Source organism: Rissa tridactyla, chromosome 22, assembly GCF_028500815.1.
Source record: "Rissa tridactyla isolate bRisTri1 chromosome 22, bRisTri1.patW.cur.20221130, whole genome shotgun sequence".
Classification (NCBI taxonomy): domain Eukaryota; kingdom Metazoa; phylum Chordata; class Aves; order Charadriiformes; family Laridae; genus Rissa; species Rissa tridactyla.
Window position 1 is genome coordinate 5,448,374 of NC_071487.1, and position 133,917 is coordinate 5,582,290.

The following is a 133,917-nucleotide window of genomic DNA, read 5'->3' on the forward strand; positions in this document are numbered from 1 at the left end:
AGGGCACGGGAGGAGGTAGCGAGCAGCCACGGGCAGATGTAGGTGAGAGTTAAGCCGTGCTGGGGAAGCTGAGCCTTCCCCACGCTCTCTTGATGTAATATTTGCAGGAGCAGTATGTTCCAGCAGCTCCGTAAACACGGGGAAGGAATAAACTCGCCTGTATCTGCCTGTGGGGCCTTGGGACCATCTAAATTAGGAAAGGAAGAAGAAAAAAAAAAAACAACCCGAAAGTGTTTGTTTTCTAGCTGAGCTGAAAACAGAGCAGAAGCCGGGAGGGGGAAGTTCAGCCCAGACAGGGGCAGGTGGGAGACAAGGCACCTCGCCTGGCCCCAGTGCCACCTCCCACCCGCTGGGGACCTTCTCCCTGCCCTAGAGCCAGCCTATGCCTGGGGACGCGCAGCCAGGGAAGTGTCCCTGGTCACAGCGGGTGACAGCGGGTCTGGCATCACCCTCCTCCCAAGGGCGGCAAAGGATGCTTAACCGGGCTGGAGGGCTCCAGCGCGGAAATGATGGGGTTGTCTGGATGCCAACCCCTCGCCTGAACCCCTACCCTGCCTTTTTGGGCAATCCGCCTGGAGCCGTGTCTCCTCTCCTGGACCCCTCGCAGCCCCTCACCATCCCGGTCCTTCAGGAGTCCCAATCCCGGCTGTAAGTCACTGATCTGGCTCAGTGCTGTCCCTCGCACAGGCACAAGCAGGTCCCCAACCCTCTGAACCTCTGCCCAGCTCCTGGCATCTCCTGGGCGTAGACTTAGCATCAGCTCACCCAAAATTAACTATTCTGGGTCTTTTTCCTTGCAGAAGAGGCTGGTATTGCAGAACCTGAGGTTCTCACCCAGGGATGATTATGAAAAGAAATTTTCATCCAGATTTACCCAACCCCCCAGCAAGCTGTCACCCCTCTTCTCACCCCTTCTGCCCCAAACCTGGGAAGTTTTATGATACCATCACCACCCATCGCCAACCTATTGCTACGCATCACCAACCCCTTGCCACCAGTTGCCAGCCATCCCCAACCCATCTGCCAACCCATCACTACCCATCACTAACTCATCACCACCATCACTACCCATCACTAACTCATCACAACCATCGTCACCCATCACCAAACATCGCCACCCATCACCACCATCGTCACCCATCACCAAACATCGCCACCCATCGCCACCCATCGCCAACCATCACCACCCATCACCACCCATCGCCACCCATCACCACCCATCACCAACCATCGCCACCCATCACCAACCATCGCCACCATCACCAACCATCACCACCCATCACCAACCATCACCACCACCACCACCCATCACCACCATCTACCACCCATCACCAACCATCACCACCATCACCACCATCGCCACCCATCACCAACCATCACCAAACATCGCCACCCATCACCACCATCACCAACCATCACCACCGTCACCACCCATCACCAACCATCACCAACCATCACCAACCATCACCACCCATCACCACCATCACCAACCATCACCTCCCATCACTAACTCATCACCACCCACCAGCCCATCACTAACCCATGACCACCCATTGCCGACCAATGCCACCCACGCTCCCTGGGGACCAGACCCAGCTCCTGGCAGTGATGGCAAGCTGTGGACGGATCCTGTGGAGTGCTGTGTGGGTGGCCATGGGGACAGTGCCTGTTGTCGAGGGTGAAGCACTGGTTGAAGCGTGCAGTGGGGGAGCCCTGCCAGCCCTTGGGGCATTTTGGGCTCCCAGATCAGAGCTCGTGTTATGAAAATCATAAATTATTAACTGCAGCTGGGAAATGAAAGGCTGCGTGCTGCTGCCTGCGCAGACTCGCCGTTCATCTCCGGGCTCTGCCCGCTTAAAGCAGGTTTCTCATTTATATTTCATGAACGCGTCCCTCAGAAGCAAAGCTTTAAGCAAAAAGAAGAAATAACTCACGCTCCGCGCACAGAGCCCACGCGGATGGCACGTGGCACCAAGCGTCCTTCTGCGTCCCAGCCAGAACCCCGCGCTGCTGCACAAGAAAACCCTGCCCAGATGCTGGATCCTGCCTTCTCCTAAAATTTACAACAATCCTTTAGGGCTTGTCCTAAACTTTGGAGGTGGGTGCGCCAACAGGTGGGTTGACACCAGCCAGCTCTGTCGAGGCAGATGCTGGAAGCCTGGCACGCAGAAGGCTGCCCCCCGGGGAGGCTGGCTCAGCCTGGAAAGCTCATCTGGTCCTGAGCTCCTGCCACTGGCCTGTCAGAACAAATCCACATCACACCTTGTTAAAAATTTGGGGCTCAGCCCAGGCACCCACCCCTGACACGGTGCAGCGGGGGTGGGAGGCACCCACACAACACCCTGTGGTGGAGGGACATCCCTGCAAAGACCCATCCTGAAGAAACACCTCCTTCCTGGCTCAGTGGTTTGGGCACCTGCCAGGTCCTGGGCTGGCCTGGGACCTTTTCCTCCCCACTGCGAGGTGGTTTGGGGTCTCAGGGTGATGCTCTGGGTACCCGCGTAGGACAAGTTGTGTTTGTGCCCCACGCAGCTGCGAGCAGAGCATCCCCCCTTCGGCACCCCGGGATCGGCCGCCTCCCGCAGGCAGTTGTCAGCTCGGGTTCAGATCTCCTATCGGCTGCTTTGGGGAGGCTGTCTGCTTGTTTATTCTTGCCCGAACCCTTTAATTAACCTGAATTAAAACAACATTCAAACTGACAGTGGCTGGCTCCCTCCGCGCTCCCTCGCGGCAAGGATGTTTGTTAGGATTACTGCCTGTGCAAGGAAATTACAGCACGACTTCTGCGCTGCCAAGGTCCAGGGACGCTCTGCCAGCTGGAGCCGCGGCACCGGGACGGGGCTGGGATGGCAGCAAAGAGCCCGTTCCCTTGCAGCTGGCTGGAAACGGGGGCAGATGCAGAAACCCCTTGAGCCTCTGGGATCATGGGGCCGTGCCACTGGGGTTGAGTCCCCATAGAGCCTAGCGATGGGGACAAACTCCCGTTGAGGATTCGTGGGATTCGTGTGGGACTCACTAAAAAGCTCCTCCCCCGGAGGAGACAGAGCCCTGGGATGGGTGGCCAGAGTCATGGGCTATCTCCGTCCTTGCCTGGATCTTCCAAACCTGGTTGCACAAGGCTGTAGCCATCCTGACCTGATGAGCAGGGCCATCCCGTGGCCATCGGGCTTGCGGGGTTGTGACAAGCCCTTCCCTCTCTCCCCGCCTGCCATCCCCTGCCCAAGACACGGCTTTTCCTAGAGGGGAGTGGAAATGCACAGAAATCCTGATGACACGAAGGGAGACGATGAGCATGGCAGGATCAAGGACGATGGCTTTGAGCTTTTTGCCCCTATTAGTGACCAAACAGTGCAGGGCACTGCGTCGTGCAAAGGTCACGCAGCTCCATCCTCCTCCGGCCCTGCAACCCCCCCCCAGCCCGGGGCCAGCCTTAGAGGGGTGTCAGTGTGAGTCCCCGTGCCCCGTATCAGGGGTTTCCATGAGAGGTGGAAGGAGTAAAACGCAAAGCACAGCCTGAACCCGGCCCCATCTGCCCAGGGTTTGTCCCAGCCGTTGCTCAGCCTGCAGCCGGGTGCTCCCTGTCCTGTGTCCGGGACACACCACCACACGGACGAAACGCTGCTGCTGAAGCTTTCAAGGGGAAAACGCCAGGGAAAGCCCAGCCAGAGCCAGATTTTAAAACTAATTTATACCTCAACTTTTTCACTGGCTTTAGCACAACCTGTGATGCTTGTCAACGACCCTCAGTGTGGCTGGATATATCCAGTTATAGTTGCATGGAGGGAAATCCCACTTTTCGAGACATTTCCGTAGCCCTTTTCCAATGCCTTGGGTGTACGATAGAGTTTCTGTGCTGCGTGTTCTCACTCGGTCAACGAATAATCAATTTAACTGCCACATGCACTGCTCATGGAGAAAGAAACTGCTTCTTGTTAAAGGTGTGAAAGTCAGTCATGTGTAAAATGAGCTTAGCCCTTTGCTAAGTCAGATGGGAATTGCTTCCAAAGCAACGCAACCCGCTTGGATTCCCCAGAGCTCGGCCATTTTCCGCACCAGCTACTGCTTTGCAGGAGAGGAAAATATTTTCCCAAAATACGGGAAGAGGTGCCAGGGACTTGCTAAGGACCGGGTGAGGGAGGGTGAGAGAGCGGTCACCGGGATGAGCTCCCAAGCAGCGTCCCCGAGCTTTTAAACACTTGGCCAGCTTGGGAGGAAATGCCCCAATGTTTGGGTGAAACGAGGGTGGCCGTCCCCAAACGTCACCCGTGGGTGCCCCGTGGCGATGGCCTGGGGCCGTGGGTGACCCCGGCCAGCCCCACTCCTGGGCTGCCGGTCCAGCATGCTGCAGCTTGTGTTTCTTTTTGTTTTGAAGAAAAATGAACTTCTGGGGTGGGATTTGCCACCACTCCAGGGATTTGGACATTAATTTCTAATGGGGATTAAGAATTCAAATCCCTTAAGCAGCTTTCGCATCCCCATCCTTCACTCCCCTCACTGCGGAGACCCCCAGCCGGCCCCGCTCCAGCGGGGACATTGTCGGGGCTCTGGGCGTGGTGGCATCGTCACCACATCTCCCAGGACCCGCTTGTCCTGGGGGTGATGGAGAGATCGTCATCGCATCTCCCAGGACCCGCTTGTCCTGGGGGTGATGGAGAGATCGTCGTCGCATCTCCCAGGACCCTCTTGTCCTTGGGGTGCCGGAGAGGTCGCCATCGCATCTCCCAGGACCCACTTGTCCTGGGGGTGACGGAGAGGTCGTCATCGCATCTCCCAGGATCCGCTTGTCCTGGGGGTGATGGAGAGATCGTCATCGCATCTCCCAGGACCCACTTGTCCTGGGGGTGATGGAGAGATCGTCATCGCATCTCCCAGGACCCGCTTGTCCTGGGGGCGATGGAGAGATCGTCATCGCATCTCCCAGGACCCGCTTGTCCTGGGGGTGACGGAGAGGTCGTCATCGCATCTCCCAGAACCTGCTTGTCCTGGGGGTGACGGAGAGGTCGTCATCGCATCTCCCAGAACCTGCTTGTCCTGGGGGCGATGGAGATACGGCTCTGCCCACCCCTGGGGTGAGAGGCCAAAAGCAGCCTGGCCAGAGGGTCCATCCTGCTCCAAGCGCAGAGCATTTGCTGGGGCTGTGGCCAGAGCAGGATGAAGGGCTTTTACAAGACCATCCAAGATCAACACGGGCTTTGGTAAAAGCCCTGACACCCCCTGAAACACCTCGGGTTCAGACATACCGCTGGAGTCACCCATCCCTAAACTGCCTCTGCCCCTCTCCGGTGTAAGAGGCCCTTCAGAAATGGATGTTTAAGGCTGTTTCACCCAGCACCAGACAATCCTGCCGGGGTGGAGGAGCAAGTACAATGCCTCTGCTGCAAGAAGCTCCTATAAATAGGCTGACACCATTTCCTTGCTTAATTTCCAGGCACTTGTCGGCCATTTTCCCACTATGTTTTGGGTTCTGCATGTTGCTTTACTTCCGACTTCATCCTGGGCGCACATCTCAGTCTCAGGGTTTAATGGGAGCGGAGCTTGCTGGAAGGCAAGGGGCAGCTTCAAGAGCCCAACCTCGAGAGCAATAAACCCAAGAAGAAAGGCTGGCTTCCCAGTTTGAGAGGAGGCGAAGACTTTGGGTGTGCTGTTTCCACGGGATGCTTTGCAGCTACCTGGGATGCCACGGCAGGCAGCGGAAATCTGGCAGGGGGCAGCTGGTGTGGCTTCTTATCTGTCAGGACGCTCAGCCCTGGGGCTTGTCTCGGCAGGGGGCTGGGGGCGACCGTGGCTCCAAGGCAAGGGGAGCTGGGTCCTGGGGCATCCCCACCTGGAGTGCTGTGCCCAGCTCTGGAGTCCCCAGCGCAGGAAAGACACGGAGCTGTTGGAGCAGGGCCAGAGGAGGCCCCGGAGATGCTGGGAGGGCTGGAGCCCCTCTGCTGGGAGGACAGGCTGAGAGAGCTGGGGGGGTTCAGCCTGGAGAAGAGAAGGCTCCGGGGAGACCTTCCAGCCCCTGCCAGTCCCTAAAGGGGCTCCAGGAAAGCTGGGGAGGGACTCTGGAGCAGGGAGGGGAGCCACGGGACGAGTTTTACACTGGAAGAGGGGAGATTGAGATGAGATATTAGGAAGAAATTGGTGTGAGGGGGGTGAGCCCCTGGCCCAGGTTGCCCAGAGAAGCTGTGGCTGCCCCATCCCTGGAGGGGTTCAAGGCCAGGTTGGCTGGGGCTTGGAGCAACCTGGGCTGGTGGGAGGTGTCCCTGCCCAGGGCAGGGGGTGCCACTGGGTGGGCTTTAAGGTCCCTTCCAACCCAAACTATTCTGCGATTCTGTGATCCCTTCTTCCTCTGCACCATGGATGCATGTGGACCCCCTCCAGGGTCCTGCCCGCCAGGTCTCTCTCTCCCCAGCCACGAGATTCGGAGGAGAAAGGTGTGAATCTGAGGCTGCGCCCTGGTAATGTGGCAGGTTGAGCCTGTTGGGGGTGTGGGGGGGTATGTGGTGCCCCTCCCCTGGTGTGACAACACTCCTTGTGCCATCAGCATCAGCCCCTCAGCCCCCGCAGCGAGGGCAGAGAGGAGGAGGATGGCCTCAGCTTGTGCAAACCCAGGGGCTCCTGTCCCCGAGGGCTCTGGGACATGGGGAGAGGCAGGGGTAGACCCCAGCCCGCTGCCAGCTGCGCCATGACCTCACCACCCAGTTACGGTGGCAGGAGGGTGTGCAAGAGCCCAGGAACCTCGTTAGCCGGCCACCCCATCACTAACCATCTCCATGGTGATGGAGCTCGGAAAGCCGTCTTACAGAGGGGCTCCTGTGCTGAGCAGCCCCCGCAGCCAGGCTCGGGCACGCCGGGGCCACGAGGCCGAAGGCTGCGCTCCTTGGGGTGCAGCGCAGGGGCTCCCCCCGGGCCCAGCAGAGCTCCCCGTCACGCTGCGGGCAGCCACGGGGCTCGGGGAAAACCAGGATGTCTTCATGCCACAGCCCATCACTAATCCCGCTGCCCACTCCCCTCCTCCTCCTCCTCGTGCTCCCGGACCCAGCAGAGATCTCCCTTTAGCCCAGAGTTTGCCGCTGGTCCCTGAAAGACCCCCGGCAGCTCGGTACCGCTCACGCGTCCTTGCATCGTCCTGGGCCAGGCGGTCCCAGTCCTCCCAGCTGCCCCCACACCTTACGGCAGGGGGGCACATCTCACCGCTCCCCGCAGCGTGAAGTTCCCGCTGCCTTGAGCCCCCCCACAGCCACCCAGGAAGCAGAGCCGGGCTTGGGCAGGGAGAGGAAAACGGGCCGCACACGGCGCCGTCCGGCTGCTTTTTTGCTGTGTCTGCGTCCCCCACGGCCGCCAACAGCCCGTCTGCAGGCTCTGCCCTACCTCTCCTGCGGAAACTCCATGGGATTTTGTAACCGTAGCAGCAACTAAATGATTTGACAGGTCTTTCGCATGATGGGGGGCGGCCAGTGACCGAGCAAGATGATGATGGGCTGGTGCAGAGCAGAGCCCAGCGAGTGGCGAGCGAGCACGCACCCACCGGGGTGGGGGGGATTTTCTGTGCCAGTGGCCGTGGTGAGGGATGCCAAGACTTCACATTAACACCCCAATAAATGTCTGCAGGCACCTCAACCGGGCAAAAACCCTCCTCTGCCCACCGGGAAAAAAAGGCAGCGGCGTACTTGGCTTTCCTCTGAAAAAAAGCAGCTCCAGACAAGCACACGTTTCAAAAGCGTTACCCAAAGGCATGCGTGGAGCATTTAGGGCCCAAGACAGCACAGTTAAAGCCACGCACAAGGCACCGGAGCTTTGGAGAACAGCTATTACTCACTCGCTTCACATCGAGCACGCGCGTAAATGCACTGCGAGACTGGGACCGGCTGCGGCGCGCTTGGAGCAGCGTGTGCTGAGCCCCGGCGACGCGTGCTGGAGACGATCAGCAGAGAGACCAGAGGCAACCGCAGACGGCCGTTCGCTGGCACAGCATCCCACGGCGATGCTGGGAATGGAAATCCCTCAGGAACTGAAGCCTGGGCTCACCAATGAGTTAGCAGCCAAAAAAGGCCAGGCGCATTAGGGGTTTTTTTTATGTAAAAAAAGTTCCAGATGTTCACGCTCTACTTCGTGCTGTGCCGTGCCATGCAAGGCCTCCCCAGCACGGGGAATACACGGAAAGAAGAAATACAAGCGAGATCAGCTCTGCGTGGTTTGCACAAGCTCCTACCCCTGTTTCTGAGCAAGGAAAGCAGCAAATTCAGGGGAGTTTTGTCAACACTGCCCGGAGAAGTTCTCAGCTTGGTTGGAGGCAGTGAAAAGCAGCAGCAGAACTGTACGCAGCTGGAGAGTTTGCAACAGGCTGTGCTCAAAGAGGCAGCCTTGAGCTTCCCGATATCCTCCAGGGAGCAACCCCACCTCCCACCCATGGCAGGAGTCAGCATCATTCACCCCTCCTTCCCACTGCTGTCTGCTGGTGAATCGCTCCTGGTTCCTTAGGTGACGCTTCCAGAAGTCCTGGGCTGAGGACTGGCGCTTCTGCAGCATTTCCCCACTGCTACGGAGGCCTCACATCAGAAAACTCAGGGTGGGGCCAGTTCCTTCGGTCTTGGGAGAGACCCTTCCCTCGGGGTGTCAGGAAGGGGGGGGTCACAGTGGGGCAGGTCCCCTCTTCCCACTTGGGGTGGGATGAGCAGCTCACACCGGGACACCAGTGATGCACCGGAGGTGGACAATGCACCCAGTTCTTGGCAATATGGTAACGGAAAGTCCAAGGTGGACCCAGTTAAAAGGAAGTGGGATCTCCCGAGAAACAGTCCTGGCTCCCACAGAATCACAGAACGCTTTGGGTTGGAAGGGACCTTAAAGCCCACCCAGTGGCACCCCCTGCCCTGGGCAGGGACACCTCCCACCAGCCCAGGTTGCTCCAAGCCCCGGCCAACCTGGCCTTGAACCCCTCCAGGGATGGGGCAGCCACAGCTGCTCTGGGCAACCTGGGCCAGGGGCTCACCCCCCTCACAGCAAACAATTTCTGCCTCACATCTCATCTCAATCCCCCCTCTTCCAGTTTAAAACCCTTCCTCCTCGTCCCATGGCTCCCCTCCCTGCTCCAGAGTCCCTCCCCAGCTTTCCTGGAGCCCCTTTAGGGACTGGCAGGGGCTGGAAGGTCTCCGCGGAGCCTTCTCTTCTCTAGGCTGAACCCCCCCAGCTCTCTCAGCCTGTCCTCCCAGCAGAGGGGCTCCAGCCCTCCCAGCATCTCCGGGGCCTCCTCTGGCCCCGCTCCAACAGCTCCATGTCCTTCTTGTGCTGAGGACTCCAGAGCTGGACGCAGTGCTCCAGGTGGGCTCTCACGAGAGCAGAGCAGAGGAGCAGAAGCTCCCCAGAAGCTGCACCTGCCTGTGCGGGACCCGGGGCTCGGGGGCTGCAGAGGGGGACAGTGCCCCCCACCCAGCACAGCCGTGCCTGGCCCAGGGGAGAGCGGGACGGTGCCGAGGGTCTGCAAGCACAAGGCACCGGAGCAGCGTTGGATGTACAGACCTGGGAAAACAAAGGTAAGTACCATGATCAACCCGCCCCCCAGTACCAGCGCCACATTCCCAGTACAAGGACAACACCGATTGCTTATCTCCAGTACCAGGACCAAGACTTAGGATCGATACCCAGTCCCAGTCCCACTCCTCAGCCCCAGTACAATGCCCAACGCTGACCCCCAGCATCGATGCACTGATGCCCAACACCATCCCCGGCACAAATACCCCATACCAGCGCCAGTGCATGAGGAACTGACCCAGCTGCGGGCCCACCAAAAAAGTTCAGGGTTTGACCCGTTCCCGCACAGACTTTCCCAGCTCTTCATCCCTGGTGAAGGAAAAGGAATAAATAAACTCTGTGAAGTGGGGAAAGGGGCTGGGGGAGGGCGAAAGCCCCCCGCTGGCCAGGGGCTGGCCTGGATGGAGGTGTCCTCCCGCATGCGGCACTGTCAGCAAAGGGTCAGGAGAACCGCTGCCCCCTAAACACCCCGAGCACCCTGGGGGTGGCCACCTCCTCCCACCCTGCGCTGGCCACCCGGCCGGGGTCTCCGGAGGAGATGAGCTCACGCAATAACCCTTCTTCCAGGCGTTCGTGCAGTTGCCTTCAGAGCTTTATGAATATTGTAGCAAGGCCTTTCCTTTCATCTCCGCTTCCTTCCAGGGAGCCCCAAACCTTCTGCACATTCGTTTCCACCTCACTATTCCTCTTAATTATTTAAACTCGCCTTCCCGAAAGCGGAGCCCTTCCATTATCACTCCTTCCTCTGCGGCGCACGTGGAATTTGGGGACTTGCACGTCCACTTGATTTCTTTGCATTCGTGCGGAGTGGCAGGTTTCCGCGGGCTCCCCTCCCCGCTCCCCCCCCCACCACAGCCTGACCCCAGGGCCACGTTTGCAGGGGCCTGGGCCGCGAAAACCTCGGAGCCAAAGCAGAGCATCGGTGCTTTTTACTGAGGCGTTTGCCGCGGCGTTTCCCAATGTGACTTCGATTATTGCCATCACTCTTCTTGCCGCCGGTCCCACTCCCCCCCCACCAAAGCCAGGCGTGGGGCTGTGCCGTGGTTGTACCAACGCGGTTCACAAAGGGTGGGTAAGACACGGGAAAATCCCTCGCTGTTCCGTTGCCAGCACTCATAAAAGCTAAAAATACCTGCGAGGGCTTCCTGCAGGGTAGACCCCATCCCTGCCCCTCAACCGAGGCATCCCCAGTTAATTGCATTTTAACGAGAAAGTAGGAATGCCGAGCCCAGCTCGCCAAATACTTGAAGCTGAAGCCTGGAGGCCCGAAAAGCTGTTGGAGAAACAGTTTTCCATAACATAGATGTGTAACAACACCTTCTCCATCAACTTCTGAAAGGTTTCAGCGGCATTTGAGCGTTGCCACGCGTGCCCTTCCACCGGCGCAGCTCCCTGGGGGGACACCCCTGTGCTGCCGGGATGCGGCCGCGGCCGAAAAGGGAGGGTTTTGGTGGAGCTCTGGGGGACGCAGGCAGGACGCGGGGAGCCGAGGGAGGGGGTGACTCAGACAGCTTTGACGCACTTTGATCTTCTGCCATCGTGCCTGGACCTGCCGGGTGCTCGACAGCCGGGGTGTGCAGCCAGTTTCTGACGGCTGCGACGCCCTGCCCTTGCGCTGTGCCGTGGCCAGGGGTAAGCAGTGTGGCCGGGCTGTTCGCTGGAGCAAAACAACCTCAGTCAATGCTTTTTCTCCCCCTCCTCCTGCTGTTTACGGGTCATTTCCTAGTTATCTCGTACCTTGCTAAGGACCTCTCGATTTGGCTCATCTTCTCTGAGGCCACCATGGGAGGGTTGGGGTCTTCTCACCCCCCCCCGGGGGGGACGAGGAGGGCGAGGAGGTGCAGTGTGTGCAGGGAGACCGGTCACCTCCATCAGCAGCGTGTTATTCCCGAGACTATTATTCTTTTGTGCGGTTCCTGGCACCCAGCTGCAGGCTGGAAATGGGGTGGGGGCTGTGAGGGGAGGTCAGCATGGAGGGTCTGCCGGAGCCTTCAGCCTCTGACACCAACAGCGGCGTCACCAGAGCAGGGAGACCCTCCTCTGAGCAGCTCCCACCCTCAAACCCCCCCAAAACACTCCATCAGGGGCACATGCGACACCTCCAGGGCTGCTGCAGGAGAATCCACTGGTCCTGGGGTGGACACCGGTGAGTGCCCCTGCAGCATCGCTGACCTGCGACACCGGCCCCGTGGGAGGTCCGTCCCTTCCAAGCCTCCTCGCTTGCTTCGTGGCCGGTCCCCAGCAGCAGGACCCCCCGCACGCTGCGGCTGGGCCGGGCGCTCGCCTCCGTGCGTCACTCCCTGAATTAATCATCAGCCTCGCTCTGCGCCAGGCTCCTTACTTAAAGATTTTTACGCATTAAAAATTAACAGCGCTAAATGATTGATGGCCAGGCACCTCCGCACCCCGTGCTCTGCGGCAGTGCTCAGACAGCTCCAGCTTTTGCCTTCCCCGAGGGCTGCCACAGATCCTTGTCGCTGGGCATCTGCTCCACGGCTTTGGGCATCATCTGGGGGAGAAAACCAGCATGGCAGAAACCTCCCCCAGAAGTGACCATTAGCTGTATAGAGCTGCCGTTCATCTGCTGGAGATGTTTTAGGTGATGGAGCATCCTCAAGGCCCCGGGATGAGCCCATCGTGGCTGTCAACCCCGGGGAAGGGATGCTCGGCCCCGGCAGGGACATCAGGGTCCGTTCGCCAGCCCCGTGTGTGCACGGCAAAACGCACAGTGCAGAACAGCGTTGCCGGCTCTGGAGTGGGAGATGCAATTTAGGGCCTTCCGCTTCCCTCTCCCCCCTCTCTCCATCTCTCCGTGTCACCCCGTGCTGTGGCCAGGCATTTGGGAGCAGACACCGAGGGGCTGGCGGGGGGGGACAAAAAGCTGCTTTGCTCTCACCTAAACTGTGTGGCCTCTTGTCCCTCCTGTCACTGTCCCACCAGCTGTGAAGAGCTCTTGCCCTCATCTCCTGGCCGGGCCTGGCTGCCTCCTGCCCCCACGCACCCGCCTGCAGCACCCACCCCGTGCACTCACTGCCAGCACCCAGCCCCCTCACCAGCTCCAGCACCCACCATAAGCACCCAACCCCAGCATCAATCCCATGCACCCACCCCGTGCACCTATCCCGTGCACCCAGCACCCAGCCCATGCACCCATAACACAGCCCATGTGCTCAGCACCCACCCCATGCACCTACTCCGTGCACTCAGCACCCCTCCCCATGCACTCACCCTATGCCTTCACTTCCAGCACCCACCCCACGCACTCAGTTCTAGCACTCAGCCCTCCCACCCCTCTCCAGCATCCATCTCAGGCTCCCATCCTACGCATGCCCCCCCTCACCACCCATCTATGCACCCACCCCAAGCACCCAACCCCAGCATCAGCCCCATGCGCCCACCCCATGCACCCATAATGCAGCCCATGCGCTCAGCATCCACCCCATGCATCTACTCCATGCACCCAGCATCCCCCTCCAGCACCCACCCCTCCACGCACCTACGCCTTCACTTCCAGCACCCACCCCATGCACCCAGCACCCTCCCCACCCACTCACTTCCAGCACCCAACCCTCTCACCCCCCTCCAGCACCCACCTCAGGCTCCCATCCTACACATGCCCCCCACCACCACTCCAGCACCCATCTATGCACCCACCCCAAGCACCCAACCCCAGCATTAACCCCATGCGCCCACCCCATGCGCTCAGCGCCCAACCCATGCACCTACTCCATGCACCCGGCACCCCCTCCAGCACCCACCCCTCCACCCCCCCTACGCCTTCACTTCCAGCACCCGCCCCATGCACCCAGCACCCACCCCATGCACCCATAACGCAGCCCATGCACCCAGCACCCACCCCATGCACCTACTCCATGCACACAGCACCCCCCCCCTCCACCCACCCTACGCCTTCTCTTCCAGCTCCCACCCCGTGCACCCAGCACCCACCTATTCTCTCCCCCGACCCCCCGCAGCCCCGCGCCCCCCCGGCCCCCGGCGGCGCGGCGGTTCCCGAGGCGGCACCGCCCCCTCCCGGCCGCCCCCCGCCGGTGCCGCCGCCGCCGCCGCCTGCGCCGAGCCCGGAGCCTTGCGGGGGCACCAGCCGCCGCCCCCCCCGGGTGCGGGGAAGGGGCTGGGGACAGGGCTGGGGACGCGGCTTCGGGATCGCACGGCCGGAGCGGCGAGGACGGGGTCACCGCGACCCGCCAAGCGCCAGGTCCTGGGCTTGGGCCACAACAACCCCATGGGCGCTACGGGCTGGGGGCAGCGTGGCTGGAGAGCTGCCCGGCGGAAAAGGGGACCTGGGGGCTCTAATTGACACGTGGCTGAACATGAGCCAGCAGTGTGCCCAGGTGGCCAAGAAAGCCAATGGCATCCTGGCTTGTATTGGAAATAGCGTGGCCAGCAGAAGTAGGGAGGTGATTGTTCCCCTGTGCTCAGCACTGGTGAGGCCACCCCTTGAGTATTGTGTCCAGTTCTGGGCACCTCGATGCGAGAGAGATCTCGAGGTGCTGGAGCGAGTGCAGAGGAGGGCAACGAAGCTGGTGAAGGGCCTGGAGAATAAATCTGATGAGGAGTGACTGAAGGAGCTGGGACTGTTTAGTTTGAGGAAGAGGAGGCTGAGGGGAGACCTCATCACTCTCTACAAAAGGCCATTGTAGAGAGGTTGGTGCTGGTCTCTTCTCACAGGTCATTAGTGATAGAACAAGAGGGAATGGCTTCAAGCTGCCACAGGGGAGGTTTAGGCTGGACATTAGGAAAAAAATTCTTCCCAGAAAGAGTGGTCAGACACTGGAATAGGCTGCCCAGGGAGGTGGTGGAGTCGCCATCCCTGGATGTGTTTGACTCGTTTAGATGTGGGGTTGGGGGACATGGCGTAGGGGAGAACTCTGCAGAGTGGGGTCGATGGTTGGACTCGACAATCCCAAGAGTCTTTTCCAACCTGAATGATTCTATGATTCTATGATCACCCTGTCCCCCCCTCACCCTGCCATGGCTCCCCCCAGCCCCAGGGGTTCACGCTGGGCAGGACCCCTCTGTATCACCCTCCTGACCACCCAGCCCGACACCTCTTCCCGTGACCCCCCAGCCCCGGCTCCCTACCCCCACTCCCCTGCCTCTGCTCCCCTCTGCCCTGGGCCCAAGCACGGTGACCCATGGGGCCCTTCGGCCACCCCACGGCGTTGCCATCCTGCTCCGAGCGGGTCTGCACCAGCCGCTGCTCCGGCGCTCGGCAAGGCTTCTGCTGCCCGTCTCCTGGAAACCGGATCAATTCAGGGGACACTTTCCCAGCTTCATGCTCTCACCAGCTCACCCGGCTTCAGCGCAGGTTGCACCCAGAGCCTGTGCTGCATCCCCCAAACACACATTCATCGTTAACGAATGCCCCTCGTTTCGAGTGTTTACCCTTGCTAGTTGCCAGCGCTGCTGGCTGTCCCGCACTCAGAGGGAGGTGTGTCTGGAGGGCACCCATGGGGACTGCTCCCCCCTGGAAAGGTGCTGGCAGGTCCCGGCAGCCCCTGGGTGCCAGCAGCGCTGCGGGGGCTCCCCTGCCCCACATCCCATGGCTGCGGAGGCGGGCCCTGCTCTCCTTCTTGTCCTGCTCCTCCAGGGAGGAGGGACGAAGGCCCTGCACGTCCAGCTGCTCCCCGTGTCCCCACAGACCTGTCCCTGTCCCTGACAGGTGGATTTGGACCAACAAGTTATGAGGCCCCACCTTCACTATGCGTCATCTGCAGAAAAACCCGCTGTAGATCGGCCACCTTCTAGTTCCTGTCTGCTCGCCAGCAAAGAATCATAGAACGGTTTAGGTGGGAAGGGACCTTAAAGCCCACCCAGTGCCACCCCCTGCCCCCTTAAAGCCACCACCCAGGCTGCCACCTCCCACCAGCCCAGGTTGCTCCAAGCCCCGGCCAACCTGGCCTTGAACCCCTCCAGGGATGGGGCAGCCACAGCTTCTCTGGGCAACCTGGGCCAGGGGCTCACCCCCCTCACACCAAACAATTTCTGCCTCACATCTCATCTCAATCTCCCCTCTTCCAGTTTCAAACCGTACCTCCTCGTCCCATGGCTCCCTTCCCTGCTCCAGAGCCCCTCCCCAGCTTTCCTGGAGCCCCTTCAGATACTGGAAGGGGCTGGAAGGTCTCCGCGGAGCCTTCTCTTCTCCAGGCTGAACCCCCCCAGCTCTCTCAGCCTGTCCTCCCAGCAGAGGGGCTCCAGCCCTCCCAGCATCTCCGGGGCCTCCTCTGGCCCCGCTCCAACAGCTCCGTGTCCTTCTGCTGTCGGTGCCCCAGCGCTGGAGGCAGCACTGCAGGGGGGTCTCCCCCGAGCGGAGCAGAGGGGCAGAATCCCCCCCTCGCCCTGCTGCCCACGCTGCTGGGGATGCAGCCCAGGCTGCGGGGGGTTTCTGGGCTGCCAGCGCACGGTGCCGGGGCGTGTGGAGCTTCTCCCCCACCGACACCCCCAAGTCCTTCTCCTCGGGGCTGCTCTCCATCCCCTCATCCCCCAGCCTGGGTTTGTGCTGGGGGTTGCCATGACCCAGGTGCAGGACCCTGCACTTGGCCTGGGTGAACTCCATGATGTTTGCACAGGCCCCACCTCTGCAGCCTGTTCGTGTCTCTCTGGGTGGCACAAGAAAAGGAAAGAGCAGCCGGGTGCCCCCAGCAGGGCTGTTTCCTTCGCCAGGATGCCTGGCCTCCCCCAGGAGGCAGCTCTCGGAGGTGATGGGGAATACTCGGGGAACCTGTTTCTGTCCAGCAGATGGGGTGGGAAGTTCCCGGCAGAGATTCCAGAGCAGAAAGCAACAACCGGGAGGAGGATTCAGGCTCCAAACCAGCCCACGGAAGGGAAGGAGTGAGAAAGCTCATCTCCTTGGCCCCGCTCGGCTGTCACCGACTCAATGGCTCGATTGTACACTGGGACCAGATGTACCGCTTCGGGCAGCGGCACAGAAAGGCTTTTCTGCTGCCTTTCAATGGCAGATCTATGCCGTTCCTGCCGGGAGGTCCCACTGCACCGCCCCGGCCCTAGCCAGATCCCCGGCGGCCGGGAACGTGCCGCTGCGGGCGCCGGGTGGAGAAGGGCGCTCTGTGTGCCCAGACACACACGGCCTTTCTCGGCTCAGCTGGAAATGTCAAAAGGGAGTCGGAAGCCGCCAGCCCGAGGGCCCCGCGGCGGGGGGCGGGCAGCGGAGAGCTGGAAACGCTGGAAATAACTCCCCGTGGAGAGACTGAGGGGTTGGCTTGCCAGTGGCTGTGGCAAGGCAGAAGGGCACCCGCCGGGCAGGACATCCCCTCTTTGTCCTAAGGACTCGGCTGGCATCTCTGCTGGGTGCCCAGGGAGCCCGGAAGAAGAAGAAGGTATTTTGGGGCTGGTTTGTCCCCCTGGTGCACATCCATCCCCGTCCTGTCCTGCAGGGTGAAGGGACGGGCTGGAAACCGGTGGGTGAAGCTGAGCCCACGCCACCCACCAGGTGGTGGGGACATCCCTGTCCCCTCGCTGAGAGCTGGGGATCTCAGAGCTGTGCCAGGGCTGCTGCTCCTGTGCCAGAGCATTTCCCACAGGGGCGGGGTGGCAGCCTGGAGTCCAGCCTGCTGCAGGACCAGCCCCGAGGTCGCACAGATCCACGGGAGCAGATGTCCTCCCTAACTGCCCCCTTCCAGGAGTGAGCCCATGCCGGGAGAATCAGTGTGGGCACTTGTTTTCGAAACACGCTTTGCAGCCCGCTGGCTACAGATGGGCATAGGGATACAGCCCTGAGGTCCCAGAAGAAAAATGTCCATTTTGAAGGAGTGCCGAGTTTAAGCCCAAGGTCCCAACGTTTCAAGTCGCCCCAGGCCGCAAACCCTCCATATGCGGTGTGACCCAGGTACCTGGAAAGTGCCAGACCCAGAAGCATCCCCCGGCGGCTCCCACCGACCGTTGGGGAGTGTTTATAGCCATGTAACGGCAGGAAGGCACCGGCCGGTGGGGCAGGTTCCCCCCCGGGGCTGCTGGCGGGGCTGGCTGCTGGCCAAAGCAAATCCCAGCTGCGGAAAGGACCGCACGGCATTTTCCTCAGCCCTGATAAGGCTGACCTGCAAACCCAGCCACACACAAAAAAAAAAAAAGCCGTCCTGGCCTTCCCCGGGCTGGTTGGATGCTGTGCCAACCCCGCGAAATATTGCCCGAGATAAAAGCCCGCACCCGCTGTGCCACACAGGCACCGAATGTCACCTGTGGCCGGTGAGATCAGAGGGGGAGTGGGGAGAGGGGACGGGGGACAAGGGCACCCCGCACCTGGGTGAATCCTGGTCTTGTATGGCCACGCTGGGGACGAGCGGGCGAACAGGGCCACACGCATCAGGGGGACATAGGAAGGGGTGGCATGGAGCAGGAGGTCCCCAGGGAGCGGGTGACATTACAGGGGTTCTGTATTTGATGCAGCTGCCACAGCACGGCCCTAAATGGAGTTCGAGGGAGTCCCCAGGAGGTGACAGGGGGGTGGCAGGTGGCAAGGGGGGAGGCTGTAGGCGAGGGCTCTGTGGGGTGGCTGTCCCACTGTTGGGGTTCGGTTTCCCCCAACGGCTTCAGCCTCTGCCGTCAGCCCCTTCCCCACCAGCCCAGCCAGGTCTGAGCCCAGTGCTGGCATCCTGCAGCCCCCCGAGGACCCTTCCCCGGGTCCCACGGACCCACACACCCCTGGAGAGCTGGGGAAGCTGCTCCCGCTCCGCTCTCGGGCCCTTTGTTTTGCTGCAGCATCCCGGGGAGGAAGGATCCGAGCAGAGAGGCGAGGAGAGGAAACGAGCTTCCTGCCCGCTCCCAAACCTGCAGGCAGAAAAACAAGGACATCCTGCCACGGCGGCTGGGCAGGGAGAGCTGATCCCGCCGGGAGCGAGCCGGGCTGGTTCATCTCTGCAGCGCAGAGGCATTCACACCACAGCGACCGCGCCAGGCAGAGCCCAGCCAGTCTTTGCCCGTGGGTCCCACGCCGTGCCCATTCGTGACACCGCGGAGGGGACGATGGAGCCAGGAGCCGGGCTCGGGCAGGGGCGGCGGAGCTGGAGCAAGCGGAGATGAACTCAGGCGGCCAGGAAACGGCTGGAACACACCCCACCGGCTGCTTTTCCAGGTGCACCCTGAGCACACACGGCTTCTCCCAGCCACCGTCAGCCTGCCCGGGACACCCAGGGCTTCAGAAGGAGCCCGCTGCCCCAGAGAGGACCAAAACGCTCGGGGCTTTGGGACCCTCCTGCCCCGGGAGCAAACGGGGTCGCCCAGGGCTGCAGCGAGCCGGGCAGCACGCAGGGCTGCAGCCCTTCCCCACTGGCATCTCCGGCAGCTTTTCCCAGGCTCCCTCCATCCAAGGGCCACCTGAACGAGGCAGGGTGACAGTAGAAGCTTCCTCGCAGCCAGCTGAAGGCCTGGCCGAGCTTTGTGTGTTTTCCTGGGTGCTGACACCCCTCCGTTTCTGGGCTGCGTGCGGAGGGACGTGGACGCAGCCTGTTCTGTCAGTCTGTGGCCGCTTCCAGCTCCTGGGGCTCTGTTCCCCGGCACGATGCGGAGGAGCACCCTGCCACGCTGGTGCACGTCACAACACACATACTCCCTTTCCAACTGCCCTGGTGGGGAAACTGAGGCACGATCACATGCACAGCCCCAGTCAGCGCTGGCAGAGAGCAAAGGATTGGGATTCACAGGGAAAGCCATTTTTTGAGACCCTCTTCTGGACCAAAAAAAAAAAAAAGCTTTTTAACGTTTCCGATGAATAGAAAACTCATCAGGTCCCGGAGCTTTTTGTTAAGGTGGATACGCTCAGGATACGCTCAGGAGGGTCAGGCCCGGTTTCCCTGGCCCGCGCGAGGCCCAGGACGAGGGACAGCTGTGCCAGGCCCTGCCACGATGCCACGCAGAGCCCCAGATGGCTGAATTACAACACTCCAGCACCAGAAAACCATGGGGGTTTTGGCAAAACTGTCCCTACAACAGCGAGAAAAGCCTGGCTAACCCTCCTCACCCCTTGATGCAGGGTGATAAGAGAGATGCTGATTACGAGAGCTCAGTCCCGGGCTGTGGCAGTCCCTGATCCTTGCTGGGACTGAGCGTTCGGGCGGCTTTCACCCACGCAGGCACCCACCCGAACATCCGCAACCTCAGGGTTGCACCTTTACTGACTTGAAGCTCGGCGCAGATGCCGGTGCAGCAGGAAAGCTGCCGACAGGCGCTGCCATTTGCCTCCAAGCCTGGGTTGGGCTGCGGCTGTCGGGGGCTGCTGGCCCGGGCGGGCGGGTGCCACAGCTCGGACTGGTCCTGGGTCAGCGTCCCGGGCCCCGGGGTGCAGCCGCCGCGCCGGCCACCAGCCGAGACTTGGGAAGCACTTTTCTCCGTGCTGCCTCCCGGGTGCAGTCGTGATTTACACGGGGTTAAACCACCGACCGGCCCTTGTGACTTCTCTTGCCGCGTATTTGAGATTCGCAGAGTTTCCGCGGAAAACGGTGAGTGTTAGAAATAAGGGCCGTGCCTTGGGTTTAATTCTTCTTGGTCACCAAAGCTTAAAGGCAGAGGAGTCTGATCTGTGCAGGGACCAACCCTCACACCTCTTGTTCAAAGGCTGCCGTTGAGTTTTTAGCCTGGAAACACCTCTGAGCTGCCACAGTTCTGTGCTCCAGCACCAAATTTAGGCACCCCCAAGCCTGTATTTCCACTGGGTGGTTCAAGGGCCCCCCACACACACCGTTTCCCAGCCCTGCCCCTGTGCCAGGGCGGCAGCAGTCCCATGGGCAAGGTCTGGCACCTGCAGAGCTGGGGTGACATCGCTTTCCCAAGCTCATTTTTCCTCAGTTCCCCCTTTATGTGGTTTTTTCCCTACCTTCGCAAGGAGGAAACAAGAATTGCCATTTGGCAATGGGCGACATTTTTGTCGGATGTCCGAGAAGAGGAGACCTGGACGTGGGTCCTTCATGGAGCCCTCAACCAGGCCGCGGGGCACGAGCTCTGCGGCGCGACCGGTGAGCAGACACCAGTGGGACCTCACTCATCGCGCCAGACTTTAGGACCTTTCCAGATGTGGACGGAGGAGGCAAGCCACTCGGCTACAGAGGACCCAACCAATTTCTTTGCCAAATAGTGACTTGAGAGGAGCGTGCTATTCTGGACCTGCTTTGGAGACAGAACGAGGGCATGAAGTCACCAAGTTCATTACCACAGGGTGCCGGAGAGGCCAAGTATGTAAATGGGTTGGAGAGGGACGAGGTCTGCCGGTGGAGGTAGATCCATTAGGGCTATTAAGGTATTTCCGTCCGGATGCAAACCCTTTCTCAGGAAGTCCCCAAGCTGACAGCCGGCAGCTGGGAGGAACGCCGGGAAGCACATCTTGTTTCTCCTGCTCTTCCCGTGAGTAGTGTTACAGAAGCGTGTCTGTGGAAAAATACCTGGGGGGGGTTCAGCAGCTGAAAAGGAAAGAGAAAGAAGCAAAACTCCTTGCTGAGGATGTCAGCATTGAGAGAAGGGTTGGAGCAGTGAGTGAGGGCGAGCTTTAAGGTGTGAAAGTGCCAGGGATCCCTGCGGGATGGAGGACGGCCCAGACCTCGGTAGCTGAGCGCCCGGCGCGTGAAGCAGGCGGGGAAGAAAGCTGGCAAGAAAAGGAGACAAACAGCCCGCTGCTGGGACAAGGGAGGGCTGCCAAAAACCCAGCGGGGCCAGGCCCAAGGAGCCCAACCGGGGCCAGCAGAACGGGGTGGGACACGGGCAGGCGGTGGGACGTGGTTGGGACGAGGGCAGGCAGCACGTGAGGCCATGGGGGCCGGGCAGGCTGGGGGGGCCTGTGCAGGGGGGAGGACGGTGGGGCACGGAGCTGGACCCCAGCCACCCGCAGGCCCCCTGCCAGCAGCGGAGTTGAGCTCAAGGCATGGGACACCCCACGGCCGAGGTGACACGGGAAGGGGATCCCTCTTTCTCCAGGGTCACCAGCCCCGAGGTGAGCAGAGCAGGGACGCCCCCATCCCCAGGGTGACTGGAGTGGGGGCACCCCATCCCCAGGGGTAACCGGGACAGGGGATTCCCCGTCCCCAGGGTGATCGGGGTAGGGGACACCCCCCCTTCCCGGGCTCACCGGGACGCTCCTTCCCCCAGGGGACCGGCACGGGGGCATATCTCACCCCGGGGGTCCGCGGGGACGGGGACTCCCCCGAGGAGAGGGGGGCGGCGGGACCTCCGTGCCGGGGCGGGGGGGAGCGGGGACCCCGCCGAGGGTGAGCGGCCCGGGGGGCGGTGCCCGTCCCGGCCGGGACCCGGGGGCGATCCCCGCCCGCCCCCGCCCCGCCCCGGCCCGCTCCCGCCCGGCCCCGCTGCCGGCCCGCCCTCGGCCCGGGGCTGCGGCGGGCAGCGCTGCCCGGCGCCGCGGTGTAGCCCAGAGCCGCCGCCGGGCCCGGGACGGGGCCCCGCGCTGGGGCCCGGCTGCAGCCCAGACGCCCGGTCGGCGAGGTGAGGGGCGGCGGGGACGGGACGGGGCGGCGGGGACCGGCCGGCAGCGGCGGCTCCGGGAGCGGCTCCGGCGGCGGGGCGGGGGCCCGTCCCGGCGGCGCCCCGCAGGGCCCCTGGAGCCGCCGCCGCCCGGGGCCCGCCGAGGGGACGCTCCGGAGTCCCGGGGACCGCGGCGGGGTGGGGCGGCCCCGGCATCCCCCTCCTCGGGGGGCCTCGGGGGCTCCGCCCGGGCGGCACCGGGAGCGGGGCTTCTGCCCGCGACCGGGAGGGGCCGGTACCGTCGGGGCCGGGCCGGGCCGCCCACCGCGGCTGGCGGGGGCGGGGAGACCCCGGGGGGTCTCCTGGGCTGGGGGCGGGCGCCCCGACGTGCGGGGGTGCGCAGGGTGCTGCGAGCACCCCGGGGTGCTGTGGGGCTCCCCGGGTCGCTGGGGACCCGCAAGGTTGGGGGTGCTGGGAGGCACCCCGGGGTACTGGGGACCCACAGGGCTGGGGGTGCTGGGAGGCACCCCGGGATGCTGGGGACCCGCAAGGTTGGGGGTGCTGGGAGGCACCCCGGGGTGACGGGGACCCACAGGGCTGGGGGTGCTGGGAGGCACCCCGGGATGCTGGGGACCCACAGGGCTGGGGGTGCTGCAGGCACCCCGGGGTGCTGCGGTGCTGTGGGGCTCCCCGGGTCGCTGGGGACCCGCAAGGTTGGGGGTGCTGGGAGGCACCCTGGGGTACTGGGGACCCACAGGGCTGGGGGTGCTGCAGGCACCCCAGGGTGCTGGGGACCAGGGGCTGTGGCAGGGCACCCCAGGCTGCTGCAGGCCCCTCTGGGGTGCTGGAGGGCACACGGGGTGCTGTGGGGCTCGGGGTGCTCCCTGCGTGCACATGGAGAACCCACCGTGGGGCTGTGCCCAGCACTCTGCGTGTACCCCGACTGTGCCTGTGCGCCCTGGGTGTAAATTTAACCATTTCGTCCCCGAGCACTTCCTCGCAGCAGGGTGATCCCAGGCCCGCGGGGCTCGTTGCCGACCCCAGGTGTCACCAGCCCTGGGGGAATCGGGGTGGTGCTGGTGGAAAATGCTGGTGGGCACCTCTGGCGAGGGTGCAGGACAAGTGGTAGATGTTTTCTAGTGGAGATACAGGAGGCTATAGAGCTCTAGGTGTGATGAGGCACGTAGATCTGGTCCCCGTGAGAGTACATCTGCGTACAGACCGTGCGCCTGTTGTCCAGGCGTTGTGTGAGCTCGGGGAGGTCCCCGAGGTGCTGGAGTGGCTGCAGAGCCCGAGCAGCCACCGCAACCTCCCGACCAACCGGGCCGACGATGACGACAACTCCAGAAATAACAGCCCAACCCTGAAATTAGGCTGTTGAGAAGACTGAAGCATTTCCCTTTACATCCTTGGGTCAGCGCCGGTGCACCCACCCGCACGGGATCCGGCTCCTCCATGAGCAGCCCCAGCCTGGACAGCATGGCCAAGGTGGCCTGGGCAAGCGGACGCAGGGAGAGCGTGTGGCACGGAGCACGGGCCGTCCGGTACGGCCCCGGGGCAGGAGATGGGGCTGGGATGGTGTGATGAGCCTCGGATACTGGTGACACTGCAGGTGATGGGCCCGCGTGACGGCTGGTCCGTGTGAGGAGCCCAAATCCCAGCAGGTCTCTGGCAGTGGAGGAAGCCGTGTGCTTGCTCAGTGGTTTCCCTTTAACTTTGGAACATCCTCAGCCCCGAGCTTCGGCGCTTATCGCCTGTGTGCAGCTTCGAGGGAAGCGTGCCTGGCCGAGATAAATCAAGTCGCGCTGGCCAGGGCTGCTCTGGACTCTGTTCTTCTCACATTCCTCATGACCTCAGTATTTTGGCTCCGGAGGAGAGCTGGGGAGAGCCTCCCTGTGTTCGGCCCTGCCGGTGGAGTGGCTTGGGCTGCACGGTGGTGCGTGGCCAAGCCAGGGTGGGGGCTGCCCACTTGTGCCCCTGGCAAGGGAAAGGGATGAAAAGAGTCCGGAGCTTTAAAAATAGCTCCCCCAGGCCTGTCCTCTGCCAGCCCGGGGCCTGGGGACCCAGAGGGAGGTTTGCCCATGGACCTCGAGGCCGGCGCTCCCAGGGGGCTGGTTGGGGCTGGGGCTGGGTACCAGGTGGTACCCGAGTTGTGCGAGGTGCCCGGGCTGCCCCTTCCCTGACATGGCTTTTTATTGTCATTGAGCGGAGCGACTCCAGTTTTGGCCCCGAGTTTCCTGTGTTGGCGTCGGTACAATGGCAAGAGGTGGAAATGGAGGCGCGAGCCCAGGGCGCAGCGTAGCCCTGCCTCTGCGGGGACGACTGGGTCCCTGCACGTCCTCCTCCTCACCCTCCCCTCGCTGCTGAGCCTCCCCAGCGACGCTTCGCTTGGTACCATCCCGCTTTTCTGCGGAATCGCCAGGGTTAGAAACAACGCTTGCATTTCTCCCGAGGGAAGCTGGGATGGGGCAGGGTGCCCTGCCTCCGGCACCTGAGCATCCCTGTGCCCAGCCCCGGCCATACCAAGCCCCAGTGCCCAGGGGAAAGGCCAAAGCTGCCGAAAATCAGCCTTTGGGATCAAAGTGACCGACATGGTCTTCCCCGTTGGGACTTCAGCCCAGGTGGAGAGCGGCTTCTCTTTGAACCGGTGCCGCGGTGATGGCGGCCGGCCGGGGACAAGGCTGGCTTTGTGTGGCCGGGCGGGCAGGTGCCGGCGGTGGCAGGGCTGTGGGTGTGGGGACTTAACCCTCTCGCCGCTGCCAGGGCTGCCTGCCTCCATTGCTCATCCTCGCCAGCCCAAATCCAGCCCGCCACTTGCTGCCAAGCCCACCGGCAGCCATGGGGCAGTTCGCACGTCACAGGGAGCCCCATCGGGGTCCGCACGCAGCGGGGACCCCGGGGCAATTTGCACGTGGTTGGGAGCCTGCAGGTCCCATCGGCCTGGGCCAGCCCTTTGTTTTGGAGCTGGGTGAAGGCAGAAGCTGCTGCCCTTTGTCCAGCTCATCCCATTGGATCAAACGTACCGGCGGCCGAGAGCCGGGGGGAGCTGCGGGAGGATCTCCCCCGGCTTTGGGGACGGGCAGCGTCAAGCCCCACAGTTGACAGCGGCTGCTGGCATTGGCTGAAGGGGCAGGAGGAGGTGGCATGGGGGACGAGCGGTGCGTCTCTGGGTCAGCGGAGGGGACAGCGGGGCAGCGCTTGCACCTTTGCCGCCAGTGGGATTGCGGTGTGGGAGGGCTCCTGGCCGAGGCGGCTTTTCCTGGCGCGGCCCCAGGCAGGACAATACCCGGCCGGGCGGCGGAAGGGAGCTGCCGGCCGCTTCCCCCGAGGAAACGCACCCGCTGGCTCTGGCCCCCGTTGCTCTCCCTCTTCCTCCCGTTTGATTTATGGCGTGCGCGGAGCCCAGCGGGAAGTTTGTCCTGGCCCTGGTGCTGTTTAACTACCTGCAGCGAGGACCGTGCGGAGGAGGAAGCCGGCTGCTTCCTGGGGCGGGAGGGATTAGACGAGGTGGGGGATGCGCAGGCACTTTTGAGCACAAAGCCGATGGTGCGGGAATGGGGGGGTGCCAGCACGGGCCCGGGACGTTCCCGAGGAAGGTGGAAGTTGGGATGTGCATCAGCCGCGGATGGGTTGATAGAGGAATGGGAGAGGGCCAGGATCCTGGGGACTGATGGGAAGCACCTCATCCCTGCCTGGTTGGACACAGCCCCTCGGCTCCGTGCGCTGGGGCTGACGGTGGGAGGCTGCCGCCTCTCCGGGGTGCCCAGCCTGAGCCTGGCCCGGCGCTGCCCGCGCCACGGCTGCTCCTCTGGCTTCTGGTAGTCGCGTGGTCACAGCACGCCACGGGCTGGCAACCGCAGCAGCACGGCTGGGGCTGGGGGGCAGCAGGCAGCAGTGTCGTGGGCAGTGGGTGCAAGCCAGGGACCAGTGCATCGTCCCCAAGCTGGGTCGTGTGATGGGGGCGGCCACAGCATCTCTGTTAGAAACGCCTGGATCCTCCGGTTGTCCTGGGCAGGGGCTGTGGGGACGGATGCGGGTGTTTTTCTGATCCTGCGCCTTTCTCTGGGCAGCACTGAGGCCCGGCTTCCCTTAGGGCTGTGTCGGAGCTGCCTTTCCTCTGTGGCGTGCCTCCTCCCCTGCTTTCTTCCAAAATTAGCCCGGTGCCAAATGTTTTGCCCACGGCCACCTGCGCCCGTGGGCAGGGCCACTGCGTCCCCGCCAGGCAGAGACCCCACAGGTCCCCAGAGGGTGACACCACGCACAGGGGCAGTGGGTGCTCTTGGGGTGCTGTTTGCCCCCATCCCGCTCCCGCCAGGAGCGCTTCCCACCTGGGCCCTGGCACCCAGATTTTGCCAGATGTTGTGGCAGGGCCCAGCGGAGCGCTCACAGCTGGCATTTCCCCCCCTCTCCTCCCCCCGGCCATGAACTCACCCCTGGACCGCAGCCGCATCCCGCTGGCTCTCCTCCAGCGCCTGGCTCCTGGGAAAACCAGGCTCCCGTTTCATTCCCCCCCCTACCCCCACCCCGGCCTCTCGCTGGGCCTTACCCTGCGTTATCAACAGGGAAAAGCAGGCAGGTCCCTGCTGGGGGGTCCCTGGCCCCAAGGCGGGGGTGGCCAGGGCAGGGCACCCTGCCCTTTTCAAGCCCGGGCGGCGAGGATGGGCATCACACCCAGCGACCGACGGGTGCTGGCAGCTGCCTGCGGTCACGTGGCTTTGCAAAAGCATCGATTCCCTTTATCCAAAGCAAACTTCACTCAGAATCGCACCCGTAAAGGCCGCAGCCTCTTTTTTTTGGTGGTTTTTTGGGGTTTTTTTTGTTTTTTTTCTTTCTTCTTTTTTCCCCAGCCCGCTCCCCCAGCGCAGCCGAGCTCTGACTCATGACTCTGCACCCTCGGAGCTGGCAGCCCGACCGCCGCGGCCCTCCCGGCCCCGGGCTGCGAAGCATTCCTTAAATGTACAAACCCTGCCCAGCCCCACCGGCAGCGCCGTGCTCGCCCGCCCGCAGCCGCCTCCGGCGTCAGCCCCACGGCACCGGGGCCGGGGCAGGCGAAGGGGGGCCCGGCGGATGGCGAGGGGTGGCTGCGGGGATCTCCCCGGGCTGGGGGCAGTGGTTTGCGGCCTCATGGGGCTCACCGGCCCCCCATTTGCAGGGTTTCACCAGACGCGGCCCCGTTTTTGTTGCAGGTTGATGGTCCTCCGGTCAGCAGCATCCCGGGGGAGAAGATGGCTCAGCCTGCGCCCCTGAACCAGAACCTCCCAGGTAAAGGGACCGGGGTCATCACCGGGCAGGGACAGCAGGACCGTGAGGGTAGTGGCGGGGCTGAGCCGTCCCGTCCCGATGGGTTTCCTCACCCCAGCACCGACCCCCTGACACTCGGCGGCAGCGAGGGTGCCGGGGACAGGCCATCTGCTGGGCGCACTGCCAGCAGCATCGCGGTGGGGAGGGGGCCTGCAGGCTGCAAATCCCAGTATAACCCAGTTGCAACAGCCTTCCTGTCTCCATCAGGTCCCTGCCTAACCGTCCCTGCTCCTCTTGCAGATCTCGGGGGCCCGTTCTTGTACCGGGACCAGGACGATGGGGAGAAGAGCTCATATTCAGTGGAAACCCCCTATGGCTTCCTCCTGGACCTGGATTTCCTGAAATATGTTGATGACATCGAAAGCGGCCAAACGCTCAAGAAAGTCCCGCTGCCTCGCAGGGCAAAAGGGGCCCGGCAGCCGCCCAGTGCCCTGCGCAGCCCCAGCAGCCATACCAGCACCTGGACCTCCACCGAGTCCCTCGCCTCCACGGCCAGTGAGGAGGGCAGGACCGCGCTGCTGCTGTCCCCGTACAGCCGGGCACCCCTGGAGCCCCCGAACAAGCCAACCTCCCACCCCGTCTCGCCACCGCCGCCGGTGCGGCTGCTCCCACCTCCCACCCGCAAGTGCCTGGTGCGAAACCCGCGGGTGGAGAAGACCTTGCTGGAGACGAGCAGGAGGTTGGAGCAGGAGCAGGGCCATTTGCAGGGTATTGGTGGTCCCTCCCACGGTGGCCCGCCAGGTGCCCCGAGTCAGCCACCACCCTGGGTGCCGGTGGGCGCCGAGGGCCAGGCAGGCTGGGGATGGGCGAGCCCCGGCAGCTCAGGGCGCAGCACGCCAGCGGCGGGGCTCAGCGCTGCCCCGCTGCAGCACGTGCGGGAGCAGATGGCCGCGGCCCTGCGGCAGCTCCGGGACCTGGAGGAGCAGGTGAAAACCATCCCCCTCCTGGAGACGCAGATCTGCGAGCTGAAGAGGGAGAAGGCGAAGCTGATGGAGAAGCTGTCGGCAGAGCCCGGTGAGGCTTTCGGTCACCCCTCCGGCTCCGAGGCAGCGGCAGGAGGCGAGGAGCCGCCCCGAGTGGGGCTGGAGAGCGAAGCAGAACCAGCAAAGGGGCGAGCGAGCAAGATCGCCGAGCTGAGGAAGCTGACGGAGAAGCTGGCTGTGGCAGAGCGGGGCAGCAGGGCTTTGCCGGGCAGGAGCCCCAGGGCTGCCGAGAGGCCGTGCCGCTCCGTGGCGGTCGGTGAGGACCGGGCCATGACTGATGCCGTCTTCTACTACCGGTCGCAGCAGGAGGGCGGCGACGTGCCGGATGGCGGGACGAGGGAGCGCAGGGATGCGGCCGTCTGGGTGCTGGAGTCCTCACTGGGGCTGGCCAGCGAGGCGGAGCGGGAGCTGGAGCTGCTGCAGCAGACGGTGGGGCACCAGAAGGAGGTGATCGCCCTGATGGAGGGGCACCTGCGGGAGGCCACGCGGGAGCTGGAGGAGCTGCGGCTGGAGGTGTGCGCCCGCCGGCCCCGCGGGCGGGCGGACAAGGAGGTGACAGCCAAGCCGCAGGTGGCCGAGGTGCTGGTGGAGGCAGCGGTGGTGACACAGAGCCGGGCAGCCGGCGACCCCCCGGAGACGGCAGAAGCGGGCGTGGAGTGCTGCCCGCCGACCGCCTGCGTCGGGGTGGGCTGCCGCCCCGACGGGCGGGACGTGGCAGTCGGCCCCGATTCGGCCGCCAGGTGCGAAGACAAGGGCAGCCAGACCGAGGTGGGCAGCGCTGGCCCGGCAGGCGAGGAGACAGAGCCCGGCGCGGGCGATGCCCCGAGCAGCCCCTCGGCACAGGGTGCGGGAGCAATGGGGGGGTCGTGCCAGGGCAGCCCGGCCCCCAGGGCAGCCACGCCAGAGACGACGCACCGCGGCCAGGACCCGTCCCTGGTGCGGGATGGTGGAGCTGCCCCAAGCCCTGCGGCCGGTGAGTCGGCTCCGGGGATGACACCGGGGTCTGGGTTGGGACATTCCTGCAGGAAGGGAGAGGGTGGCCCTGTTGGGGACAGCACCTGCAAGGCTAACGCTACCTGTGTCACAGCAGCTGCCTGCACGCTGCCCATGTCCCTCCTGTGCCCACCCTGGGGTCTGGTGGGTTTGGGGTACCCGGGCAGCCGTGCAGGGACGTTCCTTCTTTCTGGCCCTTGACACCCGTCTCTCTGCCCCCAGGAGCCCTGAAGTCCATCATGAAGAAGCGGGACGGTCCCCCCCGGAGTGAGGCCGAGGGCAGCAAGAAGAGCCTGCAGTTTGTGGGCGTGCTGAACGGGGAGTACGTGCTGAGGGGCTTCTGCCACCCCCCCCGGGCCAGCCCTGGCCCCCAGCATCCCCGGCCTGGGCTGGGGGCAGTGGCAATGGGGGGTCTGGAGGGGTCCAGCTGGGTGCCGTGTTGCCACTGGGCAACACGTACCTTGTACCCTCCGTGCAGGTACGAGAGCACGTCCAGCGAGGAGGAGGAGGAGGAGGAAGGAGACAGCTCCTCCGAGAAGGCTTCGGCCGACAGCTCCGATAGCGAGGAGCAGGGGGACACCGACACCTCGGACGAAGAGGTCGGGGAAGGCGAGAGCGAGCCAGGACGGGAACGTGAGGGGGACGGTGTGACCCTGCCAGAACCCCCTGAGGTGAAAGAGAAGTAAGTGCCGCTGGGGAAGGCTCTGTTGCCCCGCACAGCTGGGAGCCACGGGCTAGCACCAGCCCCGCTGACTCGGGGCGTCTGCCCTGGTTTCGGTGCAGCCAATGGGAAAAACATATTCAGCTCGTGCAGAAATCATTTGGCAGGAAAAAGTCCTTCCAGCTTCTTGGGTCTGCTAAGGAAAGGATGAGGCTGAGGCCCCAGATGCCTCTTTGCTGGAGAATTTGGAGGGGAAAAAAAAAAGAAACCCAACAGCCCTTAATGGCATTTTTCAACAAAAGGAAAAAAAACTGGCCTAAAAATGGGTAAATCGTGCCTGAGCACGTCCCTATAAGGCTCGGTTCAGCAGGGGTTTGCAGAGGCTGAAGCTGCTGGGGTGCAACCACCGGGCTGGATGTTGCACCGCGGGGAGCTCCTGGAGGCTCGCAGGCATCGGGGAGAGGAGCAGAATCCCCACGGGGGAGCTCGGGGTGCCCCCCCGCCGGTGCGGCGTTGGGGGGGCGCCGCAGCCCCGCGCCGCAGACGCCCTCGTGCTCTCCCCAGGTTCGAGCTGAGCCCCAGGATGCGGGAGGCCTGCCTCATCGTCAAGACCCACCTGGGCCACCCCGGGGCCACCAAGAGCAAAGAGGTGGTGAGTGGGGTGCTGCGGGTGGGACCACACGCCCGGCCCCTGCCAGGGTCCTCCCCCGGGGCTGGCCCTCCCCAGAGATGGGCCAGCAAAGCCCAGCTCAGCGCCTTCCCCCAAAAGACAGCCCTTTGCTCCAGGATTTGTCCCAGATACCTCGAAACCCGTGTGGACTCGGCTCGGGCCATCCCAGCACGGTTTTGGGGTTTCAGGGTCGTCCCTTCACCCAGTCCCCTGTGGAGCGGGGAGGGGTGCGGGGCTGTGCAGAGCGTTGGGGGTGGGGGATGGAGCCGCAGCCCCCAGCTCAGCACCGCTCGCCGCCCGCAGCTCGCCAGCAGCGGCCTGGTCCTGCAGGAGTGGTTCCGTCTGTCCAGCCAGAAGTCATCCGTCCCCGACACGGTCGCCAACCACCTCCTGGCCTTCGCCGAGGTCTCGCCGGCTCTCCTGGCCCACGTGGTGAACCTGGCAGACGGGAACGGCAACACGGCCCTGCACTACAGTGTCTCCCACTCCAACTTCCACATCGTGCGGCTGCTGCTGGACACGGGTCAGTGTTCCCCAGCCCCGGGAACGTCCCCCTGCCACCGTCCCACTGTGCTCCAGGTCACATCCTGGCCATGACAAACGTGTGGGGAAGGCGCTGGCAGCAGAGGGGCAGGGAGAGCTGCCCTGGGCTGGGGGGGGGGGTGGTCTGAGCAGCCACCCCAGCCCTTTGGGAGCCCAGATTCGATGTGGGGGGGGACGGGACCCATCGCAGGTCTGTGCCCACGGGGCTGTGGGACAGCTCGCAGCACTCTGGGCAGGGTGGGCACCAGGCACGTGGCTGGGTCTGTGCCCCCCACCAGCCCCACAGCACCCTGAGCCCCCCCTCCCCCCCCGCTCTGCCCATCCCCGCAGGGGTCTGTAATGTGGACCACCAGAACAAAGCCGGCTACACAGCTCTCATGCTGGCAGCGCTGGCGGCTGTTGAGCAGGAAGACGACATGAACGTGGTCAGGAGGCTCTTCAGCATGGGCAATGTCAATGCCAAGGCCAGCCAGGTTGGTGTGGACGGGGGGCCACCACGTCCTGACCCTCTTCCCCCCCCCCCCCCCCTCAAGGAGCTGCCAGGGCTACGCTTGGCTCCTTCAAGGGCAGGCCTGTGTCTCCAAAACATGGAAGGGCCGATACATGGGGAGGGCATCACATTAGGAGCTGCTTCTGCCTGGTATCAGGGCTCTCAAGGTCTCACCCACCCCTCATCTCCAGCCAGGGAGGTGCTCAGAGACCCTGTGGGCACTGGGGATGGCAGTGGTCCCTCCCTGGGGCAGCGGGAAGAGCAGGTAGCACAGCCGGAGCGGGAGCAGCCTGGCAGTGTCCCTTGCCTCGCAGGCTGGCCAGACGGCGCTGATGCTGGCCGTCAGCCACGGCCGGCAGGAGATGGTGGAAGCCCTGCTCGCCTGCGGAGCCGACGTGAACCTGCAGGACGAGGAGGGCTCGACTGCGCTGATGTGCGCCTGCGAGCACGGCCGCGTGGAAACGGTGAAGCTGCTGCTGGCTCAGCCCAGCTGCAACGTCTCCATCGTGGACAGCGTAAGCCTCGGCCGCTGGGGCCCGGGCACACTTGCCCACCCCGTGTCGTGTCCCCAGACCCCTTCCCAACTGCTCTCCCTTCCATTTTAGGACGGTAACAACGCCGTCGCCATCGCACTGGAAGCCGGCCACAGCAACATCGCCGTGCTCCTCTATGCCCACCTCAACGGCACGAAGGCGCAGCTGCCCGTGAGTACCGCGCCCCCCCCCCAGCTCTGCCACCTGCCCGGTCCCACACAAGGACCATGGAGGTGGCACCATGGCACTGGCTCAGCTGCACGGTGGGCGGGTGGCCCCATAGGAGGGGCCAGGGCTGTGACACAGATGATGCTCCCCAGGAAGGGGGACCTTCTGCAGGGGCGAGAGCAGAGCGTCCCAGGTGCCACATGCTTGGTGCATCCTCAGCAGCAGGGACCCAGCCTGCTTGGCCCCGACCAGGAGTCACTGGAGGGGTGTCTCTGGTGACATTTTGTGACCGTGCTCTCTCTGCAGCAGGGAACACCACCGACGGCCACCAAGGGCCCTGGGAGCCCAAAGAAACCAAATTAAAGTGACTTTTGGATCCAGCTAGGGGCCAGCTGTGTGACACCATCACCACTAGGCTGGGATTTATGTCCCCTCTCCTGCCACTCCTTTGTGTGCTGAATCACTCTCTGTGGCTGCAGATGCTTTAACCCTCCTGGCACTAGAGCAGGCGGCATCCCCGGGCCTCACTCGCCGTCTCTGCTGCTGGAAGCACAGCCACCTTGCTCCCCCACAAGTTACAGAAGAACCAAGCATCAAGTGACCTTGGGGTGGGAAACGCAGCGTGTGGAAGCAGGCCCCATCCCCTCTGCTCCCCCCCACAACCTGGGAGCCCTCCGCAAGTCACCGACTCACTGGAACAGCAGAAAACAAACACAGCCCCTGGTTTCTGCTCTGAGCAGGGCTGCAGGAGAGCGGGCAGCAGCTCCTGGACCCCGCTGTGCGGTGCCGGCAGGGAAACGGTGCTCAGCGATGGGAGAGGGGACACAAACCAGCTGGTTAACGCTGCCTCAGGCTGGGAGCACTTCCAGACTGAAGTACTTGCCCTTCTTTTGTGGCATTTCCTTTCCTGGCTGAAATCCGAATCGTTTCTAGCACATGCACACAAAGCAAAAAAAAAAAAAAAATTATATTGCTTATTCAAAGGATGGAGCTGAACACGAAATCACTTGGTAATTTGATTTGCTAAATGGGAACAAAACTTCTGGGCGCTTGGGGCAGCAGCCAAGCTGACAGAAGGGGGTCAAGACCCATGAACACGTTTAAGGACTAAGACTGCCCCGCCGATACCCCACAGGAGGAGCAGGGACCTTTTCCCAAGGGAAAGATAGCACTCACTCCCTAAACTTTTTCCATTTTAAGCAGCCACTGACTGTGAAGGGGAGCCCACACCCACGTCCCTCTCCGCCCGCTTTCCTTCCCAAAAGCGGGGAGAGTGGCTGAGGATGGCTCCAAGGAAAAAGACCTGCAAGAAGAGCTGGGAGAGCGCTGGGGGCTGCGGAGATGGATGTGTATGTCGAAGGACGTGTGCGCATCTGTGCGAGTGCGTGTGCAGCAGGCAGGGTGGGACAGACAGAGTAAGGACTAATGACCAGCAGGAAGAAGAGGCTTTTGCATGTGAAGCCGGCTCCGCTCTCTGAATCCTTCACAAAGGTATTGCGTGTCGCAGCCCCCACCTCTGCTCCTTGGCCCAGCCTCCCCCAGAATCACTCCTGCCCACGCCAGCCTGGCCTGAGCCACGCTGTCAGCTGGGAAGTGCTCCCCAAGGAACTTGTTCTGGGCAAGACGCTGCTGTCCTCGCAGCGTTTCAGCTTTGCACTGAAGTTAACATACGATGCTCACAGCCACTCTCTAGTACACTGCTCTGTATGTATTCTGTACTCACTGCTTTGGTTTCACAGGTTTGTTTACTGATATTTTAATACTGATGTTTATTTTTAAGATATAAATAAAATTTTAAAGTAAAATTATTTTGAACTACTACAGTGACCATGGGCATTCTCCTGCCTCTTTGTCTGGCTCAAGCTAAAAACCTCAGAAGAGCTTCAGCCAAGGGACAGCCTGGCACAGCCCTCGCCCTGAGCAGTTGCCCGCATGTTTCGATTCATTCCCCGCAAGTTTATTAACTGGCTGCCTCCATCGGTCTGGTTTTCTTCCAAGCTGAACTGTCCCAGTCAGGAACCTGACTCGGGTACCATGGTGTCTTCTGGCCTGTTTCGCTCCACAGGACCAAGAGGGACCGCTGGGACCAGACACAGCCCTTCGCTGATACTAAGCTGCATTAGTAAAGGACAACCATCAGATTGAGAGTGACGATGCAAAGCTACCTCCCCCTCCTCATGTGGCCAAGGGCCACAGTGATCCCACAGGGGCGTTCGGGAAGGGCTACAGCTGCTCTGAGCCACCTCCACCACAAGTTCACTTGCCTGGCCACCAACTGCCAGCTGATGCCTCCTTGTCTCAGTCACTCAGCACAGTCAGGGCCAGCAGCTGCCAGAGCAAAAGTTTACTTCATCTGGCAGCTGAAATAAACTCTGAGGTGGACTTCTTGCGCTCATAGCTAGTTCCCGAAAGCTCTGCTACGTCACAGGAGTCAGGGGAATGTGGACTTGCCCAATGCTCCAATACTGAGCCACCACCAAAGAAGAATCAAGAACTAGATCAAGCAACAGCGGAAGCACATATTGAAAAGGGCTTTCTCTAGAGAGCACAAAATGCACGTCACAAAATGGCCACGAGCTGACCAGGTCACAACTAACACCTGCAGGAAGGGAAAAAAACCCCAAGCACTCTTCCAACACCAGTCCTAAGGGCAATCCTCACTATCTGTTTAGTGATTTGAACACCCATTCCAGAAGTGCCCTCCTCAGCTTTAGGATACCCCAACCCTCAGTTCCACCTGCCACCAAAGTGCCTTAATCAAGGGCAGGACATTGAAGAATGAACACTCCCATCAGAGACCAGATCAGAAGCCACAGACTCAGTATCACTCTATTACCAGATGGAAAATACCAGTACTTAAAAAACAGCCCCGGAACTGTGACCATTTTCAGGCTCACTTCTACTTTTTAATAACCTAAAACAATAAATCTAGTGAATCGTGTGGTGGAAGGGAACCTTAAGGAAGAAAATAAGGGAGATTGATTTGCTAACTCTTTCAAGAGAGAGAGAGAGACACAAGCACTGACCCTCTGTGGGTGACTGCCAGGAAAGACAGCAAGTAGGTGTATTTATAGCAGCATTTATAGAATAGCTTACTGAGGACAGAAAGGCAGAAGCAGCAGGCTGTTGCTTTGCAAGCTGGTACAAAGCTTGACTTTCAACTTGTAGTTACATTCCACAGAAGTCTAGGAAGTTTAGCAGTGCTGCCTTACTGGTTACATACAGAAAGACGCTTACCAGAAAGGTCGGGAATTAAGGCTGCTGTAATCAAAACAGAGAGCTCTTTTTGTTGTGACAGGTTAATAAAAATGCAAGAACACAGTAACATTTCCATGAATGCATTACATGCAGCCTCAGTAAGAAGCAGGGTGTGCTTCTGTCCCTCTGCTGAACCCAACAAGAGACAGGTGCTACGGGCTGCAACAGACTCACACGTTCAATGAGAGAGGCCCAGGCAAGGGACTACTGAAAAAACCCTTTATTGCAGCAAGGCCGCCGCCACGCTCCTCTCCATCCATGCCCTGTGCCTGGCCAGGCAGGAGCCAGCCGGCTGTGAGGCTCCATCACCCGAAGGAGAGCGGCAGAAGCCAGGGCTCAGCGCAGCCGCCGGGCCTCGCGCTCCGACTCCAGCAGGGTGAGGACGTCACCTTCGCGCACCGGCCCCTTCACATTGCGGATGATGGAGCGGCTGGTGTCATCCATGAACTCCACACGCACCTGTGGGGCGAGATGGTGTCAGCCCGGCCCAGCTGTTGTTCCAAATCCGGGTTCTTTTATCCCGGTGTGCATGAAGCCAATATACACACAAAAGCGAGATATTTGTTTATCTCATTTCTGTGCAGAGAATGGTGGTGGGTGGTTCATCCACAAGGCTCATGCGCCTCAGGCTGGCACGCAGTAAGCATTTATACCTTTTAAGTAACAGTTAATCAACAGTTATCAGTATTTCCTAGTTACACACTTAGCCGTCCAACCTGCTCTAGCTGACCCTGCTTTGACAGGGGTCTGGAACCTTCAAAGGTCCCTTCCAACCCCTGCCATTCTGTGACTACCAGCGGTTATTACTATGCCTCGTCCCTACTTAAAGCCGCAGCATCCTCTCTTTTCACTCCACACGCTCCGTGAGGAGGCGGCTTTTGTTAGCAGGGGGCTCTTCCTACCCGAGGGCGGGCGTTTTACTGTGTCAATTAGGACAGCTCGCTCATAGTTCGAATAACTTCGTCTACGGCCTTATTAGCAGTTCCATTCCCCTTGAGCTTACCTTGGTATTTCCATATTTTGACGGCATCCCCCCGTTCGTTCTCCAGGGCCCCACCTCGCTAACTAATGACAGCGCTTAATCGTACCCTTCGCTTCTGGTACTCCCCCAACATGGCGGCCCCCGCCCGCCCGCCCCGCTCACCTGCGTGCACTGTCCCTGCGAGCCGGTCCGGCCGAGCACTTTAGTCACCTGCAGGGACAGAGAAGGGGATTAGCGCGGTCCCGGTCCCGGTGTTCCCCCCACCCCGGGCCCGCTGTCCCCCCCTGTCCCTACCCTGGCCAGCTTGATGGGCTGCACGCGGCTGGTGTCCATGGCGGCCACAGGGAGAAAAGGGCGGGGCTTCCCCTCCCCGTCTTACACAGCGCCAAATCTCGCGAGAACCAGCCCGCGGGCCCCTCCCACCCTCGGCCCCGTATAGTCCCAAATCTCGCGAGAACCACCCCGCTCCCGGCATCCCCCGCGGCGCGCGCGTCCCTGCCCTTCACAGTAGCCAAGATGGCGACGGCCACTCGCCTCATCCAGCGCTTCCGCAACTTCTTAGCGGGGGTAAGGGCGGTTCTGGTCCCGGTTCTGGCCCCGGTCCACAGCTCTACCGGGACCGGGCCTACAGGGTGGTGCGCGCCTCCCGCGGGCCGCTGCCCGGCGCCGGCGGCTCCGTAGAGCCGCCGGCGCCGGGCAGCGGCCCGCGGGAGGCGCGCAGCGCCCGGCATCGCCTGAGACGCTCTCGCCTTCCCTTGCAGCGGGACCTCCAGGCCAAGCTGGCGCTGCGCTACGACGAGATCTCTAAGAGGTAGCGGTGGGGCTGACAGGGCTGAGGGGTTTTGTCTCGCCGGCCGCCACTGAAGTTCTTGGAACCGTTCTTTGTCTAGAACCCAGCCGCCGCCTCGGCTCCCGGTGGGTCCCAGCCATAAGTTCGCCAACAACTATTACTGTAGCCGGGACGGGCGGCGAGAGTCTCTCCCGCCTATCGTGGTCGCGACAGCGCAGAAGACCATCGCTGCGGGGGCTCAAGCTGGCAGGTAGGTCTGAGCTGCAACCGTTTGACCTGAGTGGGTTGGAACCCTGTGGGCTAAGTGCAAGGTCCTGTTCATGGGTCGAGGCAATCCCAAGTGCAAATCTAGGTTAGGCAGAGAATGGCAGGAGAGCAGCCCTGAGGAGAAGGACTTGGTGGGTGAGGAGCTCAACGCACCCCGGCACCGTGCGCTGGCAGCCCAGAAACCCCCCGCAGCCTGGGCTGCATCCCCAGCAGCGTGGGCAGCAGGGCGAGGGGGGGATTCTGCCCCTCTGCTCCGCTCGGGGGAGACCCCCCTGCAGTGCTGCTTCCAGCGCTGGGGCACCGACAGCAGAAGGACACGGAGCTGTTGGAGCGGGGCCAGAGGAGGCCCCGGAGATGCTGGGAGGGCTGGAGCCCCTCTGCTGGGAGGACAGGCTGAGAGAGCTGGGGGGGTTCAGCCTGGAGAAGAGGAGGCTCCGGGGAGACATTATACCAACCTTTCAGTACTTAAAGGAGGATTATAAGAAAGATGGGAATAAACTTTTTACAAGGGCCTGTTGTGATAAGACAAAGGGTAATGGCTTTAAACTAAAAGAGGGAAAAATCAAACTAGATATAAGGAAGAAATTGTTTGCCGTGTGGGTGGTGAGCCCCCGGCCCAGGTTGCCCAGAGGGGTGGTAGATGCCCTATCCCTGGAGGGGTTCAAGATCAGGTTGGTTGGGGCTCTGAGCAACCTCATCTAGTTGAAGATGTGCCTGCTCATGGCACAGGGGTTGGGACTAGATGACCTTTAAAGGTCCTTTCCATCCCAAACTATTCTATGATTCTGTGGTTTGGCATTGTTAGACTAACGGTTGGACTTGATGATCTTAAACATCTTTTACAACCTAAATGATTCTGTGACTGTAATAAAAGCTGTACTCCTGATTAAATCAGGGTCTGGTTTTCATGGTGTTTACTCAAGGCGCTCCTCTCTTTACCCCAGTTCAGGCTCTGCAGTGACAACAGCTGAGAAAAAACCGGTAACACCAGGACCAGTACTTAAGAAGTGGGAAATTTCAAAAGACCAGCCCTATTTGTGAGAAATAAACATGACGAGGCTGGATGTGCAGGTCAGAGTTTGTTATACAGCAGCACTCTGATGGGGAGGCTTGTGGCGGATTTTGCTACAGCAATGTGGTGTGGAACTTGTGCTGCTGATGCATAACTAATAAATATATTTAAAGCTGTGACTATTCCCCACACCACCCTTTTGTCTGTTCTACTTGAATTACCCATATTACTACTCTTGAATGTTGTTTGGGTGTAAGGTTTTCTTGAAAGAATAGCAACTGGGGCAATCCCAAGCACAGACCCAGGCTGGGGGATGAGGGGATGGAGAGCAGCCCTGAGGAGAAGGACTCGGGGGTGTCGGTGGGGGAGAAGCTCCACACGCCCCGGCACCGTGCGCTGGCAGCCCAGAAACCCCCCGCAGCCTGGGCTGCATCCCCAGCAGCGTGGGCAGCAGGGCGAGGGGGGGATTCTGGCCCTCTGCTCCGCTCGGGGGAGACCCCCCTGCAGTGCTGCCTCCAGCGCTGGGGCACCGACAGCAGAAGGACACGGAGCTGTTGGAGCGGGGCCAGAGGAGGCCCCGGAGATGCTGGGAGGGCTGGAGCCCCTCTGCTGGGAGGACAGGCTGAGAGAGCTGGGGGGGTTCAGCCTGGAGAAGAGAAGGCTCCGCAGAGACCTTCCAGCCCCTTCCAGTCCCTAAAGGGGCTCCAGGAAAGCTGGGGAGGGACTCTGGAGCAGGGAGGGGAGCCACGGGACGAGGGGGAAGGGTTTGAAACTGGAAGAGGGGGGATTGAGATGAGATGTGAGGCAGAAATTGTTTGCTGTGAGGGCGGTGAGCCCCTGGCCCAGGTTGCCCAGAGAAGCTGTGGCTGCCCCATCCCTGGAGGGGTTCAAGGCCAGGTTGGACGGGGCTTGGGGCAACCTGGGCTGGTGGGAGGTGTCCCTGCCCAGGGCAGGGGGTGCCACTGGGTGGCCTTTAAGGTCCCTTCCAACCTAAACCAGTCTGTGATCCTATGAATAGAACATGGCACGTGTTTGAAGTTCACAGTGCATCTGTGAGCCACGGTCTGATCCTACTTCAGGGTGAGACCCAGGAACACGCCTGAGGCCCCGCCCCTGGGTGAAGCCCACCCCACCCAACGGGCCCCGGTGCTCGGAGTTCGGAGGGAGGTGGTGGTTCGCTGGCTGTCCCCGGCCCTGCTGCAGGGGCGCTTTCTCGGTGACAGCGAGTGTCTGGGGCTGAGGCCGCGCTGGTCGCTTCTCCGCGTGGTGCTGGAGAGCGCAGCCGTTCCCCGGCGCGGGGGCTGCAGCCCTACCGCCTGCCTCCGGGGCCGGCGGGGTGCCGGGACGGCCGGGACCCGCTGCCGGCCCGGGGGAGGGGGGGGCGGGGCCTCTTCAAGGGCACGCGCCCGCGCCCCGCCCCCCGAGCATCCCATTGGTGGGCGTCGTGCCTGTGCGCATGCGCCCCACCGGCGCGCGGCCCGCTTTATAGGAGCGCGGCGGCAGCGGGTGCCGCGATCCCCGCTGGCGCCATGGCGCGGCTCCTCCCGCCGTTCCCGCTCTTCTCGCTCCTGCTCTTCCTGCTCCTGCCGGTGCCGCTCCCGGTGCTGCCGCTCCCGTCGCCCCCGCCGGAGAACGGTGAGTGGGGGGCGGGGCCGTGGGGCGCGCCTATTGGCTCCCCGCGCACGCCCTTGGCTCCCATTGGCGGGTGCCCCTCCCGCCCCGCGCGCGCGCTCCCCTCGGGGTGGGGGGGAGGGGGGCGCGGACCCCCCCTGACCCCTCCCGCCCCGCAGCCGCCGGGTCCCGCTGCCCCCCGGGCCGCTTCCAGTGCCACCCCGGCGCCTTCTGCTTCCCCGCGGAGTGGCGCTGCGACGGGCACCCCGACTGCGAGGACGAGGAGGACGAGCGGGGCTGCGGGACGGCGACACCGGACGGAGCCTGGGTGACCCCGCCGCGGAGCTCGGGGGTGCCGCCCGCCGGCGGCGCAGGTAGGGGGGAGCGGGGGGTGAGCGGCGAACCGGGCTAAAGCCTTTCACCTCTGTGGCTTTTAGCCTCCCCGTGGCAGCCGCGCTCACCGCGACTCGCTGTGGGCAGGGGAGCGCTGCGGGGTCAGCCCCCGCCTTCAGCCCCCTCCCGCGGCTCCCTCGGAAGCGCCTGCGGAGCGGTTTCCTTCAGGAACGCGCCATTCCGGCTGCTTCCTTCCAGCGAGCCAGCGCCGCTGGAGCCTCTGTCCGCCCCTCCGACCCCTGGGGACCGGAGAAGCTGTCGGGGAAGGACGGGGCAAGCGCGGGCAGGCCCGGAGCCGCAGGCGCCGGTACCTGCTCGGGGTGCGTCTGCGTCCCCGGCGCTGCGGGTGTCCGCTTCCCCCTCCGGGATGCTCCGGAGCGTCCTCCCCCACAGACCCGTTGGCGGCGTGAGGTGCCCGAAAGCTCGGTTCCAGCTTCCCTTCCCCCGGGGCTTCTGTCGGGGTCTGGAGCGGCGTGTCTGCGGAGGGCAGGGGGTTACCGCTCTGCGTTTGGGTTTGGTGCCTGCCCCCGGTCAGTCGGTAGCTGGGGAGATGAGCTGCCTTTTGCTTGTACCTGGGGCTTCCCCATGCCACGAGGGAGAGGTTTGGATGCTGCAGCTGGGAAACTTCCCAGCTTTCCCTGTTACACATTTCCAGCAGGACGTTTTTTCCTCTTTGGGCTTATCACAGCAGCGGCAGATAAGGCTTTGCTTGAATTGAAAAGGGCCGGTTGGCATTCTTGAGGCGAACTGGGAACTCGGCCAGGTTTGGACCGGAGACTGCTTTGAATGCCGGCTGTGAGGTGAGTTGGAAGCCTGATGGATTTCTTGCTCTCTCACCGCAGAGGCTTCAGCTACGCCTGTGCCTGGAGGCGCCGTGCCATCGAGGAGCCAAGACCGCTTGTGGATCTTGATTATTGCAAGTACGTGAGACTCGGTGCTGCACGTGGTCGTGCTCCTGGCTTAGCCTATAAATTGAGTATCCTGATGGAGTTAATTCCAGGCCTGTATCAGTAGCTGCTGTCGCTAGGCTGGGAGGGCTAAGGGAGGCTTACACTGCAGCTTAATCATTCCTCTCACCCGGACACACTATATCCTTGGAACGGCTATTTCATGCGAACTGGCACTAACTCCCTTCCTCTCTCGGTCCCTTATCCTGGAGGGAAGCTGCTGATCTCTGGCTGTCGGCTAACGCTGCTGCACGGCAGAGCCCAGTACTGACGTCCAGAGCAGGCGCAGTGAGTGGTCCCCTGCTTGTGCGCTCTTCTCTCTCTAGTGCTCCTGAGCATCCTGGTAGCTGTGGGCTCTATTGCTGTGTGGGGCCTGTCCAAAGCAAAAGGCAGATCTGACATCTTCAGTCTCGAAAGAGCCTCCAGGGAACAGCTGATGCCTGATAAGAGCCAGACAGGCTCATTTCCCTGACAGGTAAGTTTCTTGCACCCCTGTATGCGCTCCGTATGCACGAGGGAGAAATGCCCGCTCGCCCTGCCTTTCCAGCGTCTAGAGCTTTCTCCCCTGGGGGTGGCTTTTCCCAGCTGTTCCAGCTGCTGGGCAGCCACGTGCTCGGGTTATCAATCTGCCCTGAAGCAGCAGAATGCTCCCCGTACCTTCCTTCCTCACAACCAGGCATGAAAGGCTCTCGCTTGACTGCAGGGACAGTTGCACAGCCCGATCTGGGAAGATGCTGGCTTCTTTGGATAGTGAAGTGCTTGTCTCTGTCCTTCCTCTGCTGCCAAAGACGTTGAGCGCTCACGCTAAGATGCTAATCTTCTGCTGTGGGTTGTTTTCCTCCACTGGGCACAAACTGAAATCAAACCAGATTTTTTGCCCAAAGGACTGTCAATAACCAGGTGTTTTTCTGTTCTTGTAACAGGGGTCTTTACCATAAGGTGATAAGATGGGACTAACCTGGTCTCCTTCCTGCTCACCCCAGAGGCCGACTGAATTGGATATAAACTCTCAAATCTAAGTTTTTACACTGGAATAATAAGAGGACACTCCCTTTGGAAATGGGCTTTAGACTGTGGGTCTGCTCTGGCACTGGAAATAGCGCAGGACCTTCCCTGGTGCTGCGAAATCACCCCCCACAAAGGCGGTAGAAATTCCTGGGTTGTTAATGCCGAATCTCGCCAGTGGGGCCTTGGACCCAGAGGTTTTATTCTCCATGAACTGACAGGCGCTAGATGCTCTTCAACTGTTTTCTTCCACTTACAGCCAAAAGACTTTTTTCCACCTGCCCCACGCTTCCCCCTGGATTTTGTCAGGGAATAGGGGCTTTCTCCTCCATTTTCTCACTGACTCCACGCAGTCCACGCGTATCAGACTCCACGTTTGCTGTTTTGCTGTTTTGAGGCTGCTCAATCCAATGTACAGGAAGCTTTTACCGACAGGTCAGCCACAGGCTTGAAAGTTGAAAAGCTTCCTGTCCGCTCTGGCTTTGCTGCCACCTGAAGTCACCGTGGGGCCAGCAGCTTCTCCCGGCACGCTCCCTTCCGGCAAGGATCTCTGCCCTTGGCAGAACGGCACTTTCCATCCCGGTGCAGAACTCTGGATGTTGCTTTTCTAACACCGTTAAAGGTGTCTTAAAACTGTTTTGACATGAGTGGTGTCCCTCAAGGGTCCATACTGGGACCAGTGCTATTAAATATCTCCATCGGTGGCGCGTATAGTGGGATTGAGCGCGCCCTCAGCAAGTTTGTGGATGAGGCCAAGCTGAGCGGTGGGGTTGATTCACTTCAGGAAGGGGATGCCATCCAGAGGGAACCTCCGGCTGGAGGAGTGGGCCCGTGGGAACCCCGTGAAGTTCAATAAGGTCGAGTGCAAGGTCCTGCACCTGGGCTTAGGGCAATCCCTGGAGAAGAGAAGCCTCGGGGGAGACCTTATTGTGTCTTTTCAATATATAAAGGAGCCTTGTAAGAAAGCTGGAGAGGGGCTTTTTACCAAGGCCTGTAGTGACAGGACAAGGGGCGACGGCTTGAAACTGGAAGAGGGGGGATTGAGATGAGATGTGAGGCAGAAATTGTTTGGTGTGAGGGGGGTGAGCCCCTGGCCCAGGTTGCCCAGAGAAGCTGTGGCTGCCCCATCCCTGGAGGGGTTCAAGGCCAGGTTGGACAGGGCTTGGGGCAACCTGGGCTGGTGGGAGGTGTCCCTGCCCAGGGCAGGGGGCCTAGAACTGGATGATCTTTAAAGGTCTCTTTCCACACAAACCATTCTACGATTCTATGAGGTTTTGAGTGTTTGGTGCCTTTTTTTTTTTTTTTTCTCTTTCAGCTCGAAATAACTCCTGTCTTGGATCAAACGTTGTCTGTGTGTTATGGCATGTATGGCTCTTTCCAACCGGCTCAGTGCTGTACGCTTTTCAGAAGAACTGGCAGTGGGAGGAGGAGATTACTGACCGGTGCCTCTAGTTCATGTTGACCCCGTACTCCTTGCACGAGCGTTCACTAAGTGCACAAAAGCCGGAAAGCCTCTGCCTTGGCTGCTGATCTCTGTGCCTTAAAGGTGAGCGCTTGGCTTGCCATGCAGACCTGGGTCATCGGCCTTAGAGCAGGAATCTTCCAGTCCTGGACAGTGTGTGAGTGAGTGTGCTGCTCCACCCCATGGGAGAACCTTCTGTATGCGGTACGGAGGGAGTGCCGAGTGACGGAGTGCCGGTTTTAGTACCAAGAGCTCATTTGCGGGGGTGCACGCAGCCTTGCTTCTCTTGCCACGGGGACACCAACAGCTACGTCGGTGAATGACACAGGAGAATAAAGCGCTTGAAACTCATGAGTTCTGGATTTTTTTTTATTCTTCTTGGATCTGTGCATTTGCCTGGATTCTGTCATTGGGAGGCTGGGGGCCGCAGCCCTTGTGGGTTGTCACGTCCTGGGAAAGAGGGACTGGCAGTGGCTGGGCTGGCGTGGGCGCATAGGGAAAGCTGCTGTGCCTGCCTGGGACTGAAGTGACTCCGGCACACGCCAGCTGTAACGGTGAAAGTGAAATACAGGGAGCAGAGTGAATGGAGAGGGTGGAGACGAGAGGAACAGCTGGCGCTGGCACCAGGGGTGCTACCGCGGAAGAGACGACAAGCAGAAAAGGCTTTGCCAAGAATAAGGTGAAAAAGCTCAAGACCGTGTGAGGTTGTTCCTTCTTCGTTAGGGCAAGGGGGAGGAACGGGGTGCCCAGCGCGCGGGGAGGTGCTGCAGCAATCCCAGCGGGACGGGGCTGATGGCGGCGCTGGCGCTGCCAGGGCCGTGTGGCAGAGGTCACCCGTCACCAGCCGGTCCCACAGCATCCTCGGCTTGCGCTGCCGAGCTGGGACGTGCTGTTCCGCCCCTTGCTCTGTGCGACGGGGAGCGAGGCAGGCGGGTGAACACTGCAGCCGCAGCCTCTTCCCACCGCAAGATCCTGCAGGTTTTGCACGGTCGTGCAAGATCCTGCAGGTTTTGCTTGCTGATCCCCGAGCTGAGCGTTTCAGGGTTGAAAGAAACACGGAATCACGGAATCTTCAGAGTTGGAAGGGACCTCTAGAGATCATCTAGTCCAACTCCCCTGCTAGAGCAGGATTGCCTAAAGCACATCCCTCAGGGCTGCATCCAGGCGGGTCTTGAAAATCTCCAGAGAAGGGGACTCCACACCCGCCCTGGGCAGCCTGTTCCAGTGCTCTGTCACCCTCACTGTAAAGAAGTTTTTTCGTGTATTTGAACGGAACTTCCTATGTTCTAGCTTGTGCCCATTGCCCCTTGTCCTGTCACTGGGAACCATTGAAAAGAGCCTGGCTCCGTCCTCCTTAAACCCACCCTTTAGGTACTTGTAAACATTAATCAGGTCCCCCCTCAACCTTCTCTTCTCCAGGCTAAAGAGTCCCAGCTCTTTCAGCCTTTCCTCATAAGGGAGATGCTCCAGTCCCACAATCATCTTGGTTGCCCTTCGCTGGACTCGCTCCAGTAGTTCCCTGTCCCTCTTGAACTGGGGAGCCCAGAACTGGACACAGTACTCCAGTTGTGGCCTCACCAGGGCAGAGCAGAGGGGGAGAATGACCTCCCTCGACCTACTGGCCACAGTCTTCCCTATGCAGCCCAGGATGCCATTGGCCTTCTTGGCGACAAGGGCACACTGCTGGCTCATGGATAATTTCCTGTCTACCAGGACCCCCAGGTCCTTCTCCTCAGAGCTGCTTCCCAGCATGTCCGCCCCTAACCTATACTGGTGTTTGGCATTCTTCCTTCCCAGGTGCAGGACCCTACACTTGCTTTTGTTGAACCTCATTTGGTTCTTCTCTGCCCAGCTCTCCAGCCTGTCCAGGTCACGCTGGATGGCAGCACGGCCCTCTGGAGTGTCGGCCACCCCTCCCAGCTTGGTATCATCAGCAAACTTGCTGAGGATACACTCTGTCCCCTCATCTAGGTCATTAATGAATATATTGAACAAAATTGGTCCAAGTATTGACCCCTGAGGGACACCACTGGTTACAGGCCTCCAACTGGACTCTGTGCCACTGATCACAACCCTCTGAGTTCTGCCACTCAGCCAGCTCTCGATCCACCTCACTGTCACCTCGTCTAGCCCATACTTCCTCAGCTTCCTAATGAGGATGTTATGGGAGACAGTGTCAAAAGCCTTGCTAAGGTCAAGGTAGATGACATCTACGGCTCTCCCCTCATCCAGCCAACCCGTTATAACATCATAGAAAGCTATCAGATTGGTCAGGCATGATCTGCCCTTGGTAAATCCATGCTGACCACTTCCAATGACTTCCTGTTCCTCTATGTGTTTGGAGACGACATCCAGGATGAGTCGCTCCATTACCTTCCCAGGGACAGAGGTGAGACTAACCGGCCTGTAGTTCCCTGGGTCCTCCTTCTTGCCTTTTTTGAAGATTGGAGTGATGTTTTTATGGATCTTGTGCCAAAACTTGGGGCTGTGTTTGTGACAGCAATTTCCCTTCCTCTGTCCGGTGCCGGCAGCACTTTTGTTCTCCTAATCCCCAGGCTCAGAGACTTCGATTGTAGTGGAGCCTGAGCTGCTTTTCCGCCCGGGAGCAGCTTTGTGCTCCAGGTCTCTGTGTTTAATTAGATCAGTTCATGGAAATCGACGTGACGTTTTACCTGCTGAGGTCGGGTTGTGTCCCTGGGTGAGATATCAAAGATCGGCCCGTTTAATTTTGTTTCCCCTTTTACTTGCAAATCCAAAGGATTAATTTCCTCCTCTTAGTCCCAGTGGTTCAGGGGAATTTTTACTGCAGACTTGCACGTCTCCAGTATCCCGTTCCGTGTCCCTGCCCCTGCCCGCGGGGGTAACGGGGCTGAAGGCGGGGGTGACGGGCAGGGGGCACAGGGCAGCGCTGCAGGAGCGACCCGGCACGCTGGGGACCCGTTCGGGCACTGTGCAGAGGGTGAGGCGGCTCCTTCACCTCTTCCCCTGTAAATCTGCGCTCTGGGGCTTTGAGGGATGAGCCGGGCGATAACAAGCGTTTCCCTTCTCTGGGCGATGACAGCTGATGGAGCAGGGGCATTAGCGCGCGCGTGCTTAACGACTGACTGGTGCCAAGAGCAGCATCTGTTGTGGGGGTACAAAGCTGGTACAAATCCTGCGTCTGCACCTTTCTGTGCCTTTCGGGGCACAGGGTTCAACCAAGGCAAGTTCATCCTTTCTTTTTGACTTGCTGTCGTGGATGCCCGCCTTGGAAACAGGCTGGCGGGCGACAAACACAAACAGCTAATAAGAACAGAATAAGGAGAAAGAGAAGTGGAGAGCTGGAAATAGTTCCTTACATAAAGGGCTAGTGCTTCAATCTCATTATTGTCTTAAGGAGCGGACACTTAGCTGCCTCCGACTCCTACAATGCAAAAACGCAATCTGATCAGCAATCGGCTTTGGGAAGCCGGCAGGTGCCACGTGGCACCACGACATGGCCAGTGCCCCTCGGGCAGCAGCTCGCCAGCGCTCCTCTGAGCCGACAGCGCTTGTCCCAGTCAGCCTGCGCCCGCTGGGAGCGTCCCCGTGAAGCCCCAGCTGCTGTCCCGCAGCACGTACCAGGAATCGCTGCTTCGGAGGGTCAGGCGCCATGAGGCAGCTGGGGACAAGGCGTGCGAGTCTCTCGGCCAGCCTGAAGATCGGGGATCGCCGGGACCGCTGCCGGACACCGGAGGAAGAGGAAGTCCACATCCCATTTGCGCAGGACAGCCTGGTAAAGCCATGGAGCTCCATGCAGAATGTGACGGACGGAAACCGGGAGAAAAGCAAGACTCACATCCGAAGGAGCAAATACTTGCTCAACATTAATGTCGGTGGCAAATTGTTCCAGATAGCTATCAAGGTTGCGGCCCGGTATCCCATCACCAGGCTTGGGAAGCTGGCCCTTTATACTGACCCCATGAAGAAGCTGCAGCTCTGCGATGACTACTCAGTGCAGAAGAACGAGTACTTCTTTGACCGTGATCCTTCCATTTTCCACTACATTTTCCACTTCTACCGCAGCGGGGTCCTGTGGATAATGGACGAGATGTGCCCCAGTAACTTTGTGGAGGAAATCGAGTACTGGGGAATCCATATGAAATACTCCCAACGCTGCTGCCGGATCCTGTTTGAGGAAAAGCAAGATGAACTCAGTGAGTACCTGAAAATACAGAGGGAGCTGGAGGCAGAACTGGAGCCCCTGGACTCAACACAGCAGTTCGAGGGCAAATTTCTGGGCCGGTTTCGGAAGATGATCTGGAACCTCATTGAGAACCCGTACTCGTCCGTCCCAGCCAAGATCATTGCTGTCATGTCGAGCTTCTTTGTGCTTATCTCCATCGTGGGCATGACGCTGAGCACAGTGGAAGAGATGAAACAAAAGACAGGGAAGATGTGGATGGAGCAGCTGGAGATGATCTGCGCCATCTTCTTCACCTCCGAATACCTCATGCGGCTTATATCCTCCTCCAGCTTCAGGAACTTTTTGCGGGCAGCGTTTAATGCTGTAGACCTGGTCGCCATCCTGCCCTTCTACATCCAGATCCTCTTTGAAAATCTGGATGAAGCAGACACGCTTTACCATGAGGAACTGCACAAGGTGGAGAACGTGAGCAAGCTGGGCAAAGTCCTCAAGCTCATCAAGCTCATGAGGATCTTCCGCATCCTCAAGCTGGCTCGCCACTCCACCGGCCTCCGGGCCTTTGGCTTCACCATGCGCCAGTGCTACCAGCAGGTTTGCTGCCTCCTCCTCTTCATCGCCATGGGGGTCTTCACCTTCTCCGCTCTCATGCACTCCGTGGAACATGATGTCCCAGGCACCAACTTCACCAGTATCCCCTACGCCTGGTGGTGGGCAGCGGTAAGGTGGGAGCACCTTCTTCCAGAGAAGGGTGCGGGGGGGCTGCGCGCGGAGGAGGCTGCCCTGGTGCTTGAGGGATTCGCCGCTGCCGGGGGCCAGGAGGCAGAAAAGAGCCCAGTCTTCCCACCAGCTCAGTGACGGTGGGAAACCCAGAGCCCTGCACGCTCTGAGAAAAGGAATCGGAGCTTTGGACTAAGCTCAGAGGCTCAAAAGCTGGTGCTGGGGTGGGAAGGTGGGACAGAGGTGGCGGCCTGGGAACCTCCCGGCCTAGGTTAGTGACAAGGGGGGGTGTAACAGCCCGGGCTTTACCTGCCGTGGGACGCAGGTGTTGGGTGGATGTGTTTCAGACCTCCTGGGCATGGGGACAGCCACCGGGGACAGCCTGAGGCTTGCGCGGCTTTGCAGCCCGGCTGGGCTTGCGCGGTGCGAGGGGGGGGGTCAGAGCTTGTGGGGCTGAGCCTGGGGCCCCAGGGCTGCATGGGGGAACCAAGGAAACGCGGTCACGTCGCGCCTCAGCCCGTGCCCTGAGAGAGGACGCAGGCCGGGGGGTGCTGCAGCCCTTGTTTGCTGCCCTCCTCATGCCAGGAGCCGGCAGCTCTGCTGAGCCGAGCGCTATAATAAACCTGGGATTATCCCCGAGGATGAGGTCGCTAAAGCACTTGAGAGCCAGGGGTTACGAGGGCATTTTGATTTACGGATGAAATGATCCCGCAGATCACTTCTGCTTTTATAATCCCCCTCGGCCAGCGCTGGCTGCCTGCTTCAAATTCATCCCGCCTCGAGGAAGTGCAAAATCACTTAGAAAAATCACCAGATTTGAGTATTTAAGCGTCACAGGCTGATCCTCTCCACGCAAAGCCCAAACCTCTCTGCCTCAGCTCTCGCCCTGTCCCCCGCAGTCCTGCTCCCCGTCATCCCAACGCGGTTCCTCCGGGTGCGTTCCCGGGCAGTGCTTCTTTCCCTTGGAGGGAGGGTCCGGGAAGCTTCGTTCCCTGTGGGACCGGGCATCTTACGGCCAGGAAGCACCGGAGCCACCACTCCGTGGGGGCAGGAAGCTCCAGCAGACAGTCTGGCTGCTGGGAAAGTTCAGCTTGGTGACGTCCAGCTGCTTTTGAAGAGACACACGCGAAGGAGAGGAGGGAGCAGGGCAGCTTGTCTCTGGTCTCTGCTGCTGGGGCCTCATCCAACCCTTTCCTTGACCTCCCCAAGGGACAGCCAGGCCGGCTGCAGCCACGGTGCAGGGCCTTTCTCAGGTGACACCCAGCTCCCACGCGGGGACAGAGGGTGGTGGGTCCCAGCACCGGCAGGCAGGGTCTGCTGAGCTTGTTCACGTGGGATTTTATCCTTTCCCTTCCTCGCCCAGGTCAGCCTCTCCACTGTGGGCTACGGAGACACTGTGCCCGACACGTTGCTGGGCAGGGTGGTGGCATTTGGCTGCATCTCCTTCGGCATCATCCTCAACGGCATGCCCATCTCCATCCTCTACAACAAGTTTTCTGACTACTATGCCAAGCTGAAGGCCCATGAGAACGAGACCAGCCAGTCGCTCAAGCTGGCCAGGAGGATCCGCCTGAAGGAGCGGGTGGTGCGGAAGCTGTCGGAGTGCTGCAGAGCTGACCCCCGCTCTCACCGCTGACCGCCGGCCCTGCACCGCCCGGACCCCCCTCCGCCGTGACACGTCCCGCCCTGCAGCCTGGCCGTCCCTCCAGCAGGTCCGGTCCCCCGGGGCAGCAAGCAGCGGGTCACAGCGGCGTCTGGGGGGGCTGCTGTTGTTGTGCAGGTGCCAGTGCCAGCTGGGGCTGTTTCGGAGGGGTGAAACGTGCCTGTGACTGTGTCGTGACACTCCTCGACGCCGCGTGCTGGAGCCTCCTGTCCCGCAGAGCGGTCGGGGAATCATGGAATCACAGAATCGTAGGGTTGGAAGGGACCTCTGGAGATCATCTAGTCCAACCCCCTGGAAGGACCAGCGGAAGAGCTCGCTGTACGGCCGGGGAGGGATGTCTGTACGGCACAGAAAAGGCTGCAGCTGGGCATCCTTCCGGTCAAACCCACTTTGCTTCCCACTGCCCTGGGAGCCTGGGCTCCGGTCCTGACTCGGGATGCTGCTGTGATGGGAGCCATGAGCAGCCACGGGAGCTGTGGGGGTGTGGAGCCGGAGCATCCCCAGAAACAGGCATTTAATAAACCAGGCCAAAAGCATTCATTGTCTTGGGTTATTGCCCAGCCGCTTTGCGCCATTCGATAAACTGCTTGTAATTTGGGGGCGAAGAGGGGACGTTTCCTGGGGCTCACAACCGCCTCTCCTGCCCGTCAGTGGGAGGGGGGGGACTCTCGTGGGACGCAGGTGAGCCACGTGGGTTTGGGGGTGAGGTGCCTGGCCCAGGGTGTGTTGGGAGAGGAGCTGGGATGGCCACATGTGCCTGGGGACACGCTGGTTGGCTCTGCCCTGCATTCACACCCCGGTGACAGCGGGGGACACATCTGCGGGGCACAGAGGAAGGATTTTTGCCTCCGGTGTGGGACCCGAATCTAGTCAATGGGCTCCCGCTCCCTGGGGGGGATTCACCCTTCCCCAGGGTGGGATGGGGGGAGGGACCACAGGCCGTGGCGGGGAAGGGCCGACAGCTGGGGGTGCTGGGTTTGGCCGAGCAGCGGAAGGAAACTGGTGCCCACCAGGCCAGGGTGGGATTTGGTCACCTGCAAGCTGGGCTTGGAGACGAGGAGCTGCTGGGGGAGTGTGGGGGGGGGTGTCCTGGTGTCAGCCTGGGACAACCGTTAAGCTGCTGCTGTCGCAGACGCTTGGAAAGAGGCTTTGAGGGACAGCAGGGACGGCCTCTGGCAGGGACGGCCACGCTCCTGCAGGGTCCTGGAGCGCAGGGGACAGGAATCTGTGCCAGCGAGCGTGAGACGGGGATCCCTGCCCTCACCCCCCAGCACCGACACCCGCTCCCTGGTACCCGCGTCGACACCCGCCCTCTGAACCGACCTGACCCTGGCAGGTTGGTCAGCTCTGCTTCCCACCCCATTTCTCTTCCCCAAGGAACGTCCCCGGCACAGCCTCCTCCGGCCGTCTTCACCCAGACCCGGCCTTCCCCGCCACCCGCCCGCCCCGGCAGCGTCCCCTCCGGGCACCTTGACATCCCCCGACTCCATCACTGCATCCTCCCCTCTGCCCCCATCACCTGCTCGGGGATCCTCACGCACCTTTCGGGCTGGCTGATGGATCCTGAGATCGTTTGGCTTCCAAGGAACAGGGCTCGGAAACCCGCCACGCTGCGGCTGCGGCTCCATCTCTCTGCTTGCACCCCCCCACCCACCCCCCCCAGCCATGCCCGGCCTCGGCCCGTCCCCCACCCCAGCAGCGCTCCCACAAGCAGCCCCTCGGAGACCAGCGTGTTTAATACTTCCACTGAATTCCTTTTACAAGTCACAACAATGCAGAAATGTACAGACATTTACAGGCCACTGTACAGACGGTTTCTGTCATATATTAGTGCTCTTGCTATTTACATATAGTACAGCCTGCGGGAAGCCTCTGCACGGGCGAGGACACCCGCGCTCCCACGCAGGGCGGCCGGCACGGAGCCATCGTCCCGGGGCTGCTGAGTCGCACGGGCTCATTCCGGTCGATTCGCTCAGAGCTCGGCCCTGAGCCGTCCCGGGCACTACCAGGAGTGACGCCACCCGGGGCAGAGCTGGGCACCCCTTGCTTTCCTCACCCTGCTCTCTTTCGGGGAGTTTTGTGGGACAGAGACCCCCCCGCAGAGATGCTCCGGAGGGAGCAGGAGCTGCCTGCGCTGCAGCGGCATTTCCACCTTCCTTCTCCGCCCGCCTCAGTGGCAGCCGCAGCTCCCGGCCACCATGTCATCGTACTGCTTGAGGACCACGTTCTCATCGTCGTCGAAGTAGAGGAGGTTGATGGAGTAGAGCTTGTCGGGGACGCAGCAGGGGCTGCTGACGCCCTCGCTCAGCTTGAGGGCGTTGATGATGGACTGCACGGTGGCGTGGTTCGTCGGCCGCATGTTCTCGCCCAGTGGGAAGGGGCAGGAGCCCTTGCAGTGGTAGGCGTTGTACCCCCGGGGCGAGATGATCCAGCCGGACCAGCCGATCTCCTCAAAGTCCACGGACAAGGGGTGCCTCTGGCAGGGCTGCAGCCGGTCCAGCGAGCGGGTGCTGCGCGGCCTGGTCAGCCTGGGCACCGCCAGCTTTGCAGGGAGAACGGGAGCCTGGGGCTGTAAATCTGCCAGAAATGAGGACCCGAGGCCATTAGCCATTGCAGGAGTCTGGGAGGAGGGAGAACGTGGCGTATTCCGTCCCCCCCCAACCCCGGCCATCCCTCCTTTCCCCGCAGGTTTTGTCTGCAGTCGCCTGGTGCAGCGAGACCTTCGGTCACAGCTTGTCACCAGCCCAGGCAGAGCCACCGGGAGGTGACAACCCCACAGCCCCACGGCCGCACCTCATCGGGGCAAGCAAAATCCAGATTTACATCTGGGAGCCTGCACCCCTGCACAGACTGAGCCAGAAGGGAGACGGCCTCTCCCTCTGGCCGCAGAAGGAGCTTCGGATTTGAAGGAGCCCGCGTGCACGGAGCACCCCAGGGGCGAGGGGACGGCAGCACCTCAGGAGCCGTGCCGGGGCCGACAGGACCCACCTGGGAAGCCGGCCATGGGCAGGGACGCTCCCCGGCGCCCGTCGTCCGTGAACAGGACCAACATGGGCTTCTTGCTCTCGTGGTGGTCCCCACCGGACGCGAACTGCAGCGGGGGGGGGTCGAGCGGGCTCCCGCCCAGGCCCTGCACTGTCACCAGCAAACCCTGGTTGCTGCTTTCGTCTTCCATCCAGTCGCGAACCTGGGGACCCAAACGGGTGTCACTGCGGGGGGACAGGCACAGCGCCGGTGTCCCCACACGGCAGCGCCAGGCCAGCAGAGCCGGTGCCCTGGCAGCAGCGTGGTGGCGTGAACAAGGACCCCCCCACGGCCGCGCTGCGTCCCCCCAGCCCCGGGCGAAGGGGCCGTGCTGCTCCGGCGCTGTGGCACAGGGGACACCGCGGCAGGAGCCAGCACCGGCGCTACCTGCGGAGCAGTGGGACCGGTCTGGGGCAGGACGGAGCTGCCCCCGGGGCTCTTGGCAGGGCTCTCACCCCCCTCCCAAAGGCTGTATCCCCCCCAGCCCCGCTGCCGCAGAGGGTCTGGAGAGCAAATTGCATTGGAGCCCCAAAGGCTGCTGGGGTTAAAATGGGTTAAAAAAAAAAAAAGCTCCATCACGCAAACCCCCTCGGTGCCACCCGGATGGGGAGAAGCACTCACTGCCTGCGTGATGGCAAAGACCTCCCAGCCAGAGCCCTGCAGCGGGACCAGCCTGGCTGCCAGCAGCTTCTTCCCCCCGGGCGCCTCCGGCTCGCTCTTCTCCAGCACTTGGTAGACGCTGACCTGGGGAAGGCAGCAAAGGGCGGTTACCACCAGCGGGTCCTGCCAGCGGGGAGAGACCTGGGACACAGGTACTGGGGGGGAAAAAAAGGCAGGAGGTGGGGGAATTGGCAGCTTGGATTTGTCACAGCCCGCGGGTGCCCCGGCTGGAGCACGCAGAAGCCTCCATGGTTTAACCATCATGTTTTGTGCGAGGCAGCGACACGTCGGTCGTGTGAAGCTCACGGAGCTGGGCCATGCTCCCGCTGCAGGCGAGTGACTGCAGCACGCCAGTGGCATCCCGAGGCGCAGGCTGGGGATGTGCCCCAGCCCCATCCCTGCCTCCATCCCCATCCTCATCCTCATCCCAATCCCCACCCTGCTCCCCATCCTGTCCCCGTCCCATCCCCCCTCCTCACCTGACAGAAGTGGTGCCTTTTGGGCCCGTTGGTGGCCCTCGGCCAGAGGCGGAAGAGATGCAGCTCTGCCGTCAGGATCTTCTCATTCTTGGCCACGCTGGAGAGGATGAAGAGGAACCGCATCTTCTCCCCGTGAGCTGCAGGGAAGGACAGTTGGGAGGTGGAGCCAAACCAGAGGTGGCACCTCCGCCGGCAGTGCCTGGCCCCTTCCCACAGCCCCGTCCCCAGCACCGTGGGGAACCCCCCGTCCTTACTTTTATCCAAGAAGCTGCGGACCGTGTTGCCCTCCAGGATGTCGGGGTTCTTGGTGACACCGTCCGCGTTGGCGACGGTGTTGAATAGATCCACCATGTACTGGGGCGGCTGCTTGACGTGAGCCGGGGCCGGCGGAGGGTCTTCCATACCAAAGACCTCCAGGAGCCTCTTCAGCGCCTCAGCCCGCCGGCTCGCCGCGCTGTCCGGGCTCGGGCACACCGGCTTGGCCAGGGCCAGCAGCAGCAGGACAGTCCCCAGCATGGCTCTGCTGCCCCTGTCCCAGTTCCACTCCCCCCTGCCTCCCCGGTGCTGCATTTATAACTCACTGGAAAGATGGATTGGAGTCAAATATGCACATGAGCAATCAGGAGGGTAAAGAGAGCTAATTGCCATGCTAACAAGGTGCGAAGCTGGGCTCCTGGGCACCCTGCACCAATTAGCCCCAGTACACAAGCGGGAGGGGAGGAGGGCTCACCCCGGTGCTCCTGGGGCCAGCGGGGGACATGGGGGTCTGGGGCCGCGCAGCCCCTCGCGAGGTCGTGGCTGGGCTGCGTTTGCTCTCCGTAGGAGACTAACCGGCTTTTAATGATGGCACTAATGGGACAAACAGGAGGACCTTTGTGTGGAGGAATGCAGCCCCTCCAGAGCCCAGCGGGCTGGACGAGTGTCCCCTTCCCACCAAGTGTCCCCTTCCCGACAAGTGCCCCCTTCCCACCGAGTGCCCCCTTCCCGACGAGTGCCCCCTTCCCGACGAGTGCCCCCTAACCCATCGAGTGTCCCCTTCCCACCGAGTGTCCCCTTCCCGACGAGTGCCCCCTTCCCGACGAGTGCCCCCTAACCCACCGAGTGTCCCCTTCCCACCGCTCTCCTGCTGCAGCAGCTCCCGCTTCCCCACGCCGCTGCGGGAGCGAGAAGCATCAACAGGGGCTCGGTGTCACCCCACTGTCCCCATCCCACGTCCCTGTCAAGTGCGCAGGGTGGGTGCCCGGGGACCCATCACGCAGCAGGGGTGGCCCAGGCTGTGCACCACCACCCCCCCCCACCCCCCACAACATCCCCACGGCGATGCCCGCACGAAGGAGCCCGGTGAGCTGAGACCGGGGGGCAGAGCAGGTTTCCAGCAGAGAACCGGCGGCTCTGGGGGGGTGCAGCCTCCTCCGCAGCGCTCCTGGGCTGGGGCGGTGACACAGCAGCAGGAGGAATCAAACCAAAATGAAGCTTTGCCTTTTCAAAAAATAGCCAATTGGCTTCCCAGGGATTAAATAGCCTTTGCTGCTAATTCCTGAATAGGAATGAAATATCACGAGAACCCTAAGCACGCCAGACATGGGAGAAAAGCCAATTCTTTTGCTCTTATTCCCCAGTCACAGAGAAACCCGGTCGGTGAAGGTGACCGTGTTGACACAGTGCACTTGGACTCTTTGCATTTGCCGTTTGTTTTAACGCCACGTGACTGAACGGAAGAAATTAATGCTATACAATACCCACCAGCCCAGCGGATAAAAAGAGCAGGATTAGAAAAGCCTGTTAGATCTTATAGGGAAACCCCCTGCGGCTGAGGCCCGCAGGTACGGGCTCTGCGAGAGGCTTGGCGCCCAGAGGGGAAGGTGCAGGAGCGGAGCCAGCACCGTCCGTCTGCCGGCAGGGACCGAGCGGCGCTCCCTGGCCAAAGCACTCCCAGGCCAACGCGGCAGGAGACACGCCGAAGGCTATTGCCCACCTGGTGTCTATAACGTCTTCTAACCCAACGCTTGGTGGGTGAAAGGGCTGTTAATTACCCAGAGTAGGCAGGGAGGCAACGAGCGGCCTGAGTTAATTGATAGAGGAAACTATTCGTATCCTCCAGACACTTTCCTTCCTCTTCCCAGCTCACCGGTGGCAGCGGCACGTCCTGCAGGATAACTGGGGCTGCCGGAGGAGGCGACATCTCTGCCCCGACATGCCTGTTTCCCTCTCCTCTCCCACTCCTGCTTCCCATTTTGTAAACGGGAGCAGCTGGGCCCATGCAAGCCCCATCCCATGCCAGGCAGCCGCATCCCTCCTTGCTCCGCATCCTCCCGGGACGCGTGGGCCGAGCGAGGAGGAGCCGCACAGCCGAGCTCCGATGTTAATTTTACAAGCAGCGAAACGTTTTGTAGAGGATTCATTTATACAAGCATTGGTTAAACCAGCTTTTATTAAAAAAATAGCCTTCTCTCATTTACATATACTACAGACAGTCTGGCGGGGGGGTCTGGCAGGAGCCCCACCTGCAGGTCCCCGGTCCCGCTACCCCCTGCACTTGCGCTGCCGGATGGCAACGACGGTGCGAGCGCGCTCCCGGCGGCTCCTGAAGGTGTGGATGTCGTACCGGTGAGGGGTGCAGTGGCCGGAGGCAGCTTCTGCCCAAACCAGACATTTCTTTCGGCTTTGGGACTCCCTGCGGTTAGAGACAAACCCGGTACGTCCCCTGCGCCCCCCTCCCCCAGGGCCCCGCATACCGTCACCTGGCAAAAGGGCAGCTGCGCTGGAGCAGGGTGGGGAGAAGGGAGGCAGCGGCTATTCCTTACTCCTGGTGTAGCTCAGTGAACTGCCTCCTCCCTCTCCGCCTCCGCAAAGCAGGGATTAGTTAGTTATTTGTGGTTTGGTTTGTTTCCCTTTGCATTCACCACATTTTTGTGTCCGCAAGCGACACGAAGTGCTGCCCCCCTGGCCTGAACCAACTGTCTGGGCAAACCCTGCCCCAGAGCATCCCCATCCCCCTCCTCCTCCTCTTCCTCCTCCCGACTCGCGCATCACAGACAGGGAACAGGAGCAGCACATCCAAAGCTGGAGAAAGCCACTGTCAGGACCCTCTTCCCATCTGTGTCTGCTGCCACGGGGGACCACAACCTCTGGAACCACCTGCCCAACAGCCCGAATTCGGCAGCACGAGCGGCAGGTTTTTCCTTATCCCAGGAAGCGATGGAGCAGTGTGCTGCTGTGGCACCCCTGCCAACGCTGCTCTGCTTCAGCTTCGTGGTTAGACACATCCCCAGAGGGTGAGCGGAGGGGGATACCCAAAATCTGCTCCTTTGTCACCCTCCCAGGTCCTGCCCCAGCAACAGCAGGAACGGGAAAGGCTCAGATCTGCCTGGGAATGTGTGCAGATGTGCCCGGGAAAGCGAACGGCCGGATCCTGGCAGCTGTGCTTACCTAAGCAAGCAGGGATCCCCCGAGGAGCAGCTGCCCAAGCACCTTCCCGCATCAATTTCCTGCAAAGATTTGCAAAACAAAGGCGTGAAAATCCCCAGCAGCACCTTTGCTGGGGACACCCCAGGGGATCGGCTGCCGTCACCGTGTCACTGCGCCCTCTGTCCTCAGGCTGAACGTCCAGCCCCGAGACAGTGGCAGCGAGGCCAAGCTTGTGAGAAGTATTTTGGGGGCACAGCAGTGGGTTTTGAGTCAGAGGTCCCTGTGCACAAAGGTATGTTGAAGTAAAGAGTAGAGTCTCTGTTGAACGGAGCTTAAGACGCACTTAATGATTAAATCATTTTTAAAAGAAATATCTCACTGCTCCCTTAATTATTTTTTAAGGAAATCCTCACCCCAAAGAAGAGGCCATTTGTTACTTGATGGCACTGATGGATACACAAATGAGTGGCAGCAAAATGCATTTTTTTTGCGTAAGATAATAGAAATATGAGATTTTTACCACTGCGGTTTGTGGCCAGGACGCGCTTAGCTCTGCCAGGGCGAAGCTGCCCACGTCAGAGCACCCACCCGGCTGTTTCACCCACCCCCCACGGGCCCAGCGGCACGGCCGAGCCCACGGGGGAGGAGGCCAAGGCGCAGGAAAACCAACCCGGAGCCGTTCCTCCCTGTGTCCGGCAGAGCTGTGCACAATTTCGTAATAATATCCCTACCTGGGAGACACGGTAGCCTTTTTCCTTCATTTCGCAGTTCTCCAGCATCCAAACCACCTCCCCGCCTTGTGGGGTTTTGACTAGAGCCGTGTTGAACTTCATGGACACGCAGAAAAGTCCACCTGCAAGGAAATTTAAGAAGGAAATTTAATCCAAGGCTGCACCTGAGGCCACTACAGACGCAGCATCTTCACCGGGGTCTGCCGTGGGGCACAGACGCGGCGTCGGCCCCGGCGCCCAGCACAGAAAGTGCCATTTTCTGCGTGAGGGTCCCCGGCTGAGAGTTTGAGGCTCGTTCCTTCACCAGCTCGGGGCCTCAGCAATCGTTTTTGTTCCTCCATCTCTGTTTCAGATCACGGGGCAAAGAGGGGTTATTCTGGGCACAAATTGGGAATCCTGCACCGGAGCCCGTGAAAGCCCCATCTCTGGGGAGACAGCCTGAGCTATTACACGTTATCTTTGAGAAAAAAGGTCTTTTAACATAAAACAGTCATGGCAGAGTTTTTTCCAGAGACATGCTCTCACACCAGGGAGCTGGGGAACATTATTTACCATTGAGTCATTCAGTGTTTCTCTCTGGATTTGCGAGGGGTCTGTGCCCTGCACGGGCTCCTCGTATGCTGGAGCCGGTGTCCCTGGCTCTCCTGGAGGTACATTCCTCAGGGCACCTCCAAAGAGTTTGCTTTGGGCTGGGCTTTCAGCTCTCTCTGTGCAGGCACATGAGCTGGTCAGGGAAGACTAAAATCACGGAATTGTCTGGGTTGGAAGGGCCCTTTCAGACCATCGAGTCCAACCAGCAACCCAACACCACCAAACCCACCACTGACCCACGTCCCTCAGCCCCACGTCTGCCCGGCTTTTCAATCCCTCCAGGGATGGCGACTCCACCACTGCCCTGGGCAGCCTGGTCCAATGCTTGACAACCCTTTTGGGGAAGAAATTTTTCCTAATATCCATCCTAAACCTCCCCTGGGGCAACTTGAGGCTGTTTCCTCTTGAGTTATTCCATCTGCCCCGCCTGCGTCGTGGGTCGGAGGAAGGCTGGTACAAGAGAGCAGAAAGGCGATGGCCCCGTCCTCGGGGGTGCAGGACCAAGTCCGTCCTGCTTTCCCTTTTCTCTCCCTATTCAAGCTTTAACTCAATGAAAAGCTCCCAAGGCAAGACTAAATTATGTTCGGCTTTGACATACCCCGCCTGATTGCTAAGGGAGCTGTGCAGCGAGCACGGCGAAGCGGGGCTTTGGGTGGACTTGCCAAAAACCCGCATCTTCGCTGCCGTTGTCGCCTCCGGGCCAGGACAGACTGGCGGCGCGGCAGGTCCCGGCTGGCCCAGGCTCAGCACTTGGAGAGGAGGCAGAGGCTCCTCCAGCAATAACTCACGTCCAGCGGGAAGGAAACAGGCAGGGACCGTCCCGCCTGGCTCAGTTTGAACGTACATTCTGCGCAGAAAGAAACCGTTTATCTGCTCAACCTCCCAGCTTTCCTCTCCCTCACCAAGTAAATCAGGATTAAAATCTCTGTTGCGTGAGCCAGAGGAGGGGAAGAAGGCTGGCTGAGTTGATGGCTAAGTCAGTCTTGGGTTTTGGCTCTAAATAGGACCGAGTCTTGCCCTGTCCCAGCCCTTGGGTGTGGGTCTTTCAGGGTTTGCATTTGGTTCCTGGATTTAAAATAGCTGTGAGAGTTTCCTGCCCCCTCCCAGCTCCTTCATCAGCTGCTGGAGGAGATTTCTTTTTCCAGGATGGGGCTGTGTTTTCAGGGGAGGGAAAAGCGTTTTCTGAAAGCAAATCTCTCAGGGATGCCATAAGAGGGGGAACACAAAATGACAAACGATTTTTGGAAGCCAGTATTTCTGGGTGAGATTTTAACATTCCCCCCCCCTACACCCCCGCCCCGACATTGCCAGTCTTTAACATGACACTGAAAGTGTCAGCCTGACTTTTCGGGGAAAATCCAGAAGGAAAGTGCCGAGACCTGCCCTAGGGCAGAGGCAAAGCTGGGGGCGAGTCCACATTTCCCAGCCCTGGGCCATTATCACCGAATGAGCCTCCGTCCATTAGCCACCCCCGGGGACAACAGCATCGTCCAGCACCTTCCAGTCACACGTCTGGGAAGTAAATGCCGATTCTCCCACCTCTGGAAAAAAGCACTTCACGCTGCCTAATTTTCTTTCCCGCCGGCTGTGCCTTGCGGCCAGGTCACAGAAGCCGCAGGGCCGGGGATGGAGGAGCGGAGCCTCCTCCGGCTCTCCAGGACGGGACGCGCATCCGCAAGCAGGGCCCCTTGGGGTTTGTTCTCTCCACCACCCTTCTGGCTTCCCCAGCACCCACCCTCAGCCCCTGCGCTGCTCCCCAAGCTGACGCTGGGACTCGGCCTGGTCTCTGTCCCTCCCTAGCGGCTGCTGCACAGCCGTGTCATGGGAGCCGCCGGGAAGGGTCTCACCAGATGGTTTTAGATGCAGAAATGCCAATAAAATGACATCAACGAATTCCAGGAGAGCTGATTCTATCGAGCAGTTGTGGAAAATCATTTTGACACGACTTTCCATCCTGATAAAAAGGGATGGGTTCATCTTCACTGACGTGACTCTTGGGTCACGTTATGCGTGAACTCACAAGACAGCACACCAGTTGAGGACAAACCCGTTCAGCTTTATCCCAGTGAAAGGTTTTGACCTGTCTGGAACGACTTAGTTTGGAGCTTCCAAGTGATTTGTGAAACATTAGTGTAGTTCTCTGGTGCTGAGATGAAAGGGCATTTCAGTCTGTCAGAAAGGAAACTCTATTTTTTTAGTGGAGAGCTTTTACAGGAGGTTGTTTTCCTTGCTTTGAGTGGGGGCATTGGAGCAGACCCTCAAGGTCCCTCCCAGCCTGGTTTACTCTGCTTCTATGATCTCTGGTTACAGGACACTTCCCCATAAGAGGAGGTGGTTGTCTTTCCATCCTCACGCCACACATGGGCAGAGAATTACCATTTCACCCGCAGACCTGTGGTGTAAGGGCCCAGCAACAGAAGGGAAAAGAAAACCCAAACCCCAACAATATAAAATACAATCCTGTTCCCAGATAAGGCAAAGAGGGTTTGCACAGCAGACCGGAGCGTTGTTAGATCACAGTCTGATGTTGGTGCTGGTCATACAGAAGGGCTCATCCCCAGCTTCCCGGAGGGAGGAGAGCACTGCGTCATTCCCATACCTGCACTGTAGGTCAGGTCAGAGCATTTCCCCACATCCACTTTGACCTCCCAGGGAGAGTCTGGAAAGGTGTTCAGAGCTGGGAGACGGAGACACTCCTCGGGCCATGTGCTGCAGTGACAGCCGTCGATCACCTCCACCTCCCGAAGGCCTTCGAGGAGCAGGAGCCGCTCCACGTGCAGGCGGGACAGCTCGCAGCAGGAACCCGCAGGGCAGGAACGCGGGGCTGCCAGCTGCAGCGGCGAGTCGGGGTGCCTGACCTGCAGCTGCGCAGAACAGGGCAAGTGGCACATACACTGGTAAAAACAGGTCACAGAGAACAACTTCCAGCATCAGCTCCCTGATAAAAACCTTTTCTGACCTAGATCTGACACAGCTTTCGTTCCTTTCACCCTGCGTGACAGCACGATGTCCTTGTGGTGCTGCTCTTCCCAGTGACACATTTGTATCAAAACAGTTTGTTCCTCAAAACCCTGCTACAATCAGCTGAACCGTACTGGCTAAAGCAGCTCTCCTCTCGCCCCAGGCTCCTGGTCTGGAGGGTCAGGGTGACGACAGCTCTGGGAAAGGAATGTGGACCTGCCTGCCTGCCTGCCAGATGTTGCACCAGCAGTGCCACAGGGGTGACAACGGTGGGACAATTGGCAACAAGATTTTTCGCAGTCACAGCCCCCCAGGTGAACACTCACAGGACACACGCACACAGCATCCTGCAGAGCCTGTTTCCGTTCCCTCTCCAGGGTTAGTTATCCCGGTGGAGATGGGACTTCAGGCAATGTCAGCTCTCCTGGCATAAGGAGAGCACTTGCAGCCCATGCATAGCTGTGTCCCCAAAGGCGCAGGCCCCTTCTAGTCCCTCCTAGGAGTGACACAGGGCATGTCAGAAGGGAACGGCATAAGCACCTCAAAGGCCAGATACTCCTTATGAAATCACGGGCCCTGCTGGTTTTGCTGAACCAGGCGAAAAAAGGCCTCCAACCCCTCTCCGCATAGGACACCAGCTCCCAGGTACGGCAGGTGTGGCTGAAAGAGCCGGTCTCGCTGCCGGGCTGGGGAGGACAGACACGTGCTCAGATGCTGCCCGGAGCTGAGAGAGGTGCTGTGATAGCCCTTCAGCTGAACTCTTGCCCTTCCTCTACCACGAGTATCCAGCATTGCCGGAGAGTTCCCGTTTGTCTGGCCTGCGTATTCCCCTGCTTGCTGGCTAAGGGAGGACAAGAGGCTCAGTGACGGGTTTTCTGCAATGCAGAAGCCAAGAGCTGGTATTTTAAAACATGTATAAAATCACAGCCCCAGGCACTGGCGTATGACCTTTGCCCAGACCCAGCCGCCACAGGGACAACACAAACACACTTTTCTCACCTTCTTGCTTCTAAGGAAATCAAGCACGGAGGAGTGTCTGGAAAGCCCAAGGAGGCCGGCGCTGATCTGCTGGGCCAGGCAGCTGGACCAGCAATTTCTGCAGACAGGACTGCCAGAGACACCTGTGAAACACAAGACTGACAAAAAGATTGTACTCCTCACTATTTGCACAATGCTGGGGAGGCCCAAGCACGACACAAAACACTGAACAAAAAGACATGGTCCACCTCTGGGAATTCTGCCTGGGAGAGAGATTCCTTCAGCCTGAGCACCTGCAGAAATCCCAGGGAGAAAGCCCTGCATTAGCACCGCACACGTGTCTTCTGTGTTTGCAGACCAGACGTAAACATTTCATAACAGACGCCTAAGTGTGCTACAGAATAAAAAGTATGCAATTAAAAACTCACTAGGAAACCGTAGGCTTTATATTCTTTAGTGAGCTCATGAAGGACGGGGTGAGAATAGATGAACACAGTGATTAGAAAAGGAGAAATGCGAACGCCCAGATGTAACCGAACTGCAGACCTTGAACAAGCCTGAGCACCCAGCGCACTGGGGGCAGAAGGAGAAACCCAGCTCTCCTTGCCTAGAGCCCACTGAACCTGGTCACAGAATCATAGAATCTTCATGGTTGCAAAGGACCTTTGAGATCATCGAGTCCAACCAAACCCCCTCCAATCTGTGCCACTAGAGCATGCCCTGAAGTGCCAAATCTGGACGTTTCTTAAACACCTCGAGGGATGGTGACTCAACCCCCTCCCTGGGCAGGCTGTTCAGTGCCTGACCACTCTGTCAGCAAAGTCATTCTTCCTGATATCTAATCTAAACCTCCCCTGCCGCAGCTTCAGACCATTTCCTCTGGTCCTGTCATTATTCCCCTGGGAGAAGAGCCCAACACCCACCTCTCTGCACCCTCCTTCCAGGGAGTTGTAGAGGGCAAGGAGGTCTCCCCTCAGCCTCCTCTTCTCCAAGCTGAACATGCCCAGCTCCCTCAGCCTCTCCTCACATGCCCTCGTCTCCAGACCCCTCACCAGCCTGGGCGCTCTCCTCTGGACACGCTCCAGCACCTCAATGTCCCTCTTGTCCAGAGGGGCCCAGAACTGAACACAGCACTCGAGGTGAGGCCTCACCAGCGCCAAGCACAGAGGCACCAGCACTTCCCTGCTCCTGCTGGCCACGCTATTCCTGACACAAGCCAGAATGCTGTCGGCCGCCTTGGCCACCTGGGCACACTGCTGGCTCATGTTAAGCTGGCCGTCCACCAGCACCCCCAGGTCCTGTTCTGCTGGGCAGCTTTCCAGCCACTCTGCCCCAAGCCTGTAGCGTTGCTTGGGGTTGTTGTGACCGAAATGCAGGACCCGGCACTTGGCCTTATTAAACCTCACACAGTTGGCCTTGGCCCATGGATCCAGCCTGTCCAGGTCCCTCTGTAGAGCCTTCCTACCCTCCAGCAGATCAACACTCCCACCTAGTTTGGTGTCATCTGCAAACTTGCTGAGGGTGCACTCAATCCCCTGATCCAGATCATTGATAAAGATATTAAACAAATGGTCATGGAGCTGCTGGAGCTGAAAACAAATCTGTCCCCCCTCCCCGCCAAATCCCAATTTCCCAGGTCCCCAAACTTGCTGCAGTGCCACACTAGCACCACAGGCAGAGGACGGGAAGGTGGGAGCAGGGAAGACACGGGACCATGGCATCCAGGCTTAGATCAGTTTACCCTGCTGTATTTTGAGTTATTGGTTATTGGCTAATGGACGCTTCTCCTGGAAATCCTTCTAAAATGACCCATTTTGCCCCAATAGCGCTGTCCATACTCAAAGGGTTGATTGATGTAAGTTCTCGTTTCATCATAGGAAGAAAACTGGCCTTAAAACTGCCCACTGAGTAGTTCAACACCGCTATAATTCATTTGCTTTACCCTGCTGGAGTTGCAGACCCAGTGTGCACTGCAAAAACGTTAATTTTGCATTGATTTAAAAACTGATCTTCAGCATCAGTGCAAGACACAGCTCCCATCATCACGCTGTGTGACAGCAGGAAATAGCTGCCCGAGGATTTCTATGCCCAGGAAAGCGGGGAGCAGTGAGCCAGGAGCAATTTGCAGTGTATTAGCCATTCCCAGGGTGATCCCTGGGGATGCTCCTCACCCACAGCAAGGGCACAGACAGCTGGTCACTTCGCAAAGGTCACTTTGCCAGCTGAAGACACTGTTAACCCCTGCGCTCCCATCCCCATGGCAATAAAAGCCATGTTTATTATTTTTATCACTCTCTGTTACTATTTTTACTATTTTCATCATTATTTACTCTTATGAAATTTTTTCCTCTGGAGATGACAAGCTGTCACGGCTTGTGACAGTTCTTAATTTGGCCACGATCATTTTATATTTCCTACTGTTCACGTAAGAACTTGATATTCTGCAAACACTAAAGGCTAAATTTGCACAAGTACTGCTCTGATGCCCTGAGAAAAAACAGAGAAACCTCAGGCTTTCGGCCATACAGTTTAAAGCTATTTTCACATACCTGTGCTAAAATCAGCTGAAGCTCATTTTCTGTAGCTTTACTGCCGCTGCGAGGGGAACTGAGACTAATGACTAATTATAGAGACACAGACTTCTTTCTGCTGAACGAGTGAGCTATGCCTTGCTTTCTCTGCACAGCAAGTCAGGACACGCTGCTGCCTCGCTGACAGCCCTTCCAACGTTCATCCTGGGAAGCAAAAAAGTGTGCAGTAGTCCTGAATTTATGCAAACACAAAATTCACACACACTGCAGAACACGGGTACAGAAGATGGAGCCCCTTGCGTGCTGATGAGCAGACGCAGGGGCCAGGCCACTCATCATTTTCTCTTCTACAGAACACGCTTCAAGCGTTGGGTTATCTGGGCAATGAGTCCCCAGCGTATTCCTGTCCTTAATCCCCCGAGGGAAAAGTCACTAGGATAATTTCAACACAAAGAAATGTCTGAGGGACGATGGGCGGGACGGGAGTGGGGAAGCTTAGAGGAACCAGGTTTCTTGCGGGCAAAGGGGGAACTCACCATGCCTGACGTGGAGGAAATGGCTCTGCCTCCTGCAGCAGCCCCTCTCTGCCAACAGGTTCCCTCGCTTGTCCTCTCTGCCGATGGCTCCAGCACCTGCAGTCACAAACCACCAAGCCCAGTATGACCCCAGTAATTCCACCTTTCCTGCTTGACACCACCTTTCCTGCTTGAGCCAAGAGGCGGCACTGAGCCCTGAGCATGAGACTCCAGCCACCCGCCGTTCTGAACCAAACAGCTTCAGCACAAGGAAGGGATTTAGGACAGTTATAAATGGACATGACCCATTTGCCCTGTCAGACCCGACTAGTGGGGCTTAATACCCTCCCTGACTAATTACCCCAAGAAAAGGCTGTGTTTAGCAGTGGTTTATCTTACAACATCAGTCCCCCGCTCTCTTCTACGCCCACGTTACCGCAATGCCGGCTTGGGGAAGAATAAGATTCCTTGGGTAAGGAATCTCGTGCAGCACAAAGTAACTCACGGGCACTAAACTACCCAAAGACTTCTGCACAGGAGCTTCCTCTGAGACAAATCCCAAATGAGCCCCACAAAGCCCCTGTGCCTGCGTGCAGCCTCCAGAGAGAGGGTGATGACGCTTTCCCATCGGTTAGAGAGGTTGTAAGGAAGCAGCGAGGGTTAACCAGGGCTTCACTTCGAGGTTTTAACTGAGCTTGAAGTTGCCACAAAGAGCTGGCTCAGTCCCTGTATCTGCTTCAGCAGGTCGTCCCGTGCCTGCTGCAAAGCGAGAAGAGCTGACCTCTCTCATGACACGCTCTTCATCCCAGGACAGTCGTAGGGAGCAACAGAGGAGAGCACAGCGCTGGGATGTCTCAGGCTTTCAGCATCACGTCCCTCCGGGCTCTGCCCGCACAGTCCCACCCTGCCGGGCCCGTGCAGATGCCAAGCAGGAAGCGGTGCCCATCCCCAGGTTAGGAGAGCTGAGCGTTTTCCAGGAAACTGTTTTTCTCCACACCTACGAGCCCTCAGGCACTGCCTTGAAATGACTTCGCAAGCTCAAAGGCAGCTAAAAGGAGAGCTGGAGCAGCCAGCTGCTATTTCCCGTCTCACGGAAACAGAGACTAGCAGAAATAGAGCATGGCTGCGGCCTTCTCTGGTTTTGCCAATCCTCATCCCTTTGGTCAGTGCTGGCAACAGCTGCCTGAAACCACGTTACCAGTACATCGAGTGGGATCCGAATTCTTAAATGTCATTTTTCAAGCAGAACCCGCCTGCATTGGGGTGCACGAAGCTTTGTAACCTGTGGTCTTTACAGTGCCAGGTAACAGACATTTATAGCCGTAAGAACTCAACATTTCAAAGCAATTTAGGTTTATTCCTTAACTCTCATTTGAAGGAGACGCTAACCAGGAGCAGGGGTCTCTGAGCACACTCCATTTCTGCTTTTGGGCTGTAGATCCAGGCTCCTGCTGTGCCGTTCTGTGCCCTGCTGGGCTACTCTCTCTCTGACATGTCTTACGGAAAGTTGTAGTGATGCTGTGTTGAAGCAGCCTCGGGGAAATAAGTTAAGCCTCCTTGACTGTAAAGAAAAGGACTCTGCACTGAAAATACAATGTGTGTTCCAGAGGGTGAAACAGCTGAAGCCTTAAGCAAGGACAGATCTGATCCCAATGGAACTGGCTTCCATCATTTTAGGATCTGCCCTTAATGCTTTCTGGCACTGGCAGGGTTTTGGCTCTGCACAGGCACAGCGAGAGGTGGGGAGGAGCTTTTCAGTGGCTCCTGCTGATTTTCGGCATGGCATTGCCAGGGGTGAGGCTGGTCTTCAGGTCACCAAACTTCAGAACCCGTTTTGGCATCGGTTCTGGGTGACTGCCCAGCAATAGGGGCATTGTCCTTATCGGGAGGCTGCGTCCCTCCAGTGCTGGGGTTCAGGGTTAAAGCAACCAGGTCTGTTAGCAACCGGATCATTTTAAATCCTTGTTGGGATCCAGTGCCATGAAACCAATTAAACCTTGCAGCGGATAAAGCAAGGATGGACCCTCCGGGCTGGGATCCTGCATGGCTTCCTTAATGAGAGAAAGCCAAATGAACACCGGACAAGTTGGTTTTTTCGTTGCTGCTGTTGGATAAAGTTTAGCTGGGAGGACTTTTTAACCTTAAAACAGACGTCTTCAGGTCAGGGCTAAATTATGCCTCCGCAGGCTGTCATTATATCATGACAGGGGCAGGTTAAAGCTCAGCACCGGAGGCGGTTTTGTGCAGCAGCCCTGAATTTTTGGGAGGGTAGAGGCTTGGTTTGACACATCTGACTGCCATCACCTTCGCTGTAGAGCCACAGGGCGACGCAAGAGCGTACAGGTGGCTCTATCGTACTGGACACAAACCTCTCCTTGGCTTTTTTTGTTTTGTTTTTGTTCTTTTCTTTCTTCTAGTGAGCTGCTGCTGGGAGCCGTAGCTACCAACTTCACCTTCCTGCCTAAACACACAGCAAATTCCTACAGATAGGGCTGAGGAGGCTCTTTCCCGAGGAGGCATTAGGACGATGCGTGTCGAGGAACGGGGTTGTTCAGCTGCGCTGTGAAATGGAATAAAAGTTTTACATTTTCAGAAGTTGCCTTCACGCCCCCAGCATCGTTCCCTGCCACAAGTTACACAGCAGATGGTCTCACGCGATCTTGCAGCCAGAGGTGCCTCGCTAACAGAGAGCAATCTGTTTAATGAACAGGATACAGGCCAGGAGGGATCTCTGGCCTCCAGCTCACGGCAGTTGTCCCGGCTCCCCCACGCCACACACTGTTCACGTAGCGGGAGCGAGAGGCCTCTGTTCCTACCGGGGTGTCCTCGGTAGTGCCAAATCCTCCCCAGTGCCAGGAGGGGATGAACTAACCCAGTCCCTGGGGTCCTGCAGAGCACAAAGAGACCCAGCATCTCGTCATCGGATGTTGTGCAGAATCCCGGCCTTTTCTGGGAGCATGCAGCGGTGGGTACCGTCTCCTCCCGGTGTCACACACCCAGGGGAAGTGCAGCCCCCTCCGAGGGGGACCCAGAGCTGCTTGTTTCCCAATGAGGAGACTAAAAGACCCGAGAGCAGGATTTGAGGGAGGGCTGGGCAGGGGAGCGTGCCACCGAGGGATGCTGCGTGACCTTCCCTCGCACCCTCCAGGTCCTTGTTCCTGTCTCTGCGTCACTCCAGGCAGCGCAGCACAGGCGACAGTCACAGAGGCATTTGCCGAGTGGCACAAGGAGGCTGCGGGTGCAGCTTCGTCCCCACAAAGCTCGGCTGAACCAACTTGGTCCTTTCGCCCCCTGAAAAATACTGTTGAAAGCAAAAAGCACTTGCACACAGAGCCCCTGGTAGGGGCTGGGGACACCCAGCCCCCCCAAGCCCCTTCCCTCCCCAGCAGGAGCTGGGGGGGCTGTTGGGGGGGCCATTGGGAGGGGGCGGAGCACAGGGAGCCCCAACATTCCATCCTGGAGACGCCAAAGAGTCCTTAGCAGCGGAGAGACTGAGGGGACCGACCATGGCGCTGCCACCTCGACAGCTCCCCCAGCGCAGCCCCCACACCCCCCCGGCGCCCCAGAACCTTCAGGCATTTGCGCTCCCACAAACCTTCTACCCCCAAGGCAGGGAGCGACCCCGACCCGCAGCCCGCAGACGCTCTCAGGGCCAAGAGCGCAGGAGGTGACCACCGGCTATGGCTCCTGTCTCTCTTCCAGGCGCAGCCACCCTGGTCCCACCACCCGGGCAGCAGCAGCCATTGCCCACAGCCTGGGCACTCCCAGTGGGGGCGGCCCCACAGACCCCACAACCAGGTATGGCACCCCTGTCCCCTCTGCCACCCTGACACCTTCATGTCCAAAAACCCTGGTCACCTTCAGCCTCCCCTCTCCATGGTCACCTTCACCATCCCACCTCCCCTGTCTCCCTCCTGGCAGTTTTGGCACAGGGGCTCAGCAAGCCCAGCTGAGTGTCCCTGCCCTCGCCTGCCCAGTGAATCCCAGTTCCTGAGAATTTCCCCAATACTTGGGGCTACCTCTTGGGGCCGACAGCGCAGGAGGTGACCACCGGCCATGGCTCCTGTCTCTCTTCCAGGCGCAGCCACCCTCGTCCCACCACCCGGGCAGCAGCAGCCACTCCCCACAGCCTGGGCACCCCCAGCGGGGGCAGCCCCACAGGCCCCACAACCAGGTATGGCACCCCTGTCCCCTCTGCCACCCCAACACCTTCCTCTCTGAGAACCCTGCTCACCTTCAGTGTTCCACCTCCCCTCTCCCTGGCCACCTTCACCATCCCACCTCCCCTGTTCCCCACCCTGGCAGTTTTGGCACAGGGGCTCAGCAAGCCCAGCTGAGCGTCCCTGCCCTCGCCTGCCCAGTGAATCCCAATTTCGAGGGAATTTCCCCAATACTTGGGGCCACTTCTTGGGGCCAAGAGTGCAGGAGGTGACCACCGGCCATGGCTCCTGTCTCTCTTCCAGGCGCAGCCACCCTGGTCCCACCACCCGGGCAGCAGCTCATCTTCCCTACAGCCTGGGCACCCCCAGTGGGGGCAGCCGCACAGGCCCCACAACCAGGTACGGCACCCCTGTTCCCTCTGCCACTCCAACACCTTCGTGTCAGAACCCTGGTCACATTCAGCCTCCCACTTCCCCTCTCCATGGTCACCTTCACCATCCCACCTCCCCTGTTTTCGCCCTGGCAGTTTTGGCACAGGGGCTCAGCAAGCCCTGCTGATCATCCCTGCCCTCGCCTGCTCGGGAAACCGAATTTCCAGAGAATTTCCCCAATACCTGGGGCCACCTCTTGGGGCCAAGAACGCAGGCAGTGACCACCGGCCATGGCTCCTGTCTCTCTTCCAGGCGCAGCCACCCTGTTCGCACCGCCCGAGCAGCAGCAGCCACTCCCCACAGCCTGGGCACCCCCAGTGGGGGCAGCCCCACCACCAGGTATGGCACCCCTGGCCCAAGAACCCTGGTCACCTTCAGTGTCCCACCTCTCCTCTCCATGGTCACATTCAGCCTCCCACCTCCCCTGTCCCCACCCCGGCAGTTTTGGCATGGGGGCTCAGCAAGCCTGGCTGAGCATCACACTGCCCCCGCCTGCCCAGTGAAACCCAATTCCAGGGAATTTCCCCAATACCTGGGGCCACTTCTTGCGGCCAAGGGCACAGGAGGTGACCGCCAGCCACAAGCTCCCCCAGGGGCCTGGCCCAGAGCCGGGACATTGGCCATGGGGGCCGGCTCGGCAGGTACCCCGGAGGGTGTCCCTGGCCCAGCACGGCTCCCTCCCACCCACACAGGGATGCAGAGGGCCCCATGTGGATGCTGCTTCGACCCGCGATTCTTCCACATCGAGTGGACAGTTAACAACGTGCCTGTGACAGCCACCACCACCCTCGGCCATGGCGCCACTGCTCCACCGGGCACTGCCCTGGGGGGCCCCGGGGGCTGCGAGACCATCCCGACCTGGGCAGCCCCTGGCACCCCCCAGGGACAACACCCACCGCCCCAAGTGATGAACCGCCCAGCCTACGGCCACCAGGACACAGCGGTGCCCACAGAGCCCCCGCTGCTGCTCACCTCCATCCCCAGCCGCCAGCACCTCAAGCAACAGCCTGCAGGCACCAACATCTCCAGCACAGCCACCTCTGCGGGGACACCCCCTGCCAGCTGCGTCCCCCAGGGCACCCATGTCCCCCCCAGACCCATTGCTGCCCGCCACAAAGAAGCTCCCAGCAAGCCACATGCCAACTTTGAAGTGTCTGAGGAGATGCTCCTCCAAGAGGCCCTCAGGCTCTTTGTTTCCTGCCCGGACATGGTGGAGGTTGGCCACGACCCTGACATCAGCGTCACCATGCCAGGGGAACCCGGTGGCATCGGCAGAGAGGGGAGAGCGGTGGCCCCAGTACCCATTGAGCTGCCAAAATCCATCCCTGGCTTTGAGAACACCGAGGAATGCTCATCAGAAACCAACAGCTCCAGCAGGGTCTCCCCCCCGCAAACACCCCTGGGCACTGACATCTCCTTGAGCAACATCAGCAACACAAAGAGCGACATCCCCTCAGAACGTGACATCTCCCCAAAGAGCGACATCCCCTCAGAACGTGACATCTCCCCAAAGAGCGACATCCCCTCAGAACGTGACATCTCCCCAAAGAGCGACATCTTGTCTGCGTTCAGGATCTCCCCAGAGAGCAACACCTCCTTTGAGACCGTCTCCTCAGAGCGTGACATCTCCCCCGAGTGCAACTTCTTCCCAAAGAGTGACATTTCACCAGAGAACGACATCTCCTCTGAGCACAACTTCTCCCCAGAGCGCAACATCTCCTCACAGCGCAACGTCTCCCCGGAACGCAACTTCTCCCCAAAGAGCGACATGTCAGAGCACAACATCATCTCCCAAAAGAGCAACACCTCCTGGAGCAGCAACAACTCCTCTGACAGCAACATCTCCTGGGAGAGTGACATCCCCAGCAGCCCCTTGGCTGTCCCCCACAGCCAAGCCCTCGGGGACGCGGACAGCCACCTTGCAGTGCCCCAGAAGGTGCCTTTTGAGGACAAGAGCGTGGAGGAAACCCTGGAGGCCGTCCGCGTACTGGAAGAATTCCTCTACGGGACGGAGTCCCAGGAGCCGTGGGGGGACGCGGGGGTGGAGCTGCTGCCGGCCCAGCCCACCGTGGCAGAAAGGCGGGGGACAAAGCGGGGGACAAGCCCCCCGCCACCACAACCCAGCACGCGCAGGGCTCTTGCAGGCAGACCAGGGGTGGCCGGGGAGAAGAGAGCCCCCCCGTGAGGAGATGGAGATGATGGGGAGCAGAGGGGGGGGTGCATTTGGGGGGAGGGTTGTATTTAGGGGATGGGGGGCCGATTTAAGGGAGGGGACTGTATCTGGGGGAGTGGTGGATGTGTTTATGGGAGGGGGGTGCATTTGAAGGGGGGTAGTGCATTTTGAGGGATGGGGGGGATGTGTTTAGGGGAAGGGGGGTAGAGTAGCTTCGATAGGGCCTTTTCTCTCATGTTTTTCCATTACAAGTTGTAGCGGGCAGTGTAGGTGGGGGTGGGAGGGATGCGTTTAGGGGAGCGGCATGTATTTGAGGGGGGGGGTAGTGTATTTGGGGGCGGGGGGGGAGGGATGTGATTAGGGGAGGGGGGCTTAGAGTGGCTTTGTTAGGACATTTTCTCTCATGTTTTTCCATTAAAAGTTGTTTCTCCAGCCCCGCTCCGTGCCTGTGTGGGAGGGGAGGGAGCGCGGCGGGCAGCAGGAATCAGCCCCCACCAGGTGCCACAGCCCCGCTGAAGGGGGATTTTCATTCATACCTGTCCCTTGTTTAACTTGGACGTTCAAGCAGCTCAACTTTTTCTGATTTAGTGCTCCCTGTATACACATAACACTCTCCTGCCATCAGCCTTTCTTTTCTTCCTGACTTGGCCTTTCCCAGCGAGTTCTTGGGTAGTGGTTTTCTTCAAAGCTGCTTTAGTGCTGCTGAAGGATGTTGAAGCAACAGCTCTGGCGATCCAAGCACTCTACTCGCCCATGAAAGCCATCCAGCTCAGGCAGCCGCAACACAGGATTCACAGCTCCTCACCCCCCTGGACACGCTTCCAACCTCCATATGACCTGATTCTATGACTATGGAGCTGGAGAGGCTGCAACCAGGGTCCCAAACACATGGGGAAGATGTGGCAGCTGGAGGGGAGGAAGCAGAGGTCAGCGAGTGCCATCTCACACCAAACACCCCACACTTGTCACATCACTCTGTCTTTCAGTCTGAACTCCCACCCACACACCAAACACAAGGACAGGCTTTGCACTCCGGCCACTCTCATGAGCACCAGCCCTTGCTCGCTGCATTAGCAGCACAGCCTCCTTCATACACCCACCAGGAACGTGTGGCAGCACCAAACATCTGCAGTGAGCTTTGTGCTGGCTACAGTCCATGCCAGAGAACGACCCCAGCCCCCAGAGACAAGGGGGCTTTGTCCCATGGCTCCTCCATCCATCCCGCAGCCTGCCCACAGCAGGAAGAAGGCACAACGGCCTGCACCAAAGGAGGAGAAAAAAACAGTTCCTCCCATGGGCCACCAGCAGCCGAAACACAAAGCCCTCTCACACCTCTGCTGGGCTGAGCTTGAAAACGCTTCCAAGGGGTAATGTGGAAAACCCTGTTGCCAGAGCAGCCACAACAGAATTCTGCCCACGGGACAGCTTCAAGCAGATTTACACCTCTGTGCAATGGGAGACGGCTGAGCCCTGAGCAACCAGGCCTCGCATTTACTGCTTAAAAAAACCCCACATTAAAAAAGCCCACACCAAGTGCCCCGCATCTCTGCAGAGAGCTCCACCTTCTCCAGCTGACAGCCAGCAGGAGGCAGAAGAGCCAAAGCCCCAAAGCACAGAACCCCTCAGAGGTCACCAGATGGGGGCCTCTAGGGGGGTTGCTCTGTCCCTCGAGCCAGGATGAGCCCTGCTCCCCCGGCACAGCAGCTGCTGCTCATCCCGAACGCCTCACAGGTCAGCACCCAGGAGGTGCCCCAAAACGGGACGACACCTCTCCCTCCTGCAAGGCCCACACACCGGCCGCCCCTCCCCACACGGCCAGCCCCTCACCCGGGGGTCCTGCCCCCACGGCCAGGCCCTTCCTGAGGACCGCCCCCAGGCCCTGCTGCCCCGCAGAGCGCTCAGAGCCTCCCACAGCCGGACGGACACTGACCTCAGCGGCGCTGCGACCCCTCACACAGCCCGCCCGGCCGCCGCCCCCGGCCCCGAAACACACAAACCCCGGCCCCGCCGCCGCTCTGAGGCGGCCTGGCCGCCGCCGGGCCTTTTATACCCGCCCCGCACACGCGCCCCCGTCACGTGGCCCGCCCGGCCCCTGCCCTCATCCCCGCGTGCGGCAGCATGGCGGCGGCGGCCCCCGCTGAGTGCGGGCCCACGACGGCCCCGGCCCCGGCCCCCTCGGTACGTGCCAGGCCCCCCCCCAACCCCCACAGTACATGCGCAGACCTCCCCATAACCCCCCGGGTACAGGTATGGCCCTTCCATAACCCCCCTGGTAGGGGCCAGGGCCCCCCCATAACCCCCTCCCGGTACATACCAAGCCTCCGCACTACCCCCCCAGTACATGCCCGGCCCCGCTGTCCTCCCAGCAGCCCCCTGTCCCCCATGGCCCTGTCACACCGCTCCCCCCATAGCTGCCCTGCTGGCCCCCCGGTACGTGCCCGGACCCGGGCCTTCCATAACCCCCCCAGTACATGCCCAGAACCCCCACAGCCGCCCTGGTACGCGCCGGGTTCATTCATGGGCACTAGATCTCAGCGAGAAGGCAAATAAGCTGTTCGAGGAGCAGGGAATGGTGAGCTGTGTCTCCCGGGCAGCAGCCACAAGTTGGAAGGGGAAAGGGCTGTGGGTTTTTTTGTTGAAGAGTCCTTTTTCTGCAAGTCTTGAGGTGCTCTGAGTCCTACCTGCATTCCCTGAGCAGCGAGAGGGCTGCTGTTGAGCAGCTCCAAGGAGGCTCTTCACTGTGCAAGGAGGGAGAAAGTCCTGAGCCCAACACTTTTTGTCTCCCAGGGAGGAGGCTGTGCTCGGATGACTCGGTCCAGCAAGTTTGAACAGATCCTCCGAGGGAGGAACTCGGTGGGTCGGAGCACCTGCCGGCAGCGGGGGATGAGCTGATGGGGCCGACTCCTGCCTCAGCCTGGCCTCCCTCTCCCATGTCTGCAGGTGCTGGACGTCCCACGGGCTGCGAAGGTACGGACGGGGGTGCAAGAAAAGAGTAATGTGGCTCCTAAAAGAATCCCCAAGGTCTGGGAGTGGGGAGCGTCCATGGTCACGGTCCAGGGATCCTGGCTGTGGCGTGAGCTTGGTGGGTGGTGCCCGGGGAACTCCGCTTGCCTGTCAGCCCAGAGCACGATGTGTGGGTGACCTTACCCTTCCCCACAGCTGAGCAGCTCTTCCAAACACCTTTGACCAGCGGCGTGCTGCCTTTTAGTGCTTTCTGCTAATAGCGGAGCCAAAGTCAGATGCAGAGCCCCGGGGCCTCTTTGGACAATTTGGCTTTTGGACCCTGTGTCCATTTTGAGTTTTATCCCATGCCTGCATTAACTCATTGTGACTTGTCCTCGTGTAGCGCTTTGACCTCTGCCTTCTCCCTTCCTTCCGGACAGGAAACGGTGATGTTTTGTCTTACGAAGATGCTGATGGGGCCATGCAGATGGGTGTGTCGGGAATTCTGATTGCAAGGCAAGTGCCTGTGTTTCCCCTTTGCTTCTGAGCTCTATTGGTGCAAGAGTAAAAAAGGAATTTAAAAAAAGACCTAAACACACGAGAAGTTTCCTCTTGGCGAAACTACGCTTTAAAACTTGGTAAAATCAGTTTGCGTCTGTGGGAACTAACAGCAGTGTCCTATTGAAATTGGAAATTAGAGCAGCATTGGCTGGCAAATAAGTGCTGGAAGGTCTCTTAAATGAGTTGGCGTCTTCAGAAGCATCAGTCACGGGAATAACAAAGCACGTTTCTTTTTGGCTACAGAGGGGCACTCATCACACCGTGGCTTTTCACTGAAATGAAGGAGCAGAGACACTGGGATATCTCCTCCAGCGAGAGATTTGATATCCTCAAAGACTTCACCAACTATGGCCTTGAGCACTGGGGGTCGGATACTCAGGGAGTGGAGAAGACCAGGAAGTTCCTGCTGGAATGGCTCTCGTTCCTGTGCAGGTGAGAGGAGCCGAGAGGAGCTTTACCCCAGCAAGCCTGTGTCACTTGAACAATAGCACACAGCGCCGTTGCGTTCCATTGCAGGTGTATTCCAGTTGGCTTATTAGAACACCTACCTCAGAAAATTAACGAGCGGCCGCATTACTGCATGGGGAGAGGCTACCTGGAGACACTGATGGTGAGCCAAAACGTGGACGATTGGATTAGAATAAGGTAATAAAGCACGGAATTTCATTTAAATTGCTAGGCCCCACACCACACACAAGCCCTTTTCTCTCCTATGCAAGAGGCCAAAGCAGCGCCAAAGACAACGAGAAGGAAAAAGGAACTCACTGGCAAAGATGGGAGCATGCAAGAACCCTGTGAAGAAGACTGCAGCTAGTGAGTCCTGCATACTGCACCTTGGGAAACACAAAAAGGTGCCTACTATCTCTGATACTTATACCGGGCCCTCCCTCAGCAGGCGAGAAGGTGAACAGCTCAGAGACAAACGGGCTCGCGTATCGCCGGCAAATGTCTCCAGATTATGATCTCACAAACACCTAATCAGCCAGGACTCTGATGGCACCTCTCCTACCATGTGTCTACAGGGATCAGGCATCCAGCAAACTTCGAAGTGTTTCTTGAGAGCCACTGGTTTTGCTCCCAGCCTGGGGAAGCTCCCTTGGGGGTCTTTGTTCTTACTGCCACTTCCAAACTGATTAAGTTTGTGGTGACTTGGAGTCACTTTCAAGTCCCCTCATTTGAGATGAACGTGCATCCTTCATCCTCACTCATTGCATTCAGTGACCTTATCTAGGGACAACCCCACTTTGTCCCTCTGCAACACCAAACCGAGACAGAGCTGGCCCTTTGACAGAGATGGCAACGCAGTAGGACTCAGCCACGTCAGCGTGTTCGCCACGAGTACGCAGGGGCCTGAGCTCTGGTTTTGCCTTTCAGTGTGACTGAGCCGCAGAGCCAAGAAGAGGCATCTTTTCTTTTCTAGCTTGTTAAATACACGTAAGAAAGTACCAGTCCGCTGAGTCCTGGAAACAGCAGCGGCACAGAGAATGTTGTGTGCCCCAAGGGACTCTCACAGACACGCCGGTCGAGGGCAGCAGTACGTCCTGAACACGTGCTGCACGTGGCTCCAAACTACAGAAGCTTGGCCAAGTGCACGTGGCAGGGACTAGATCCAATTCCCAGAGAATTTTTTTGGCCAGATTCAGGAATGAGAGCACACAAGAGAACAGTGATGGCAGTGTAATGCATCTGACACCACTCTGGCATCCAAAATAAGGGTTTGGGGGGTTGGGTTGTGGGGGGTTTTTTTTGCCACAATTACAGGTGCAGCAATCACAGAAATTTATGGAAGCCGTACACCCCTAGGAACAAGCCAAGTCTCCCTGGAGCTCATACATAGTTCCTGGAGGACAGCTGGACTTCGCTGGGACAGAGGCCTCGAAGAAACAATTAGCAAAAGCAAAATGCTATTATTAGAAGGCATCCTTTCCAAACCCTGCCGTTTCCCACAGTGCTACAGGAACACCATCCCCTTTGTCCCAGCAGCACAGGGGAGAAACTGGGACAGCTGTTCAACCAAAAAAACCATACAAGTTTAATTGTGTTCAGCCAAGAAACAAACATATACAAAGAAAAATACATTTCCATAAAAAAAAATATCCCTATGCCTGGGGATCTGAGCCAAGCCACTCTCCGTTCCCAGCTCTGCGGTGCTGCCGAGTACCTGGAGAGGCAGGAACCGCTTCTCCGAGCAACCACCGTGTGACCTGGCCAAAACTGGAGAGCAGTCTGCACCCCAAAGGCAGGGCACAGGTAAGTGACATACAAAATATTTATGAAAAAATATGCATTTTAAATAAAGAACTTACAACAACTTAAACTTTATACAAAATATTATGGTTGCCATCTCAGCGCCTCAATTCTAGGAACTGTTTTTGAACTCTGTGTCCTGGTTTCCACCCCATGTCCATCTCTGGCAGCCTTTTTCTCCAGAGAGCGCCGTCTCTGTCCAGCTCAGTCCAAAGTGCCTAAAAATGAAATAAAATAATTATAGTCTCAGGAATCGGAAATGCAGTTATGTGAACAAATGAAACTTGTTTACAAACTGCCAAAGGAATATGCAGTAACTTTTTAAAGTTTAAGCAAATCGCACATAAGTAAAACCAAATCTAATAAGTACTGTATGTGTCCCAGGGTCCACTTGATTTGTGTTTCACCTCTCAGAGAGAGGCATAACAAGTTACACTATTAATTATTGAAGAAGTATAATTAATCAGAGGAAACAGAGGGCTCTGCAAATGATTAAATTCCTTCTCTCCCAAGCAGCAGATTACACGAAAAACTGAAACCAAGTGAAACCACGTAGAAACTCACCTTCCAAAAAAGCAAATTCATCAATAGCTTCAATGGCATTATCTGCAAAGCAAATTGAAAAATTAACATAGATAAACCAACTCCGTATTTGCATCTGCCTCAAACAGCGGCATTTGAAATTACATCATGGTACAGCAACCCATTTCAAAGAGGTTTACTTGTTCTGGAGCTGGTGTGTGAAATTATTAGCGTATTATTTGGTAGAAGAAAAGTTTTTCTCTCCCATCCTCAGAGAAAGAGAAGCACCTACGATTGCTTCATCACACCGGGACAGGTGGAAAAATCCTTCCGTCCCAGCAACCCTTTGCTAAGGATAGCACAGAATATGCTCTCGTACCCAGGTCTTTTCTCTGCAGAGTTTTCCTTTTCCCTTGCTGAGCGTACACATAAGCATCTTTGGCTATGGTTTCAACAAACAACTCCTGCAAAGCAAAAATAAGACAGTTTCACACAGGTGATGAGAAAGGGAAGGAGAATATCCTGAGGAAAGGAAGGGTTCTACAAGACTTCAGGCTGAAAATAACAAATGGAATTGTTGGACAGTGATGCAGATGAGAAGTAACACGGGAGGAGAGAACGCCAAGAGTGTATTGGACACAGATGGTTCCTCTGAATGCATCTTGGAGACCAGCTGCTCCCAGGGCACCTTCTGAAGGAGGAAAGGTGTCCTGCGCGCAGGGGGGGAGTGGATTGAGCAGGACTGTCCTCGTGTGCCACCAAGCAGGTCCCTCAGCTGTGGGAAGCAGATGCCCAGCAGCAGGGCTAGGAGTTACAGCGGGAAGACGCCGAAAGGCAGGGACAGGAGTCCATGCACCGGTTCTCTCGCAGGACACCATGGCCATCCCACAAACACACCTCGTCTGTGCGATGCGAGACACTCTCCAAAGGAGGAAAAACCCCTCTGGTACGCGTTGCAAATCACAGACCCTCAACGTGCCATCAGGGCGGGCTGGAAATCCACCCGAGCAGGCAGAGAGCAAAGCCCTGGCGCTGCCCTGGGAGCTGGGTTTCACAGCCGCGTCCCGCGGGCAGGCTTTGCCGGGACCCCCTGCTCGGGGCCGAGCAAACCCGGCACCGGCCCCGCCGCCGGGCCGCTTCCAGGGGGATCGAGGGGCGCAGGGCCCGGGGCTCCCGTCCGGCTTCCCACCGGGAGAGCTCGGACCGGGTGCCCAGCTCCCCTCGGCGGCTCTGCCTGCTGACGGGCCGAGGCGCCGGTTGGCAGAGGAAACCCCTCAAACCCTCCAAAACAAAACAAAACAAAACCAAAACCCAAAAAAGCCTCTTAGAAAAAGCTAATTGAGCGGCTCCACCGACACCGAGCGCGGCGCCGGGGGCTGCTGCTTGGCAGGGCCTCCAGGCGCGACCGGCGCGGCCCAGCGCTGCCCTCCGGCGGGGCCCGGCGCGGCCCCGGGGTTGCGCGGCCTCACGGCCGCCCCGGGCCGCCTGCCCGCCCGCCGGGCCTCCCGCGCCAGCCGCCCGCTGCCGCCGCCCCTCACCGTGGCTCGCGCCAGGACGAAGACGGCCTCCTGGCTGGCCAGGCTGACGTCCGGGTCCGCCTTCACCAGCGCCTTCACCCGCGCCAGCGGCAGCCGGGCCAGGCGGGCCGGCCCCGGCGGCCCCGCGCCCGCCGCTTCCTCCCCCGGCCCCGCCGCCTCCGCGCCCACCACTGGCACCGGCACCGGCACGGCCCCCGCCGCCGCCGCCATCCCGCGCCCTGGGCCGCGCCTGCGCGGGGCCGCCGCTGGGAGGGGACGGGGGGAGGCGGGGGAGGCGGGGGAGGGCCCGGCCCGGCGGCGGAGTCTCGGCGCGGCGGAGCCCGCAGCCTCCGGAGCGGCGGTGCCGGGAGCCGGGCTGCCCCGGAGCCGGGGGACTCACCCCGCCCCCGTCCTTGCAACACGGGCCTTGAGGCTCCCCCATCGTCCCTGTCCTCCTCCAAGATGGCCATTGGAGCATCCCCGGCACCCCTTATCACCCGAGGGCGGCCCTTCAGCCTCCGTCACCCCCAAACAGGGCGCTGCCCTCCCCGGGCAGCGGCGCTGGAGCAGTGGGGCAGGCGGTGATGGGGACCCACCGCTCCAGTCACCTCCGGCCCTGTGACCCCATGCTGGCACCCCGCAGGTTGGTGTGGGACCTCCCGACACCCCTGTCTCCATCCTGTCTCTGCTGGTGGGATCAAACCCTCCAGTGCCCACCTTGGGCACCCGCCACCCCCACAGGACTCCCCCAGGGACTACCCTTGGCCAACACATGCCTGTCTCAGCCTTCCCCACCTCCTCCATGCACTGTCTTATCCCTAAAACCACCTGTGGGCAGGAGCCACCACGGGCGCTGCTGGTGAGACATCATCCCAAAGGGCTGGGGGGACAGGCCACCGCAGGGCAGGGACATCAGCGCCTGCCCGCAGCTGGCAGGACGTCCCTGCCATGGGGCTTGACTCACCCGCTCACGCTTTTCCAGCCTCTGAGGCAATAAAGGGTGAAACCGGGACATTTCAACACAGAGATGGCCCAACGCGACACCACGCCATGCAGAGCACTTCCCCTGCTTCCCAGCAGAGCTTGGCTCCTCAACGGAGCACATTTCCCCTGTTTTTGGATACGCTGGAAGCCATAGCCCTCTCCTCAGCCCTCCTGCGCTCCTGCAGAGCTTGGCCGTGTGGGGCCATGCTGGTTTTGCCATGCGACTCCTGCAAATCGCCTCCAGCCTCTGCAGGTCCCGTGGGGCTTGGAAGACCTGACCTGCAGTGGGTTCACATCAGCCACCACCAGATGAGAACATAACCTGCCCTCCCGGTCCTTGCAGTGGCCCATCCCTTGCATCCCGGAGTCACTCCTGAACTCCAGGCTCTTGTCTGAATGAGACTCCTAAGGGCAGCAGGGCTTGGTGGTTTCAAGCTTGCCAACAGCAGCAGAGTCCAAACTAGTGGTGCACCAAGAGCTGCTCCTCCTCCTCCTCCTCTTCCTCCTCCTCCTCCTCAGGCTGTTTCACAGTCAGGCTACAGCGACTTCCTGGCATTGCACACAGCTTCTCACCAAACGTTAGGAAAGACCTTCTGATTTCAGGGGAGGGGGACTTCAGAGAGGCTTGCCTTGCACAAGCCCTTCTGCTTGCCTGCCTTCGGTGGCCTTTAGAAAGGAGGTGAGCACGCAGGAAAGCATCGGCTGATGGAAAATGGTGAGTAAGAACCGGACCTGGGCTGCGCTGGACCTGGGGAAGGGGCGTGGGGAGCGGAGTTGTGTCTCCTGCTTGGAAAGGCTTTGGCAGTGTCCTTGTGAGGGGCTGGATCCTGCCGAGACCCTCGCTGCTGCTGGAAGATAAAGTCCTCCTGTACGTCAGAGCTGGTCAGAGGTCTCTGACCAGTTCCTGGGCTCACTGCGAGATTTGTTGGGTGACGTTGGGGTGGATATAAAATCTGCGAAAGAGGAGGAGGCCACACTCTGCCACTGAGTCCAGGAGAGCACCCACCAGTGCAAAATGTGTTGAAAAAGCTGGAATTGATCATGGTGCTGTATCCCACAGGTACCTCTGGGGGCTCTGTGCAAGTTCCAGCTCATGGAACAGCTCCAAAACCGATGGTTACAAACCTGTGAATCATTCAAGTGTCGAAAATCCCAGCGGCACGTTTGGGAATCTGGAAAAAGTTGATTTTTTTTTTGTCACTAGTTTGAGTGAAAAACCCCACTGCCTGGTGTGCAGGAAGCGGCAAATTCACACTGCTTTACCACAGGCTATTCTCAGAGTGCTGCATTTGCAGCGTTTACCAGGGAAATTAGGGTGACTGCCCGGGGATGCGAGGGGAACTTGCACTTATTTAGGTATAGATACATTTGAGCACTTGCGTCTAAAAATATTGCGCTAGCTTCTTTGCGTGCTAGCCCTTCTGTTGTGAAAGCAGAAGATTACGCAAGCACAAACCCAAACTGAAATCCCAGATGGAGGGGAACTTCAGAATCAAAGCCTATGGTTTGCCGAGGGCAAGTGGGGCAGGCAGCTCTGGTGCAAAGGGACACTATGATCTGGGGACAAGGGGGTGGGAGAAAGATGGGGGAGGACAAGATGATCCCTCGCGTCTCATCAGGTCCATCTCAGAAGCTTAGGAAAAATGAAACCCCATCCCACCTGAGTTTTGTGCCGTATCTCAAACCTGGCACTCTTCTTCCAAAAGTGGTCCAGACTCCTCCTGGCAGCCTTTCTCTGGAGGCTTCAGAAAAAGGTGCTTTTTGGTCACTCAGGAAACCGGGGAGAACTGGGGCCAGTGTGTCCCAGTTCACGTGTGCGCGATGTGAGCAGCACAGGAAATGCACTGGTCAGAAAAGTAGGGCAGATCTGCTGCCTCCTCACCTTATTTGCACGCAGGCTTTGGCAGGATGAGTTTCAGCAGCACCATCCTGGGTTTTCTTCCAGGGAGGAATCCTGATGGCTCTGTGTGGTCTCCCCCACCAACTGCTGCCCGACTGCCCTGGGTTCACCGTGGACTTGATGGGAAGCGGGACCAGCGCAAGGCTGACTGCTCCCGTCTGAGCCCTGGGCAGTCTCTAGATCTCGAATTCTGCCCTCAGGAGCTTTGCTACTAGTAGGGTATAATCCCCCACCCCATCCCTCTGTTTTGATGGTCGCTGGTAGTGGATGAGGGTGGATTAGATCAAAAGACTCCATGAAACTCCTCTGGATGCCCCCGTGGTGGTGGGACCTGTTCCCGATCTGGTGCAGCCCAGTGTTGGTTTTTGAGGCACGCTCCAGGACTGCTTTGAGCAAAGACCGCGTTTCATGGAGGAGGCTTAGTGTCAGGCCATGTTGAAGGAACACTGCACTCCCCAGGGGACCCTTTGACTTGTTTTTCTCCCTGATGTTTTAACTGGAGCTTTTCTTAATGGTTGCAGACACATCTGGAGGGGAAAGAGGCTGTGGTGAGGCACCTACGGGCAAAGCTCCAAGGGAACAGGAAAGACCCTCCCAAAGCAGGCGGCTGGCCGGAGAGTCACTCTGCAGCACCCCCTGCAACGGAGCTGGGACAGACCCCCGCGCTGGGCTCCAAGGGTGAGCCACCTCCCGAGACCCCCCAGACCAGAAGGGTGGACTTCAGCAGGGCTTCTCCATCTCACAGTAAAGGTCAGAGTGTGGGACAGCGTTCACCTCCTCATCCCATCCGTGAGACCCCGGGATGGATGACGCAACTGAAGAAGGGGACTGCTCAAGACACCAGCTTCCCCTCAGCCCCTGCAAAGCCAGAAGGAGGAGATGCATTGAACAAGGAGGTGGGAGCCACCTCCGTTCCTCCCCGGAGAAACCCAGCCCAGCAGACATGGCCACTTGCCAAAGACAAGGGTTCTCCAGCAGTTCCTGCCAAAGGCCCAGCTGTTGCAGCCTCCCTGGCCGCTGCGGGAAGCCCCCCCAGGACAGGGCACCCAGCTGTGCCTCGGAGGAAGCCGTTGCCACACGTCAAGGTGCTGGGAGCGAGGCCGGCCAAGCCCAGGCGCCCTCCTGTCGTGGATCTGGAAAAGTTTGGCGCAGCTGCACGTCCTGCGACACCCGCTCGTCCTGCCACAGAGCCACCAAGGAGCGCTCAGCCCGGTACGGCCAGGCACCTGCAAGTCCCCCAGAGAAGGATGCTGCTCATTCAGGAAGGAAAATCTCCTCAGTCACAGTCTGGACCTTCTGGGAGATAGAAATACTAGGGGGGGCTGATGGAGAGGTGGGGGCTGGTAATGCCAAAGGGGCTCTTATAGGCATAGCATGCGGAAAGAAATGAGAGAGAAGGACACGGGGTGAAGATCACTAAGTGCCCTGTCCCTGGCTGGGGACAGGTACCAGGCTCTGGGGCACTTGCTGTGTAGGGTTGCAGTAAGTAACATGAGGGATGCTGAGAAACTGGAGTCAGCCCAGTGCAGGGCACTAAGATGTCTCGGGGCTGGAGCACGTGGGGAAAGAGGCCGAGACCCAGGCTTGTTTGGCCGGGAGGAGAGCGAGCGGAGAGGAGATCCTCTCAGTGCCCACAGCTACCTAATGGGAGGACAAGATGGAGCAAGGCTCTTCCCAGAGGTGCCCAGGAGCAGGACCGGAGGCGATGGGCATGAGCTGCAGTAGGGGAAATTCCAGTTAGATATTAGGAGAAGGCTCTTTCCTGTAAGAGTGGTGCGGCCCTGTGGCAGGCGCCAGGGAGATGGGTATCTCCATCCTTGGAGATATTTGGTCGTTACCTGGATGAGGCCCTAAACAACCTGCTCTAGCCTTGAGGCCAGCCCTGCTCTGAGCAGGAGGTTAGATGACACTCCAGAGGTCCTTTCCAACCAGTCCACCCTGTGTGGCTGTAAGAGCAGACAAGCCTGACTGGTGAGGAACAGAGCTGGTGTCCATCCCATGGGCAAGAAGCACTTACACACCCTTTGGCCAAGGGGCTGAGGATCTTTGAAGCTGGCAGCACGTTGTCTGCAACACCGTGCTCCTCTAAGCCTGAGGGAGGTACCAAGGCTCCCCAGCGCAGCCGGAGCTATGGCCCCTGGAGCCATGGTGCTGGCTTGGCATGCCCTCCTTACTGTCAGTCCATGGGATGCAGGGCTTGGTGCCTCTTGGACGTGGTGGTTCTCCGTTCGGCATGAGCCCTGCCACGCTCCACAGTGGCCTTCCAGATCTAGGCAGGTTTGTTGGTTTCTAAGAGCTGCCGCTCTGCTAATCCACACTCTGGGTGATGAAACTTGTTTCAAATCCTGTTTCTTTCTCAACTCCTCTAAGTTCTTGTTCACCACCCCATTTAAAGGACCGTTCCTTATTAACCAACTCATGCCATAGCCGCAGGGTGGAGGGCAACCATGAGAGTAGAGCTTCTCTTCCTTTCCATATAAGAACTGCAAAACTTAGCTGGTTTATGTTGTTGTTATAAGACATTATTATTACTGTATTAGTGCTCAGAGGCCTTTCTCAGGCCCGGCCATGCCGTTGTGCTGGGAGGTGCCCACCCACCAAGACTGGCCCCAGCCCTGGGCTGAGTAGCCCTGGCAGAGGAGGGAGTGATCTGCTCTCCGCGTTGTCCTACAAACTACCAGTTTTCAAGTCTTTATTTGTGTCACGGGTACTGAAGCAGGTTTGAACATCTAGAATTACACCCCCACCCTGACTTGGTTATTTTTGTTGGTTTTTAAGGCAATCTTACAATTTTTAGGGCCTGGTATATGATTGCGCATTACTTGGTACAATAACCCAGCAGAATGGCTATGTCGTACCGCAGATCTTCATGACAGTTGTTGGTTGGTCTGGCTGACCAGGCTGCCAAGAGCTATGAGGCTGGTGATAAAAATCTTAGCAGGGATGTAGGTATGATCATACCGGGCGCAGCAGCGTGTTCTGGCTGATGATGCTCCTGAGCACATGGAGATACGTAGGACTTGCCCTGACTCTGGTACAGATCTGCAGTTTAGGGGTTTCACGCAAAATAACCATTTTGGCCTCTTCCCCTCCCCTTTCGTCACCGGTCCAGGGAGCAAATAGCATTAGGGACGTAAGAATGGGAAAATAAAGCTCCCCAGAGAGTTCCCCAATGAGCCGTGCCCCGGTGTGGAAAAGGGAGGAAAGAAAAGGAAAGAAAACCCGCAGATGGGCCATGGAGTGAAAACACCTCTCTGGATCCAGATGCGCAGTCAGTTCTAGCTCCCCGCAGCCCTCTGCACTAAATCCAGCCCAGGGTGCCTCTGACCCCCTGTGTGGGTGACAGAGTCAAGGAGAAAATGTGCAATAATCCCTCTCTTGCTCCCTCCCATTCCTCTTTTTACCATAGGTTACCTGAAACCAGGATATGTTGCGTCAGCCCCGTCGCGGTTCCCACCACAGGATGCTACGAGTGTAACGGGGTAAGGACTGAGGCGGCACTTTTATTCCAGGTGGCTTCCAGGCTGTCCCGACCCAGCGGAAAGGGCACGAGAGGGAACAGCAAGAAGGCCCTTGGGTTTTTGTGCCTGCTCCTGGAGCCCGGTGTGGGACAGCACCTTGTGCAGGCGGCTCCCTCAGCGCAGTGTGTTGTCCTTCATGGGCTGCAACAGAGCTCCCTAACCCCTCTCTGCCTCGTCACAGGGCTGAAGATGAGATATATGATGATGTAGAGCCTGTTGGGATCCTCAGGAGAGGCCAAGGCTTTATGCTGCCCGCCACGTCCCGGCCACCAGTGTATCCTCGCCCTGGAGGAGGTGGGTACAGGAGGGGCTGGGATGCCGGTGGGGGTGAGCAGTGCAGCTCAGAGAACCTCCAGACCCTGATGAGCCACGGGCAGCAGCAGAGCCCACGCTGAGCCCACTGCTCCCATGCACAGGAGAGTAATGGATTTCTCTGCTGCCTTGGAAATGGTCACGGGAAACCCTGATCCCCCCCCTGCCCCCTGCGCCAAGGGGGCAAACTCAGGGTTTGGTGCCAGGAGGACCTGCTGCTGTTACAGTCTTGTGTCCTGTTTCAGCGGGTGTCTACGCCTTATAGCAGCCTCACAGCAGCACCTCTCCTGGGGCTTGGTTTTACAGGTGAAGGTGCTGGTCGAGCCTCTCACAGGGTTGTTTTGCCGGCAGCTGCGCAGAGGTAACAGGGGTTTTTACTCTTTCTAAGGGTCCCAAAGTGGCCAGGGTTCCTTGCTGCTTTGACAAAGCTGGTGGTTTAATGCTCCCTGCTGGTCTTGCAATAGAAATGTCGGTGGTGAAGAGCACAAGTGGCAGGTTTAAACCTGGCCTGAGGGCCCCAGCAGTCCTGGAGGGAGGCACCTTGGAGCGCTGGGGGAGAGCTGGTGCGGGGAAATGTGAGGGGGCAGCAGCCAGGGCGGGAGAAGAGGGAGGGAGGGAGCAGACCTTTCACCTGGGGTCGCCTGAGCTTTCCTGTGACTCACAACAACTCTGCAGAGAAGCCCAAGTCTCCCGGAAGATGAAGCCAATGACACTCAAAGAATGCAAGAAGGAAGAGAAGGCAGACAGGGAGTTTCAGAAGAAATTCAAGGTGAGCAGCAACGAGCAGTTGCTTCTCGCTCTGAGCTCTCCCTTACCTCCTGGGAAGGGCGCGACGCAATGGCAGAGAGGAGCTGTGCTCTGCAGGGACCAGCCGATACCCAGGTCACCCCTGTCCTGTTCCGCACCGAAACATCCCCAGATCGGACCAGTCCCACAGACCGTTTGGCTGGAGAGGGATCTGTGTTGTCCAAGAAGGGAGAGTGGTCAGAGCTGCCCAGCTCCCGCTCCCCTGGGCCGACTGCCGGGCTGCAGCGCTGCTGTTTGTGTTTCAGTTCGAAGGAAGCATCAACGTCCTGACTCAGATGATGGTGGACCCCGCAGCGACAGAGAAGAGGGGCGGAGGGAAGAACCTGCCGCTGAGACGAGGAGAAATTCTTGATGTCATTCAGTTTACAAATCAGGAGCAAATCCTCTGCCGAAACAGCCAGAGGAGGTGTAAGTCTGGGGGGGCTGAGGCTTTGCCCGCAGCCGGGATCACAGCACACAAAGCTTCGGGAACAAGTTTCTTCATGTGCACGCACCCCAGTAGACGGCAGGAGACATCCCCTTGCTGTAACGCAGACCTGGCCTATACCCTGGGTCTCAGATGTTCCCACTGCTCTTTGCACAAACCTCCTGCTCTTCCTCCCGCTTGGCACCAGCGTTTCTGCTGTTAGCTGGGCTCGTCGTCTCCCTCTGCTAAAAGCCTCCGCAGTTCCTGGAGCCTCTCGGCCACCACCCCGGCACATCAGGCTTTGCCTTAAGCGCGGACTCCACAAGCCATGTTTGCACCGCAGGGTGCTCAGGTGAAATGGGCTGGAGATTCCTCAGCCAGAGAGACAGGGATCAGGCTCTTTCCATCCAGCTGCCGCCCAGCCTGGCAGGCTCATTCCCAGCATTGCCCTGAACAGATTCCTCCTGAGGGTTCAGCTCGGCTTCCCAGAGCCAGGCTCCTCCTTGCCCCCCGCTCTCCCTGGGGTCACGAGACGTTGCCAAACCCTGCGTGTCCTGGGCAGGGGCAGGTGCTGGGGCGAGTCCCTGCTGGTGCCCCGGCTCCTGGCACAACCTGACGTGCTTTTCCTCGCTCTGTTGCAGATGGCTACGTGCCCCGGGCCGTGATGCTACACCTGTGAGTATTTCTTCCCCAGCCCCTTCCCCCCTACCGCACTCCACGAGCTGTAGCAATTACCCAGCGAGTGCCCGGTGCCAAACCAGCCCTGGCCGTTGAGTGCCAACTCAAAACCCAGGCAGTGACCATTAGCGTGACACCGGCTAGTTACCCTGGGGATGGAATCTGCCAGTTCTGGCGTCAGGAGAGGTTCTGGCACTGGGAGCAGCTTCCTGGGGCGCTGTGAGCCCTCCCCAACCTGTGGTCCCTCGCGTGGGACCTGCCCAGACACTGTTCAGATGCTGCTGGTGGCACAGTGTGACAGGCTAGTGCTGCCCCTCCGTGCGGCCGGGTCTGTGGCTCCTGGCACCCTAGGACAGGGCCACCGTCCGTGTGCAACGCGAGAGCAGCCAGAGCCATGCTCGCCCCATGCTGGAGGACCCCGTCTCTGTCGGGGGAGCATGAGGCTGGGAGGAGGCGAAGGGGGCTGTGTGGAGGACACCAGAGCCTGTAGACACGTTAGGAGAGACGGGATGGACGCAGCAGCAGGAGCCGGCCCTTGCCTCAGCATCGAGAGGCAGTGGGGACATGGGGGACCAGACTGCTCACAGCACCCCGTCTTTTTCCTCGTAGGGACACTGACATCTATGATGACGTGGAGATTTACGGTAGGTGCAGAGGGCACGGCTGCCGTAGCCCCTTTGCCAAGGCAGCAGCGACCCCCACGCCAGCACCAGGGCCTCCCCTCCTGCCCCTTTGCTGTTTCCCCACCTTCCCTCTCTCCCCTCCCTCTCTGTGACTCCTCTCCCCCTCTCTGGGACATCCCTTCATTTCTCTCAGTTCCCCACGGGTCCTCATGTTCCTCCGTTCCCAGTTATTTGGATTTCCCCCCACCCTTTCCCTTCTCAGCTTGCTCCCTCCGCTTGCTGCCAGCCCCAGGGACCCTTTGACGTCCTTTGAGATGCCCCTGATTTCCCAGACAATTTGGGATGCCCATTCCCAAGCTCGCTCCCAGCACGCAAACTCCATCCCCCGGCTTGCAGACGGCTCTGCAGATGGAGCTGGATAGAGACAACTGTATTTTAGCTGCGCTGATGAGCAAACATTTTATCTAATTTTGCCCGGCAGGTTGAGCGATTCATGCTAAAGCCCAAGGCACGAGACAGCACCAACAGAGACCTCCCCAAGGGCCGGAACATGAAAAGCACTATATGCCACGCTCCTCCTTTGGAAGGAGCTCCGCTTCCTCTGAGATACCACCGTGTCCATGCTGAAGCAGCGGCCGGGGCTGCCAGAATCCTGTCCCACAGGGGCAGGGGGTTCAAAGAGATCCTCAAGTCAAGCCTTCGCTGTGCCTTTGTCTTTCCTGTGTAAAATCTGGCAACGGTTTGAGGGTTTCATGGTCTCGTTGCGGGGGGAGGGGTTTAAAGTCTGGGCCAGAGAGGTTTTAATTCGGAGCGGTTTCAATATTTCCCCAATTCCAGAGCATCCTCAGCCTGGAAACAGCATCAAACCCACCCCCCCACTCCTTTAGCTGCCTTCTGCGCCCCTCTCCTGCCCCCGTGAGACTCCTGGCCTGAGCCAGAGTCCAACTGGACATAGGAATACTCTAAAATGTTGTGGGCAGCAATGATTATTGACCAGGCGTCCCAGCAGCATCCCCTGGCCTTGGGGCAGGTTCCCTGCGGAGCTGCCGGGGGGTGGATCTGCTGGGGTAGATATTCCTGTGGGTACGTTCAGCAGCATCCGGCGGTGCCTTGGGCTGATGGTCTGGGCGGATCAGCATGGGAAATTCTGCGATTAACTGGGAGACAGCCTTTCTCTGCAAGCTTTGCCCTCGCAAAGCGCTTACAGCTGTGGGGTGGGAAGGGGGTGCGCTCACAGCCCCTGGGAGCCCAAATCCTGTGGCAGCCCCTGGTCCCAGCTCCTTTGGGATCAGGAGCTGTGGCGGGAAGGGAGTTCTGGGGCTGGATCCCCGCACACAGCCCTGAGCCGGGGGTGGAGGGTTAACCTGGGAGGGTTCGGCACCGGCACCGGCACCGGCAGGATGCCAAGCCCAGATTAACCAGTTGAAGACGTCACTTTCCATTACGGGAAAAGCTCCCAAGTAGCCCTGAAGCTTTTGGTCCCTGGGATTAGCTGCCAGCACACTCGCCTCCCAGCAAAGGGCAGGGATCCATCGGCGCGGTGGTGCCCGGGGCGATGAACGGGGCCGGGAGCTGCTTCGAGGGGCATCGCCTGGACGGCTGAGGGCGACCATGTGGGAGCGGGTCAGGAAAGCTCTGCTGAATTCCCTGTCCACGACTTCCCTGCACGTCTGGAAGTGGGTGCGGGCTTTCTGGTGTAAAAATGGCCTCCTGACCCTGTCGATGCTGTCGGTTGCCACCGGGTGCCTCCTGGGGTTCCTGCTGCGGGCGCTGGAGCTGACGGAGCTGGTAAGCCTGGCCGGGACTGGGACGGGAGCGAGGGGCATGGAGCGGGCCAGCCGTGGCTACCAGCCCTGGTGTTGGCAAGACATCACCGTTGAGAGCCCCAGATGGGCACAGCCCCAAAGGCAAAGGCTCCTGCCCAAGAAAAGCACCTCGCAGGGCAGGTTTCTCCCTGTGAGTTTTCTTTTTTTTTTATCTTTGACCAAAAAGCCGCCAACAAATGCCAAAGCTGCGGGACAAATCCTGCCTCCCTCCAGTGGGAGTGAGGGGCTCTGGGACGGACCCCGCGGGGCTGCAGGAGCCTCCAGGTGGGACGGGGATGCTCCAGGGGGCAATGGATGCTCGGCTGCTGGATGCTCAGGAACGGGCTCCCCCCAACACAAGCAGCAGCGCTGGGGTCTGAGGGACGAGCTCCTCCTGTTACTCCCCCGCACTGTGCAGATGCTCAACCGAAGCAGGTTTTCACTCTCTGGAGAAGAGAGTGGAAAATAAATAGGGGGTTGGTGGAGAGCCTGGGGGGCTTCCAGGGGTCACCTTCCTCTAAGAAGCCTTGGAGACAAACGCACTGGAGAAAATGCACCGCAAAGGCGCGTTTGCGCAGCGCTTTCTAGGAGCATTGTGCTGTTAAATGTCACCGCGCTGAAATACACGTGGCTTTAATGACATCGGGCATCTTGGCCGGGGCTCAGCCCTGATCTTCGGGCCGGTGGCTGAGCCTGGGAGGGGGGATGCTGCTTCGGGGAGAGCTTGGCTGGGGCCGGAGCATCCCCGTGTCACCGCGAGGATTTAGCAAAGTCTTGTCATTTCAATTATGCCCTTCAGCATCACCATCCGCAGCAGGGATGATCTTGTTACTTAATTGAAGTCGGGTGTAATCTCCCTGCGCCCCGGTGCGTGCGCCCGTAAGTGCCCGGCAGCCTCCCCCACTGGGCTTGAGGCCGGCAGAGCCTGGGGGCTCCTGCCCCTTGTCCTGCCACGCACCGAGTTCATCCATCCTCTGCCCCAGCCCCGTCCTGCCCTGGTGCCACAGCCCTGCATGTGGTCCCGGCGGCCACTTCTCCCCGTCACAGACTTCTGTCCCAGAACCCAGGCCGCGGATGAGGCGCTGGAGAAGCAGCCGGTCCCTGCTTTCCTCCCCGCCATGGGAAAGCATCACGCGGCTGAGAAACCCACTGACAAAAGAGATGCTGTTCGAATCTGTTGTTACTCCTTGCACCCGGCCCGGCTCCGCTCTACATGAGCTCCCTGGTGAAATCAGCCGAGTTTAGGCCACATGGGTGGGTTAGAGCAGGGACAGCAGGGGGGACCCTCGGCATCCTCAAACCCTGGTGGCGTTGGGTACTTTGGAGTGACCAAAAGTTCCTGACACCTCTACAGTGACACGGTGAAAGAGCCGGGGGAGAGGGAGGGAAGGTGGATGGACGGATTGATGGGGTGAGGGACGGACGGAGGCATGGAAGGAACTCAGCAGCCAGAAGGATGGAGGATGGAGAGATGGATGGAGGGATGGATGGTGGGTGGAGGGATGGATGGATGGTGGATGGTGGGATGGATGGTGGGTGGATGGATGGAGGGATGGATGGTGGGTGGAGGGATGGATGGATGGTGGATGGTGGGATGGATGGTGGGTGGATGGATGGAGGGATGGATGGTGGGTGGAGGGATGGATGGTGGATGGAGGGATGGATGGTGGATGGAGGGATGGATGGATGGTGGGTGGAGGGATGACGGCCAGGTGGCTGCTGGTCTCACAGACCCCTCACTCTTGCCTTGGTGATGGCCAAGGGATCTGGGCTTTTTGGGTCAGGCAGCCCTTCCCCATGCCCGTGTGAGGATTGTAGGGGGTGGATGGATGCTGGGGGGTGGAAACCCCCCTCGGTGCGTGGTGAGGTTGGACACCTGGGCTCTCCCTGCGCTGGGCTTTGCCACTTGCAGCTACGAGGTATTTCCACTTCTTGCTGCCAGCACCGGGCTGCCCCCAATGTCTTCGGGGCGCTTTTGCACGTGCAGTTGAGCCTCCGCTCCCCAATAACGAGTGCAACGGTGTTTGGAAGAAACGAGCAGTGGGGGCATGGGGACCATTCCCTAGAGGGCAATGGACCCAGGGATGTTTTTGGGAGGGGCCCTGCACACCCCTCGCAGGTTCACAGGTTTCCCATCCCTGACCCAGCTCCCAGTAAGGGATAACCAGAGAAACGGTGTCTCTGAGCGCCACGAGGAATGGCTGCCAGCTTGGAACCAAGCTCAGAGCTGGGTCTGGTTGGGAAAAAGGCAAATTTATCAGGTTTGAGCCATTAACCCGCGATCAGTGTCCCCTTCTGAGCTCTCACCTGACACAGAGGCTCTGCTCCATGCGCAGGAGAAGCAGTATTTTTCCTTTCCTGGAGAGCTCCTCATGAGGATGTTGAAGATGCTGATCCTGCCCTTGATCACCTCCAGGTAAGACATCATCTTCTGCTTCTAAAGGACCAACTCTCCATCACGTTGAGGAGATCGGCCCCTGATCCCCCGTTGAGGAGATCGCCCTAAAATTGCCTGGGGTGAGAATAACCCCGGCCCCAAGCAGGGAACGACCCAGCAGCATCTCCTGCCTCGGTGCCCATCAAACCCCGTGACTTCCCAGCAACGGTCTGGGACAAATCCTCACCTGGATTTGGTTGACACCCGCACCCAGGTCAGACACCTGCCCTGGCTGGGGTGTTTCCATTCCTTTTTGCGCCCAGCCAGCCGGCGATACCGGGTCCATTTCTGGCTAGTTGATGATGGGCAGCTTTTCAAACTCAACACGGATTTCCTTATTCAGAGGGTTTTGAGGAAGTTCAGGGAGCAATCATAAGCGTCTCTCAATGTTGTGTCTGTGCCTGCAAATCCTGCTTTTACCAGCCCGTCCCAGTCCGGAAAGAAGAAACAGAGCTGATAGAGTCACACTCAGGTCTAAGGAAGGTCTTGAAAAGCTTACATGGATTTACACATTTTAAACAATTGCTGGCACTTGCTCATTAGAAATACCCAGGCAATTAGCTCTTTACTCCCTTGAGGACGTGTCACTTCTCTGTGGTTTTCCAGAGTTTGCTTGCTGTCCCATTTGCCTTTGGTTTATTTTGGGGGGCAGTGTGCTCTCTACCCTGGCCACGCTTGGCCTTTTCGGTATCAGCCCTTGCAGAGCTGCTTTCTTTCCCCCTCCAGCCTTTCGCCCCCTGCCCTGATGCACTGCCCGAGTTTCTCCGTCACTCCTGGGCTGCTCTCAGCCCCCCTCGCAGCTCAGGGATGCCGGCTCATCCCAGCTGACGGCTCTCCCGCCTGCAGACGCGGGGTCTGCACAGGGCTCCCAGGATTTTTCTTGCAGGTTTATTTGAAGCAGGCTTTTTTAATTACTGGCTGATGGCGAAGCGGCATCTACCCTCTAAGCACTGTCCCCGAGGGGACCGGCTGCGCGCTGTGGGTGGATTTGTCCAGGTTGGGGCTCAGTTCTGGAGCTCCCCAACCCTCACGTTGGCAAGTGTCACCCATCTCCGCGTTGCTTTTGTGGCCTCTCTTGAGCTTCCCAGGGTCTCTCTCCCCCTGGACACGCGGCTGCTGGAGGGGATCCGTGGGCTGGCCACCACATCAACCACCCGTCCCCTGCATGTCCCCAAGCGTAGCATTCACCCCCGCAACCTCCATCTCTGTCACGTCCCACCCAGGGGTCGTCGGGCCACTGCCAAACGCCACCGAGAGCCTTGGCCGGGGCTCGCAGGGCCCGGGGAGCTGGAGCAGCGAGACCCAGCGGCCAGGAGCTCGGTGAGGGTCTGCGTGCACGCGGGGCACGCTGCAGCCCCCGAACGCTCCCCTTTGCCCCCAGTGCAGGCACCGCTGCCGGCCAGCTCTCCCTGCTGCTGCAGCCTGTAATATCCTCTCTATTTTTAGTCCAGTTTTGTATAAAAGTAGCTTACGGGCTACTTCTTAGGCAAGCTCACATGTACATGAAGTCTGACCTCCCCCCTTGGGGCAGTGGGGGCAGTGGGGTCCGTCCTCACCGGGATTTTATAAACCTCGCTAACACCTTTCTGCCCTGTTCGCAGTGACGTGCAGCAGCAGCACGGGGTGTTAGAGGGTGAAGAGAACAGTATCACAGAAAAAAAAAAGGAAGGAAGGAAGGAAGGAAGAAAGAAAGAGTAGCATTAGTTATTCACCATGAAAATACACTAAGAATTTTTACTTCTCCAGTGGAGAAAACATGGCCAGACCTTGAAAGGGGGCGCAGAGAGGTGTCTCCTGCCCTCCACAGCTCAGCCTGGGCTGCCACAAGCCCATCCTGGTTGTGAGACCCTGCGGGCACAGGCATGCAAATGCGCAAGGGCTTGGTGATGTCCTTAAGCGTTGGTTAAAAAAAAAATATCTACAGAAACTTCTCCCGCCTTGGAGGTTTTGCCCATCGGATGCATCGTGTGCAGTTCTGGGAGCAGACGCTGACCGCAATCTTTTCCGCTGCAGCCTCATGTCCGGGCTGGCCACCATGGACTCCAAGGCCTGTGGGAAGATGGGGGTGATCACCATCACCTACTATCTTTGGACAACCTTCATGGCGGTGACCATCGGGATCATCCTCGTGGTCAGCATCCACCCCGGCGCGGCTGCCCAGAAGGACAACTACTCTGTGGGGAAAGTGGTGCTCAGCTCCGCTGATGCGTTACTGGATTTAATCAGGTACGTCACAGGAGTTCAGAGGGAGCCAGGCTGCGGATGGCATTTCACAGACGGGATCTTCCCACAAGGCATTGAGTTCCCAGGAGACATTGAGAGCTCAGGGGAAACGGGAGAACTGGGAAATGGGAGAACCGGGAAATGGGAGAACCGTTGGCAACGGTGACCAGGCGCCGGTACCTCCGAGCCCAGCGACACGGGGTCCATTTCTCCCCACACACATCCCTCTGGCCACTCTGTCACCCCCCCCGTCGCTCTTCTCCCAGAGCCACCAACAAAGAGGGATGCAGCAGCAGAAAACAGATTTAAATTCCCCGCGAAGCCCAGCGGTTCTCCGTCTGCAGCCCAGCCGGGACACGCCAAGCCCTGCAGCTCCTTGGGCTTTGCAAGGTGAACGCGAGCAGGAGTTGGCCCAGGGCTGCGTTAAAGCAGTGGACGGGGGTAAACTGGGGAAGGGCTGGGGGAGAATCTCCATTCCCGGAGGCCTTTGATTGACTGGCAAAGGCTCTGAGCATCCCGCTCCAGCTTCACAGGCGGTCCTGCTCCGAGCAGGGCGCTGGGGATGGCAGACGTCCATCCCAACCTCGGGCTTTCTCCGAGTCCGGTTCACACGTGGCTCACAGTCCTGCTCGTCGTTCACCCTCCGGCCTGTCCTCACCCTCGGGCTGCACAGAGGACGCCGAGCCGGTGTTGGCTGTAACGTTGGGCCTCGAGGGGTGGCCCAGAGGTGCTTCCCAGGCTGTCCTCCGCGTTCCCACCACGCGCTTTAACCCCTGCGCCATTGCTCTCTTACAGAAACATGTTTCCTTCCAATCTCATCGAAGCTTCGTTCCAGCAGGTGAGTTCACCCGCCCCCGCGGGACAGGGCCCCGCTGCTCTCCCCGTCTTCCCCTCCCGCCGCCCGGACACCAGCCCCTTCCCTGCCCTCTGCCCCCCTCCCCACCCCGCCTGCTCTGCTCGCCCGGGGGGTACTCGTGTCCGGAGGGTGCTGGCGGGGGCACGGGGGCTCACAGGGACACCCCTGCCCTCCCCTGCCACAGCAGCGCCGCGTCCCTTCCCTCGCACCCCGCGCTGGCCCTGTGGCTTCTGAGCCCATGGGGCAGGGGCAGGCAGCAGGCAGGGGGTGGGCAGGGGGTGGGCAGGCAGCAGGCAGGGGGTGGGCAGGCAGCAGGCAGGGGATGGGCAAGGGATGGGCAGGCGGCAGGCAGGGGATGGGCAGGCAGCAGGCAGAGGGTGGGCAGGCAGCAGGCAGGGGGTGGGCAGGGGATGGGCAGGCAGCAGGCAGGGGATGGGCAGGGGATGGGCAGGCAGCAGGCAGAGGGGTGGGCAGGGGATGGGCAGACAGGAGGCAGTGGGTGGGCAGGCAGCAGGCAGGGGGTGGGCATGGGGTGGGCAGGCAGCAGGCAGGGGGTGGGCAGGGGATGGGCAGGCAGGAGGCAGAGGGTGGGCAGGCAGGAGGCAGGGGGTGGGCAGGGGGTGGGCAGGCAGCAGGCAGAGGGGTGGGCAGGCAGGAGGCAGGGGATAGGCAGGCAGCAGGCAGAGGGGTGGGCAGGGGATGGGCAGGCAGGAGGCAGTGGGTGGGCAGGCAGCAGGCAGGGGATGGGCAGGCAGGAGGCAGGGGGTGGGCAGGGGGTGGGCAGGCAGCAGGCAGAGGGGAGCAAAGCTTGAAGGAAAGGTCAGGGTGGAAGAAGGGGAGAGGCCCGAGGAGGGTCCAGGCAGGGTGGAGGGGAGAAGGGAAAACGAGCAACCTCCCGGCATTGGGAAAGCATCTGCAAAAGCCCCAGGAGGAGAGGGATGGGGGGCGAGGGGTGTCCCCGGGGGGAGCGCAGCGCTTACCCAGTGCTGCACCGGGACCTGCAGGGACCCGACTCCCAAACGCCACGGGTCTGCCCAGAGAGCGCAGCCTTGCTCGAGGCCGGCTGTGCTGAGGTCTGCGGGGAACAGCCCAGTCCCCCTTTGCCTGCTTCTTGCTTCTCTTCTTTTCACCTTTTACTGCCCGAAAAACAAACTTTGAACCTCCAGGACCACCCGGGCCAGTGGTGGCTTTGCCTCCATGTTCAGAGCAGGATGGAGCCCGTGGCCAACAGGACACTAATGTCACTGCTTTGCTTTTGTTCCAGTATCGAACTGTTCTTGTCCCGGTGGTGAAGTCTCCTGGCTTTACAAAGATCCCAGGGAAATCTCTCAGTTTTATTTACTTTGCGCCTGACGATAAAAACCCTGAAATTCATCGGCCCGTGTTCCTTGAGCTGACGCCGTCCCCTGAGATGACCTACAGGACCCTGCCTGGGACCAGCAACGAGATGAACGTCCTGGGAATCGTCATCTTCTCAGCCACGATAGGTACCTGCTCCCCAGAGGAGGGGGATCCGCGCTGCTCCCCGGCCCAGCAGCTGCAGCCCAGGGTGGCAACTGCTGTGGCCTCCGTGCTGTCAATCGAGGCAGGATGCTCAGACGAGGTTATTTTAGCTCTAACTGCTCAGGTACCTGGGGAACCAGGCACAGCACGGAGCTTGCGCCACCACCTTCATCAGCACTGTCCGTGATGGAGCTCAAAAAACGTGTTCGGTGCCAAGACGGCTGTTTTCTCCCCACATTTTCCATGTGAGCCTTCACAGCCCAAGCACGGCTCCTGAGGGATTTCAAATCGTCACGTAAGCTTTTAATGAACGCGCCGATGCGAGTTGTAACCTTTGCAGAGGTGACCTAGGACATGGCTCGTTACAAACGGTCCCAACCCCTCACGCTGGCAGTGTCCGCACTCCCCGAAAGCTGGGGCAGGCTTGGGCGCCTGTCACAAACCTATGGACGTTTGTAAGAGGACTTTCTGAAGTAGGCAAGAAAGCTCCTTGCGTTGAACAGCCTGTGATCCCGCGTGGACGAGGCACTGGGCAGCAATTCCAGGAAGGACGAAGAAGCGGAGGTTGGATGGAGAGAACGCGTGAAATGGGTAGGGAGGTTTAAAGGGGAGAAAGTCACGGGAAGGAGGAATTTGGAGCTGACTCAAAGAGTAAGACAGAAGGACACCGGGTGCAAGGCTGAGGGAGAAACGGGGGGGAGAGATGAATCAGGAGGGAAAAGAGTAGGAGGCAACGGAGGAAAGATTACATGTAGATTAAGAGGTGAGGGCAAAGAGCTCGAACTTCGTGTATAAGGAACCAAGAAGCCAATTAGAGGATTTGAGGGGTGGAGGCAGCGCAGCCAGCACAGACCTGGCACACGCCAGCCTGCCCAGAGAGCCAGGGCAGAGCAGGCGGCTCTAAAGGCTACGACACAGTCAGTGCCTGGCGGAGGTGGCCACGGTGGGGCTGGGCAGAGACGGACACGCTTCAATATCCTTACGGACAGAAGAGGTGTCTATGGCAGACTCCTGTCCGGTGACCAACACCTCCTGCAGACCACAGACGCTCTGGGAACGTGCCGAGCTCCCGCTGCCGGGACACGTGCCCTCCTCCGGCCCAGCCAAATGAGCAAGAAGCAGCTTTTCTCTTCCGAGATTACCACCCCGCCGCCCTGCCAGCGGGGGAGTGGGGATCAGCGCTGAGTTAGGACACAGCGGGAGATCACCTGGGCCAGCCCCCGCCGCCCAGCTGCGCTCCGGGTTACGCACAGGAGGGATTAGAGCTCCGCAAAGCCGCAGACCGGCAGAGCATCACCCGCACCGGGGACCGGCAGCTTGGAAAAGGGCGTTCATACATCCACGGGAAGCTTTACCTGCGAGGAGAGGTTGGATTAATGGGGTTTAGCTGGGAGAAAACAGGAGAGGGCCAGGGAAGGGCAGGCAACAGGGCTCTGTGCCGTGGGAAACGGGGATGGGCTCCTCCCTGCAGCAACGCGGGGAGCCCCGGTGGAAGCCAGCTGAGATCTCAGCAAAGGGTATTGGGGTCCAACACCAAACACCAAACAGTCTGTGGGACTGAGACCAAGGCATCCGTGCAGCGTCTGCTGGCTGCCCAGGGTGGCTCTGCCGTGGACGGTAACCCCACACAGCTACCACAGCTCCAGAGAGCTCGTCACTGACACCGAGCATCTCCAGTCATCTCTGCTGCTTTCGAAATCCAGAAAAGGGCGCAGATTTAAAGCGAGCTGTCCATTCGCTTGGGCGATCTTTTCCAAACCAGCTGTTACGGCCACCAAATACTGGCTGAATATCCACCGCGCTGAGATTTAAGTATGTCGTGCCTTGTCTTATTTCTGAATGTCCTGGCAAAGAAGACCCTGCTTCATCTCTCTTCTGTGCAAGCCAAGAGATCCAACTCCCTGCCAAAGGTCTCCAGGAGTCCTCGGCCCTGAAGACTGAAGGGGGATGAGAGGGACAAGACAAGATCCTGCCTATATTCTTCTTTTCCAAGCTAAAGCAGGCACTTGTACGGTGCTTCAGAAGTGGGAATTTTGGCTAACTGGACCACACGGAAAGCGCGCGCAACTGGGCTGGAAACTGGATGGGCTCAAAGCTTCAATTCCCTTCTGCTCAATGGGTACCTGGGAACCCTCCTCGCCGGGGAGAGCAATGGGATTTAGCACTGGCCAACGTTGTGCTGGCGGACCCAGAACACACCAGAGCCCCTCTAACCATTCACGTGGTTCTGCTCCAGAATTCCTTCAGCAGAAAATTAGACTGGAATTAGGTTAATGCCACAACCTCAAAAGAAAAACCAGAATTAAGGCAGGAGGCTTAATGCCCGTAGCTAAGCAACTCGGTCGGATCCTTCCTGACGTACCGTTGTACAGCCACAAGCGCTGCCACCGCCGTGGCACAGCCCGGGAGCCAGGGACAAAGCCCTCTGCGTGAAATAGCTGGTCAACAGCCAGCACCGCCCGTCGCAGGAGGGGACCGAGAGCTGCCACCGCCGGCGGGGACCCGGCAAATCCGAGCACTCCTGAAGTTCCTCCGAGTGGCAGACGTGGCGTGAGGCTCTTCTCACTCCAGAGCAAGGGCAGGGAGGCAACATATCAGAGAATCATAGAATCGTAGGGTTGGCAGGGACCTCTGGAGATCATCTCCTCCAACCTCCAGCCACAGCAGGGTCACCCACAGCAGGTGGCACAGGAACGCGTCCAGGCGGGGTTGGAATGTCTCCAGAGACGGAGACTCCCCCACCTCTCTGGGCAGCCTGTGCCAGGGCTCTGCCACCCTCACAGCAAAGAAGTTCCTCCTCATGTTTAGGTGGAATCCTCCTCAGGTTTAGGTGGATGTGAGGGCGATCGGGCTGCGACATCTGTCACCCTGTTGATCGCCAGGGTTGATTCAGCTGATCTGGCCGGCTGGGCGGGTGTCCCCTTCCTCCCTCACCCATCCATGTGCGTCCCTCCCGAAGCTGCGCGCTCGGTCGAAGAGGACGACCTTCCCCGAGAGAGACGTACCGTTCATCGGTCAAGGCCATACGGTAGCTGCCCTCCCCTGCTAGAACCTCCAAACAAGCTCAACGTATCGTCACATCCTCAGCTATGTATAACCCCGCCGAGCTTTGTCCTTTAAAAAAAATATCAGGTTTCGTTTCCGGAGCTACATTATTCTCGTATTACCAAATAGCAAAAGGACAGCTCACCCACCTTGAGAAGGGACTCCCAGCACTGAGCAGCAGTGAAGGGTTCAGCAGTTATCTGTGCAAGGAACAGGCCAAATCCTGGCTTTGGGTTGGGTGGGTTTGAGAAAAGGCCAGGTGCTTGTATTTGCCTGCAGCGGAGCATTACTGTGACCCGTAAGTGCATGCGGAAATCCGTATTAAGTCTGACCCGCTGTGAGTTTGCCAAGCAAAACCCATTGTGTGACCACCAGAGCCTCAAGCCACCCAGCGCGACACCGCTCCCACGGTACCACCGAGTAACAGAAACCCATGTGCTTGGTTGCAGGACTTCTCCTGGGAAAAATGGGCGAGCGAGGAACTCCGCTGGTCAACGTGTGCCAGTGTCTGAACGAAGCAGTTATGAAAATTGTCTCGATGGCAGTTTGGTAAATCTGGTTTTGATCGATTCGATTGTTTTTCTTCCCTGCTATCTAATGGTAACGCTGAGCTGCTGACACGTCTACCAGTATCTATTGTCAGCACTGGATTTATTTTCGTATGGTTGGAGAGCTGGGTGGAGAGGAACCTCATGGAGCTCAACAAGGGCAAGTGCAGGGTGTTGCACCTGGGGAGGAATAACCCCCCGCACCAGGACAGGTTGGGGGTGACCCGCTGGAGAGCAGCTCTGTGGGAAGAGACCTGAGAGTCCTGGGGGACAACAGGGTGACCATGAGCCAGCAATGGGCCCTTGTGGCCAAGAAGGCCAATGGCATCCTGGGGGGCATCAAGAAGAGTGTGGGCAGCAGGTGGAGGGAGGTCATCCTCCCCCTCTGCTCTGCCCTGGGGAGGCCGCATCTGGAGTGCTGTGTCCAGTTATGGGCTCCCCAGTTCCAGAAGGACAGGGAACTGCTGGAGAGGGGACAGCAGAGGGCTGCCAAGATGCTGAGGGCACTGGAACACCTCTCTGATGAGGAAAGGCTGAGAGATTTGTGTCTCTCCAGTCTGGAAAAAAGACGACTGAGGGGGGATCTTATCAACGCTTATAAATACTGAAAGGGTGGGTGTCAGGAGGATGGGGCCAGGCTCTTCTCAGTGGTGCCCGGGGACAGGACAAGGGGTAACGGGCACAAACCTGACCATGGGAAGTTCCATCCAAACATGAGGAGGAACTTCTTTGCTGTGAGGGTGGCAGAGCCCTGGCACAGGCTGCCCAGAGAGGTGGGGGAGTCTCCGTCTCTGGAGACATCCCAACCCCGCCTGGACGCGTTCCTGTGCCACCTGCTGTGGGTGACCCTGCTGTGGCCGGGGGTTGGAGGAGATGATCTCCAGAGGTCCCTTCCGACCCCAGCCAGTCTGGGATTCTGTGATGATCCTGTGACTGTACCACGTGGTACCAAATACTGCACTGACTCTCGCGTAGTGCTTCAATGATTACTGCAAACTCGTAAAGAACTTTTTATGCTTATTCTTTGCAGGTACTTCCCCTTTGGCATTGTATTTCTCATCGCTGGAAAGATCCTGGAGATGGAAGATCCATCAGTTACAGGACAGAAGCTGGGACTATACGTCATTACAGTGGTGTCGGGGCTGACCATCCACGGGCTCATCCTCTTACCTCTGCTTTTTGTGCTCATCACCAAGAAAAACCCCTTTGCTTTCATTCAGGGGATACTGCAAGCCTTGCTCATTGCCTTGGCTACATCTTCCAGGTACGGAAACGCGGCTGAAACGCGCCGATCCAGCTGACTGCGGATCTGGTTTGGTCGGGGGAGATGCGGCGGTGTGTACGGCCAGGCGAGCTGGGGCGGAACGGGTGTAATTCAGACAAAGAGAAACGATGCTCCAGCACTATGTGAAATGAGATCGCCTCCAGTTTTTGTAGGAAGCGGGATGTGGGGCACCAGGATGCGTAGCACTGGGGTGCAGGGCAGCGGGATGCGGGGCACTGGGATGTGGGGCACCAGGATGCATGGCGCTGGGATGGGGGCACTGGGATGCGTAGCACCGGGATGCGGGGCACTGGGATGTGGGGCACCAGGATGCATGGCACTGGGATGGGGGCACTGGGATGCGGGGCACTGGGATGCGTAGCACCAGGATGCATGGTACTGGGATGGGGGCACTGGGATGCAGGGCACTGGGATGCGTAGCACCAGGATGCGGGGCACCGGGATGCGGGGCACTGGGATGCAGGGCACTGGGATGCATCGCACTGGGATGTGTGGCACCGGGATGCGTAGCACTGGGATGCATTGCGCTGGGATGCGGGGCACTGGGAAGTGGGGCACCGGGAAGTGGGGCACCAGGATGCATGGCACTGGGATGTGGGGCACTGGGATGCATGGTACCGGGATGTGGGGCACTGGGATGCGTAGCACTGAGATGCAGGGCACCAGGATGCATGGCACTGGTATGGGGGCACTGGGAAGCGTAGCACCAGGATGCATGGCACCGGGATGCGGGGCATTGGGATGCGTAGCACCGGGATGCATTGCGCTGGGATGTGGGGCACTGGGAAGCGGGGCACCGGGATGCGTGGCACTGGCATGTGGGGCACTGGGATGTGGGGCACGGGGATGCAAGGCACCGGGATGTGGGGCACCAGGATGAGGGGCACTGGAATGCGGGCACTGGGATGCGTAGCACCGGGATGCGTGGCACTGGGATGTGTGGCACCGGGATTCATGGCACCGCGATGCGGGGCACGGCACTGGGATGCGTGGCACCGGGATGCAGGGCACCGGGATGTGTAGCAGCAGGATGCGTGGCACCGGGAAGCGTGGCACTGGGATGCATAGCACCGGGATGCATTGCGCTGGGATGCGTGGCGCTGGGATGCGTGGCACTGGGATGCGTAGCACCGGGATGCATTGCACCGGGATGCATTGCACTGGGATGCATGGCACTGGGATGCATGGCACTGGGATGCGTGGCACCGGGATGCGGGGCACAGCCTGGTCTCAGCGGGAAGCGCCTCGGTGGGTCTCCAGCCCCCGCCAGCTCGCGCTGTCCTGCTGCTCGCCCTCTCCTGGGCTTTGCCCGGAGCAAAGCAGCAACGTTCGTACGCGCGCGTGCTTCCCTTGGTTGCTGCAGTCCGTGTTCTTGACAGAATTCAAAGTAGGGCCCTTGTGGGCGCTTTATAAAACAGCGTGGGGTTACGATCCCGGGTTTTATTTGAAAACATCAAAAGCTCTTCTGACCACTTTACGGAAAAACTTAACTCCTGTGCATCCCGAGCTTCTCCAAAGAAAAGTGATGTCTACTTTGATAAGATTTTATACCTTTGCGTTATTTTTATCCATTTTATTTTCACTGGAAAACATTCTTTATAACAACGAAGAAACTTTACATTAGAAACCACCGTCCTTTCTGGAAGACACGCAAATGAAAACATTTTCTTAGGAAACACTTGAGTAAGCAAAGGGATTTTCCAGCCTCCCTAATGCTGCTTCTTCCCATAATCCCAATAAAACCATCTGGAATTGTGTCTCCTTCCCCCAGCGCCCCCCAAGGCGGGTTTCTTCTCCTGCTCTACCTGATCTTGGGGGCCGGGGTCTCCAGGCTCCCTCCCCGCAGCCCGCCCCGGCGGAGCCCGCGGGAGAGCGGTTCCAGGGAGGTGGGATCCCTCTGCTCCCCGTCCCAGCCCCACGCTCCGTGCTGGGGTCTGTCGCGCCGTGCCCTGCAGCCCACTCCTTCCAGAAGACGCCCTCCCCGCCTCCCAGAGCCTATGGCAATCCCATCCGCTTCTTTTGCGTGCTTGTTGCCTTTCTTCCGCCCGCTTTTCTTCCTCCACCTCCTCATCCCGACTCCGGCGTGACAGCTAAACAGAAACAAGAGAGAAAGGTCAGGGGGTGCCCGAGCCGAGGAGCTGCTCCTCGTGTGCGCGGCAAGAGGAACAGCGGGGTCTGGACCTGGCTGGAGCCTGGAGGAACAGCGGGGTCCGGCTGGAACCCAGAGGAACAGCAGGGTTTGGACCCAGCTGGAACCCGGAGGAACAGCGGGGTCCGGCTGGAACCCGGAGCAACAGCAGGGTTTGGACCTGGCTGGAACCTGGAGGAACAGCGGGGTCCGTCTGGACCTGGCTGGAACCCGGAGGAACAGCGGGGTTTGGACCCGGCGCAGGCAGACGCTGCCCCGTACCAAGGTCGGAGGTGGTGCAGGACTAACGTGGGGCCAGGGAGGTACAACCCAGCCGTAGGCGTCGCACAGAGCTGTTCACCGGGAGCAGTTTATCTCGCAGCGGGTGGCTAACCATCTGCTCGGCCCGTTACGCGTATTCCCCGGGGAGCGCAAGCTGAAGGAACTCTCAGTGCTGCAGCGACTTGCCTGAGCGCTGCCGCCGTCACCCTCAGGTGGGCTGGCGTTTCTGTACCGTTATATTGACTGCTCTTTATGTAAAGCTCACCGCAAACAACAGAGAGAATTACCGACCATTTCTTGTTCTACAGCTCGGCAACCCTGCCCATCACCCTGAAGTGTCTCCTGGAAAACAACGGGATAGACAGACGCGTGGCGCGCTTCGTCCTCCCCGTCGGTGCCACCATCAACATGGACGGCACGGCGCTGTACGAAGCGGTCGCTGCCATCTTTATCGCCCAGGTCAATGAATACGACTTGGATTTGGGACAAATTATAACGATCAGGTAAACGTTTCTTTGCAGCGGCTGAATTATTTCGCTCTATTACGACGACCTCCCACCCTCTTCCCGTTCGGCAGAGGCCTTGCTACTGCCGAGAGCGAGCTTTGCCGGGAAGCGGAGGAACGGGGGAAGGTGCGGGGGGTACCAGCCCCCGGGGAAGCTCGGGCTCTGCCCCCGCGGAATTTGCTGCAGAATCAGGCTCTGCCTGTAGGTAGAAGCCAGACGGGGAGCTGACGGCGCGGCTGGGACCGGCCGGCACCCGCAGCGCAGGCGAATTGTCTCAGGGTTTGTGCACGTGTAATTTACTCCCCGTCGGGAATGGAACAGCCCCGTCTGATAAGCAGGCAAACGAAGCCCCTATCTAGATAGAAATAAGTAAGGGCAGTTGCAGATATTTAGCCATTTTATGCAGGGGCGGCTACACTGGACGGCAGCGGGGAGCGGAGTGAGCACAAACCGGGAGCGCCCTCAGCCAGGACGCCCCAGGCAGGGCTTCGGGACAGAGTCAGGGAGCAGGAAGGTGGAGGAAGCCAGATCCGACCCAAGCCTTCCATACAGGAATAACTTTGCCATGCAAACGCGCTTGCTTTTCTTTTTGTAAAAAAACCCAAACCAAAACAAAAAAAATCCGAAAAAAACCACACACCCCCCCCCCCCAACCGAACAAAAGCCAAAAATTGCGCAGCCGCCGCCTTCTCTTTGCAGCATAACAGCGACAGCAGCAAGCATAGGGGCGGCCGGGATCCCCCAGTCCGGGCTGGTGACGATGGTCATCGTGCTGACTTCTGTGGGGCTGCCCACCGACGACATCACGCTCATCATCGCCGTCGACTGGGCTCTGTAAGTACCTTCCGGGCGCAAGGCGCGGGCGGGTGCCGAGGGGCAGCTCGCAGCGGTGTATCTGAACAGCCCCACGGGGGGCAACGCAGCCTGAGGAGGCACCACCGAGGCGGGCCGGGAGCCAAGCGTGAGATTCTTCATTTTCCAATGAATCCTCGTGAAACGGCCCATGGTAACTACAGGCGAGGAGTCTCCTCACGGAGCGCCTGACTCGAGGCGTTTCTGTTCCGAGGCGCCCGTCACCGTCTCGTGCCCCGTTAAGGACCGTACGTGGACAAGCGGTGATGGCACTCAGCCCCTCTCCCAGTGAGGGTCGCCAGTTTGAAACACCATCTTGTCCTCGCCTGTTCTCTAAATTCCTATCTGACTGTACAACGCACCTCCGTCGGAGGTCTCAAATAAGCAACAACATCTAACTTTCTGAAACATACATACGGTTCTACTTTTAAGAGATCAAAAGGATGCTGCTTTCCTCCGTAGCGAGGGGTAGAAAAGGAGGAAAGCGGGTGCGTCGTCTTGTCGTCACGAGGCGTCGCTGTGCGAGGCCGCTCGTTAACGCGGTCCCTAGAAATACCTCCAGTCCTTGTCTTCTCCAGGCTGTCCGCGCTGCGGACAAAGGCGGACGGGACGGACGGCACAAGAGTCAAAGCGAAGTTCAGTATTTGTTCAGTATTTCAGACGGTTCAGTATTTGTTTTGGTGGAATATTATCCCTGGGAGAGGAAGGAGGTCGGTAAGGCAGGGCGAGAGTTTTCTGGCTTCACAGAAGGAGAAATTAAAATCAGCCAGGGAGATGCCAACAACAACAACAGAGCTACAAAAGTGGTGGAAACGTGCAGTTGTTTAGGAAAAAAACACATGATCTCCAGGGGGAAAAAAACAATAATCGGAGAAATCAATAGTAAACCATAAACGGCTGGTGATCATTTATAATATGTGTTCATCCAGTTTGCTGTTTCTATTTGTGAAACACGGGCATTTTCACAATTAAAAAGGAGAAGGGAGGGAGAAATAAACGTCCCAGCAGAACAGTAACAAGGTAAAGCCAAAGTTGTTTGCACACCAAACGACAGCAGGGGACGAGACAGTCGGCTCTTGAACAGAAGGGGCAAAACCCCGCCTTGCGTCTGAGAGCGACTTCTCTCCCAAACCCGTGTGTCACCAGGACTAGAACGTCTCTGGAGTTTCCACAAGTAAGGATGACCTTTTCGAAGGATCGCATCCAACCCAGCCGACCCCAAGGAAGCCTGTCTTCCGACGAGATCATCTTCATCTTGATGGATGAAGGCCAGGTTGATCTCGAGACAAAAAAAAACGGATGCGAGGGCGTTTGTCGCACAGAAGAGCGGTCAAACATCCCGCGGTTTGTGAAATGTGCCGTCCTAAAGTACTAAGCTAAAAATGAAGCAAATTAGCTAGGAGGAAAAACGTCCAGAGTAGACACCGACTTCTACATCACTGACGCGGGGGTTTGCCGACGCGTCCTTCACAGCCACCCCGGACAGGAGGAAAGAGCCTCGAGCATCCCGGCCGCTTTTCTCTTTCTTTCACGTAAAAGGGCGTTTAACTTTTCAGGTGAAACTTGTAAAATCAGAACACGCTGTGAGTTCAGCCCTTGGGCACCGCAGGGTACCCAGCGCCGCCACCTGCCCCAGCGCCGGCTACCGGTGCCAGAGGTGCCTGGAGAAACGGGAGAGGGGCCGTGGCGGGGTAAGGAAGGTTTTCTCCCCGAGAGGCATCGCGAGGAGTTTTACGACTCGCTGAGGCAGCCCACCCCACCCCCAGCGAAAACGGTGACGATGCCTCCGTTAGGGAAGTGGCGCAGGCGGGTCTGTGGGCTAAAGAGACGCCCCAGGAGAGAAAAGAAGCCCCATCGCCTTCACGGTGCTGGGCTCAGAGACACCGCGTGTACCATTTTTCCTCTGTATTTGCCGATACTGCACTTCTCCCGACGCGCCAATAGCAAAACCGGCGGCAGCGACATTAGGGATGGAGGCTGCCGCGTTCCAAAGCCGTAAAAGACCGCGGGCGCGTCGGCTGTGGCCACCGACGGCATCCTCACGGCTCTCTCTCACCTAGGGATCGATTCCGAACTATGACCAATGTCCTGGGTGACGCTCTGGCTGCTGGCATCATAGCACACGTCTGCGAGAAAGACTTTGCCCCAAAGCCCCCCCCGGTACGTACAGCCCGTCTGGGAGCGCAGGGGGGCGCAGCAGATACAACGCGTGCGCTCCCTTAAGAAATTAAAATTGCGTTTGTTTTTTTTCTTTTTTTCTTTTCGCAGCAAGATCCAGGAACCACCGCAGACAAGTTCCCCGCTGCGGAGACCTCACATCTGCATCCCAAAGACAACGTGATTGAAATGATCGAAGAAACTTTGTTCGATCAGATGGGAGTTCATTACAACATCTGCCAGGTGTAGATCGCAGCATTCCTGCGCCCGGGAACGGGATCTTGGTGCTCAACACTGACGTTGTGAATGTCGTACGTGGATGCTCTGCGAGACGAAGGCCTTACTTGGCACAGAAAGTGGAAAAATCCTCTCTACCCTTCGAAGACGGTTCCTTCGAAGAGCCCGGCTGCGGGGGATGGGAGGCAAAGCCGGCTGCGAGCGAGCGCCCGGCCGAGCCAGTGGGGACGGAAGGCTTCGTGCCTCACGGTATTTTCAAGCCCAGTCCTTTTCGAAGGTTAGGGAGGTGGGAAGGTATCAGAAAACTGGGACTGGACCGGATGAGAAAGCAGCAGAGACGGGACACAAATGGGACCCCGCGGGGCAGCAGCCCTTGTCTGCTGGTCAGGCCGCGCTCCATAAAGTTTTATTTTCTTTATTGTAGGTATTATTATATTTTTTTTAATCTCGTGGCTTTTTTATTAATAGATTCTCATCTAAAAACTAAGATTAAGTGAATTTTTGTCCAGAGCTCAAAATCCAAGTTGGCCATAACGGGATTCCCCGGCCGTTACCCGAGGAGAGGAGCAGGACGGCCGGCGGAAGGGCCGGCACGGACAGCCAGACCCACCCGCACCGCCGGGACGGAAGGACCAGCCGTACACCTTTTTACGGTCTGTTTTATTACAGTGAAACTAATTGACCGGGCCCAACGGCGACCGTGTTGATTTTCCCAGCTAAGGATCTGTCCCTAAGTTCAAATTCCAATTACAGCCTTAAAATCCAGGTTTCCCAGGGCAGCCTCCTCCACAAAAGCCTTTCATACCAATGACTCCTCTCGCTGAATTCGCCTCTCCAAATGCCACCTCATCCCCTTTCTCCCTCCTGCTTTGTCTTTACTGCCCCAGTGTTCACTCTCCTGGAAGCAGCTTAAGCTCCCCCCCCCAAACATCCCTTAACGACCCGCCAATCGCACATGAAGAAAACATTTCCCTGTGTCTAATCATAGAATCATAGAATCAGTGAGGTTGGAAGGGACCTTTAAGATCATTGAGTCCAACCTTTAACCTACCCTGACAAAAGCCACTTCTAAACCATGTCCCTAAGTGCCCCATCTACCCTTTTTTTAAACACCTCCAGGGATGGTGAATCCACCACCTCCCTGGGCAGCCTGTTCCAGTGTCTAATAACCCTTTCAGCAAAAAAATGTTTCCTAATATCCAATCTAAACCTCCCCTGACGTAACTTGAACCCATTTCCTCTTGTCCTATCACTTGTCCCCAGGGAGAAGAGGTCAGCCCCCATCTCTCTACACCCTCCTTTCAGGTACTTGTAGAGGGTGATAAGGTCTCTCCTCAGCCTCCTCTTCTCCAAGCTAAACAACCCCAGCTCCCTCAGTCGTTCTTCATAAGGTTTGTCCTCCAGACCCCTCACCAGCTTTGTAGCCCTTCTCTGGACACGCTCCAGCACCTCAATGTCCCTCTTGTAGCGAGGGGCCCAAAACTGGACACAGTACTCGAGGTGGGGCCTCACCAGTGCCGAGTACAGGGCGATGATCACTTCCCTAGTCCGGCTCACCACACTATTCCTGATACAGGCTAGGATGCTGTTGGCCTTCTTGGCCACCTGGGCACACTGCTGGCTCATATTCAGCCGGCTGTCCACCAACACCCCCAGGTCCTTTTCTGCCCGGCTGCTTTCGAGCCACTCCGCCCCCAGCCTGTAGCGCTGCATGGGGTTGTCCTCATGCTGGAATCAGGGGTTTTGAAATAATTTCTGGTTTAGAAGAAACATCGATTCCGCTTTTGCCAAATGAAAAGGAGAAGCTAATAAATACCATAAACCAGCTTTTGCACGCAAACGAGCCTTCTGCTCCCTGTTAACTTCAAAAAGCCTTCAAAGAACCAGAATCACGGCCAAGGGAAGCCTGAGGTGCTGCGTCAACTTGGGCCTTTCTAACGCTTTCCTCCTCGCTTGGTCAGTTTTTTATACCTTCTTACACATTGCTGCACAACCATTCTTCAACAAGAGCAGTCAGGTCTTTGGCAAAAAGAAAAATGATCACATTTCAAATCAAGAGACCTCTGCAGCGTCCCAGGGCATCCCTCCCTCACTCATCTGTTCCTCCTGATCCTTTATTATCAGCTGGATCTACCACGCACTTCAGTGGTAGTCCACATCTAGTGGACTAGATCATAGACTCACCCAACAGTTTGGGTTGGAAGGGACCTTAAAGACACCCAGTGCCACCCCCTGCCCTGGGCAGGGACACCTCCCACCAGCCCAGGTTGCTCCAAGCCCCGGCCAACCTGGCCTTGAACCCCTCCAGGGATGGGGCAGCCACAGCTTCTCTGGGCAACCTGGGCCAGGGGCTCACCCCCCTCACAGCAAACAATTTCTGCCTCACATCTCATCTCAATCTCCCCTCTTCCAGTTTCAAACCCTTCCCCCTCGTCCCGTGGCTCCCCTCCCTGCTCCAGAGTCCCTCCCCAGCTTTCCTGGAGCCCCTTTAGGGACTGGAAGGGGCTGGAAGGTCTCCGCGGAGCCTTCTCTTCTCCAGGCTGAACCCCCCCAGCTCTCTCAGCCTGTCCTCCCAGCAGAGGGGCTCCAGCCCTCCCAGCATCTCCGGGGCCTCCTCTGGCCCCGCTCCAACAGCTCCGTGTCCTTCTGCTGTCGGTGCCCCAGCGCTGGAGGCAGCACTGCAGGGGGGTCTCCCCCGAGCGGAGCAGAGGGGCAGAATCCCCCCCTCGCCCTGCTGCCCACGCTGCTGGGGATGCAGCCCAGGCTGCGGGGGGTTTCTGGGCTGCCAGCGCACGGTGCCGGGGCGTGTGGAGCTTCTCCCCCACCGACACCCCCGAGTCCTTCTCCTCAGGGCTGCTCTCCATCCCCTCATCCCCCAGCCTGGGTCTGTGCTTGGATCTTTAGGTTTTTAAGGTCCCTTCCAACTGAAACCACCCTATGATTCTAAAAGGATGAGTTATCAGACCCATTTAGGTGCCCGTGTGACGGGGCAGTAACTGGTCCCTGAAGCGCCCACGTCCCTCACTGGCTGCCCAAGGGGAGTCCAGCCACGCAGCACACGAACCACCGTCAAACGGCAGCCCAGACGAATCCTGCTTTTCACATATATCCCTGTCCCGTTAATGAGCTCTGGATACGACAACACAGAATCTTAACCCTGCAATAAAAGGCAGGACCGAATGCCCAGGACGGAGGTTTCCCAGGCCCGCGGTGGGGACGCAGGACGAGTCTCGGGGCAGGCACCCACCTCACGGGGCTCTGCCTTCTGCAGGGCAGCCACGCTCTCCCCCCGCCCCCAGCGGCCGCGCTCCCCCCAGTAACAGCTTCAAGCACCCTCAAGCTCACCGCGACCAGTAGAACAAACCATTGGATATTTGGACATTATTATCTCGGTAACGAACCCAGAGCTGGTGAAGCCACCACAGCTCCACGCAGCTTGGCTCGGGAGCGGCCAGCGCTGTGGTTTGTCAAGTGTCGGCAACGTCTCCTGTAGCTGCTGAGACCCATTTTAAGCAGAGAAGTTTTGGTTTGTGAAACCAGCAGTAAGGATGGCGTTCCGTTAAGGCTAAAAAAAACCCCAACGTGTCGTGTCAGAGAGAATTCAGCCTCGTACCTAACGATAAATACAGTGAGAGAGAGCTTTAACCACTGAGCAGTCTCAAAACTGGTCTGTAACCACTTTGCCCCTCTAACGGGACAAAACAAGGAAGAAAAAAATATTCAAACGCTTCCGAACGTCTGTTTGTGGTCTGGTAAAGTGAAGCCGTCACTACTGATGTGAAAAAGCCAAAGGCAGCGAGGACAACCCGTCGCCTCCAGCGCTGCCAAGGGGCGCGGAAGAGGCGGCTTAACACCTTTGAACAGGAAAAAGAAATTGTGGAAAAGTTAAAGATTTACTGAAAACCCAAGTTTAGCGGCTAGGGAAGCATCCACTGTCTCAGCTCACGTCCTCGGATGGCTCCATCCCAACCCCACTCGTCTTTTCCATAATCCGCTGCCGGGGGAAGCATTTACACCGGTTCGTACCCGCGGCTCCGCGGGGACCGGCAGCCTCCATTTGCCAAAACTGAACACAGCCAAACGTCAGCACGACTTCATGTGTACGGAATAACGAGAGCTTATCGGCGGGTGAGGGACAAGAGATTTCCAGAGGAGATTTCCAGAAGATGAGGAAGCAGCACGGAGACGGGGCAAAGTCACTGGGCATCATCCGATGGAGTTTTCCTCCGTCCCGACGGAGGACGGGACGGGAGGGAAGCAAATCCCACATGCAAAGCCGGCATCCCACTTAGCAAACTGAAAACTACCCAGCCTCAAAAAAAGGTCAAATATGATTAAATCCTGCTAACCGACACAGCGCATCTTCACAGTTATTTTAGACTATTTTCCCAGATAGCCGTAAGGAAAAAAGGCGCCTCTCTCCTTCCTAGCAATGAAAACAGAAACCCGTCTCCGTTGTATTCCCGTGCAGTCGGAGACACACACACACGCAGCACAAGGCGCACGTACTGACCAGACAACGAAACCCAAGGGGTACAGAAAGAACACGAGCTCCAAACCTAAGTTTCTTCCTTGGAAATCCTTGTTTTCCTTACAAACGTAAAAATCTGAGCCGACGTTGTGACGGAGATGTTCCCCAGGTTACGGGTTGCGCATATAAAGCTGTAATAAAGTTGGAGAACCACCGGGGAGAGGAACTCGGTTGTTATACAAGTATTACTCTCACGGAGAAAAAAAAAAAAAAATAAATTACAGAAAGCTACTTCCGTAAACTACAATCCCTGTGAAAGATATTTATAGATTTTGTGGTTATTAAACAAGACGAAAAGGAGAAGCTTGGCTTTATGGCCCCTCCCAGGGGGAAAGTCCACCTCTTCGGCCACATGAGCTTTGACCAGGGAATGGCACTTCACCAGTGGTTTTGGTGAATTTGGGGATATAATTCCCCATAAACACTACGCTTAAACGAGTTTGCATCAAACTGGCCCTTCAGCTCGAGCCCGAGCTTTACACAGGAGACGCCAGCTCCTTTCTCCATCCCGTGGTGAAGTTGCCTTCATCGGAAAGAAGGGGTTCCTTCCCGCGCTGTTAGAAGCCTTCCAAAAGCGTGAATTATGACATTGATGACACCAAACTAGGTGGGAGTGTTGATCTGCTGGAGGGTAGGAAGGCTCTACAGAGGGACCTGGACAGGCTGGATCCATGGGCCAAGGCCAACTGTGTGAGGTTTAATAAGGCCAAGTGCCGGGTCCTGCATTTCGGTCACAACAACCCCAAGCAACGCTACAGGCTTGGGGCAGAGTGGCTGGAAAGCTGCCCAGCAGAACAGGACCTGGGGGTGCCGGTGGACGGCCAGCTTCACATGAGCCAGCAGTGTGCCCAGGTGGCCAAGGCAGCCAACAGCATCCTGGCTTGTATCAGGAATAGCGTGGCCAGCAGGAGCAGGGAAGTGCTGGTGCCTCTGTGCTCGGCGCTGGTGAGGCCTCACCTCGAGTGCTGTGTTCAGTTCTGGGCCCCTCTGTACAAGAGGGACATTGAGGTGCTGGAGCGTGTCCAGAGGAGAGCGCCCAGGCTGGGGAGGGGTCTGGAGACCAGGGCATGTGAGGAGAGGCTGAGGGAGCTGGGCATGTTCAGCTTGGAGAAGAGGAGGCTGAGGGGAGACCTCCTTGCCCTCTACAACTCCCTGGAAGGAGGGTGCAGAGAGGTGGGTGTTGGGCTCTTCTCCCAGGGGAATAATGACAGGACCAGAGGAAATGGTCTGAAGCTGCGGCAGGGGAGGTTTAGGTTAGATATCAGGAAGAATGACTTTGCTGACAGAGTGGTCAGGCACTGAACAGCCTGCCCAGGGAGGGGGTTGAGTCACCATCCCTAGAGGTGTTTAAGAAACGTCCAGATTTGGCACTTCAGGGCATGCTCTAGTGGCAGAGATTGGAGGGGGTTTGGTTGGACTCGATGATCTCAAAGGTCCTTCCCAACCATGAAGATTCTATGATTCTATGATTATTTTTACGTACCTGAATTTACAAAAAGTGATGAGTTTGGATCACAGACTTTCACTTTGACGTTACTTTTACAACTTTTTAGGGTTTATAAACAGAGGCGGCGGCGCAGCGCGGTGACACTGGCGGCGGTACCTGCCATCAGCGGAGCGCGCTGCTGCCTCGCCGCCTCTGAGAGCGAGATGGACCCGGGTTCGTGTTTTACTGAAACTGAAAAAAAGAACGGAATAACTCACCGATGTAGCACGCAGCAAAATAAAATCAACACACCCGCTGTGGAAAAACAGCCCAAACCCTCCCATTTTTTAACTTGGAATACCACCAGTTTCACAAATTACCCTGCGCGAGTTTTCGAGAGTAACTTGGTGAAAATTGCGTTCCACAAGAAGTTTTGATTGTCTTTATTTAAATTGAAAGCACCAGGTTTTTCTTTCTGTAGAATCAGGTTTCCAAAGCAGCTCTAAGCGATACGCTATTTTTATTTTTTTTTATTTATTTTTATTTTTTAAATAAGCAGCGCGTAACCTACACTAAATGCTCCTTTAAGGAGTACGCGCCACCCCGGTGAGCGCGCCGGGAGCCCCCCGCCTTTGCCTCTTCCCTTCTGATTCACTGTGCACACTGGTTCCGTAAGGAGTCTCCCATTGCGTCTCATAATAAGACTTTCTAGAAAATCCAAATAAATCATTTCAGTCCTTACCGCAGGCGGGCGCCCCTCACCGCACCCCCCCGCCCCCTATAACTCAGCAGATCCTACAGAAGATGAGGCGGTACGAGCGCAGAATAAGGCACGGGGCGGCACCGCCAGCGTTCAGAGAACCGTTTGCAAACTGTTTCCCAACAGACGTTCCCACCTGCTTTATAAGTCCTTGAGGCGGCGTTCCGAATGCGCCTGCAGCTTTGTGGGACTCGTGCTCCCCACCAGGCAGAGCGCGTTAGTCCTCAGCTAAGCCCAAGCACGGAGGTGACCCCTTACGGACTCACCGGCTTGGATCTCCACAAGCCCGGGCAATTCCGCACTGTGTGGCCTCTCTCCATTCGCAAACTGCCTAGGTTTTCGGCCTGTGGGGGGGGAGGAGGGGGGGAGAGGAAGCCAAAACGTCCCCGGGTAAGATGCTCCAAAATCCCCGTCAGGAGTCACTAGCGCAGACGTCCTGGCGCCCAGGTGCGCAGCGTACGCTCGCCTCTGCTTTCCACGAGTTACGCGTCTCATTTAAACGGCACAAACCAAGTCCCCTGTAGCCAACAGCGAGAGACGAGCGCCTCTGCGACCGGTAAACCTCAGGTGCTGTAGAAGCAGATGAATTGTTGTCTGAAAGGCTTCGTCTGGGTGCTAAGATTTTTAATTGCTTGAGCCAGTAGGATGGATCCCACTCTAAATTACGCGTCTGAGCAGAGAGATTTGTAAGACCGGGTTTTGGCTTTGTTGCCGAGACACAGACTACCCAAACCACAGCTGGACACAGACAGCAAAGAACAGGGTCGAAACGTTGCACCGAACCCAAAACTCGCTGCTTCACTTACCTGGCCATCTCACCTCCGAGATCGTCTACGCACTGTCCTTCCTTGAGCAGGGCCACAAGAAAACGGGCGTTTGGGCACTCTCCTCATTCCTCTTTCAATATTCCCGAAGTCTTCAACCATCTGCAAAGCATTACCTTAAACCACATTCTGGTGTTGAAGATTAATACCAGCAGCATCGTGACACCCCCCCCCCCCCCGCCAGCTCCCTTCGGAACGCTGTCTTGTCGTTAGACACCCGAACTCCCCTTTGCGGGCGCCCCGTCTGCCCTCTGCGCGCCAAGCCCCAAAGGCTCATCTGCTCTGGCAGGCTGCACTCGGTGGGGATGGACGGACAGAACGAACGCCTTGTGCACTCGCAGCCTGGCAGACACCTGCTGCTGCTTTCACGGGCTAAATTCCTCCCGATTCTCCTCCCAATGACAACCAAACGCCAATCCTGACCTTTAATTGTTAGTTTCTACTGCTCATGCATTGGTGATTCTTCCCAAGAGGATACCTGCATCCACTAATCTATTATTTAGCGTCATCACCTGCTCCTCAAGATCATGCTTTCTTCCAACCCAAGCACCAATTTGCATGTCCTGTACGTGAAGCCTTAAGTAAGAAATAAAACATTCGTATATATCCTTTGCAAGTACCAATTACTCGCAAAAAAAAAAAAAAAAGCCAATCGTATCCTGGGCTGCATCAGGAGAAGTGTGGCCAGCAGGGCGAGGGAGGTGATTCTCCCCCTCTACCCCACTCTCGTGAGACCCCACCTGGAGTACTGCCTCCAATTCTGGAGCCCCTACTACAAGAGAGCTACGGACATGCTGGAACGTGTCCAGAGAAGGGCCACAAGGATCATCCGAGGGCTGGAGCACCTCTCCTATGGGGACAGAGTGAGAGAGCTGGGGTTGTTCAGTCTGGACAAAAGAAGGCTCCGAGGAGACCTTCTAGTGGCCTACCAGTATCTTAAGGGGGCCTACGAGAAAGCTGGGGAGGGACTTTTTAGGATGTCGGGTAATGGTAGGACTAGAGGGGATGGATTAAAACTAGAGATGGGTCGATTCGGCCTGGACGTTAGGAAGAAGTTCTTCACCATGAGGGTGGTGAGACACTGGAACAGGTTGCCCAGAGAGGTGGTGGAGGCCCCATCCCTGGAAGTTTTTAAGGCCAGGCTGGATGAGGCTCTGAGCAACCTGGTCTAGTGGGAGATGTCCCTGCCCAGGGCAGAGGGGTTGGAACTAGATGATCTTTAAGGTCCCTTCCAACCCTAACGATTCTATGATTCTATAAATAGAGTTACGAAAGCAGAAATCTCTCTCTGTACTCATTCATTCCCTCGGTTTTTCAACCAGGTACAAAAAATACCTACAAGGAACTGGTAAGAATGTTTGTCCACCTATGGACCTGAATAATTTCACCTTCTGAATCTGCAATCATAAAACCGCCCTTTCCCCTTTCACAGAATCACCGAATGTGTTGGGTCAGAGGGGACCTTTAAAGGCCACCTAGTCCAACCCCCCTGCAGTGAGCAGGGATGTCTTTACCTACATCAGAAACTCCCCCTCACGATCCAGCAGCGGCAGCAGCTCAGGGGGCCAAGCCAGGTCCCACCGTTGTGACACGGCTGGGCATGGGACACAGAAACGACCGGCGGAGTCACGCCGCGCGGGGCTGGGCACCAGGAGCTCCTCCAGCAGCTGCGCTGGGGCCTTCGCAGGCTCCCGGTTCTTGCCTCGGCGGCGCCAGACAAGATACACAGAGAAAGGTGCCAAACGCCCGCGAACAGGGAGACAGAAAACAACCGGGTCCGCCCCTCCTATCCCCATCCCCTCCTCAAAGCATCCAAACACGCCGCTCTCCACATAAGCCCCAACGGAAGGGATGCTCCCCCAAGATCTTCCCTTTTCTCACCTCCCAGTACACAAGCGCAGCTCTGGGCTGACTCGTTTCTCTTCAGCACATCCCCATGCGGAATATCAGGGAAGACCAACACGACCCAGGCGCAGGGCACCGCTCTCCGTCTCGGGAGACAGCTGGGAAAGACATTACTGGAGAAACCAAAGAGGCGTGTGCTGCCCCTGCCTCCAGAGACCCCGGCGGGGAACGGGGACGCACACCCGACGAGGCTGGGGGGAACCCCAACAACCCCCCCGCCTCTTCAACTGCTTGTTATTCTGGTTACCAACTGTCCTGGGAACTAAAAACATGAAGCTCACAGCACCAGAGAGACTGGAACAATTAACCCACGCACCAAGTCTGGAAGATAGGGAAAAAAAAAAAAATCAGATTATACTACCTAACGGGTCAGAAGAGGAAGAAATCAGAAGAATCAAGTAGGTTGTCCTGCGCTACGTAAGGAGTGCAATAATAATGGTGGGAAAAGTAAAATGAAGATGATAAGAGAGTCATTATTTTATTATTCAAACTCCCTGGTGTAAAAAGAACAGTACTCTCCCAGGCTCTAAAGGCACGGACCAAAACAAACTACAGGCGTTAGTTAACCCCTTGATTACAGCTCTTAGACGTCCCCGACTCAAGCACACAAGCTCCTTATTGAACAAAAGTTCTTGAGAATGGAATTAAAGTGATGCCAAGTAGAAAACAGACAAACAAAAACACCCAACAAAATGAGTCTATGAACACGCCGAACGACACAAGTGCTCGGCCTTTCAGTGCGCAAGCTGAGAAGTTCTCCCATTGCTTAACTGACAAGGGACATCTTACGAACTGAGGTTATTTCTTCATTTGCAGGGGTTCTTGTTTTCATAAAGACGTTGAACACCCACCCCACCCCTTAAATCTCACGCTCTGCAACCCTGGCTTTCAAAACTACGGCATCAACTTCTGGAAGCCGAGCGAGGGGACTAAGGAAAATGGAAACGACGCACATAGAGCCGGCCTGATTTTACGAAAACATGTAAAAGTTTGACAATCTCTTTAAGAAATGGTGCAATCCAAAGAACAAACCTTGGCTCTGTCTGAAGTTTGGAATTTTCTGAGAGTTTCTCTACACTCTTGCCGGTGTCACAAGGAGCAGCTCGATGAGGAATGGGAATGGCACGGCATTTACACCTGGGAACAGCACGGCATTTACACTTCCGTAGAAAACATTCTTATGTTAAAAAGAGCCCAGATACAAAGGTGTCTGGAACACCCCGGCAGGTGGATTTCCAGCCACCGCTCACCGTCACTATACAAAGAGACCAACTGTGATAACCATCAGACTTGAAATCATCAAAGAGCACTACCGTGCTTTAGCCAGGATGTCAGTGAGAGGAAGGGGAAAACCACCGCCACGCTTCCCAGCTTCGGGGAAGTCTTAGGAGGACGACGGCCGCCTTCGAACCCACCAGGAACATCCGCTGGTGTCTGCGCCCTGCGGTTCAGCCACTCCGAGCCGGCCTGGGGCCGGGGACAAGAAACACCAGCGTCCTGGGGCCCAACCAAAGAACGTGGTCTCGTAAAACACCCTCTTTTGTAATGAAGAATCCAGGGTGAGGCGCCCCCACTGCCACAGCTACGGCAATGAGAGAAAAACCCGCCCCGGGGAAGCAGGGTCTCCGGCCGACGGGGCTGTACGAACCGACGCCTGACGGGATGCTCCCTCGGCCAAGCAGAGGAGCATCCTCACCAAATCCTCCTCACCAAATCCTCCTCACCTCACCATCCCTCTGCCTTCCTCACCAAACACAGCCTCCGACGGCTTTTAATCTGCAACTCAATTAGGAACGCACCGCTTGAACCCAGCATTAGAGACAATTCTGAGACAGGTGTTAATTCAGTGACGAGCTCCACGGCCCCCGGCTGGCTCTGGACAGCAAACACCTGTGCCCACTGTCACCGCAATGCCACCGCTAACGGTACCCGAGAGCTGTTCCGGTTCGCACCCACGAGCACGGTCCTGTCCTCGTGGGTACGCGTACTCTTGTCACCCATCCTTCGGTTGCCAAACACGCCACGTTCTCACTCCAGCCGCGAATGAAGTCTCTCCCTATCCCACCTCACCCCACCACGAACGGCTCCTTCACTTCTGACCTTTCGCCCCTATCTTTCCTTGCTAACCAGCCCTCCCCCACCGCCATTCACTCTTCTTTTCCTTTAATATTTCGGGTTGGATTTTTTTCAGCGCGCGGGGTTGTGGGTTTTTTGGTTTTGGCTTTTCCCAGGAACGTAGACGGATGATCGTCCCAGCAATTTTGAACGAAGAAGCAACTCCAACCGTCCTCCGCACCCACGCAGTCCACCTCCCAGTCGAACTGGTTTCCCTGAAGGGTTCCTCCCGTTTCACCGAGCCACCCAGCCGACACCAGGCACGTTCCGCGCATCTTTGTGCCACCTGAAGCAGCCCCACGCTCACCTGCTTGATCCCGCCCTTTAAAGACCCCTCCAGCAGTGCTGGCATGTACATCCCTGGGGGACCACATGGGAAACAGACCCAAGAACTGATCCAGGTGGAGAGTAACCACTGGTGAGGCTTATCTTCCGTTTAACTAAGTCCTACCAACAGTTTTATCAGCACAAATAAGATGACGGTGGAGGGCTGGTATAAGATGCTGGAGACTGGAGCATTTATAACCCCACCATCACCTAAAACCACATCCAGAATTCACCTCTGGTGTCTTATTTACGATGGCAATGACATTTGACGATGATTATTAGTAGGTTTTTTTAGGACCTGAATACCTATAATCCTCTTGTAATACAAAAACGTGTTTGAAGCTGTATCACGTCACGCCGTTTTAATGACCTATTGAGCTTTCAGGCAGACAGGAGTGCCGGCAGCGCAGAAGAGCGGCCGTCGTAAGGAATTGCTCGTTCAGCTAGCTCCGGTAAGGAGCGGGAGAGGGACGGGCCTCGGCCGGCAGCACGGCTCCAGCTCCAGCAGCTCTGCCCAGCAGGCGGGACCGTCCCACCCTAGCACGTACACTACAAGAGACTGAAGCGTTTGTGAGCAAAACCGTTCCACCTTTGTTCACAGTAGGCCGTCACCCCTTTCCCTCCTTTGGTTCGTACAACAAAACGCCCTGCTCGGGATGAGGGGACGCTCACCTTCCTCACCGAGCAATGGGGCACGGCCGAGCTCTCCCTGCCCCACGCTGCCAGAGATTCCTGCACCCCCAGCGGCACCCAGACCGCCACCAAGTCATTCTCCGCAGAAGGAGCGTTTCACAAATTTATGTCACGCTGCCTGCGTCTCACCAATTCAACAGAAAGTCTGTCCTTTTCCCTTTTGATTCTTTCTTGGACATGACCGGCTTGCATTTCTCCCTCACCCAAACCCAGAACGTATCCCGACAAAGGAAGGGGGACATCGGATTCCATGCAGTGGATATTAGAGCCGTTCTTCTGTAAGGTCAGGATTTGTGATACGAACGTGGAGGGGCCAAATTCAGGTCAAACATTCCGTCCCCAAGGCCACGGGCAGTCCAAGCGCAGGAGGCTCCGGCCTGCCCAGCTGAGCGTGCCGCACGCTGGGACCAGGAGGAACGCACAAAGCCTCAGAACAAGACTCCACCTCGCGCTGCCTTTGAGAATTGCTGTGTTTAAGTAACATAAGATGCAAATTAGGACAGCCAGAACGCTCCCTAGGAACTATCACAGGTGCTGGAGCCACCACTGCCCAGGAATAAACCAACTGGGGCAAGTCCTCTCACGCCAGCTGAGTGAGCGGACAAGGTGAAGCCACCAAAGCACGTCGCATCTCAAATCTTAGCTTGGCCTTGTTCAGAAAAGAAGCGCTTAAGACACTCAGGGCGAGGCTTCGACACGCTTTATCTAAGCTAGCACAAGCGGCCGGGACGGCTATCCTGGAATCCAGCCATGGAGCGGGGGGAGCAGCGCCCGGTGCAGCACCCCGGGGCAACCGCGCCGTGTGCCAAGGCATACGCTGTCAGTCACCGCCATCTCGCTAGAATCACAGTCCTTCTCGAGGCCGAATTGTCTTCCTTCCTCCATTCCTGCAGTAAGAAAGGATTAAAACGTTAAGGCCCACGAGATAACGGTAAGAACAGAAAGGGGAAAAAAAAACGTAGTAAAGGGGGCTTAAAACAAAACTGAAATAATTTCAGAAGTCGCTGGCTCCCGAAGGAGTGACAGCATTTTGTCTCAGAGGGAGAAGGGAATGGGAGGCGCTCCCTGAAAAGCAGTGACATTGTGCATTACAGGACCGTTGTTGAGAGATATTACGTTACAATATAGAGATGCGGCCAATTTCTAGAGTTATTTCGAGAGAAACTACAGAAAAAGCTGGATGTTAAGTTTTTACCCAGCTAGAGATTAACTTTCCCAGCCTCCCATGGCTTGCTCCTTACACTACTGTACTCTTGCTAACAATACCTTCTGAAGTTTTGCATAAACTTGGATTTTTAAGGATATACGCCTTTGTATGAATTACTTCTATACTGTGTGGGCACAGGGAACAGCATATATGCACATATACAGCAGATACACACTGCTAATACGGATACATTTATGTATTTTAAAATAACTATTTATAAATACAGCCTGCGTACTCTTTAATACACGCATACACAGACAGGTATTACATGTGTGTATACATATCTGTACATATACGTGCATACACATATAAATGCGTATAGATACCGTGTCTCTTGAAAGATGCAAAGCAGAGGGAACAAGCCGGGAGGGAAAGGAGAAGTCGGATGTAGGCTGACAAAAACCGTTTCATCCTGAACTTCGCAAGCCTGGTTTGCCCGTGCCCTAAACCCCTCTGGTGCCACGACTCCGGAGACGCGCACAAGGTTACTTTACTTACCCCAGGCGTTCGCGTGGCTGCGACGCAGCCTCGCAATCCCGGCAGCGCGAGCGCACCTTCCTCCCGGACAGCCGCGCCGAGGGGGCGGCTCAGCGCCGCTCGCGCCACCCCACCACAGCTCCTAAGCCAAACCATTTCTGCTTTGCTCTCCTCTATGATCTTTCTTTGTGGCATGCACGGGCTGGGCTTGGGGGCAGAATCTGTCCAACACATTCAAACAGAATGGCAGTTAAAGGAAGGTTAAGAGGCCCGCCGATACCTGCTCAGAGAATACGGGACGGCCCAAACTCATTTTTATTAAACTCCACGTGAAGTTCCTTTTAAGTTCTAGTTTAAGTTGAGAACGTGCTCTTTAATATCTGCAGAGAGAAGTCAATCCATTTTGAAAAGCGCAACATTTAAAACGTTATGCACCATACCGACAATTCAAACAAATCCAATCGGTATTTTAACTCTGACAAATTCCGTTTAAATTAATTTCACCGCAAAGAAAAAAAAGATTTGCCCATGAGCTGTTAGTAGAAGTTCTGTTCCGATGAACTAAATTCAGTCTCATTGTGCTAACTTCACTGCTTCTGTACGTACTTTAATAACGGGGGAAAAAAGGTATTTCACGGTGCAGAGAGTGAAACATGGCTATTCATTCGCCTTCGTTCACCTGCACGTGTAACACACGCAGACGTAAAAAAGTCACCCCAAACCTTCCACTTTTCCTTCCAGGCTCCTGCTGCCCGCATGCGACGGAGCCGGCGTGAGGAAAAGAGCGGCAGCTTCCCAGCTCCAGCAGGAAAAGGAGCGGAGACGGCTCGGGAAGAGGCCGGGCCCTGGGACACCCGCTGCGGGGCTGGGAGGCAGGGGGGGAAGGAGGGGGGGGAACGAGGGGGGGGGGAACGAGGGGGAAAAGAGGGGGGGAAAGGGGGGGGGGGGAACGAGGGGGGGGAACGAGGGGGGAAAAGAGGGGGGGAAGGGGGGGAACGAGGGGGGGAAAAGAGGGGGGGAAAGAGGGGGGAACGAGGGGGGGAAAGAGGGGGGGAAGAGGGGAACGAGGGGGGGAACGAGGGGGGAAAAGAGGGGGGGAAAGGGGGGGGGAACGAGGGGGGGAAAGAGGGGGAAAAGAGGGGGGGAAACGAGGTGGGGGGGACCGAGAAGGGGAGGAACGAGGGGGGAAAAGGCGGGGGGACGAGAGGGGGGAACGGGGGGAACGAGGAGGGGAACGGGGGGGGGAAGGGGGGAGGAACGAGGAGGGGGGAATGAGGGGAACGGGGGGAAAAGGGGGGGGGAAAAGGGGGGGGAAGGGGGAGGAACGAGGGGGGGAACGGGGGAGAGCGGGGGGGGGAACGAGGAGGGGGGGAAGGAGGGGAACGGGGGGGGAACACGGGGGGGGAACGGGGGAGAGCGGGGGTGGAACGACGAGGGGGGGAACGAGGTGGGGGAAAAGGGCGGGGAATGAGGGGAACGAGGGGGAACGAGGGAGGGAACGGGGGAGAGGGGGACGAGAGGGGGGAGAAAGGGGGGGGACGAGGGGGGGGGACGCCGGCCAGGCACAAGGCGCTCTCCTGAACGAGCTTCTGCTCCTGCCGCTGCCGGAGACCCGATCCCGAGCTAAAGGCACCGTTAACGCCACATTCCCTAAGCTAAAATTCTTCCATGTTGCTTTTTTTTTTTTTTTTTTTTTTTTTTTAAAAAAAACGGGGGGAACGAGGAGGGGAACGAGGGGGGGGGGATTTTAAAAAAAAAAAAAAGATAGGAGATACAGAGGAAAAAATATAAAGCCAGGATGAAATTTTTTCCACCTTGTTTCCTGCCGTACCAGCGAGACAGAAATCAGTGCAGTTTAACACCTCCCCCCCCCACATCCTTCCCCCCCCCCCCACCCCCCCCACCCCCGGTATTGTGGAAACGCAGGGGATTAAATTTAACAGCGGGATACAGCAGAGCGAGGTGGGGGAAGAGCCTAAAGCCAAGGAGCCTATCGGGAATTCTGCAAAAACACAATCTCCACCTGGGGATCACTGGGTCTACACTGATTTTTTTTGTTTCGTTTTGGGAAAAACAGCCATTTCTGCGAGGGACACAGACATCCCACGGCCGTAGCCTGTCATTAAGCTTTTTGGTGGTTAAGACGTGTTTTCCATCATGATTTTTCATAGAAGAAAAACCTGGAAAATACAATGGTGGTCAGAATGAACCTGCAAAAGCGAACGGCGCAGGACTGACATCTGGTGGGAGTAAGAATGTAGAAGTTGCCCCAGCTCCATCCAAAGCAAAACCCAGGAAAGGTCTAGAATTCCATGCTGCTGAATAAGCATTCCTGATTATGACGGATGCTGCACATTCAATAATCTGTTGTTATACCGGTAGTAACAGAAAAGGCTCATTTCTGCTCTTTACCAATTTAGCACAAAGAATAATTCCAACTTGGTGAACGAGGCTGGACTGAGTGATTCCCATAACACGTGAAAAATAACTGGAAATCTAGATCTCCACTGTATCGACATGCCTGAGCTGGTGCAGCATCGCCATCCGTTCCGTGTTATCATACATGAGACACGGGGGGTTTTTTTTCTTATTTTGCATCCCTTTTCAGAGGTAAGTCATTAAGGCAAGAGAAAACCCAGAACCAAAGGTATGCTAATTAGCCCAGCTCTGAGAGAGATGGAGAATTTCTGCCACTAAAGAACATGCTGAAACTCAGCTGGAGTCGACTTCAATTTATCAAAACTTTAAGCATCTGTGTTGGTGAGAAGTTGCGGAGTACGGTCTGTTCACAGCCAAGAGGAGCACGCGGGTCCCTTGCGACTGGAAGGACAGGGTTTCAGGAGCATTTCTGAAAAAGGTCCCTTCCGCGACCTCCCCTGGGGGGTGCCAGGGGGTTCCCCCCCCTGCCCGGGGGCTGCCGCCGGGCGAGAGGGACGCCAGCGCCCTGCCCGACCCGCGGCTGAGGGGCTGCTGGGGCGCAAGGGCTCGCTTCGAAAGCTTCAATACACCTTTCTGAGCAATAGCGTCGCTGGGCTTTGGTTTGGGTTTAATCAGGATGAACACCGTAAAGACGGAGAGAACAACCTTTTTCCCCCTGAAAAATAAAAAGGAAATCACATGCCGTCTTTTAATTCCGTCTTTCTAATAAGGCTACAAGTGACAAAACCTTTAGCGGAGTAAGCTCCATTAGCCTAGCCATGAACACAGTTCAGATTCTTCTGAAAAAAATGTCAAATTCCAAATTGCACAATAATAATCCAATTCCTGCAGGAAAAGAAAGACAAAATATGAACAATTAAGTAAACGCCTAATTCTATTTTGAAGTACATCACCTTTCATCATGGATCATTTAAAAACATCGTGAGCATGTTCCAAGCAAGTACTCAACAAAACCGGCAATGAACATGTGGCGAAAGTACAAAACTCCTTTGCACTATTGACAGATCATTTCATTTCAGTAGTAACACTAGCATAAAATATCTAGGCGTTGTTTCTTTAATTTTGAAAATACCATATAGAAAACAATGCTCATAATTCCATCCACAGGATTCTACAAAGCCGCTGCTTCATTCAACAAATCTTCGAACTGTTTCAATATGAAAATTCCCGTTTTTCCAATTGCTCAAAAATCATCGCAGAAAATTTCCAAGCACTTGAACCGAAGCACAACCAAAGTATGAACTCGGTACAGGTTTGCAGTTATTTCTAAAATAAGTTAATTTACAGCAGTAGTCTCAAAATAACACAATGGGATTCAACTTCATTTTAGACATTTGGAAAGCAGTGTCATACTTTATTTAAAATAAACCCATGTAAAAACAAAGTTTAAATGAAAATGGTACCTGAAAAATAAATTATTTGATATAAAACAAATCAATAACTTAAAAACACACTAAATATACAAAATGTTTAACCATATACTGTACAGTATGGAAAACAATTGGTAAAACCTTCTGTCCCACAAACAGATTAATTTATAAACAAAAGATTACATAAGTTAAGGGAAATTAAATTAAGAAAAAGACTAGAAGTACAGTATTATTCAAAATTACTGGTCAAATAAAGGTTTATCCCAACTTATGTTTCAAATGTCTCAAGTCATTTTCTTCTCAATGACCAAGTGAAAAAGTTCAGCTGTTCCACCCAAAAGTTGCTCCAAAACGTTTAAAAACGAGGAACAATAGTAGGAGAATAGAGACTCTAAAAAGTGAACACAGTAGCAATTTTTCCAGGTTTCAGGTGGCAGTTCGACTAGTACTGATTTCCCATCGTTATCACCAAAAAGAATTTAAGTGCTGAAAATTCCACTCAACAGAAAAATATTTCTAGCTCAACCTCTAAGCGTTTGACCAAGTGGGATATAGAACAAAGAACCGCAGCAAGAGGGAAGAAAACACCACCAGGATTTAGGGTCAGATCCGCTCCCTGGGCGTCACCTTTTGCTTTAGGGATCGTAAAGGCTTCAACTGGCTTTTAAATCACGCGGGAGGAGAAAGCGACACTTCACGTTTCGTTTAAGCTTTCCTACGCACGACCACTACAGCAGAGCGGCCCCAGGCACGCGGCCGCGCCTGACGCATCTAAGAGCAGACGCTTTAAAAAGTTAAGGGCCAGTCCCAATTCTGCCGGCCATGGCCCGGAGAAGTCGCAGAACACGCCGGTCCCGGCTCTGACAAGCAAGAGGGAGGTAACACGCCACCCTTTTCAGGAACTCCGCGGCTTTTAAATTAACAAATAGAAAAGCAATGAGGTATAATAACCCTCGAAAATAAACGCTAGCCTTTCGGTCTTCGTATTTATCAGTTCTATCGCGCTGAGTATCCAGCACTGAGAAGCGCAGAGCTACCTCAGAGGAACTTGCCTACGGCACAAAGACTCTTCTGCTTCCAAACATCGAGAGTAAAGTAGATCACAGGGTGACAAATGGAGATCTTGGAAAAAAGCCAAGCGCAGCTCCACCACGGGAGCTCGCGGGGAGCTGTGTTTTCTTACGCTAAATGTGACTTTGGTCCCTTCACCCTGCGGCTATTCTTCGAAGACCTAAAAGCAGAGACGTTACAACAAGGTGCTTCACTGACAGCGTAACGAAGGACAAGCTTCCTCATTATGGAAGTCAAAAGCGCGGCCACCTTGTGACAGAGGCAGCGCCAGGACAGACCGCTCTGCGTTTGGCCTCTGTGATCGAACCCCGAGCACAAAAAGCCGGATCTTAAAAAAAAAAAACCTCCCCCAAACCCTAACGTTTTGCAGGTGGATGTATCACAGGACCTTACTTTCAATAAGCGGTTTATTTTATTATAAGACCTGTTTATTTTGATAAAAAAGTAAGTGTGGGGACATTCTCCAAGTTTGTTTTTTTTTAAAAGCACATACGTAACTAGAAACTATCCAAAAAGTAACTTTAGTTATTACAGTTTAGAATACACTGAAAAAAAATCTCTCCTGAAATATGTGAAGAATCTCTACTTTATTGACCTTACCCAGAACATTAAAGCAACATAAAATTATAATAAATGTTTAAGGACCTTAGGGACTATTCATTCCCAAAACTTAACATTCAAAATAATGGATCACCTTTACAGTTATTTCATCATTTTGGTTTCAACTGCTGAACAATCTTTCTATAAATGTAGCCGTGCCAATTTTTTAATTTTTTTTCCCCCCACTTGTAAAGACTTTTCATTGCTTTGCATAAAAAACATTACTACAACGTTCAGTGTCCCTACAAAAACAGGTGTCCTGTCCATGCTGACACCCTCTCGTCAGCCGGACAACAGAAGGTGACCATAAACCGACCAACTCGCCCCGGTGAGAAATTTATCCTACTTTAGTGGCTTGTGTGTCTCTGAGTTTTCGGTGGTTTTCATGCCCTCATGATACAGACGTACTGAAAAAACATAACCAAAGGGAAGGAAAAAAGACGTGTGGATACACACCACTACGGGGACACTGCTCTGGACAGCGGTGGGTCCTGCCTTCTCCTTCCACCCTAAGAGATGGGTCCTCAAGTCCTCCTCGGTCCCAGACCTACAGCAGAGGCGAAGGGCTCGGCCCGAGGCGGGCGCGGGAGGCACCGCTCCTGCACGGGCTCCGGTCCCTCCCGCTACGCGCAGGAGCGGGGCACAGCGCCTCAAGGGAGCCAGACTTTATGAGGACGTAGCTCGAAGAATGAAATAAAACGCAACGCTTTAGGACGCAGACACCGTCTAAAGACGGAATCACAAGCGAACTGACCGCACTACGCTGCTTCGGTTCTGCTCGTGTTTATAGCTTTGCTGATGTCGCCATCTCCTCATCTGAAGGCCTGTCCTTGCCTCTGCCAGCTTAGACAAAGTACACAGCAACATTCGGTTCCTTTTCGGTGTTTGCTGTGACATTCCCTATCTGCAAATGGTTAACAGAAGGTTCAAACTGTCCTTAGGCTTGCGGCTAACTTTCTGCACAGGGGCGAATTCCATTCATAGTGGAGATCTGGGAAGCAAATGTAAGTTACTGAGCAGGAATAAAAACTTATTAATAAATCAACAGACTGGAAAAGACCAAGTCTGAATAAAGCCTTCAAGGAATTTTAACTTTGACGAAACTCATTGTTTTTTTACATACTAAGAAAACCTGATTTTTTTTTATTTTTTTTTAATTCCCACCCCCCCCCCAAATTCTGTACCACACAACTCAAGCTCAGAACATCTTCAGAGAAGTCTGGAGGTGGTCTTCAACCACAGGCAGGACAGTTTTGCTCTTAACTAGGCATTGCCTCGTTTTTAGAGTGAAACTCCACAGTCTTGCAAAGAACGAAGCCTGCTCGTGTAATTTTGGAAGCAGCCTTGTAAGAAGCACGTTCAGCAGCCACGTCTTGGGCTGGGAAGAGCCTCTGCCGAGTACCAGACACAGCAAGTATTTGGAAAAACAGTCAAGAAAAGGACAGGTACCGAGTGAGGGCAGCAGAGCTTCCCTTTCAGAAGAAATACCAAGAGAATACAAAGTGATTCAAAAGCGAAAAGTGACAAAGCAATAATTAAAGTAACAGCAGATATTCGACAGCTGGTAACATTTCCTGAAAAAGATAAATTGGCTTCCACTCGGAGTCCCGAAGGCGGCTGCCGCCCCGCGGTGTGACCCTGCCTCGCACGGTAAGTCGTTTTGTCGCCGCAGAAGCCGAGGCTCGAAGGTGCCCCGTTTGCAGAGTCCCTCCCAGAGGAGACGGTGCAGGGACAGCCCCGGCCACCCACGGCGGGGGAAGAGCCACAGCAGCGGAGGCCGCTCTCTGCTCGGCGCTCCCACACGAGCAAGTTCTCTCCTCTGAAAGCAAAGTGAGCTTTGGACACAAAGCAACAGAGCCCAGCTGAAGCCTGACAACAGGATCACTGGTCTTTGTATTCCCCGTCGGCAGATCTGAGACTCTGAGGCTTGTTACCCCGGCCGTAAGATCGCTGAAAAAGCCTTCTCTCTCCCCCCTGCCCCCCCACTTTTTTTTTTTTTTTTAAACACAGGCAGATAAACTTCTCATTTTGTCACCGTGTTTATCTGTCTGATCAGCAGAGTGTAAAGGAACTGGCGCCACCCAAGTGCAGGCTGACAAAAGCCAGATGGATCCCTTCAGAAACGCTGGCACAAAAAGCCATGCCCTGTCCCCTGAGACACCGGGATTCCCTTCGACATCTCCACGCGAGAGCCTGCACTAGCAGCGTGGCCACAACGATGTGTTTTCATGAGGAATTAGACCTGATCCTTCGGAAGCAGGTACCGGGGGGCGTCCTGTGAGGCTTCCAACCTATTCTAAAGGACCCCAAAACATTCCCAGCGCGGCTGTTCCCTGTAGCACAGCTCCAGCATGGACCATCAAATCCAGCTCTTTAAAATCTGACCATCACGTCCCAGTCCAGCAGCCAAGACTTTCCAGAACTCGCCATGTCATTGAGCCTACCGCATCCCACAGGAAACGCGGGAGCCCCCTGGTTTGAGACAGGCCCTTGGTTTCAGAGAGATTGGGAAGCGCGGACTGAGACAGAAGTGTCACCTGAAAGAAACATCTGTATTTCACCAAACTAAAGGATGAGAAAGCAGGACGCATCCGCAGTTTTTCTAAACTCTCTGAGGATTAAGAGGCCAAAATCCCTCAAACAAACCTGTTTCAAGGGAGGGAGCCTCAAAGGAGGGTAAGCCGGACGACGCGGTAAGGAAGCCAGGCGCTCATCCCTTTTGGGCTGGAAAAACTGCGGGCAGATTACATGTTGTTAGAACTTAGTTTCCGCTTCCAGAAGTTTCCTTTTGGTCTTTACTAATAGGATGCACGGGCTATGGTTTAGGACCAAAAGCATCAAGAATACACACACATTTTTTCTTGACTTCAAGTATTTATGCCAACATTGATTGACTGTTAAAACAGTGCAGACCACACACCACTTCTGGGATCAGATCTTCACATTTTAGTGTGATTTTTTTTCTTTTTCTCCTTTTTTCTGACTGTGCTTTACTCGCATGAATTGCCTCGTAACTATTTTCAGAGCAACTGTCAAAGGAAGCTGGGATCAGATGTTTCCTAAAAGAGATGTTTTAATACCACTACTGAAACACTATCCTGCCTTTCCTTCTTATGTAGCAAAGAACGAGAGATGGAAAAACAGGGAAGCAGTCAGATGGACAGTGATGCCCAAAAGTCTCCAAGAAGAGGTTTTTTCCTTTAAAAAAGAAAAAAGAAAAAAAAAAGAGCTGGTGAGCTCCCAGCAGTGCGCTGCTGATTCCAGCACACCCGGAACGATCCCAGAGGCAAAGTCATATTGAGGGTGTCATTTGTTGGAAGTCCGAACCTCCACCTAAACGCTGCACTAAAACGGCAACACCCGTTTAGTTTGAAAATTAACCTTATATGAAATAAGGCAAGAAAGAGTGACAGGAAACTGGAAACGATTGCAGAGCCAGGCTGGTGGAAGAGGGGTGCGAGGTCAGGGGGCAATGGGACGCAGCGAGAGGATTTCTCCATACCGCAGTTACGGATCTCCAAATCCCCCGAACGCTTCTGAATCTCTCCTTGTACGCAGAAAAGAAGTATTCCTTGAAGTGATAAACGATGGTAAATTGGTGGAAACACCTGGAACAGGCACTGGACCAGCCAGCCACAAAGCACATTTTGGGGGTGGCAGTTGGTTGGTTGCCACCGTCTCACAGCATCAAGCTTCTCCAAAGGAAGGAACAGGACTGTCAGGAAAGGCAAGGCTGGACGCGTTAATAGCAAAAATCCCACTTACGCTCACTGCATGCCCCAGGCTGCTCCAGAAAGAGCAGCAGCCGCGTTTCCTGGACGGCGCTGAAGGGGCTGGGGACAGGCAGCTGGCTCAGCTGCTCCTCAGCGTTGCGCCGATGCAGACTTCAGGCTGCGCAAGCCTGCGGAGCGAGGAGAAACGATTGCGAAGACAAGGCAAGGTCAGCTAAGGATGGAGCGATACGAGCAGGCGGCACAGAACGGCCTCTGGAATTTGAAAATAAACTTGGGGACTGGTGGAGGTTCACACACAAGAAAAGGAGACAGTGCGGTAAAACTGCCGCTCTCCCCAGT

The 133,917-nt window shown here is 57.9% G+C and overlaps 11 protein-coding genes across 20 annotated transcripts; 7 read left to right on the forward strand and 4 right to left on the reverse strand.

Moving 5' to 3' along the window:
• The first annotated feature begins 20,940 nt into the window (after positions 1-20,940).
• Positions 20,941-34,107, forward strand: KANK3 (KN motif and ankyrin repeat domains 3). Of its 6 annotated transcripts, none has more exons than XM_054181974.1 (11): positions 20,941-21,232; positions 27,144-27,219; positions 27,499-29,214; positions 29,457-29,556; positions 29,713-29,916; positions 30,460-30,547; positions 30,869-31,088; positions 31,439-31,581; positions 31,913-32,113; positions 32,204-32,302; positions 32,606-34,107. In XM_054181974.1, the coding sequence occupies exons 2-11, from the start codon at positions 27,183-27,185 to the stop codon at positions 32,660-32,662; spliced, it is 2,865 nt and encodes a 954-aa protein (XP_054037949.1). In that variant the 5' UTR covers positions 20,941-21,232; positions 27,144-27,182; the 3' UTR covers positions 32,663-34,107. The 6 variants fall into 6 exon arrangements, with proteins under 6 accessions (XP_054037949.1, XP_054037950.1, XP_054037951.1 ...); XM_054181971.1 differs by lacking the exon at positions 20,941-21,232 and adding an exon at positions 21,331-21,472; XM_054181972.1 differs by lacking the exon at positions 20,941-21,232 and adding an exon at positions 21,331-21,472 and having other exon boundaries at positions 32,609-34,107.
• Positions 34,108-35,762: 1,655 nt separating this feature from the next.
• On the reverse strand, positions 35,763-36,956 carry RPS28 (ribosomal protein S28). The gene is made up of 3 exons (XM_054182057.1): positions 36,834-36,956; positions 36,702-36,749; positions 35,763-36,016 (listed from the first exon to the last, which is right to left on the reverse strand). Exons 1-3 carry the CDS (start codon positions 36,870-36,872, stop codon positions 35,894-35,896), a joined length of 210 nt encoding a protein of 69 aa, XP_054038032.1. The 5' UTR covers positions 36,873-36,956; the 3' UTR covers positions 35,763-35,893.
• Positions 36,957-36,967: 11 nt separating this feature from the next.
• On the forward strand, positions 36,968-38,802 carry NDUFA7 (NADH:ubiquinone oxidoreductase subunit A7). Its single transcript, XM_054182055.1, has 4 exons — positions 36,968-37,106; positions 37,301-37,350; positions 37,430-37,579; positions 38,541-38,802. Exons 1-4 carry the CDS (start codon positions 37,056-37,058, stop codon positions 38,635-38,637), a joined length of 348 nt encoding a protein of 115 aa, XP_054038030.1. The 5' UTR covers positions 36,968-37,055; the 3' UTR covers positions 38,638-38,802.
• A 1,189-nt stretch (positions 38,803-39,991) lies between these two features.
• Positions 39,992-44,377, forward strand: CD320 (CD320 molecule). 4 transcript variants are annotated; one of them, XM_054182048.1, is made up of 5 exons: positions 39,992-40,243; positions 40,399-40,593; positions 41,455-41,532; positions 41,886-42,034; positions 43,880-44,377. In XM_054182048.1, exons 1-4 carry the CDS (start codon positions 40,138-40,140, stop codon positions 42,029-42,031), a joined length of 525 nt encoding a protein of 174 aa, XP_054038023.1. In that variant the 5' UTR covers positions 39,992-40,137; the 3' UTR covers positions 42,032-42,034; positions 43,880-44,377. The 4 variants fall into 4 exon arrangements, with proteins under 4 accessions (XP_054038023.1, XP_054038024.1, XP_054038025.1 ...); XM_054182049.1 differs by lacking the exon at positions 43,880-44,377 and adding an exon at positions 42,236-42,476; XM_054182047.1 differs by having other exon boundaries at positions 40,012-40,243; positions 42,483-44,377.
• A 2,676-nt stretch (positions 44,378-47,053) lies between these two features.
• LOC128900636 (potassium voltage-gated channel subfamily V member 2-like) lies at positions 47,054-51,086 on the forward strand. Its single transcript, XM_054182015.1, has 2 exons — positions 47,054-48,908; positions 50,272-51,086. The coding sequence occupies exons 1-2, from the start codon at positions 47,658-47,660 to the stop codon at positions 50,542-50,544; spliced, it is 1,524 nt and encodes a 507-aa protein (XP_054037990.1). The 5' UTR covers positions 47,054-47,657; the 3' UTR covers positions 50,545-51,086.
• A 1,612-nt stretch (positions 51,087-52,698) lies between these two features.
• On the reverse strand, positions 52,699-55,304 carry LOC128900642 (bone morphogenetic protein 2-like). Its single transcript, XM_054182026.1, has 5 exons — positions 54,989-55,304; positions 54,735-54,871; positions 54,217-54,339; positions 53,560-53,758; positions 52,699-53,148 (listed from the first exon to the last, which is right to left on the reverse strand). Exons 1-5 carry the CDS (start codon positions 55,302-55,304, stop codon positions 52,742-52,744), a joined length of 1,182 nt encoding a protein of 393 aa, XP_054038001.1. The 3' UTR covers positions 52,699-52,741.
• A 1,852-nt stretch (positions 55,305-57,156) lies between these two features.
• Positions 57,157-75,210, reverse strand: LOC128900645 (uncharacterized). 2 transcript variants are annotated; one of them, XM_054182037.1, is made up of 8 exons: positions 75,145-75,210; positions 73,751-74,120; positions 66,471-66,566; positions 63,425-63,561; positions 62,064-62,328; positions 58,874-58,995; positions 58,164-58,222; positions 57,157-57,408 (listed from the first exon to the last, which is right to left on the reverse strand). In XM_054182037.1, the coding sequence occupies exons 2-8, from the start codon at positions 73,818-73,820 to the stop codon at positions 57,258-57,260; spliced, it is 900 nt and encodes a 299-aa protein (XP_054038012.1). In that variant the 5' UTR covers positions 73,821-74,120; positions 75,145-75,210; the 3' UTR covers positions 57,157-57,257. The 2 variants fall into 2 exon arrangements, with proteins under 2 accessions (XP_054038012.1, XP_054038013.1); XM_054182038.1 differs by lacking the exon at positions 66,471-66,566.
• A 475-nt stretch (positions 75,211-75,685) lies between these two features.
• On the forward strand, positions 75,686-77,594 carry LOC128900814 (tRNA-dihydrouridine(47) synthase [NAD(P)(+)]-like). The gene is made up of 6 exons (XM_054182334.1): positions 75,686-75,712; positions 76,002-76,067; positions 76,155-76,346; positions 76,582-76,673; positions 76,962-77,150; positions 77,235-77,594. The coding sequence occupies exons 1-6, from the start codon at positions 75,686-75,688 to the stop codon at positions 77,365-77,367; spliced, it is 699 nt and encodes a 232-aa protein (XP_054038309.1). The 3' UTR covers positions 77,368-77,594.
• Positions 77,595-78,726: 1,132 nt separating this feature from the next.
• Positions 78,727-81,235, reverse strand: POLE4 (DNA polymerase epsilon 4, accessory subunit). Its single transcript, XM_054182053.1, has 4 exons — positions 81,026-81,235; positions 79,867-79,951; positions 79,530-79,571; positions 78,727-79,183 (listed from the first exon to the last, which is right to left on the reverse strand). The coding sequence occupies exons 1-4, from the start codon at positions 81,233-81,235 to the stop codon at positions 79,170-79,172; spliced, it is 351 nt and encodes a 116-aa protein (XP_054038028.1). The 3' UTR covers positions 78,727-79,169.
• Positions 81,236-82,524: 1,289 nt separating this feature from the next.
• PRAM1 (PML-RARA regulated adaptor molecule 1) lies at positions 82,525-90,926 on the forward strand. Its single transcript, XM_054182025.1, has 10 exons — positions 82,525-82,703; positions 84,410-85,100; positions 87,298-87,370; positions 87,591-87,703; positions 88,028-88,082; positions 88,397-88,490; positions 88,774-88,936; positions 89,576-89,609; positions 90,222-90,256; positions 90,717-90,926. Exons 1-10 carry the CDS (start codon positions 82,701-82,703, stop codon positions 90,719-90,721), a joined length of 1,266 nt encoding a protein of 421 aa, XP_054038000.1. The 5' UTR covers positions 82,525-82,700; the 3' UTR covers positions 90,722-90,926.
• Positions 90,927-91,846: 920 nt separating this feature from the next.
• LOC128900637 (excitatory amino acid transporter 5-like) lies at positions 91,847-110,111 on the forward strand. The gene is made up of 11 exons (XM_054182016.1): positions 91,847-92,023; positions 94,377-94,456; positions 96,491-96,703; positions 97,496-97,538; positions 98,821-99,043; positions 102,554-102,653; positions 103,683-103,916; positions 106,656-106,850; positions 107,553-107,687; positions 109,766-109,865; positions 109,974-110,111. The coding sequence occupies exons 1-11, from the start codon at positions 91,847-91,849 to the stop codon at positions 110,109-110,111; spliced, it is 1,638 nt and encodes a 545-aa protein (XP_054037991.1).
• Positions 110,112-133,917: the final 23,806 nt, after the last annotated feature.

Bases quoted from the DNA above. Each gene is read 5' to 3' on its own strand.
- LOC128900636 (XM_054182015.1), top strand. From the start codon at position 47,658: ATGAGGCAGCTGGGGACAAGGCGTGCGAGTCTCTCGGCCAGCCTGAAG. The intron at 48,909-50,271 runs GTAAGGTGGGAG...TTCCTCGCCCAG, and splicing joins ACGCCTGGTGGTGGGCAGCG to GTCAGCCTCTCCACTGTGGG.
- CD320 (XM_054182048.1), top strand. From the start codon at position 40,138: ATGGCGCGGCTCCTCCCGCCGTTCCCGCTCTTCTCGCTCCTGCTCTTC. The intron at 40,244-40,398 runs GTGAGTGGGGGG...CCCGCCCCGCAG, and splicing joins GTCGCCCCCGCCGGAGAACG to CCGCCGGGTCCCGCTGCCCC. The intron at 41,533-41,885 runs GTACGTGAGACT...TTCTCTCTCTAG, and splicing joins GTGGATCTTGATTATTGCAA to TGCTCCTGAGCATCCTGGTA.
- LOC128900645 (XM_054182037.1), bottom strand. From the start codon at position 73,820: ATGTGTATACAGGGAGCACTAAATCAGAAAAAGTTGAGCTGCTTGAAC. The intron at 58,996-62,063 runs GTATGGGAATGA...ATTTCCTTGCAG, and splicing joins TGACCTGACCTACAGTGCAG to GTGGACTTTTCTGCGTGTCC. The intron at 58,223-58,873 runs GTAGGGATATTA...AAATCTTTGCAG, and splicing joins AAGGCTACCGTGTCTCCCAG to GAAATTGATGCGGGAAGGTG.
- NDUFA7 (XM_054182055.1), top strand. From the start codon at position 37,056: ATGGCGACGGCCACTCGCCTCATCCAGCGCTTCCGCAACTTCTTAGCG. The intron at 37,107-37,300 runs GTAAGGGCGGTT...CTTCCCTTGCAG, and splicing joins TCCGCAACTTCTTAGCGGGG to CGGGACCTCCAGGCCAAGCT. The intron at 37,580-38,540 runs GTAGGTCTGAGC...TCTTTACCCCAG, and splicing joins GCGGGGGCTCAAGCTGGCAG to TTCAGGCTCTGCAGTGACAA.
- LOC128900637 (XM_054182016.1), top strand. From the start codon at position 91,847: ATGTGGGAGCGGGTCAGGAAAGCTCTGCTGAATTCCCTGTCCACGACT. The intron at 96,704-97,495 runs GTACGTCACAGG...GCTCTCTTACAG, and splicing joins GCGTTACTGGATTTAATCAG to AAACATGTTTCCTTCCAATC. The intron at 107,688-109,765 runs GTAAGTACCTTC...TCTCTCACCTAG, and splicing joins ATCGCCGTCGACTGGGCTCT to GGATCGATTCCGAACTATGA.
- RPS28 (XM_054182057.1), bottom strand. From the start codon at position 36,872: ATGGACACCAGCCGCGTGCAGCCCATCAAGCTGGCCAGG. The intron at 36,750-36,833 runs GTAGGGACAGGG...CTGTCCCTGCAG, and splicing joins AGCCCATCAAGCTGGCCAGG to GTGACTAAAGTGCTCGGCCG. The intron at 36,017-36,701 runs GTGAGCGGGGCG...CTCGCCCCACAG, and splicing joins CGCAGGGACAGTGCACGCAG to GTGCGTGTGGAGTTCATGGA.
- POLE4 (XM_054182053.1), bottom strand. From the start codon at position 81,235: ATGGCGGCGGCGGCGGGGGCCGTGCCGGTGCCGGTGCCAGTGGTGGGC. The intron at 79,952-81,025 runs GTGAGGGGCGGC...TTTGCTTTGCAG, and splicing joins TCGTCCTGGCGCGAGCCACG to GAGTTGTTTGTTGAAACCAT. The intron at 79,572-79,866 runs GTACGAGAGCAT...TTTGCTTTGCAG, and splicing joins TCTGCAGAGAAAAGACCTGG to ATAATGCCATTGAAGCTATT.
- PRAM1 (XM_054182025.1), top strand. The intron at 87,704-88,027 runs GTGGGTACAGGA...TTGGTTTTACAG, and splicing joins GTATCCTCGCCCTGGAGGAG to GTGAAGGTGCTGGTCGAGCC. The intron at 88,491-88,773 runs GTGAGCAGCAAC...TTTGTGTTTCAG, and splicing joins AGTTTCAGAAGAAATTCAAG to TTCGAAGGAAGCATCAACGT.
- LOC128900814 (XM_054182334.1), top strand. From the start codon at position 75,686: ATGCCCAGAACCCCCACAGCCGCCCTG. The intron at 75,713-76,001 runs GTACGCGCCGGG...TTTGTCTCCCAG, and splicing joins GAACCCCCACAGCCGCCCTG to GGAGGAGGCTGTGCTCGGAT. The intron at 76,068-76,154 runs GTGGGTCGGAGC...CCATGTCTGCAG, and splicing joins TCCTCCGAGGGAGGAACTCG to GTGCTGGACGTCCCACGGGC.
- KANK3 (XM_054181971.1), top strand. From the start codon at position 21,404: ATGGGACACCCCACGGCCGAGGTGACACGGGAAGGGGATCCCTCTTTC. The intron at 29,215-29,456 runs GTGAGTCGGCTC...CTCTGCCCCCAG, and splicing joins TGCCCCAAGCCCTGCGGCCG to GAGCCCTGAAGTCCATCATG. The intron at 32,114-32,203 runs GTAAGCCTCGGC...CTTCCATTTTAG, and splicing joins ACGTCTCCATCGTGGACAGC to GACGGTAACAACGCCGTCGC.
- LOC128900642 (XM_054182026.1), bottom strand. From the start codon at position 55,304: ATGCAGCACCGGGGAGGCAGGGGGGAGTGGAACTGGGACAGGGGCAGC. The intron at 54,340-54,734 runs GTGAGGAGGGGG...TGCCTTCCCCAG, and splicing joins AAAGGCACCACTTCTGTCAG to GTCAGCGTCTACCAAGTGCT. The intron at 53,149-53,559 runs GTGGGTCCTGTC...CATTTCTGGCAG, and splicing joins GCCCATGGCCGGCTTCCCAG to ATTTACAGCCCCAGGCTCCC.